The sequence below is a fragment of the Delphinus delphis genome, chromosome 11 (assembly GCF_949987515.2).
Source record: "Delphinus delphis chromosome 11, mDelDel1.2, whole genome shotgun sequence".
Taxonomy (NCBI): domain Eukaryota; kingdom Metazoa; phylum Chordata; class Mammalia; order Artiodactyla; family Delphinidae; genus Delphinus; species Delphinus delphis.
Genome location: NC_082693.1, coordinates 38292362 through 38435808, shown reverse-complemented (window position 1 = coordinate 38435808; position 143447 = coordinate 38292362). Strand labels below are relative to the sequence as shown.

The following is a 143447-nucleotide window of genomic DNA, read 5'->3' as shown; positions in this document are numbered from 1 at the left end:
GGTGGCCTGGTGTTACAGCCAACCTGCTTTGCTCATCTCCACACTTGTACAGAGAAATGAGCGTGGTCATTTGCAAAGATCCGAAATCCATATGAGTCTCTGACTGGAGAGGGGGTCCAACTGTTCACACACTCAGGAGTCTCTACTGTCACAGATATAGTCATGAGGTGAGACACACACACACACACACACACACACACACACACACACACCCCTCACTTAAGCCCAGAGCTGGGCTTTCAGTTGCTTGCTTTGTGCCTTCAACCTAATTTTAGGAATCCTAAAGGCCACCCTTCCCCATTTCTTTTTCACTCATATTAACTTTACTCAGAGCAAGAATACCAGGGGACCTTCCGAGTTCTCATGCAGTCTGTACTTCCACTGAAAATAACCTGTCATTTCAATTAAACCTGCTTTACTTGTTTTTACACTACTTCCCCTTTCTTCATTGCCCACTGCAACAGCTTTTCTTGTATCAACACTTGCAAAGGTTTTTCCCCTTTCAGTGCATGTTTAGTCATTTATCCTGTACCACTCTGGACTAGTTCCAGTCCAAGTGTCGCTGGGCAGTTGGCCATAGACACAGACATTCCAAGCTCTGGAGCCACCCATGACCTCTGGTGCAGGGCCTGGGGCACCCTCCCCATGCATCTTCTCCATCTATTTTTCTACCGCCAGAAAGTTGCCAATAGCTCAGGGCCTGGTTTGTCCGCAAGTGAGGATCCTCATCAGGCATGGATAATGCTGCACCACCTGAGAACACCCACAATTTCTGGTGCCATGGGGCAATTTTGCTTGGCAAATTGCCTCTCCCAGAGTATCAGTCAAATTTGGAGGAAATTATGTCCAAGTATCTGGGCAGGGTATGGACTGTGGTATGTCTGCCTCAGACTTCTCTTCCATTTAAAAGAATTTTTAGAAATTTAGTTCCTTAATACTGACTTATGCAAATTTCTAGGCCCCTTCTCACCTGTCATATCTTAAGGAAGTCTGTGGACAATATATAAAAAATTTTTCAGGTCTCACTCTTACTAATGCCTCTACTTATGCTCTCTCCACACTTCTCAAAGGCCCTAAAAATACTATCAAATGTGGTTCCTACCACTTCCCTTTTGCTATGAGGTGGTATTCCAAGGGCCAACAAGGCACTGTCAGCTGCACTAGTAGAGCAACCACTGTGAGGGTGCACTATGGTTCTACTCAACGCAACTACACTAGTATTCATGATTATGTCATGAACAGGGTCCCCCAAAAGTAATCCACATCTTCAAAGGACTGCAAAGGTGCTGCATCTTAGGCAGAAGTGAGGAGGAGGGCCCTTTCTCCAACTTTTTCACCAAGACCCTGAAGCCCCTGTTTTAAGAAGTCTTACATGAAAGTAGCTCCATCTTCTGTGGTCAACTACACGTTCACAGTTTATAGACACAATGCCTGCTTTCTTTGTTTTAAGGCACTAGGATCCCCTTTGCTCTAGAATGCTCTAGTCCCTCTACTTTGCTTTATACATCTCCACAGCCATTAACATCTGTGATACTGTATTTTTACTTGTTTGTTTATTCAGTTATGTATTTATTTATTGTCTTTCACCTCCAACTAGGGGTAAGATCCATTAGGACAGAGGTTTGGTTTTATTCACTGCAATATCTCCAGCACTAGAATAATGCCTGGCACCTGGGAGATGCTCAATAAATACATGTTGAATAGATGAATGAATGAAGGCTGAATCCATACCTAGAAAAAGAAACATCTCCCTTAAGGACACATAGCCTGCAGAGCTCCAAGTCTGCCTTATCTTAGAGAGCAGGTTATCTTTGGTTTTAGCCGTCTACTTTGATGATCTGTGGCTTATGTTCACACAGTTAAATGGCCCTTTTACTGGCTTTCCTTGTACAAAGGAATACTTACTGTAAGAAACATGGAAGTCCCCACCTCCTGCAAGATAACAAAGTGCTTGTAGCTTTGAAATTAAGAGTTATCACCTAGCCACCCACTGGAACCCCCAGCAGCATATTCCACCACTATCGCCATCGAAGTGTCAAAGAATGGGGCCAAGTTTTAGTCCATCTTCAAGGTCAGAGGACTGCATGCTCTCCTCTCCTCTCAAATGTTTAAGAATGGGATGATGCCAAGCCTGTATCCCCATCCTGTATGTCACAGAGAAGAACTCCTGATTTATACTCTTCTTCTACTGGAGACAGGCTCAGAAAAAGTACCCTGCTACTGGTTATAAGATTGGTAGCTGGGCTTCCCTGGTGGCGCAGTGGTTGAGAGTCCACCTGCCGATGCAGGAGACACGGGTTCGTGCCCCAGTCCGGGAGGATCCCACATGCTGCGGAGCGGCTGGGCCCGTGAGCCATGGCCGCTGAGCCTGCGTGTCCAGAGCCTGTGCTCTGCAATGGGAGAGGCTACAACAGTGAGAGGCCCGCTTACCGCAAAAAAAAAAAAAAAAAAAAAAAATTGGTAGCTAACTGAGAAGGGATATTATGAAGAGAAAGGTTACTGTGCTGTAAAGCTAGGGTTTCTCTTCCCTTTGAGTTCTTGAGCTGATAGGCTAGTAATTTAGTGTAATGTTAGCCCAGGGTACTTTATACTATAATAAAATTGAGGCCTTTTTGTCCTCTGCTTATTTATGCCTTCCCTACTTCTGTTCTATGAGCAAGCCAAAACAAACAAACAAAAACTCTCCACATTGATCAAATGTATAACAAAGGAGATATAAAGATCAGTTTTTCCAGGATAGTAAAATCAAATTAAAAACTAAACATCAAACCTGGATCAGAAAAACAGTATTCCAGGAATTGAGGTTAGTTTTAAACAACCTTTGTAGGACAATTTCAATAAGAACTTGCTATTCTCAGCAGTGTTATCTGGTTCTCCAAGAAGCAGAGGGCAATTTCACTGGTAATTGCCTAGATAAAATGCATTAAACTGGGACTCAGTTCCCCTCAGAGGGTGATCCTGAGTCACATACCCAATCTCCTATTCATCCTAGCTCATCTGTCACCATATCACACACCCTTCCAGTTACTTCATGTATTATTAAAAATCAATTCCCTCTTACCAAGGACATTAGTGGCTTTTGCTGCTCCGCAGAACAATGAGTACCATCCAAGACACTTGCAGGTGTGAAAGACAATAAACTGCTCACAATTTTACATTACTAGAACATTGAAATCACTGGTGTTTCAATTGTAATGAGATCTCTGGGACATAAGGCCTCTCTGCTTCATACTTGTGAATTTTTATTAGTGTTTCGGGGATATTCTTTTCGTAATAAAGAATGATTAAGGAGACAGGTTCAATGCAGATGGAGATGGAGCATGGAGATGATACCAGGGCTATAATTTGAGTCTAAAGTCTAAGGGAAGAAAGGAAATAATCAGCAGAGGTGAGAGAGAAGGAAAAGCTAGAAGGAGATTCTCCATAGATTTTAAACTCTGAAACAAACCAGCACAGAGGATAGAGGGCAGCATCATACCCTGATTCCACTATGAGGACAAGAGGCAGGATGAAGCATTTAAGTAAGATTTCTTAAAGGACTTCTTGAGAGTGCTGGATCCCTGAGAGGAAGGAGCTTGCCTTTCCTTTCCAGGAGGACTTGAAAACTGCGAGAGTCTTACTTGTCTGAGTTTAACTTGGAAGGAAATAGATTTATTTACCCTTGAGACCAGCTCGGTGATATTTTGGCACCCCATTGCCCGCATTGGAAGCACAGACCTAAAGCTGAAAGAGTCCTGAAGCAATTGTGTATTTTTCAAAATAGGAAGATTTACAGTAATCTCTGGTCCCATAGACCCTTCTCTAATCCATTCCCTCCTCCCTTTTCTATAGGCAATGCCATCTTTCAGGCCCTGGTTACCTCATGCCTGGAGGATTGGGACAGTTCCACTTTCAGCCTTTCCTCTGCCCCTCCCCTCTCTCCTCCCTGTAAATCCCTCTCCTCACAGCATTTAGAAGAATCTATTTAAAATTCACATTTGAGCCTTCTCACAACCCAGCTTAAAATATTCCAAAGGTTTCCCATAGCTTCCAGCTTCACTTTTTCCCACCGCTTTCTGCCTCACTGTTTGCCTTCTAGATGCACATACACCCAGCCTCCTCACCTTTATTCATGCTGTTCTCTAAGTTTTCTCACCTTTTTCTCCCTTTCCTTTTCTTTTTTAAAAATATATTTATTTATAAAAGTTTCAATAACTACATAACAAAATAAATATGAATAATGCTTCTTTTCTTTTTTTAAATTTTATTTTATTTATTTTTTTATACAGCAGGTGCTTATTAGTCACCAATTTTATACACATCAGTGTATACATGTCAATCCCAATCGCCCAGTTCACCACACCACCACCACCACCACCACCACCCCGCAGCTTTCCCCCCTTGGTGTCCATATGTTTGTTCTCTACATCTGTGTCTCAATTTCTGCCCTGCAAACCAGTTCATCTGTACCATTTTTCTCGGTTCCACATATATGCATTAATATATGATATTTGTTTTTCTCTTTCTGACTTACTTCACTCTGTATGACAGTCTCTAGATCCATCCACGTCTCAACAAATGACCCAATTTCGTTCCTTTTTATGGCTGAGTAATATTCCATTGTATATATGTACCACATCTTCTTTATCCATTCCTCTGTCAATGGGCATTTAGGTTGCTTCCATGACCTGGCTATTGTAAACAGTGCTGCAATGAACATTGGGGTGCATGTGTCTTTTTGAATCATGGTTTTCTCTGGGTATATGCCCAGTAGTGGGATTGCTGGGTCATATGGTAATTCAATTTTTAGTTTTTTAAGGAACCTCCATACTGTTCTCCATAGTGGCTGTATCAATTTACATTCCCACCAACTATGCAAGAGGGTTCCCTTTTCTCTACACCCTCTCCAGCATTTGTTGTTTGTAGATTTTCTGATGATGCCCATTCTAACTGGTGTGAGGTGATACCTCATTGTAGTTTTGATTTGCATTCCTCTAATAATTAGTGATGTTGAGCAGTGTTTCATGTGCTTCTTGGCCATCTATATGTCTTCTTTGGAGAAATGTCTATTTAGGTCTTCTGCCCATTTTTTGATTGGGTTGTTTGTTTTTTTTAATATTGAGCTGCATGAGCTGTTTATATATTTTGGGGATTAATCCTTTGTCCGTTGATTTGTTTGCAGATATTTTCTCCCATCTGAGGGTTGTCTTTTCATCTTGTTTATGGTTTCCTTTGCTGTGCAAAAGCTTTTAAGTTTCATTAGGTCCCATTTGTTTTTTTTTTGTTTGTTTTTATTTTCATTACTCTAGGAGGTGGATCAAAAAAGATCTTGCTGTGATTTATGTCAAAGAGTGTTCTTCCTATGTTTTCCTCTAAGAGTTTTATAGTGTCCGGTCTTACATTTAGGTCTCAAATCCATTTTGAGTTTATTTTTGTGTATGGTGTTAGGGAGTGTTCTAATTTCATTCTTTTACATGTAGCTGTCCAGTTTTCCCAGCATCACTTATTGAAGAGACTGTCTTTTCTCCATTGTATATACTTGCCTCCTTTCTCATAGATTAGTTGACCATAGGTGTGTGGGTTTATCTCTGGGCTTTCTATCTTGTTCCACTGATCTATGTTTCTGTTTTTTGTGCCAGTACCATATTGTCTCCATTACTGTAGCTTTGTAGTATCATCTGAAGTCAGGGAGTCTGATTCCTCCAGCTGCGTTTTTTTCCCTCAAGACTGCTTTGACTATTCAGGGTCTTTTGTGTCTCCATACAAATTTTAAGATTTTTTTTGTTCTAGTTGTCTAAAAAATGCCATTGGTAATTTGATAGGGATTGCATTGAATCTGTAGATTGCTTTGCGTAGTATAGTCATTTTCACAGTATTGATTCTTCCAATCCAATAACATGGTATATCTCTCTATCTGTCGGTATCATCTTTGATTTCTTTCATCAGTGTCTTATAGTTTTCTGCATACAAGTCTTTTGTCGCCCTAGGTAGGTTTATTCCTAGGTATTTTATTCTTTTTGTTGCACTGGTAAATGGGAGTGTTTCCATAATTTCTCTTTAACATTTTTCATCATTAGTGTATAGGAATGCAAGAGATTTCTGTGCATTAATTCTGTATCCTGCAACTTTACCAAATTCATTGATTAGCTCTAGAAGTTTTCTGGTGGCATCTTTAGGATTCTCTATGTATAGTATCATGTCATCTGCCAAGAGTGACAGTTTTACTTCTTCTTTTCCAATTTGTATTCCTTTTTCTTCTCTGATTGCCGTGGCTAGGACTTCCAAAACTATATTGAATAATAGTGGTGAGTGTGGACTTCCTTGTCTTGTTCCTGATCTTAGAGGAAATTCTTTCAGTTTTTCACCATTGAGAATGATGTTTGCTGTGGGTTTGTCATATATGGCCTCTATTATGTTGAGGTAAGTTCCCTCTGTGCCCACTTTCTGGAGAGTTTTTATCATAAATGGGTATTGAATTTCGTCAAAAGCTTTTTCTGCATCTATTGAGATGATCATATGGTTTTTATTCTTCAATTTCTTAATATGGTATATCACATTCATTGATTTGCATATATTGAAGAATCCTTGCATCGCTGGGATAAATCCCACTTGATTATGGTGTGTAATCCTTTCAATGTGTTGCTGGATTCTGTTTGCTAGTATTTTGTTGAGGATTTTTGTGTCTATATTCATCAGTGATATTGGTCTGTAATTTTCTTTTTTTGTAGTATCTTTGTCTGGTTTTGGTATCAGGGTGATGGTGGCCTTATAGAATGAGTTTGGGAGTGTTCCTTCCTCTGCAACATTTTGGAAGAGTTTGAGAAGAATGGGTGTTAGCTCTTCTCTAAATGTTTGATAGAATTCACCTGTGAAGCCATCTGGTCCTGGACTTTTTTTTTTTTTTGATGTTGGGGGTAGGAGTTTATTAATTAATTAATTTATTTTTGCTGTGTTGCGTCTTCATTTCTGTGCGAGGGCTTTCTCTAGTTGTGGCAAGCGGGTGCCACTCTTCATCGCAGTGCACAGGCCTCTCACTATCGTGGCCTCTCTTGTTGTGGAGCACAGGCTCCAGACACGCAGGCTCAGTAGTTGTGGCTCATGGGCCTAGTTGCTCTGCGGCATGTGGGATCCTCCCAGACCAGGGCTCTAACCTGTGTCCCCTGCATTGGCAGGCAGATTCTCAACCACTGCGCCACCAGGGAAGCCCTGGTCCTGGACTTTTTTTTGTTGGAAGATTTTTAATCACAGTTCCAATTTTATTACTTGTGATTGGTCTGTTCATATTTTCTATTTCTTCCTGGTTCAGTCTTGGAAGGTTATACCTTTCTAAAAATTTTTCCATTTCTTCCAGGTTGTCCATTTTATTGGCATAGAGTTGCTTGTAGTAGTCTCTTAGGATGCTTTGTATTTCTGTGGTGTCTGTTGCAACTTCTCCTTTTTCATTTCTAATTTTATTGATTTGAGTCCTCTCCCTCTTTTTCTTGATGAGTCTGGCTAATGGTTTATCAATTTTGTTTATCTTCTCAAAGAACCAGTTTTTGGTTTTATGGATCTTTGCTATGTTTTCTTTGTTTCTGTTTCATTTCTTTCTGCTCTGATCTTTATGATTTCTTTCCTTCTGCTAACTTTGGGTTTTGTTTGTTCTTCTTTCTCTAGTTCCTTTAGGTGTAAGGTTAGATTGTTTATTTGAGATTTTTCTTGTTTCTTGAGGTAGGCTTCTATAGCTATAAACCTCCCTCTTAGAACTGCTTTTGCTGTATCCCATAGGTTTTGGATCATCGTGTTTTCATTGTCATTTGTCTCTAGGTATTTTTTAATTTCCTCTTTGATTTCTTCAGTGATGTCTTGGTTATTTAGTAACGTATTGTTTAGCCTCCGTGTGTTTGTTTTTTACATTTTTTTCCCTGTAATTCATTTCTAATCTCATAGTGTTGTGGTCAGAAAAGATGCTTGATATGATTTCAGTTTTCTTAAATTTACTGAGGCTTGATTTGTTACCCAAGATGTGATCTATCCTGGAGGATGTTCCATGTGCACTTGAGAAGAAAGTGTAATCTACTGTTTTTGGATGGAATGTCCTATAAATATCAATTAAATCTATCTGGTCTATTGTGTCTTTTAAAGCTTCTGTTTCCTTATTTATTTTCATTTTGGATGATCTGTCCATTGGTGTAAGTGAGTTGTTTAAGTCCCCCACTATTATTGTGTTACTGTCGATTTCCTCTTTTATAGCTGTTAGCAGTTGCCTTATGTATTGAGGTGTTCCTATGTTGGGTGCATATATATTTATAATTGTTATACCTTCTTCTTAGATTGATCCCTTGATCAGTATGTAGTGTCCTTCCTTGTCTCTTGTAACATTCTTTATTTTAAAGTCTACTTTATCTGTTATGAGTATTGCTACTCCAGCTTTCTTTTGATTTCCATTTGCATGGAATATCTTTTTCCATCCCCTCTCTTTCAGTCTGTGTGTGTCCCTAGGTCTGCAGTGGGTCTCCTGTAGACAGCATATATATGGGTCTTGTTTTTGTATCCATTCAGCAAGCCTGTGTCTTTTGGTTGGAGCAGTTAATCCATTCACATTTAAGGTAATTATAGATATGTATGTTCCTATGACCATTTTCTTAGTTGTTTTGGGTTTGTTTTTGTAGGTCCTTTTCTTCTCTTGTGTTTCCCACTTAGAGAATTTCCTTTAGCATTTGTTGTAGAGCTGGTTTGTTGGTGCTGAATTCTCTTAGCTTTTGCTTGTCTGTAAAGCTCCTGATTTCTCCATCTAATCTGAATGAGATCCTTGCCAGGTAGAGTAATCGTCGTTGTAGGTTCTTCCCTTTCATCGCTGTAAGTATATCATGCCACTGCCTTCTGGCTTGTAGAGTTTCTGCTGAGAACTCAGCTGTTAACCTTATGGGAGTTCCCTTGTATGTTATTTGTCGTTTTTCCCTTGGTGCTTTCAATAATTTTTCTTTGTCTTTAATTTTTGCCAATTTGATTACTATGTGTCTCGGCGTGTTTCTCCTTGGGTTTATCCCCTGTGGGACTTGCTGTGCTTCCTGGAGTTGGGTGGTTATTTCCTTTCCCATGTTAGGGAAGTTTTCAACTATAATCTCTTAAAATATTTTCTCTGGTCCTTTCTCTCTCTCTTCTCCCTCTGGGACCCCTGTAATGCGAATGTTGTTGCATTTAATGTTGTCCCAGAGGTGTCTTAGGCTGTCTTCATTTCTTTTCATTCTTTTTTCTTTATCCTGTTCTGCAGCAGTGAATTCCACCATCCTGTCTTCCAGGTCACTTATCCTTTCTTCTGCCTCAGTTATTCTGCTATTGATTCCTTCTTGTGTAGTTTTCATTTCAGTTATTGTATTGTTCATCTCTCTTTGTTTGTTCTTTAATTCTTCTAGTTCTTTGTTAGACATTTCTTGCATCTTCTTGATCTTTGCCTCCATTCTTTTTCCGAGGTCCTGGATCATCTTCACTATCATTATTCTGAATTCTTTTTCTGGAAGATTGCCTATCTCCACTTCATTTAGGTTTTTTTCTGGGTTTTTATCTTGTTCCTTCATCTGGTACATAGCCCTCTGCCTTTTCATCTTGTCTATCTTTCTGTTAATGTGGTTCCACAGGCTGCAGGATTGTAGTTCTTCTTGCTTCTGCTGTCTGCCCTCTTTCTCTTTCCTTTTCTTGGACCTTCATTAACTGTGAAATATAGGACAAATATATAAAAATAAATAACATACATGTACAATTTAATGAATAATCACTCTACCGAGGTCAAGAAACAGAGAACTGCAATCATCTTTCCTCCCCTCCCCAATGTCCCTCACTGCTATGCTGAAGTCAAAACTCCCTCCCTCCTGTGGGTAACCACGGCCTTGATTGCCGTGATAATTGTGTTGCTTTTCTTTATAGTTTATCACATATTTATACAGTGCTAAAAATGTAGTGTGATTTTGCCTGTTTTTGAACATTATATGGATAGAATCACAATGAATTCATTCATTTGAACTTTATATGAATGAAACCATACAATTTATCATTTTGTGTCTTGCTTCTTTTTCACATTATATTTGTAAAAGTCATCAGTGTTTTGGGGATACCTGTGCATTGTTTATATTTATTTTTCTACTGTATTCCATTGCATGAATATACTGCAATGTATTTATCTGTATTCTACTGCTGTATTCTACTGTTGATGGACATTTCAGTTGTTTAAAATTTTAGGATATTACTATTGTTACTAATGTTCTAGTACATATCTTATGGTGCACATAACGAGTTTTTCTAAAGTTTATACATACAGGTGGACTTGCTGAATCATAAGGTATGAGCTTCAGCTCTATTAGAAAGTATCAAATTATTTTCAAAAGTGGTTTTGTAATGAGTTACACTCCACCAGCAGAGTAAAAGTTCTCATGACTCCACATTCTCTCCAACATTTGGTATAGTCAGACTTTTAATTATAAATTTCTCTCTGATATAGTAATCCCAAGTGTCTAGACTGTGCCTGGCTTATAGTATGCATGCATTAAATATTCATTGAATAAACTAATATTTCTTATTTTCCAAACGTGGGAGTTTTCTAATTATCTTTTGGTTATTAAAACTTAAATCCATTGTAGTTGAAGAACCCTTCCTGTTCAATATCAACCTTTGGAAATTTGTTGAAATTTTTCAAATAGACAAGTTGTTTGCAATTGTTATGTATATGCATCATGGAAGAATATGTGTTTTGGGTTTGTTGGATGCAAGGTTTAGAGACATCCATTAGTACAAAATTTAAAACAAATTTATAAATTGTTCATTAAAATTTTTTATATCCTAAGTGATTTTTTTCTATACATATTACTAAGAAGAGGTTTTTATAATCTTCCACTATGTTTATTAATTTATTCTTCTGGTAAATTTTTTGTAGTTCTGATAATTTTTGCTTTATATATTCTAGTGCTATGTTGTAAGTATAATTTAAATTTTTGAATTGTCATATTTTCCTGGTGAATTGAACGGTTTTCATTGGGCAGTGTTTTTGTTCTCTAATAATGCTTTTTGCCTTAAAGTCAATTTTGACTGATGTTAATATAGCTACACCAGCTTTCTTTTTCTTTTTTTTTTTTTTTGCGGTACGCGGGCCTCTCACTGCTGTGGCCTCTCCCGTTGTGGATCGCAGGCTCCGGATGCGCAGGCTCAGCGGCCATGGTTCACGGGCCCAGCCGCTCCGCGGCATGTGGGATCTTCCCGGACCAGGGCTCGAACCCGTGTCCCCTGCATCGGCAGGCGGACTCTCAACCACTGCGCCACCAGGGAAGCCCCATTTCAGCTTTTTTAAGTGTTTGCATGGTACATATTTTCTATTTTTTTCTTTTGTCATATCTGTGACTTTACATTTCAAGTAGGTTTTCTATAGATAGAATGTACTTGAGTCTTACTTTTTATCTAACCTGACCATCTTTACCCTTTAATTGGGATGTCATTTATACTTATTATAATTATTAATAAGATTGGATTTCCATCTATCATCTTGCTGTTTTGTTTCTATATGTCTCATCTGTTCTTTGTTTCTTTTTTCTTATTTCCATTCCATTGTTTAGACTAAGTGAATTTTAAAATGATTTTTTTTACCTTGGCTTTTGGCATTTTAGTTCTTCCTCCTCTTTTCTCTTTGTTTTGTTTTGTTTTTATTGCTTTAGAGCCGTTCTTTCCAACAGAATTTTCTGTGAAGATGGAGTTCTGTGTCTGCATTGTCCAGTATGGTAACCACTAGCCACATATGACTATTTAAGACTTGAAGTATAGCTAGTATGACTAAGGAACTGAGTTTTTAATTTTTTTCTAATTTAAATTTTAATAGCCACATATGGTGAGCAGCTACTGTATTGGACAGTGCAGTTCGAGTTTACAATGTACACCATTATCTTGTCACACTGCAAGAAACTTACAAAGACATACTTTCATTTCCTCCCTTATGTTCTTTGTGGTTTTGTTGTCACACATATTACTTCTACATAAGCTAAAATCCCAAATGCAGTTTAATTATTTTTACTTTAATTATTTATTTTTTAAGAGATAAAATTTGAGAAAAATATTTTAAAATATTTTACCAAGTATTTATCATTTTTTGCACTCTCTATTCCTTTGTGTTGGTCCAAATTTTTCATGCTATTTTTTTCTGCCTGAGGAACTTCCTTTAACATTTCATCTTCTGTTTGTTTAAAATGGTCTTTAGTTGAGGTCTATCCCAATGAGGCTTCTTCTGTAAACCTACATCATTGGAAACGCCTCACAGAGTAACTGTGGTGTCCTTTACTCATAGAACTACCTGTTAGATCAGTGGGGACGAACTACAAGACAGAGCTGCCAAGTAAACTATGAAAAACCTAACAGTCAAACTTTTTTTTATCTTCGGTATTGGCATATCCCAATGATCTCTATGTACTGTTCTAGGGTTTGATGGCTTAGGAGTGAATATGATTTGAACCTAATACATTTTTAGAGGGTGTCAAATTCAGAACCAGGCAGACCCATCTCCTGACCCTAAACATGGTCCTAAAGTAAATTGCTTGAGGGAATTGGATCCCAAAGATTACAGGTGGGGAATTTTGAAGTGTGTCCATATTCCACTGGAGATCAAAGAAGCCCAACTAAAAGAATTGTGGGCTGACTCACATGACAACTTCTTTTTGAAAGGGCTATTTTATCTTATTGAGTTATTTGTAGTGAGGTGGATGGACCTAGGGTCTGTCATACAGAGTGAAGTAAGTCAGAAAGAGAAAAACAAATACCGTATGCTAACACATATATATGGAATCTAAGAAAAAAAAAAGGTCATGAAGAACCCAGAGGTAAGACGGGAATAAAGACACAGACCTACTAGAGAATGGACTTGAGGATACGGGGAGGGGGAAGGGTAAGCTGGGACAACGTGAGAGAGGGGCATGTACATATATACACTACCAAACGTAAAATAGATAGCTAGTGGGAAGCAGCTGCATAGCACAGGGAGATCAGCTGGGTGCTTTGTGACTACCTAGAGGGGTGGGATAGGGAGGGTGGGAGGGAGGGAGACGCAAGAGGGAAGAGATATGGGGACATATATATATACGTATAACTGATTCACTTTGTTGTAGAGCGGAAGCTGACGCACCATTGTGAAGCAATTATACTCCAATAAAGATGTTAAAAAAAATGCCACAATGACTAACCTTGTGCACATATTATTTCAAGTTTGTGCAGTGTACTTTGAGTATAGATTTCTAGAAAATGTGATTGCTGGGTTAAAGGGTGAATGCATCTATGTGTAATTTTGCTAGATAATACAAAATTCCCTATAAAATAGGTAACTAATAAGGACCTACTGTATAGTACAGGGAACTCTACTCAATACTCTGTAATGACCTATATGGAAAAGAATTTGAACAAAAAAAGAGTGGACATATGTATATGTAGAACTGATTCACTTTGCTATACAGCAGAAACTAACACAACATTGTAACTCAACTATACTCCAATAAAAAATTAATTCAAAAAATACAAAATTCCCCTCCTTAAGGGCTGTATCATTCTACACTTCCACCAGTAACATATCAATATCTCTTTCTCTAGAGCTTTGGCAACAAATTGTTCTCTCAGACTACTGGATTTTTGCCAACACAGCAAGAAGTTCTATCTCAGTGTAATGTAATTTGCTTTTCTTTCTTGAGTGAGTTGAGTGTGCTTCACTATAAAAGGGCCACTTGCGTGAATCTTTTTAAACTATCTGTCCATGTCTTGTGCTCATTTTTCTACTGGGCTTACGTCTTTTTATTTCTAGAAGATCTTTATATATTCGGGAGATTAACTTTTTCCTGTGATAGAGTTGTTAATATTTTGTCCAGTGAATTCTTTGTCTTTGGTCTTACAGTATTTGGGCCATGTAATTTAAAAAACTTGTATGTAATAGAATTTATCAGTCTTTTATTGATTCTATATTTTGAATCATGCAAATGCTTTCCCCACCACCCCCATGGGAATACTATACAGAAATCCACGCATGTTTTTTTCTATAACTTGTATGGTTTCCATTTTTGTTATGTTTAATTAACTGATCCATTTGGAGTTTATCTTGGTGTGCAGTATAAGCTATAGATACAAGTTTATCTTTTTCCGAATGATGCCTAGTTGTCTCAACAGCATTTATTTGAGTCCATTTTTTCATTATTTTGAAACGTCCTTATCATTAATAAATTTCTTCATGTATTGGATTGACTTTATGTTATGTTCCACTAGTGTCTGCCTATTCATGTACCAACTCTACACCATTTAAATTATGAAGGCTTTATAGTACTTTAAATGTCTAGTAAGACTGGCCCCTCCTCATTGCTCTTCTTTTCGGGGTTTCCCTGGAAGTTCTTGTTTATTTTTTCCATACGAGCATAAGAATCAATTTGTCTATCTAAAAAACAAACAAAAATCTTGTCGAAATTTTTATTGGAATTATATTAAATTTACAAATTCACTTAAGGTATGTCTTTTATTTGTTCAAGTCCACTTTTGTGTCTTTGGGTAATATTATAAAATTTTTCTCATAGATTTTTACATATTTCTTCTTAACTTTATTCCTAGGAGTTTTGTGATTATGGTTGCTATTAAATGGGATGTAGGTGTTCTCTATGTTATCTTCTCACTGGTTCTTCCTTGTTTCTATGAAGCCTACTGACTTCTGCAAATTGCTTTTATATCCTCCTGCCTTACTGAATCATCTTTTTGTATGCAGTAGTTTTTCCATTGACTTACTTTCATTTTCCAGACTCGCCATCAGATTATCTACAATTCTCATACATTTAATTCTTTCTTTGTAACAATGCTGTGGCAAATACGTCCAACAGCATGTTAGATGTTACAGTAGTAGTGGATAGCCTCGTTTTGTTTTAGATATTAGTAGGAATGCCGCAGCTGCTTTCCCATGAAAATAGTAAGATAGATGTTGGTAAGCAAGATACTTTGCGACATTAAGAAAATAGTCTTTTATTCCTCTTTTGAAAGTCATTTTTACTAGGAATACATCTTGAATTTTCTGAAATATTTTTCCAGCACTATGGAGATAATTGCAAGATCTTTTCTTCTTATATATAATAACATTATTAAGTATATTAATGTATATTATAACATTGAACCATCTTTGTATTTCTGAAGCAGTTGACACTTGGTCATGACATTTCATGCTGTTTGATTCCATTTGCTAATGTTTTATTTAAGATATTTGCATTGATATTCATACATGAGATTGTGTTCCCTTTCGTGCAATCTTTATCCGATTCCGGTTTCAGTGTTATATTTATTTCTTTAAAGAATTTTTGAAGTTGTCTTTCTTCTGTGTTTTAGAATAGAATTGAGATTGTAAGTCTTTAACTCAAAGATACAGAAAACAAATCAATGAGGAGAGGGAAGGGGGTAGAGACAAGATAGGAGTAAGAGATCAAAAGGCATAAACTACTATGCATAAAATAAATAAGCTACAAGGATATATTGTACAGCACAGGGAATATAGCCAATATTTTATAATCACTTTAAATGGAGTATAATCTATGAAAATACTGAATCACTATGTTGTACACCTGAAACTCATATAATATTGTAAATCAACTATTCTTCAATTTGAAATAAAATAAAATGGATTATAGGTCTTTAAAGAATCCCATTTGAAACCACCTTTGGTATTTTTAGGGAGATTTTAAAAAAAATATTCTATCCAGTATTTTAATTGTTTTCAGAAGAATGACTGGTCTAAATAAGTTATTACTTCTTTTCCTGAGAAAAAACTCCCCCCTTTCTTTACCTTATTTACTCCTTCTAATCTTTCAAGACTTTGTTCAGTTATCATCTCCTCTGAAAAGTCTCTGAAACCCTCAGGTTGTGCTAAGCTGCCTCTTTTCTGGGCTTCTTCTGGCCATTGTTCATTCTTGCATAGCTACATTATAGTGAAGTAGTCTTTTAATGGTATCCTTACTCTGCCCCTTCTATAATCCATTCTTCAACAGAAAGTCAAAGTAATCCTTTAAAAACACAGTTGTGATCATGTCACTTGCATAAAACCTATTGATAGCTTCCTATTCTTTTGGGATAAAGTTTCGAATCCTTCACGTGGCCCCCGAGACACTGCCTGATCTGGAGCATCCTTACCTTTCTGGCCTCAACTTGTGCCCCAGCCTCCTTATTCTAACCTCTTTCTCTTCTTCCAACTTCCTAAGCTCTTTCCTTCTTGAAGTCTTTGAATACTCTTTTCCATTTGCTTGAAGACCCACTCCCTTCACTTCCTCCACGCCTTTGATCTGGCTATATACGTGTATCTTCCAGGTCTCAGGGAAGTTTTCCCTGAACTCCCAGTCCGATTGAGGTCTTCTTTGAAAGGTCATATTATCCTCCACAGTTTTCCTTTATGTAACTTATCACTATTGTGATTATTTAGGCATTCAGGTGACTCTTTAATGTTCATTTCTCACACTAACCTATAATTTCCCTGGATACAGGGACCATGCTGATCTTATTTTCAGCTGGATCATAACAAACAGCAAAATAATAGGATTAAATAAGTATTTGTTGAATGAATGGATGAACGAAGGAAGGAAGGGAAAAAAACCTAATTATTGAACTCTGAGCAAGAAACCTGAAGGAACAAATGCTCTATTTCCCCTCCAGGGGGAGACATACTCCTACTAGAAGTAGCACAGGCCTAGGAGAGCTCAAAATTATGAGATCAACCAAAGCTTGCTTCTCAAGCCCCTAAAATTGATCCGAAGAATCCAATCATTTCCTTGCTAGTAGGACTCTTCAGATCAGTCTGAACCACTCACTGAAACCAGGCAAGTGGGCATTTCCTCTGTTAACTTCCCTCCCCTGAACAATCTTAAGAACTCTCCTGCTAGAGTTAGTCTACTCCAGTCTTGGTTTGCTAGGAAATAACTGCTCACAATCTTAAAAAATATAGTATCATGTATATGTAATTTAAATATTATCATTAACATTGTTATTTGTATTTTTACTGTAGCTGTTTTTCAAACTCCCTCAGACAGTCTTTCTTTATAAAATCTCAAAATTAGCAAAATTATTCTGATAGTAGAAAATACTGGTAACCTGTAGGTCCAAAAAATAATAAAATACTGATGAAAAGCTAACAAAAAAAAAAACAATGATTCATAAATTTCACCAAGCCTTGGGGAAATTTAAAGGGAAAGAGAGCAGAGTTTGAATACTGAGAGCATGTCTGCCTCTGAGCAATTCTGAAAGAAGTGCTTGTTTAATCTTGATAACATGTCTTGGGAGACTATCCCTGCTGCACATTAATACTGTTCTTTTCTTCACTGAACTACTTTCTCTAGGACAAGGTTTAAGTGTATAAAAAGTTCCATGAGGTTTACATTATATTTCCCTGAACTTTTTTTTTCTTTTCCTTTGCTCTATTTCCAAAGCCCTCTTTCAACTTTCCTTGTAAATGTGCCACTGACTTTTTTCTCAATATCAGGAACCAGTACATAGAGGCATTCTGCTATCCCTGTCTTTGAGAAGTCAGTTCACCATAGTTCAATTCAGTTCGCATTTATCCAATACCTGCTGTGTGTTTGGGACTGTGCTATGGGGAGAGGTGAACGCAGGAAATCTAAATGCCTGCCTTAGCTTGCAGTGTAACTGAGAGGCCCAGACATTTGGTAACCTCCTTGAACAAATACATAGATGACATAGATAAGAACCAACATTTATATAGTTTAGAAAACCACTTTTCACAAATATGATCTAAGTTTTGTGAAATTAACTGTTGGGGGTAGGTGTTGCTACTCTCATCCTGTTGTAAAGTCATCAGTAAACTGAGATAACCGTAACTTGCTTAGACAAGTAAGGTAACTAGAGCTACTATCAGAACTGGAACCTTGATCCCTATGGTGTTTTCATGGATATTTCATTGTTTCTAAATTAAGGAATACACTACAAGTGATAATCCTAAAACTTAAAGAAACTCAAAATAGAAAGAGAAAATGCACCATTATACTAATGAAAGAAAGATATTTTTCCCAACCAGTCTGACACTTGGATCTTATCTTTTCACTCCACGTTGTTAATTTTGACAGCTTTCCTTCACTCTTAGGGTATCTCAAACTTCCTTTTGGTTCTTTTCATTTTCTTTGGTGATGGGGGAAGAGCTTCTTTGGAAGGAATCACTTCTTCTTACTTTACTTCTTCTTACTTTTTCATCAACATTAGTCAAGCAGCCCCTGAAGAAGGACGAGGCTTTTTAGTCAGAAGAGTAATTGATGAGTTCTAGACAGAAGCCAGAAAACTTGTGTTTCGTGTTACCACTTAAGAGAGGTTGCAGGGCAGAATTCCTCTCCTCCAGGAGTTGTCATTCTAGAGGACTGTGCTCAAAATCAGGAAACAGTTTGGAGCCAACTGGTGAAAAAAGGAGTTTTTTCACTCCAAAAAGGAGTTGTACAAAAGCCCACCACTGTTAGGTTGCTGCAGCACTCAAGAAGAAAGACACCCAGATTTGTAACCTGGGACAGTTCTATGGCATCTATCCACGGAGACTGGATACTAATATATGTTGAACAGTGATAACAACATTCATTACAAGCAAAACATTATTATCAGATTTCTAGTTCCAGTTTATGCCAAGGTCTGAAAATAGGAACACTAGTTGTACTGTCAATCAACACCATCTCATGAACAGTTCTTCAAAACAGAACTAGAACTAGCAAGGGAGAGAAGAAAAAATAAAAGTCTTATGAGAGACACAACATATTAAAAAAAAAAACCAAACTCAGGGAATCACTTGTAATCAAAGCATGAAGATCGCAAATAAGCTGAAATATATAGAGATGGTGTTGGGATGTTGAATGGAAGATTCATGGGATATGATCAAAATACCACTTTACTTTTTGGCTTTTATCATCTTTTAAAAATACTTATTAGGAGGGGATAATTCATGCCCCTGAATGGAAAATTGGGCAGATTCTCTGACTTTTTGGTTTATTCTTTGATAATGGACAGTATTTTAAGTAACAGTCATTTTAAGTCAAAAAAAGAGTCTTGATTTAGTAATTAGAATGTTTCTAGTCCAAGATGGTAACCAAATACTTCAGGCTTCATTCTAAGGTGCTAGTCTAAGCCCTCTCCTCCCCTCCCCCATGAGGGAGGGCTGGTGGCTGCCTCCTGTGGCTGGTGGCTGCTGCCTTCAGGTTTCTCCTCAGCTTACCACTAGCTAACTGCTGTTTGATCTGCTGTGTACAAGTGGGAGGAGGCAGGACAACCAAGGGGATAGGGCAGTTCTGTTTTGATAGGATGGGTCTGTACTACCTGGGTCTGGTACATGGTTACTCTTTCTCTTGTAAGGTGCTTTTAGAGGTTCTTGGGAGAGTCCCATCATCAGAGACCTCTCACTTGAGTCCCTTTGGCCTAGACAGACACAGGTGGTTGTCTGCAACAGCCTCTCTGGTTTCTAGGATTCCTGCGTTCATCTCTAACTTCTGGTCACTGGGTCCCTCTACACCTCTAGACAAGTCTTTTGAATAGACCAAAGGCAACCTCATGCTGACTGTCCTCTATGTGGCCCACATTGGGTCCAGGAAAACATTTCACATTTGTCATCCCTACCGAATCTGGGTGTGCTGGTGGATCCCAATGCAGCCACCTCTGTTTTATGGCCACTGCCTTCTTTTATTTATATGCAAGAGTCAGTGCAGTCCTCTGTGTTTTACAACTATGGGAAACAATTTCCAAGCTCTCTGGTCCCACAGAGTCCCCTCTTTAGGCTTGAGAAGGATGCAGCACCAGCACTGCCTCTTCCTCTGAGTGGGAAGGGAGCGGGATCTCAACAAAACACATTTCTCCACAAGAAACCTCTTCACAGACCCTCTCTCTCTCTACACTCTCTTGATCTCACCATGAAGTAGAACTGTTCTTCAACATCAGCTTTGTACAGTAAAATGTTGTTGAAATAGTGATCTTTAACTGCAATTGACTGTTTGCAAATCTGTCTCCCAATCCTTAATAATAAGGAAATGTACTAAGCATCCTTAATTTATACGATGCTGGGAGGAGACTCACTGAACTTTTCCAGTTCGCCATTCCCTCGCTGACATACAAGAACTATCTGGACCCTGCTTTACTCTCAAACTGGTCAAATTCTGTTGCTCAGAGCAAGCTTTGAGGAAGGGGTGCTGGGGAACTCTTGGTTAAACGGGCTGCGGGGTAGATCACGGCTCTTAACAGTCTGCCTGTGCGGGCTGCTTTACTCTTCGCATGCACCACCACGTGCAGCTGGCTTCGAAATGTTTATGCTTTGTATGGAAAAAATCATCACTCGGAGGTGTCAGCATCTCTCTGGTTGGGAAAGGTTAATGTCAGCATGTACGTATTTGTTCAGCCCTCAACATTTGGGCTAGTGCTCCTCATGAGTGCTTGTTTATCTTTGATATATCAATAGTTTCCTTTGAGGGAGGGTGGACAATAACCAGAAGGGTTCCGAGGTGCATCGATGCGTTCCAATGTTATGAAAAATGCTGGAAGTCTCTTTTATTTGCCAAAGACACTTCTTACTAACAGTTTATTCTCCTAACGAACCGCATCGGTGTCGCGAGTTTGGGAATAATCTGGGAATTGGCTGTTCAGGTCCGGTATCAGATGGAGACAGTGGGAGGCAGCGGAGGGCTCGGATGAACTCATTGCAGGCCTGCTCCACGCAGGCACAGCCCCACGGAGTTGGTCGAACAGCCAGCGGGGAGTGAGCTCTTTGCCCACGACCGCCACGGACTCAGCGCCCGGCCAGCAGCCGACAGCGCTACATTGCGCCTGCGCAAACCCTGTGGCGGGGCTAGATAGCAAAGTGGTTAACTAAGCCTTGGTTGGGCCAAGGCGACGTCACAAGCCTGCGCAGGCGCGTTCCGCCTTCGGACACTGGTCGCTGCGCAGGCGCCCGTTCTAGTCACCTATCCTGTAAACAGAGGGGCCCCCGGGAGGCAACTTCTGCTTCCGGGTCACGTCTTGACAGCGGCTTTCACCACCCAGGTCAGCCCTGCAGTTCGGTGAGTGTTACCCCGCTGCAAAAATGTCTGCAGCCTGGTTCCCTAATCCGGGGCACCACGCCCAGTAATGCTTCCTCCACTCCCAGCTCGGGGTCCGCCAGCCCTCGAGGCTGGGACCTCGTTCCGGGCCTTGGGGAGATCGGGGCAGGGGTTGGTCCGCCTCAGGGGCTCCCCTGCCAGATTTCGCGACCCCGTTTCAATACCGGCCCCGGGAGACCCGCTGGAATTGCTGCGGTCTCTGAGGAGCCCGTGCGGAAAGTGACACCACATGTCTTCGCATTTCGTGCAGTTGTCCATCACCCCCCTAGATTCGGCGCGACCAAGCTGCCGCGACTCCTCCCCCAAGCAGGCGCGGTGGGGCGGGGGCCCGCCTGGGTGGGCGGAAGCCTGGTGTCACTAGCACCAGAGCTCTTGAACGTCACCTCTCTCCTACTTTGCTTCTAGCTTCGCAATAAAAAAAAAAAAAAAAAAAAAAAAACCTTGGGGTTGTCTCTGGATCCGAAGTGAAAGAAAACGGGAGAGAGAGGACTTCCAGTACCAGCAGAGGAAAGGGGAGACTTGGGGTCAAACCGTGCATAGGCTGCTGCCCGGAGATACGTCGAGTTTAGATTTCGTTGACCCTCCCTGACGGTGAATGTTGTCTATGTGCCCCGAAGTTTCACTCTTCAGCACGAGCTTCGAGGCGGCAGCAGCAGAGGACCAGTGGTCATAATTCTGAGTTAGGAGTTCTTAGCCTGGAGCCCAAGGGCGCTCCGAAAATGATTGCAGGGTGTAGTTTTTTTCAGATTATCATGACCCGGAAATGGTTAACAGAACCACTTCGGTGTAAGCCTTCCACTTTGGACGCTCTGTTTTCTGCCCCCGTTCTTGAAATCGCTTACTCAAATGCAGCTCTGCCTTTTCCCCCTTTTTCCTTGCAACAATGAAGTGTAAGATACAGACCCTTTGTCTCTGAGGAGTTTCGTGGCTGTTGGAGAGATTAAAACGTATGCCAAGTCTAAACTATCTAGAAAATTTCAGGGAGGCATATAAACAAGTGTGTAAGTTTACTTATTCTTAATAAAGTAGGGGAGAATACCCAATTTGAATCATTGATACCTATGAATTGAATATTTTTAACTTGCATTCCATTAATTAATACTGTATATATTTTAAACAGATAAATGGCTACTGATTAGCAAAATGGAAACTATTAGAGTTTATAGTATATTGCATAAGGTATAAGGGGATAGTCCTTCACAAAAGGCAAAAATTACATAGTATGAAATGACCAAAATAATTTTTGGATTTTTCCCTTAGTAGTCATCATATGCATAAGATGTTTAATTACTGCAAGTCTTGGATTTTTTAAGGATCCAAAGTAATAAGCTTTACACTGGTTCAACAGATATTTATTGAGAACCTGCCATGTGCGAGGCACTGTTAAAAATAACACTGTATTTACCGCCAAGGAGCTTATAGTTTGATAAGAACATGGATTCCTAAACAGTTATACCTAGAGAGCCGTACAGCATACCGTGCTTTCTCTACAGTTTGATATATGCTTTTTCATAGAAATACTCCACCTTCTTTGCTGTAATCTTAAATGTTCCCCAACTGATACATGGCTCTTATACAGCCGAAACTTATCATAGTTGAATTTATGTATATTGCATTATTTTCTTCTTCCAACGCCAAACTCAAGTCTGCTTCACAGTTGTCACAAATGGCCAATTTTTAAATTCATTTTTCACTCTTAAATGTGCTTGTTTTCGTACAACTGCAAGCATATGTCATTGGTATGAACTTTGAAATTTTTTTCTAATTTTATATAGATGACCCCAGAGTAATTATACTTTGGCGTTCCTTCCTTATTTTAGAATATTACCTCAAAAACTTCCTATTTTTTTCTTTGCTGAAGACATTTTAAACTGTTTCACAGATGCCTTGTCATTTGTATTTGTTCCATCTCTTCTCACAAGTAGCAATCACTCCCATACCCTTTAGTCAGTCAATCAACCAGTATTTATTAAGTACCTACTTTTTGTAAGACTCTGTGGCTGGCCTTATATGGGCCAAAAAAGTAGAAGACAAGGACCTTGCCTTCCAATTGATTACAGTTTAGATGGAAAGACAATATGACCATAACTATACTGCAAGGCCACATGTAACAAGTAACCTAAAGGGGATGCTGATAATAAAGACCACATAATTCAGAGGAGGAAAAGAATGCTTTGTGGCATCTTTAGCCTTTAAAAGAATCCCCTTCCTTGCCTAGTCTTTTTTAAACCACACAGAGCTCCATGGGGAGCTTGGAGCCTCTTGGGGAAATCTTGTGCTAGGCTAGGTTAGAGAGTAGAACTGAGATTTCAAGGGTCAGAACATTTGCATCCAGGTTTACCCAGCTCCTTCAGCAACTATTATAATCTATTTCTTATGATTAAGAAAAAATGATATTAATGAATGAATCATTGATCTATTTGAAATCTGGTTTTAGTAGTGGGAAGGCCTCAGAGAACCTCTAACTAAGGACAGGTGTGCTCAGCGAGACTGTGTATGCCTAAAACATCTTTGTTTCAGGCAGTTTGGAGCATGTGAACGTACTCTGAGCCTTGATGAGTTCCAGTATGTGGTATATTATGCAGAGCATTCAGAGCAAATACTCTCTCTCAGAGCGCTTAATCCGAACAATCGCTGCCATTCGCTCCTTCCCACATGACAATGTAGAGGACCTCATCAGAGGGGTGAGTGCGCTGTGTTGATGCGAGAGCCCTTGGGGAGGTGAAGTGGGAAAGCTCCCGGGGAATCCTAATGGATGACAGGTTTGCAGCTCTGACTCAGCACAAGATCACAGGGAGTTTTTACAGTCTTCTAAAATGTATTAACTTGACCATTAAAATATATTTAGCCTATGTTTTGCTTCTCTTCCCTTCTGCCTTTCACTTTGCGCCTATGATATTTTTCTTCAGGAATTATGTTCTAGATAAACCTAGTCCCTTGTTCTCTATAAAATCTCCGTCTGCATATGGTGCACATGGGACCCAGCAAGCTCAAAGTCTTCAACACATGCTGTACTAAGGGAGGAAGGAGGCAAGCAAAGCATAAGCGGCTTTCAAATCCTTGTGTTTTGTAATAATTACATGGAGAGATATCACTGGCCTTCTGTCTTACCAACAGCCACCACTTAAAGTTCCACAGAGAAGATCAACCCCTAACATGCATGGTAATTTTTGACTTAAGAAAACTTAACTATCTGATGTCTAACCACTACTATTCAGTAATTCTGTTGAATGACTAGTATCCTAGAAGGGCTTTGATGCCTTTTTCTGTGTATTATTCCTGTTGAAGAGAAGTTACAGGGTAATTTTTTTGGTCACTAGAGAATGCATCCAGATAGTTACTTCTGTACATTCTTTTTTAACAACTTTAGAGTCCTTATTTAAAGCCTAGAGCCCTGTAGCTGCTTCAGAGTTGTGTGGCACAGCTGTGAGAAGAAAAAGTCATACAGCATTAGCTTGTTCTCGGCAAAAGTGGTATCAGAAGACTCAGCAGTAGAAACTTGGTCACGTTCTAATTCTAGCTCTGCTGCTGAGTCATTCTGTGACTTTGGTCTGCTGTGGTATCTCCGTCTTCTTTACCAGATTTGAAATAGAAGTACCAGTGGGGGGCTAGGTGGCAGAGAATGCTGATAATAATAGGCTACTTTGAAGATGTTTATAAACAAAGAGATAACATTAAGATGACCTTAGTATTAGTGATGGTCATCTGTCAGGTGGCAAAAGAGCATGCCAGTTCTCCTGGCTTCAGGCTGAAAGACTCCCTTTCCTGACTTTTTCAGAGCATGGTAGCCATAGAAAGTTGATTGCTTTTCCAACCTTCCTGCCTGATGATAAGGTTCCACTGCTTTTACATATAAGGTTATGTCCTCAGTGATGTCCAAATGACCATCTGGCAGTCTAGCTTGTGGAGAATCTTAATGACTTGATCTAAGGGAGCGACAGTTCCTTTCGTTCATCTTCAGTGTATTCTCTTGGTTTGGATATTGGCATTATAATATCATTTAATGAATAGGAATAGAAACTGGGGCTGGTAGTATGTTTACAGTACAGAGTCAGGACCCTTTTCCCCCCGGACCTTGTTCTGAGTCTTGTCCTGCGTGGTGAGCGAGAGCTGAAGACACCGATTGAACTTTCCTTCCGCCCACAGGGAGCAGATGTGAACTGTACCCACGGCACGCTGAAGCCCCTGCACTGTGCCTGCATGGTGTCCGATGCTGACTGTGTGGAATTACTGCTGGAGAAGGGAGCTGAGGTAAGGTTTCTAACGCTGTCACATCAGTGATGCACTAAACTTGAGCTTCACACTTTCCCACAATTTCTTGTCTCTTCTCCCATTTCTTCCCACCTTCTAGCTCCTGGTAACATCGGCATGGCCAATATTAAAACAAAATGTAATGGTGAATCATCCGAAGTATTTCATTCCTTTGCCTTTCTTTCTTACACTGTCCATGACTCCAGGAAGAGGGAATTTTTATCTCCCCTTAATCTCTCAGCCTTCCTTCTAGGGTTGTTTATATCTCCATTTAATCCTGTCATTGCCTGTTGACTATCCAGGCCCCTCAACCCTGATCCAACGTAAACCACTTGAGACTTGCTACTGGATGTACACTTCTAATACCTCCGTCATTGGAAAATAGATCACTAGGCAGTCCCTTCCCCAGGACTGAGCTACTTGTGTTCTTTCTGCCCACTGATTTTTTTTCTGTCTTAGCATATCTTGTTCCTATTTTCTTTCGAATGTACTTAACATAAAAAACATAGATTACTTTTTATTGGCATTAGCAAGAAGCAGCATAGTATAATGAATGATTAAAAGAACAGAGTCTGGAACCATACTTCATAAATTTGAATTCCAGCTCTGTCACTTCCAGCTGTGTGACCTTGAACAAGTTACTTAACCTTTCTTTGCCTCAGTTTCCCCATCTGTAAAATGAGGATGATAGTGGTGTCTTCTTCATAAGGTTGTAAACTGTTTAGAGCACTGGCATGTAGTAATTACTAAGTAAGTGCCTATTAAATAGATAAACCAGCAGTTTCAACAGCTTTTGAGGCATCCTCAAGGTGCACACGCTGTGGCACTCATCTGAATCAGACATGCCATGAAGCTGGTGTGCAGGCCCCAGACACACTGGTCGGTAAGCCTGCTGCAGCCCCCAGCATCCTCACCTCCACACCGCCATGTTATTCTCTACTTGTCATTAACTATCCCATAACTTTTATGAGTGACCCTGAAGTGAAAGCCAGTGATTAATGTCAATGATAAAAGTGAAACTACCCCAGGGGGCGGTGGGGGGGGCAGTTTTTAGCTAAGTAGAAGGTTGAACTCAGTTAAATATCGCAGGGTTTTTTTTTTTTTAGTGCCTTTCATGGGAGAAGATAATTCGCTATTTAAACCTGGGATCTGAAGTCTTTGTAGCCTTCAAAAATTATAGGTGATGCTGAGTTTTAGCAAGCCAGCTGCTCTTCCAGCACTGGAAGATCTGTGTTCTTTCCTCCACATGCTTTCCTCCAGGCTCTCTTGTGACCTCACAGCATATGTTTGCAGGAGGCTGACTTGGATGAACAATCTGAGCTTCTCTGGATGGTTAAAGAACACAGCAGAGCTACATGGGCAGAATCTTGACCTCATTATTTTTCAGTCTGGTTGCCGTTAGCCACGGGATACAGAGTGAGTCAGGATAAGTAAAATAATCCAAAACCTTTTCTCTGGCCAGTATATGCAAGCCGCTTTCCAATAAACATCTTTCAGAGTAGTTACGAGGACTTAGACTTCATCTTCTCTTTCTTTCCCCTTACCCTGTGGTAGAGGTCCTAGTGGATAGTAAATAAGAACGTGGAAGCAAAACCCTAGATAATGCAGGCCAGCTAATCGGTGGACATCATAGTGTCGGTTGTCTGGGGACAGTTGTTTTCCTATTTGCTCCTCAGCTCCTGTCATAGCTCCATCCTGATCACCATGACTCCCTGGGAATTGCTTGTTGACCCTCATGTTCAGAACGTTACATAGCAAAGGTAATGGATAGACACATGCAAGTGTCTTTGCCAGCCTGTCGTCCTCTCAGTCGTCTATACACTGTAATGTAGTTGCTCCCCCTTTACAGGTGAATGCCCTGGATGGTTATAACCGAACAGCCCTCCACTATGCAGCTGAGAAAGATGAGGCTTGTGTGGAAGTCCTGTTGGAATATGGTGCAAACCCCAATGCACTGGACGGCAACCGAGACACCCCACTTCACTGGGCAGCCTTTAAGAACAATGCCGAGTGTGTGCGCGCCCTCCTGGAGAGTGGGGCCTCTGTCAACGCCCTGGATTACAACAATGACACCCCGCTCAGCTGGGCTGCCATGAAGGGAAATCTTGAGAGCATCAGCATCCTTCTTGATTATGGTGCGGAGGTCAGAGTCATCAACCTAAAAGGCCAGACGCCCATCTCCCGCCTGGTGGCTCTGCTAGTCAGGGGACTTGGAACAGAGAAAGAGGACTCTTGCTTTGAGCTCCTCCACAGAGCTGTGGGACACTTTGAATTAAGGAAAAATGGCACCATGCCACGAGAAGTGGCCAAAGACCAGCAGCTATGTGAAAAACTGACTGTTCTGTGCTCAGCCCCAGGGACCCTCAAAACCCTCTCTCGCTATGCTGTGCGCCGGAGCCTGGGACTCCAGTATCTGCCGGATGCGGTGAAGGGCCTTCCACTGCCAGCTTCTCTGAAGGAATACCTGTTACTCGTAGAATAGCCCAGAGGAGACGAGTGCACCGTCAGGCAGGCAACTCTGGGTGAGGTTTTGCCCTGCAGCACTGTCTCTGTCTTGGAAAACAGGGAAAGCAGTTGTTCCTGCTCTGTGGTTTCTATTTCGAGGCAACATGTCACAACAGTAACCTCCACATCACCTCCCCTCCCCAAACCAAGCAACCAAAAACGTCCCTCACTTTTGTTTCTGTTTCTTACTTACCTGGCCTTTCATATTGCACCCTGAAAAGGAAGAGGTCTCCCTAACCCTCCCTTTAGGGAAAAAGTCAACAGTGAGACTAAATTTGTCTCGGAAGATGAAGCGTATTTATAGAACATGTGTTTGGTTTTCCTTTGGGGACCTGATTAACGTTTTCAGAAGAATCCCTCTTAGAAACATTTTAATTGATCTGTGAAGAAGTTTAAGAAAATTCCAGCTAACAATTGCAGCCCCCAAATGAAGATACTACAACCTCAAATGGTGTGCAGGTTCAGAATTGGGCTGGATGATATCCCTAGAATCATCCTGGGGCATTCAGAAGGGACTGGCCCCCTTTCTCACCATCGAAGGGAAGGGCAGCCTCTGCTTCTTTTCCATGGGTGTGCCCAAGGGTTACAGTAGTTCAGCAATATTATTTTAGAAAGACGGTCTTGCTGCTTTCCATATAGTAGAAGGGATAGGAGGTTCTAAGCAGTCCTAAGAACTAAAAGTCATCAGAACTTTTCTTCTAATGCAGTTCTTTCTCCTCCTGACAGCCAGTTTGCTCTAGTGGGCTTGATAGGCACTTCCTGCGCCGTAGGCAAAGGTGTTTGCTGTAGCACAGGAGGACGTGGGCTGGGCTGCCTTTTCTCTCTGGTCTTCTTCATTCACTCTGCTAAGAGTTTGGAATTTGTTTTGTTTTGTTTTGTTTTCAGGTGTTTTGGAAACTTTACTTTTTACTGATCTATACTAGACATTGGTGGAGGGGGTGGAGAGTTGAGGAGTGGGGGAGGAGCATTATAAGAGCTTCCTCAGAGATGACCCACCTACCCAAAAAAGATCTGTTTTAGTGAACAACACTTAGTCTACAGTACTCTCCCTTTTCATGTTCCTAAACTAGATCAAGTTGTTATTGATCCTAGATGACCTTATGCAAATGTGGGAAACTTTTTTTTTTTAACTGATTGGGAACTATAAATAAAAATGAACTGCTGACACAGCTAATTTGAAAAAGTTCGTCCGCTTTTGTCCTTTTGCTGTTGGTGTTTTTTGCTCACTTAAAAAAAAAAAAGAAATAAACAGTTCTAAAAGCAAGTTTGGCAATTTCTACTGTTCCTACTTTTCTGTACATTATTTAATTACCGTGAGCCTCAGTGTCCTCATCTCTGAAATGGGGCTGTCACCACCACCTGCATTGGCTGTTTTGAAGAATCAGTGATAACAGTGCTTGATACTAATTTTTCTTCCCCTTAAAGAACTGTACAAAGAGCATTTGGCTGCTTTAATGCTGGGCTCTGACAAGACTTCTCGGTCATTTTTTGTTTGCTTTATAAATTATTTTATTTATTTTTGGCTGCGTTGGGTCTTCGTTGCTGCACATGGGCTTTCTCTAGTTGTGGCGAGCGGGGGCTACTCTTCATTGCGGTGCGCAGGCTTCTCATTGCGGTGGCTTCTCTTGTTGCGGTGCACGGGCTCTAGGCGCGTGGGCTTTAGTAGTTGTGGCACGCGGGCTCAGTAGTTGTGGCCCACGGGCTTAGTTGCTCTGTGGCATGTGGTACCTTCCTGGACCAGGGCTCGAACCCATGTCCCCTGCATTGGCAGGCGGGTTCTTAACCACTGCGCCACCAGGGAAGTCCTCGGTCATTTTTTAGAACTGTTTTTAGGGTATAGCAGTTATACTTTGGACAGCCAGCAAAAGTGAAGTACTACAGATAATCCTTTCCTCCATCCCTTGTAAAACCTCAAACTTCCGTCCTGCTTCAGCAAGCAAGCGAGGAAACTGTGTAGGTTGGGAGGAATATGTACGCTTGTGCCAAGAGCCAGGATCTGATTATTGGAGACTAATCTCAAGCCTGGCATTGACAGGGAAGCATTCTATCAACTGGGGGAACAGTCTGTAGTCCCAGTCCTAAGAACCAACTGTATTACATGGATACTTGCTAATGAGGCAGTATGGGACAGAAAACAAATTGAGCTGAATAAGAACTGACAATTTTCCTAATCAGTATTTCAACCAACCCACCAAACTAGGTCCAGGACTGGGTGTCTCTATTTCCCAGGCATTCAGGATGTACATGTCTCCCCACCGATGGTGTCTGGCTTTCATCGAGGAAGGAGCACAGGGGAAAAGTTGAGAAGGAAGAACCCTGTATTGTCAGAGGAAGAGTAGAGATTGGGGGATGGCTGGAAAATAGCAACGCTGGGTAATGGGTAGATGATCAAGAGGTGAAACACAACTTCATGCTTAAGGAAGACGGGAGCATCCTGTTGGCTGCAGAGGATGCAGGAGGGACTAGTTGCGGGATGAGGATAAGGACAGTGTCCTGTGCTTTAGGACCCTGTGTACAGAGTCAAGAGATGTCCAACAACAGAGAGAAGTACATGGGGTTAGCGCATGGGCTGCATTTTCCTAGGTGTCCGCTGGGCAGAATCTGGTGCTTGAGGCTGACAGGAATGCACTTGTGAAGATGATAACAGGAGAACCAAAAGCACAGTGACCAGTTGGCATTTATTAGTGTAGTTATGGTTTGTCACTGTCGTAAATGTAGTAGAGGAACCAAGACTTTGTTATCACAAAGAAATAAATAAAGCTTATTTTTAGGAAAATTCTAACCGAGTAACTGAAATCGAGCAGTAGCACTAGAGGAGCCCAGCCTCGTGTGACACATGAAGCTGGGGTGGAAGTCAGGATAAATTCTAACTACAAGGAGCTTACGCTTACTTGCCCCCTGCCCCAGCTCCCTGGCCAGAGCTGACCATGGCTGCAGTTACAGAATAAAAGGAAACCTAATTGAAAGTGAGCTGAGCTGAAACACTTGAGAATGCATGGACTTGGATCTATCAGGGTGAGCTGACCATGATCAGACGATCCATTCCTCTCACTGCAAAGAGGTTTAGATGGCAGCTTCTCCGGACCGCTTCCGACTGACGTGCTCGAAGTGGGCGTGCTCTGAGGTATCCAAGTCAATCTCATACTTGGCTAGGATTTTGAGGATGGGCCTCAGCTTCAGCCACCACTGTTCCTTGGGGATGCGGTGCCTACAAGGAACGAGGTAGATGATGATTTATCTCTAGCACCCCAGTCAACTTCTATCAAAGCCTATGGGAAGAAGTTGAGCAGAAGAGGCTGGATTTGGGGCCTGGGCAGCAGATCTGAAGTAAGTACGACTACAGGTGTTACTCCTAAAAGAAAAGGACTGAAGAAGGTGAGTAGCTTGGGAAGGGTAGATCTCGAAACTACCGGGGAGGGAACCACCGCAGGAAGTAGAGGTACTCACTCAAAATCTGTCTGTTCCTTCAGCTCAGCCACGGGTTGAAAGACCAGGGCCCTCTTACGCATCCCCAGAACACAGCCCGAGTCTGGGGTATTGGCAAAGATCCGCCCTGCAACAGGGATGGTCAGTCAGCTTCTATACTGGGAACCAGCTTCTAGGAAGGGGGCTCACCCTCTTACCCCACCTACCATTACGGTAACTCTCTTTGATTTTCCCAGACATCCAGTTCATAGCCTTTGCACCCATCTTAGTGGCAAAATTCCTGTCAAATGGAGTTGGGCTCCCACCCTGGAAAAAGAATCATAAAAATTACACAGGGAAGGACTCTAATGAAGTGGCAGAGAGATGGGAATACACAGAGGAAAGTTTATAACCAGAAAGAGGAATCCGGAAGTCTAACTGTGAAAGGAAATCCTGAAGCAGGGCCGGGAGCCAGGGCAAGCTGGCCTGGTGTATTTGGCCGTTCACCAGACTTCAGAGTAACTAATCAGTACAAGGGGATGACTGGTCTCACAGTCGCCTCTTCCAGCTCCGTAGCTGCATGACCCTGTTCATTTCCTTCTAGTCTTACTGGCCATTCAGTCAATTCCCTGCCCCTCATTAGCTTAGCAGCTTCTGTCAGTCACCATCATCGATGACACAAGTGTTCCTTGTGACCCAATTTGGATGCTCTTGGTAGCACCTCCGAATAATATAAAACATGGTGCAGAGTTTCTCTGAACAAAGCAGAAGTGGGAAAATGGGAAGGAAGGAAAAACAGAAAATAGGTCGTCATACTTTATCCAATAGTACCCCATTCCTGCAGGAGCTGCTAAGCCCATTCAAACTGAGATAATGTGAATTCATCTGTGGGTATAGAAAGGTCAAAGGTCAATGCTTAAGAGGCATCTGTGGGGACATTTGGGATGGGGTAGGCCTCAGACCACTAGTATCATCTGTGAGTGAGGCCTGCCTTGGGTGGGGATTGAATGTGGGTGATAGAAAGGGATTCCTTTCCCCTTGAAACTCCAGAGATGGAGCCCAACCCTAGCAAGGTGCCTGTACTCATCTCACAGGTTCCCCACAAAAGGCAGCATGCTATGGTGGCGAGAGCACTGGACCAGCTCATTTTGACCTCATTCCAGCTTGACTAGTGGCCCTGAAAAAAGCAGTTCTCCTCTGTGGCCTCATTTTCTTCATCTGAACCAGTGGTTCTCAACTGGAGACGATTCGGCCCCCCAGGGGACATATGGTAATGTCTAGAGACATTTTTTCAGTCGTACAAGTGAGGAGGGTGTGCTACTGGCATCTAGTGAGTAAGAGTACAGGATGCTGCTAAGTGAGCAATCCTACACCACACAGAACAACCACAAAGAATTTTCCAGCTCAAAATGGCAAGAGTGCCAAGGTTGAGAAACCCTGCCCTGAATAAAGAGGATGAACCACAGAATGTCTAAGGCCATTTCCAAGGTAAAGATTTCTGATTCTGTGACTGTAAAAGCCTGCAGGCCCACGCTCTGTGGCAGCCCCGATAGCCTCCAGCGGGTCGGAGTCTACTGGGAGATTCAGTGACTGTTGGGGGTTATTTATGGCTGTCTGGTGACGGGCATGGCGTGTCTTCCGCACCTGCTGCATGTGGCCGAGCACATTCTTCCTGCTGTCGAAGATGCCCTTCCCCTCCTCAGAGTACAAGTTGAAGATGAAGTCAGTGGTATAGTTCTCATTGCACTTCTCATTCCTGCAGGAGAGACCGAAGCCTGTGCCGGGCATTGTCCCCCTCCCTCCACCCGCCTTCTGCCTTGGTCAGCTTTGCCCCTCCCGGTTCCATCTACCCCCGCGGCCAGGCGCTCTCCATTTGTATCCAGACTCCTCAGGGTGTCCCAGCCACGGATGCAGTCTGACTAGGGCCAAAGCCTGACTATTGCTTCTCTTCACTTAGGAGCAAACCGGGGATGAGGTACCTTAACACCAGTCCCCTCTTCACAGTTGTTTTCATCTTTTGTACCAGATGTTCCACATTCACCTGAAAATGAAACAAAATCCAAAGCCCGGCTGAGAGTGGATCCGGCTGGGCAGGCTCATAGATCCCTTCTTCCCCTCCAGGCATCTGCAGGAGGGAGAGGGACAGGAAGAGGGCTATTTACAGCCCAGGGCCTGAACCGTGCCTAAGCCCTTTAAGAAGGTCAGTGCAGACTGAAATTAAGACTCCAGATGCGACAGGCAGAACAGGCAGAGGGAAAGTTGGACAAAGCGTGGCAACTGTCAGTTTTCGGCTCCTTCAGGGGTTTCCAGTTCTCCCTCCCTCAGAGGGCTGACCCTGCTCTCCGTGTAGGTCTCTAAACACGTTGCGTCCGGGTCCGTGTACAGCAGTGATTCACCCAGAAGCAGTCGCTTCATTGGGCTTTGAGTTGGGGGTGAAGGAGGGAAAAGGTCACCCTCCACTGCAGGCAGGGGTTGGCTGGGCCCTTGGATTAGGGAGTTCCCTCAGCCGGTGGCCCTCCACTTTGTGGCTCTTTTTCCTTCCAATGAACGGGGATCTTGGAAAACGAGGATCATAAAGGTATCCCCTCAAAAAATGGAATGAGGACTCCGGTTTGGTAGCAGGGGAAATCTGGTGGGGGTGGGGGGGTGGGTGTGTGACTTTCTCAGTCAGTTAAACCACCTACTCAAAGTTTAGAAAGGTTTTGTAACCTCACTAAACCTTTCTGATCTGTAATATGGAGATAATAGCTCCCTTGCATGTCTGTTATGAAAATAAAATGCAAAAACGCACGTAAAGTGCTTAGCTGCATACCACCCTTCAAACAAATGCTCCGTCACCAGGAGCAGCGGCCACATACAGGAGGTTACACCAGAGAATGCCCGCCCGGTGCTCCTTCTAGGACTCCACACAGACCACACATCAGCTCTGTCCTCGCCTTGGGCTCGCACAGCTTAGGTCGCCATGGGGACAGTGGGGAGAGACTGGGGCGGGGAGAGGGGCTCTGGGTAGCCGTCTACCTGCAGGTCTCGAATGGTGAAGGGCTCCTCAAAAATATAGGCAGCATCGGCCCCGGCTGCCAGGCCCGCCATGGTGGCCAGGTAGCCGCAGTAGCCACCCATGGTTTCAATGATAAACACCCGGCGCTTGGTGCCTGCCGCTGACTGCTTGATGCGGTCACAGGTCTGCAAAGACAACAGGTCATAGAAAGACACGGTCAGGGGTGTGATTCTTGTCACTTTGCTGGCCCCTGCCATCGCCGAACTCTGGAGCGACATCCTCCCCAGGCCAGCGGGGCCCCTACGCCTCATTGAGTGCTTGCCTTCCGGGACGGCAGGCACATAAGCTAAGCACAGTGTGGAACTCCTCCCCTGGAAGGAAGCTGTCCCTACCCCTCCTGTTGCTCGGAGTAGGAGAACTAGGCTGTAGGACCTCAGAAAGGAAAAATCATTTGATATGCAGAGTACAGACGCCTTTCTAGGTGACAGGACTCACAAGGCGTGGAGGATGGACACCATATGCACGGTTAAAGGCAGTGTGTGTAAATGCCGGGGCTTGAAGAAGCATTCTTCTAACACTGTGACTTGGTTGGTACAAAACAAGTGGCTCACTTTCTAGGCCCAGACTCGGTCCAGGGATTAGAGTCCTGGCCAGAGGCTGGGAAGCAGTGGTGGCCCTCACCATGCAGATGGTGTTGAGAGCCGTGTCGGTCCCCACGCTGAAGTCCGAGCCGGGCACGTTGTTGGAGACCGTGGCAGGGATGACCACAAACGGGATGCAGAGCTCGTCATACTGCTTCCTGCCCTCCATCAGCTCTAGGCCCCCCGTGTAAGCCTGAGAAGACGAGAGCAGCGGGGGCGGGAATGAGGGGAGAGGGAAGGTGGGGGCGGGGGGAACGGGGGTGGGGGCACTCACCTCAAAGCCCCCGATGATGACAAGGCCCTGAATGTTGAACTTGGTGATGTTGGCACTGATCTGTTCGAAGCTCTTCTTGGGTAGAGTTCTAGTTGATTGGGGCAGGGGGAGGGGAATAGAATTTGGGGAAGAGACAGCAAAATTGAAGGAGAGAAACGCTAGAGTTAGAAGGCACTTTGTTTATAGTTTCTTAACTTGTGCCCCCTTCCCTACCCCACTTTCTCATCCCCGTCCGAGGATACACGCTGGGGCTCTGAGTTGCCAGAGATGCTAAGAGATGTCTGGATTGGCTCGTCTGCCCCCATGAGGCAACTGTGAGCTTGTGGAGAGCGGACCCAGAGACAGCACTGGTCAGGCAGAGCCCGACTGGATGAACTGACGCCCGCGTGCCGAGGCCCGCCTTTCAGGGCGACGAGGAGGCGCTCCTGTAATGCACTGACCTTTTAGTTCCAAGTTTAGAACCACCTTGGCCAGTCCAGCCCCCAACATAGCTCCAGCCAGCCTCCTCGATCTGCAGGGAAAGGTTGCACAGGTCCACACGGTGGCCTGACACAACTCCTTCAGCTCTGACCCCGCCCCTACACCCACCCGCCCGAACAGAGGAACGCCAGGCACCAGCTTTTCCCACCTCACTCAACTTCCTCCCCTTTCTGCTCGTTCACAAATCTTAAGCGCCTTAGATTACGCCAGGCCCTGTGCTGAACTCTGGGACAGAGAATTAAATCAGACGCGTTGTTTGCAAAGGGTTCATTTCAGCGGCCTGTTCCCACTGCCCTAAAATTAAATACAGTAGTCCCCCTTTATCTGTGATTCCACTTGCCAAGCTTTCAGTTACCTGTGGTCAATCTCAGTCCAAAAATATTAAATGGAAAATTCCAGAAATAAACAATTCACAGGTTTTAAATTGCATGCTGTTCTGAGTGGTGTGATGAAATCTTGCACCATCCCACCCAAGACGTGGGTCATCCCTTTGCCCGGTGTGTCCACGATGTATATACCACCCACCCGTTAGTACAGAAAAAACACATAGTATACAGCTGACCCCAAACAGCATGGGGGTCGGGTGCCAACCCTCTGCGCAGTCAGAAGTACACGTGTAACTTGACAGTCAGCTCTCACATCCACCGCTCTGCACTCGTGGATCCAACCAACCCCGGATCATATAGTACTGCAGTATTTGCCACTGAAAAGTTCTGGGGACTTCCCTGGCGGTCCAGTGGTTAGGACTCGGTGCTCTCACTGCCGTGGGGCCAGGTTCAGGTCAGGGAACTAAGATCGCACAAGCCGTGCAGTATGGCCGCCCCCCCACCAAAAAAAAAAAAAATTCTGCATGTAAGTGGGCCCATGCAGTTCAAACCCGAGTTGTTCCAGGATCAGCTGTACCTGGGGTTCGGTGCTATAGTGGTTTCAGGCATCCACTGGGGATGTGCCCCCAGCAGATAAGGGGGGACTACTGTATCTACTTCTGCTTGAACCCCAAGAGGAGAAAAAGGCAGTGAGGGATGGGGGAAGGTAAGAGAACAGGCAGGTCAGCCACTACACTTATCCTCTGCACCACTGCTCCTTGGCCCCAAAGTAAGCGCCCTCCTTCCTTGTATCCCTGTACCTGACCCTTGGCCAGGCCCTCGAAGCCGTCGTGTACAACCAGCACTCGGTTGCCCTGGATGAGACCGATTCTCACGGTGGAGCGGACGGCGGCATTCATGCCTGCGGCCGGGGCCCCCACGTTCATCACGGCCACTGTGTAAGAGCCACTCTGGAGAAGGAAGCAGAGGGGGAAAGGGGAAAGAGGGGACAGCAGTGGGGTGGGGGGACAGGTCAGTGAGGGGAGCTACACTCTGAGCCCCTTATGGTCCTGACAGCACACCCCTCCCCCAGGGAACGCCAGCACAGCCTGTCCCCTCCCCCATACGAGGGAAGCAAAAGTCTTCATCACAGATCAATAAATAAAGCTGTGCTCCCTGATCCCAGGTATCACTGCAAAATGAATAGGAGACCCTCCAGAGCAGTGTTTCCCAAAGTGGGATCCTTGGACCACCTGCTGTATCAGATCCACCCAGCGAGCTTGTTAACTCTGCATATTCCTGACCCTACCCCCATCTGAATCCCCTCTTGGGGGGGGGAATATGCATGTTTAATAAGCAACCCAGATAATTCTGGTATATGGTAAATATTAAGAACCACTACACCAATGGAAGAGGTGGCTCAAATACACTTAGATGTGATTATTCCAGATTTGCCCAGAGAAAATAATACATGAGCCTTCTTTCCCATTCCTTGCATGCTATCTTGTCAGCCTTAAACTGGATGTGGGTCTTGGCTCAGAGACCTTCAGGGCACTCTAAGAACATGGGCTTATATCTGGGGTGACTGAGAGAAAATTATCTTAGTGGGGTCTAGGACTCAGCACTGAAGATTACAGGCGGGCAAAGAAGTAGGTTGTGTGGATTGAGGGTAGCACTTCATAATGGGAGAATAAGGGAAGAGAGCAACTTGCCAGTACCTTAGATACTGGGGGTCTGACATGAGCCAGAAGCTTGTATACCTCCCAGTTGTTCATGAAGCTCCTAAAAAAGTACAGAGAGAGAGAGAGAGAGAGAGAGAGAGAGAGAGAGAGAGAGAGAGAGAGAGAGAGGGAGAGGAGAGAGGGAGGGAGGGAGAGAGGGGTGGTGTCTCCAGGCCATTCCCCAAGGCCAGCAGCCAAGGGGATCTGGTCTGAAGTTTTGCTCCCAGCGTGAAGTTCCACAGGGCAAACCTCTAAGGACATAACTGGGGCCGAGCAGGGCTTGGGCGGGGCTGCAAAGAGGCCACTAACCCACCAAACACTCCCTGAGCACTCTTCCCCCCTCGCCTAGAGAAACTTATGATCTAGCTGGGTCCACATATAGAAATGACAGACTATGGAAGGCTAAGGCCAGGGAGAGAATCCCTGGGCTGAACTGAGCCACCTGGTCATCTCACAACTAATTCTCAGAAGAAACTGCTGCAGAGACAATAAGAGGAGGAGAAAGCAGAAGCTCCTATTTGGGGTCTGGAGCTACGTCGATTTTGGGCTTCATTCTGGCATCTGATTTCTGTAGCTAGTGAGCTCCTGGTCATTTCCTCACCGGCCTCTCAGCTTCAAGGCTTCATCAAATCTCTTCTCTTCCATGGCCTTGGTCACGTCTTTGGTCTGAGGGAGAAGCACAGCAACAGTCAGACTCTAGCAGCGCTGGATTCCCATCCCACACTGAGACCCTGCTCATCTCTGGGCTTGTGACTGGATCCTGCCCATCCTGTACCCCACCTTTTCTATGCCCCCCAAACTTTCTTAGAAGAAGTATCTTTGTTTTTCCTTAATTTTCTGAGTAATGAGCAGCAAAAGAAAAGGGCTGGTTCTATGCTCTATTTATTCGAAGATGGGCAGAGTGGAGGAGTACACACAGATAAGATAGCATCCTCCTCCATTCCACACCCAGGGCCCCAGCCTCAGAGTAGCCTCTAAACTAATGACTAAATAAAACGATCCTGCAGATAACCAGTTAGGAGGAAAGGCTGATCCCTGCCATGTGCTTCCCAACTACTGCTTTCTGCTCTGCGAGCCACAGCTTCAGCTCGGGGCTTTTAGAGATACGGTTCCAGGCAAGGCTGGAGCCTGTCTGGGCTGTAGGTCATTAGGACTCCTAAGTCTCAGAGAGAAGCAGCCAGGAGACGGAGAGCCAGCCCTGAGAATCAACCGGACACCTGAGCTTCCAGCCGCAGCATCTGCCCTGTGGTATCAGAGGAACAATTCCTCCGTAACTAGAGCCACCACTTCCTGAGCACTCAGCATCTTCCAGACCATTTGCATGTCTTCTCTCCAGTCCTTATACTCACCCTCGAGGTGAGTGTTTCTTAGTAACCTCATATTGGTTCAGAGAAACATGTTCAAGGGAGAAATCAGAGAGAGGGATAAGCTACCCAGCCAGACCTCAGTAGTATTCCCCTGCTTTTAATAAGTTTGGAGAGAGACTGCATGGGTCTCATTACTAGGCAGGATGCAGAGTTTCGCATCTTCTTTAGCGACATCTGGAGGATGGGAAAACTGAGGCTTAGGTAGAGCGGTGACAGCTCCTGCACAAAGCCCATCGTCTGCCTTCCCCGCACGCCTCTCCCTGTGCTGCGCCACCTCTCCACCTGCCCCCGCCCTGGGAGCCTCGGCAGCTCCTCTCTTTCCCCATTAGCTCAGAGACGGGTTGGGGATGGCAAGAAGGCAGGCGGGGGTCGGACTCACCACCTGGACACACTCCATGAGGGGCAGGCGCACAGCCTGGTTACCAGAGAGGCTCACCACACAGGCTGGGGTGTCCGGGGTCCCCTCCAAGAGTGCCATCACTGCTTCCACACCCATCCTGCTGCCCTGCAGGGAGCAAAGACAGTCTGGTTCAAGCCTCCCCATCTAGTCTTGGCCTAGAGAACCCGGGCATTCAAGGCCCTTTCCAAATCACGAGTTGAGTTCCGCATTTAAGGACTGTGGCCAAGAACTCACTGGGCTTTACCTCCTGACCCAGATTTTGTCTAAAGCTTGATGACTCTTCATCCTTTTGCCACCTGAACCCCAAGGATTCTACCTGGTTCCAGAGAAACATATCCACTATAGTAATCAAGGGGATTACTGGGGCTGAATAGTATTCCCTTCCTGATGAAAGTAGGATAAGAGGGTACAAACTGAGTATCTGAGGTTAGATCTTAATACTTTCACTCATGCTCAAAGCTCTAAGATATCAGACCTTAGGGGAGCATATCGTTTCCCAACATTTTCTGCAACAAAAGAGAACTCTTGAGCACATGGGAATGGGTCAAGGGCCACTGCAGTCCAGAGTCTGGTAGCAGGGTGGCATGAGCAACGGTTGAAGCCCCTGTGCTGGTGAAGCACTGTCCTGCCGGGAAAGGACAGCAGGTTGAGGGTTCTATGGTGAGGACCCCAGAGCCCCATGACTTACCAGGATTCTGTCAAAGGCCGACGGTGTCCCGCCCCGCTGCACATGCCCCAAGACGGTGACCCGGGTATCATATCCCAGACGCTTGACCACCAGCTGAAGGGATCAAGGGAGGGGCAGAGAGAGATACAGAGTCAAGGACCTAGACCTAAAGTCAAGGTCCCTAAACAAGCAGGGACCTAGATAAACCAAGGATGACTTAGCCTCTTATCTTGTAATGATTCCTAGGTGGGAGGAAACCAGGGGGCAGGAAAGCTGGGGAGAGACATGCAGGACTCAGGGGAGACTCAGAAACCACCAGGCAGTGGGGCCAGGATGGGTAAGGCGTCAAGGCCTCTCTGGCTCCTTTCATACTAACATTTTTGATGTCTTCTGAGCTGATTGGTTTCCCGTTTCTGTCAATCGCACCCTCAGCCACAATGATGATGTTGAGACGAGAACCACGGTTCCTGGTCTGGTCAAGAACAAAGGAAAAAATGGTCAGTGTTATGAAACTGCTGGACAGGAAAGGGATCAGCAGCAGAGCAGGGCGAGGGGTTTCAAAGGGCGAAATAAGGCGCCGGTACCTCGCTGAGCCGGCGACACAGGTGCTCCTCCCAGTCATCATCTGGCGGACACTCAGGAATAAACACCCAGTCGGCCCCACAGGACAGAGAGGTGACAAGGGCCAGGTATCTGAGACAAGAGCCAGAAGCGTCGCGCCAGGAGCTACGCTCCACCAACAGCCTCTCCCGTTCCTGACAAGGCCTAGTCCCATAGCCACTGAAAGGTCTGAGGAGCCCGTTTCATTCTTGGGGCGAGGGGAAGAGCCCCACTGGTTCCGCTAATCAGCGGGATTCTGTCCCTGAAGAGCCCCTCTATCCATGCTCACCTGCCACAGCGGCTCCCCATCTCAGAGCGCTGTCTGCTTTTTCACACGCGCATGTGTGGGATGTAAGGGAGGCTGGGTGGAGACGGGGAAAGGCAGCTACCCCAAGAGGAGTGTGTACACCTCCAATCTGCCACCACTGGGAGGCCTCCCTGGACTCCCCGGGGAAGAGGAAAGGGCTATTGCCTGGTCCATGGCATAAACGAGTCAAGGTGGGGGATCTTACCCACAGTGCCGGCCCATCACTTCTAACACAAACGTCCTCTGGTGGCTGTAAGAGACAGACATAGGGCTTGCACAGTCCAAGCGGCCCTACGGCCAGGACCAAGCCCCCACCCACACTGAGGCCAAGGAACCTCTCGGCAAGATGCATTTACGCCGTGGGCTTTCTAGCAGGTCTCCTGAGACACTTGGAAGACGCAGGGTAAACACTTTAGCCACAGGGTGTCCCAGGCCTGAGAAAACACCACAGAAAAAGGTGACAGTACTGAGGCTCTGTGCCTGGGAAGGAGGGGGCCTGGGAAGGGAAGGAGCGAAGGGAAAAGAATCGGAGGGAGGACTCCACTAACCTTGAATCCTCCAGGACCAACCTGCAGGAGACTGTCACCCACCCCGCCCTCCCGTTCTCCTGCACTGCTTCCCGAGTCCCTGCCCTTCTGAGCAGTGGCGTAATGGCCACTACTATCTCTGTGACACGGTTGGAAAGGTTTGGGGCTCCCTGGATTTGTCTCAGTCTGGAGACAAATCATTTAGACAAATCATTGTTAATCATTTAGGAGACCCCACAGGTATTAAAGACCTCAGAGCGACACATTTGGACAGTGGGTAGATAGTGGCCAGAGGCAAGTCTTATGGCATCTATAGGGCAGTGCAATTCAGTGCTCTAGGGATAATTTTTAGTTAAAAACAATGTTCTGGTCCCAGAAAACTGGTCACTGTAGTCACCATAGCTCAAGCACTTTCATCTTCTCTAGTCCCCAGCTGGTTGGTCTGTCCCAGCACCACCCTCCCACGCCTCCTCCCACTGGGCCCTCACCTCTGAGCGGTAGTGGTGATGGCATCTACAATCTCTATGATCCGGTGCAGGGCAGAGTCAGTGCCAATGGTCATGTCAGTGCCGCAAAAGTCGTTGTCAATTGAGCCAACCAGACCCACAATGTTCAGGTACCTGGACTTTGCAGCCTCCTCCGCTGTGATCTTACCTGACAAGGGGAAGCAAAGCAGGAGGCACTGGGTGAGGTCCCTGGCATGCTAGGGAGCAGGTGACTGGAGAGGAAAGGGGCTGCAGCCAATGGCAGCTGTTGACAATGGCAGATAAAAGAGGGCAAAGACGGCCCTCTGTGTCTGGGCAACAATTTTCTTCCATGGGAGGGAAAGGCGGGTGTGTGTGCCCATACGCAGAAACCACACTCACGAGAGCAACGTCTCACCTGATTTCTGGAGGTCGCTCAACAAGTCACTCCACTCAGAGCGGAAGGTGTCGGCCCCGGTGAGGCTGCCGTCACCCCCAATGACGCACAGGTTGGTGATCCCGCGCTTCACCAGGTTGTGGGCAGCTCGGAGCCGGCCCTCTCGTTCCCGAAAGTCCTTGCACCGGGCGCTTCCAATCACCGTGCCTCCCTTTGGGGAAGAGGTGGGAGTCAGCTCCCCAGGTGACGCGGCCAAATTTGGGCTCAACACGCTAAGATTGCCCTATCCCAACGCTGTGATGGGCTGGCATCACCACGTGGCTCCCTAGGAAGTCCCCTGACATCCTGAACAGTCACTGGCCCCTTCTTTCGTGTGTGTGTGGTTTTAAAGTTTTATCCTTCATGAAAAGGATGAATGAAGTTCACATGAGTTTCAAATTCCGGAGTCACGAATACTGACGTTTAACTCTGTTGTCTGAGGGTACGTGACTGTACAAGCTTAGCCATTAATAGAAGACATGCGAGTCTTGATTGCCTCAGACACGTTTCTACTTCACCTGCCTAACTCCTCTGACTGCATTCAAGATTGTTCACTTTATCTTAATTTTCAGCTTGGTTTGCATGGGCCTACCCAGAGCTCTCCCTGTTTTTAACCTCCTTGTAGTTCACTGAGTTGGTTTTTGTTTTGCTTTGTTCTGTTTCTGGCCCCTTCTAAAGGAAGGCGAGATGGTGCTGGCTGAAGTATCACAGGGTCATTCCCATGTTCTGCTACACTTCTTAGAAGACTGCTAAGATGGGCCCATTCCACTGAAGGCTTTGTCACTGTGACTGTCCTAAAGAGAATTAGGAATACACACGTATCTGTAGGCTTCTGAAATAATCTCCATCTTTCCCATCTTAGACGTGTAAGAAGCAGCAGCAGTGACTTCAACAGGGACAAGGCACCGCTAATCCTTTCCCCTTTGCGCCTGGGGATCTGTGTGCTAGTGGGAGGAGCCACAAGACCCAGGCATTCACAGGAAAAACTGCTCTGAATATGGAAAGCCCTAAATCCCCAGGAGCTTGTAGACACCCCAAGAGAGGAAAGTACACTTAGGGTTTTCACAAATCATATGAACTCCTGGCATCCATGACTTCAGGGGTATTGATGGAGAATCCTGGCTCATTCTCAGACCGCTTTATGAAGGCACCATTGCCTGTATAAAACCTTCACAAAGTGCTGCTCATTAAATTTCTTCCCATGGATTTTTTTTTAGGGGATTGAGGTAAAGAATGAGGATACAAATGTAATGTGCAGATTTTTCAGTAAATCAGAAGATGAGTATAGAATGACGTAGAGAAAGTAGCAAAAAGGGCTGTGGATACATCTTAGATTCATCTTAGATTCTTCTTAGATTCTTCTAAGAAATCATCTTAGATTCTTCTTTAAACTCTAAAACGCTCTCTCGGTTCCTTCCTTCCTTAAAAGGTCTGGTATCAGGTCACCTCATCGCCATCACATGAGGACTGGCAAACTTCAGCTCTACTCTGGCTCTGGCTCCAGTCCTCTGGTGAGGTTATTTTCAGGGCCTGACCTTCCCTGTGAGTAGGACCTGTTACGTGCCAGTTCCTCAAGTCTTGCCTCTGACCTTTCTATAAAGAGCAAAGTGTCCTGTGATCACACCCCCAATCCTCATCCCGCCCCAGGAAACCAGGGTGATGTTTTCAAATGTAAAGAGTAAAGGACAAACATAGCCCCTCTCTGGTCACAGAATCCCTTCTTATCAAACCGCATGGCAGGGAATTCAGGAAACCACGAGCCCCAATCCAAGTAGGGGTGAGACAAGAACAGGACAAACACGGGACAGGAATCCTCTGGAACATACCAGCTGAAGCATCATCGAAACACTCTCCCAGGTGGCTTCCCTGATGTTATCTCCACCATCCACCAGGCCTTGATAACCCTGTGGGGTACATTACACCCATTCAGCCTCTGTTAGGCTTCCCCCAAACCCCCAGGATTAAGACCAAGTCCCTGGGAAGAGGTTCTCTGAGAATCAAGTCACCCATTCCGCCTCCCATTACTGACGCCTGGGTGCTCCTGAGAATAACACAGTCCAAGGAAGGAGACGTCAGCTTTTTCAATACCCTCTTCTAGTTTCTCTCATTCTCTAAACATCAGAATGCTCTTCCTAATATTTGATCTTGATTCCTCTTATTTTTGGTTCATCCCATTTCCTCCCAGGGGAACTAGATGACAGATGGTTTTGATAACCAAAAATGGAGGAAGAAAAGAAGGGTACGTTGGAAGGAGAAAGGGAGATAAATGTGACTTGAAAAGATAAGAGACTATAACGTTTGAGAGAAGAAAGGCAGACAGACCTTATGGAAAGAAGAGTGGATAAAGGATGAGAGGAAAAGGAGAGGAGGGAACCAAAGAGGACTTAGAACCTCAGAAAGTAAGGCAAACTGCAGAAACACAGTGGGACTCTAGGGCTCTGTCCCTCCTAGGGCTCTGTCTCTGGATGTATTGAATTTGCTGTGAAATACTAATGCATTTCACCTTCTCTTGGGGGAAGTAAAGGGAGGACAGAGCTACTTCTTACTTTAAATCAAATAGGCAACACGAGGACCCAGCCTGCAGATCCCTGGGACCCACCGTCATTACTGGAGCCCCGAGTGGGGAGGGGTGACTTGTGAAGACAGGGAACCAAGACTAACCAGACACAGCAACGTAACTGGGAGGTAAGGAAAGAGGGTGGGGAGGGGGAGGAGAAACCAGAGAAAGAATAATGGGGAGCAGAGCAGAGAACCAACCTCATGGACAAAGAAGACACGGGCACCAGTATAGATGCCAACTCGAACCACAGCCCTGACAGCAGCATTCATACCTGCAAGGAGGAAAGTGTCAGAGAGAGGTTATCCTAAGAAACGCAGCCCTGGACTCTAGGATCTGAGACAGTCCTTTTCTAAGGCTTTTCTCTGAATCTAGAATCCTCTCATCCAATTCTTCTGGCCTCACCACTAAAGCTGAATTACTTCATTCAATGTTAATATAGCACAAGTTACCTCCATTCCTCTCCCCTCCCCCCCCAAACCCCATCTTTCCTAAGACCTTTCCTTGCCAGGGCAATCTGGGGGATAATAATCCTGAATGCTTATTGTGGGGCTAGATGCTGCTAGATGCTTGTCGATCGCCAACTCATTTAATCCTATCCACAGCTCTGGAGTTGCCTCCATTCTACAGATTTGGAAACTGAAGTTCAAAGAGGTCGAGGTCACAGAGCTGGGACGAGCTCAGCTTTTAATCCAAATCCTAAATGTCTCAACCAACACTGCTGACCTCCATGCTAATCCCAATGTCTGTACGAGGCTTTTCCTTGCCTTCTGCATTGAATCTAGGTATCCAGCTTGTATAGGCTTTTCAGGACAAAGACATGGCTCTCTGGGCTCAGTGACCTGACCATTCACAAGCTGTTCTTGAGCACAACAATTACTGGCCGGCGGATTCCCCCAGTCTCCACACACACACACACAGCTTTTTAGTGTCATTGAGTTGGTGTATGTTCCAGTGTGCACCACACACTGAGATTCTCTGGCTCCCAAACTACCAGAAGAGGTTGTGACCGAGTGTGCAGACAGAATTTGTGGAGACTCTATGCTCTCCTTCTCCCGCACTGATCTTCTCCTGTGACCCTGTGTGTAACATGTGTATGAGGAACTTACAAATCACACTGCCAATTATTCTGTTTCCACTGGGAGAAACAATTAGGGATGAAACAGAGAGGAGAGCCTTTCCTCCTTTTCCCATGTGAGTACCATCCTTCTCCTAGTAGCTACTCAATGACAAGAACTCTCTCCCAAGAGTATGGGGAGGAGCTGACCTGTCTCAACACACAACACATGGTTGTGAAGACCTCCACAGTAGAAACGATGCCACTGCTTACTGTGCTCAGCACAGCCTCACTGGTGAGACGTTCCTGGGTCTTGATCCTGGCAACCCTGTCTTACCTTGTAATGTGAGGAGGCGATGCTGCGATGGATCAGCTTCCTGTGAACCACTTTAATCACCCTCCCTCAGATACCCCTGTATACATTACACATTTTTTGTTTCAATCTAAAATCTATTCATAGGGTCCTTAACCCTGCCTGGGGAAATATCATATACCAGTGAGCACTAGAGAAGTCAGTAACTGGAAAAGTCTGCAGCAGCAGACTAAAATCCATGACAAACTACTGCATTATCCAAAGCTATCTGGAATGGAATAGAATCAAAAAGACCAGAATGTCTGTTTGGGGGGTTGGTTTGCTTGCAGGCTGACAAAGGTTGGTATTACATGGCGACAAGCTCCAAATTAAATTGAAGGTTCATTCACTTACTGAACAAATATTTATTAAATACCTCTCATGCTCCTGACACTATGTAGGCACTGGGTATGCATCACGGAATGATAGAGAGTCTGGGGATACAAAGATAAAGGACTCAGGAATGGTCCTCAAGACTTGGGAAGAATTATAGTGTTATTCCAAATTGGATCCATATGGAGGGGATTTGTACAAAGTGCAGGGGGGACAAGGAAAAGGAACATCTACGCTGCCAGGAGGAAGCCGGGGAAGGTGATACAGAAAACACAGCATTTGTCCTGAGGCCTAAAGGATAATTTCCTTTCAAATCTTTTTGCTAGGTGGATGAATTTGGGGAGCGTGTTATAGACAGGAGGAATAGCACAAATAAAGGTTGAGGGTCAAGAAATAACCTTAGGAAATTCAGTATTCTAAAGAATGAAATGTAAAATGATGGCGAGATGAAGCTACACAGATGGGCAGGCACCTGTGTGCCCAGCGAGGAAGTCTGGCTTTTATTCTGAAGGCCAGGGCTTGACTGGGGATCCATGGGTGATAGTTTCAGGGAATCCATGAACCCCATGAAACTATATGAAAATCTTTGTGGGCACAGGCATTTCTTTTGGGAGAAGGTCCACAACTTTCATTTGATTCTTTTTTTTTTTTTTTTTTGGCTGCACCGCATGGCATGCGGGATCCTAGTTCCCCGCCGGACCTGGGATCAAACCTGCAGCCCCTTCAGTAGAAGTATGGAGTCTTAACCACTGGACCACCAGGGAAGTCCCTCACTTGATTCTTAAAGGGGTCTGTAACCTTAAAAAAAAGTTGCAAGCAACAGAGAATCTTTGAAGAACTTTGAGAGCGGTGGGACATGATGAGATTTAGGTATCAGAAAGATCACTCTGGCAGCAATGTGAAAGACAGAATGAAAGAGGTGACACTAGGGTTAGATGGCAGCCTAGACAAAAACAATGAGGGCCTAGACTGGGAGAGTGGCATTTAGGACAAAACAGAGATACTGGACAAGAGGTGCCTAGGAAACAGAAGCAACAGGACTTCCATCTAATCGGCCATGTGATTAGATTTCAAGGTGTTGGAGAGGAAGGAGGAGATGTCCTGTGACTGGCTTAGGCCACGGGGAAAACGGTGGTGCAGTTAACTGAGCAGAGGCGGCTTTTGGTTCGGGAAGGTAGGGGTGGGGGTGATATTTATATTTGGATCTGTTGAGTTTGAAGTTCTTGTGGAACATCGATGTGGACTTGGAAGAGACTGTCTCAAGAAAATATGTAAAATTAGAAGGGAAAAGGGCAAGGAATGGAACCCTGAGGAAAACCAACATTGAAGGAATGGGCAGAGAAAGAGGAGTTCCATGATGAAAACTAACACTAACACTAACTAACACTAAACTAAAACTAAAACTAACATGATGAAAACTAACAGGGGTTCCATGATGAAAATTAACTAGCAAGAAAGGCAAGAGGAGAACCAGGACTTAGCAATGTCTTGGAAGCCAAAGGAGACAGTTTCAAGAAGTGGGAACATTGCCAAATGCATCTGATAATTGATCTAAGGTGAGGACGAGAAGGTTGGGCTTGCCAACAAGAGGTCATTGGTGAGCAATGATGTCAAAACTTACCTCATACAGAGTGACGTAAGTCAGAAAGAGAAAAACAGACACTGTATGCTAACACATATATATGGAATCTTAGAAAAGAAAAAAAGAAGGTTCTGAAGAACCTAGGGTCAGGACAGGAATAAAGACGCAGACATAGAGAATGGACTTGAGGACACAGGGAGGGGGAAGGGTAAGCTGGGACGAAGTGAAGAGAGTGGCATGGACATATATACACTACTAAACGTAAAATAGATAGCTAGTGGGAAGCAGCCACATAGCACAGGGAGATCAGCTCCGTGCTTTGTGATGACCTAGCGGGGTGGGATAGGGAGGATGGGAGGGAGACGCAAGAGGGAGGGGATATGGGGATATATGTATATGTATAGCTGATTCACTTTGTTATAAAGCAGAAACTAACACACCATTGTAAAGCAATTATACTCCAATAAAGATGTTAAAAAAAAAAAAAGAAAACTTACTTATGACATCACTAAGGCAAAGCCCCATGAAGTCTAGAAGTCTAATTGAAGGACTTAAACGAATCAAAACAAAAATCTGTAAAGGAAGGGGGCTTCTCAGAAGCTTTAGGAAAAGCCTGTGTGTATGAAAAGGTTAGAGTCAACACAAAGCCATCAGTGCTTTAGGGAAGATGAATAAACTCAAAAAGATCAGAACAGATACGAAACTATTGTTTGTTTATTTATTTTCTAGACTTTCACAAGGCCTATGGAATTCTCTTTCGGATACCTGGAGTCCCGGAGTATATATCTGTAATCTTAAGAAGTAAGGAAAAAACCTTCTGAAACATATAGGCTGGAATGCTGTTTCCTGCTCTGGATGTGAGCAAGAGTAGGGGAGAAAACATTTAAGGAAAACAAATCACTTAAAAGGTTTTAAGTGTAAAGCAAACAACAGATGGTGGACAGGAAATATCCAAATCCATTGGGCAGAAGAGAAATCCCATAAGAAGATTCTCTTTTCTCCTCCCTCTGCCTTCTCACTTCAACCGTTATCAACCTCCAGAGGTCATCCTTCCTGCCTCTGAATTGGATATCTGAGTGTTTCCCTAGAAATCAAGTTTTAGGACCCCTTTTGTGCCTCTGTGCCTGTGTCTCAAACCCCTAGTTCCCTAGAAATCACAGACTGGGCTGTATAGATAGCTTACACTAGAAAGTCCCAGCAATTCTTTTTTTTTTTTTTTTTTTTTTTTTTTTTGCAGTTCGCGGGCCTCTCACTGTTGTGGCCTCTCCTGCTGCGGAGCACAGGCTCCGGACGCGCAGGCTCAGCGGCCATGGCTCACGGGCCCAGCCACTCCGCGGCATGTGGGATCTTCCCGGACCGGGGCACGAACCCGTGTCCCCTGCATCGGGAGGCGGACCCCCAACCACTGCGCCACCAGGGAAGCCCCCCCAGGAATTCTTTGGGCTCTCCTACTTAACATCACTGGCCTCTTCTGGTCCCAGGCCAGTCTTTGGCTGCTCCATGTTGCCCTAAATAACCCTCTATGAGCAGCTGTCTGACTTATTAGAAGCAAGATGAAGGATAAGATTACAGGCACCATCCAGTGGGTACTCTGGGTACAGCCAGGAGGGGCTCTGGAGAGCATCAGACGCACATACTTTGGAGTCTCCAATTACAGCCTGTTGGGAAGAGGCTTTAGGGAGAACTAGGGGTGATGGGCCTCTATGACATGAGATAGAAGAAGAAACAATGTATGACTTGGTCACTACCTTTTTGCTGAAAAGTTTCTTTCTACCCTAACTGAACATTAAATAAGAAATAAAGGACATGAGGAGCAAATGTTTGTTAGATGTGAATTATACTTTCTGATGGACATGCAATTAAAAATTGTAAATCCTACAACAGCAATCCAGAGAGGGAATAGAATCCTCCTCCTATGAACCTTTAAAAATAGGATAAACATGCATTTGGAATGGACTGCCTGTCTGGAGACAGAGGGATAGAGTAGATGACTGCGGTCCTCTCCAGCAGAATATGCCGGTTTCATAAGGCCAAATGTAGCATGGTTTTAAGAGGACTGGACCACTTCTGGGCTGGAAAGGGAGTTAGGATTTGGTATCTAATCAGCCCAGTTTCTGAGTTCAGGATGTCTGATTCCTGGCCACTCTTCTACTTTAAGAGGTTACTAGCCTTGCTAAGTTCAGGGAATGACAGAGCTGAGGCCCCTCTTGATCTTACAGAGCCCAAACTCACTTTCCCATGTGTCCCACAGCCTCTAGGGAAAAACCTTTCTGTGCCCTTTCCCTATGAGAACTAGGGCCCCTCAAACCCATCTCCAGGAAGGTCACTTATGCATTTGAGCTGCTCTCTCAGTTGGGACCTCTCAGCCCTACTTTGAGTTTTCTGTTTTGCTTCCTTCCTCCCTAGAATTCCATCCTCTACCGCTCTCAGTCCCTACTGACATGCACCTGTGATGTTATGGGGATTCACAGTGGGGTGTTTCCCTGGGTACACTGTGCCTGTCACAGAATCCCATAGGCGTCAGTCCAGTTGGGCCCTCCAGAAATGAGCTTATCAATAGCCCCTGCCTCCACAGAAGACGATCCTTCCCTTAAAGTGGGTGATGGGCATCTCTAGAATAAGAGGGTCTCTCTGCTCAGGATCAGAAGCTGAGAGGGCTCTGCTGCTCTTGGACCCACATTAAATCTTAGACCTTTTTTTTTTTTTTTAGCCTCTTTCCCTTTCCAGGAAGCTCTACTTTTTCATAAATGCAGAACTCTGTGTGCTCCATCTGGAGTTTTTAGCAGGCTCTCACTTCCCCTAACCTGACAATCCAATTCCACAGGCCATCCTACCAAGGCTTTAGGATCAACACTCAGAGTTCCTGTTGAAGAACTCATTATTGGCATGGGATTCTTTGCAGGAGAGGAGAGAGAAGCAACAGAAGCCAGGGCAGCAGTGTCTACAGCCTCAAGGAGGGCTCTGCATTCCTAACCTGGCTCCTATTCCTAAACTCAGGCCTCTGTGCCCTCCTTCCTGTTTCCTCATTAGAGCGTTCTCCTGTTCATAATACATATCACAGTTATAAACATTAGTTTAAAATATACTTAAAGTCTCGCTTAACTAATATACTAATAAGAAGGATCATAAGAGCAAAGATGGTGTGTGACTTTTCCACTGATGTAGCCTTAGTGCCTACCATCCTGTTTGGCACACAGCAGATGCTCAACAATTCACTTTTTATTTAATTAGTAATGCATTTATTGCATCATGTACTATTCTAAGCACTTTACTTAAATGAAGAGTTCAGTTTCTTGAAATCTATCTTTTTCATGAACTTTTCCCTGGTTAATCCAACCAACGCCTATCATTTCATTACGTAAGTGGATTCTACTTGGTTAAGACACACTTATTTTTATTTATGTGCCTTACGTAAGAATTCTAGTAATGTATGATATCTTTCCTCATTAAAGTTCCCGAAGGAAATCAACTTCTCCGCAACACACAGGACAGGGCACTATACAAAGTGGGTGCTTGACACAAAGTCTAGGAAAGCCTAGGGAGAGTGGAGCAGAGGGAAGGGGAGGTTAGCTGAGATCCCCTTCTTTCTCTCTTTTTCTCATCACAGTCTCCATGTCCTAGTATCCCTTTCAAAGAAATTCTGCCTCTCTTCAACACATCACAAATTACGATATACAAGAACATACATCAAAGTGGGAAAACAGTAAAAATAAATAAATAATAAATTGAGGAAAAAACACCACATCCCCTATCTGCCACTTCATCTTTCCATATACCTGATATTTCTGACTCCTAGGTTTCTTGGACTCAACCCAGAGACGGTTCTCTCTGGCTTTGCTTTCTGCCCCACCCCCTTGGATATGTACTGATTAACTGCTGCTGTTCCATCTGTTCAAGGGTTAAAGGAATGGAAGGGGAAGAAAGGCCAGAGAATGACAGAATGACGCAGAAGTGTGCCTAGTAGAAGGAACTGTGCTGTAAGAGTGAGGCACCTAACCCTGGACAGTGCAGGAGCTCTGCAGACATCAGAACTGGTACCTGAAGATTCACTAGGGCCCACCAAATACCAATGCCAAATCTCCTCCTTTCCCCATCATTTCCAACGTACTTGAAGTGAATCCACCTACCGCCCCCTCAACAATTTTCTCTCTTTAGTCTATTTCTTTCCAATGTTGCTTGAGAAAACACCAGTTTTCTAGGTACCAAAGGACCAAATGGTCCCAAATCTTCAGAGAAACTTGGAAAGATGATTTATGGAGACTTAAGTAAATAAAAGTGGAGCAAATGAAATCCAAAAGCACTTGTGGACTTAGACCTGACAGAGTTTTAGGGAAGCCCAAGGTTCCAGTGTGAATCTACAGCAGGAGGATCTTCAGGAGGATAGTTCTGTTCTACAGGCTAGGGAAGTGAGGAAACTCAAGGCAGCCTCCAAGCCACGGCTTTCGTCTCCCCCCAAGCTGGGCCCTCCTCCTTACCTTGGGCATCGCCACCGGAGGTTAACACGGCGATGGCTTTGCCAGCCCCCAGGGTTTTGGCTGCATGGTGCTCTTCATGGGTCATGATCCACTCTAGAATTCAAGAGAATGGCCAGTTAAGACACAGCGGGATCAAGGTGCTATGAGCTCAGGGGATGATGGCTCTGTTAGACTGGCTACAGCCACCTCAGTCAGGCTCTCCCGCTGCACTGAGTCTGAGCTTTGCAGCCTGGGATCTTTGGACTTCCTCCAGAAGAGAGCCACACCCCACAGAGTGACAAGCTGAAATGTCACAGAAATCAAGCCCAAGACTGCAAAAGTACTCGCTAATCCCTCCCACCCCAATTGGAGCCTATTTGGAGAATGAGCTAAGGTCAAGGAGAAGGGTGGGTAACTGAACAGAAATGAGAAAGGAAAAAGTTAAGTTAGCCTCAAAGATTCCTCCCTTTTAAAGAAGGGAAGGGCTGTTGCAGCGGATAGGAATCAGATGAGGCTTGGGGCACTGAAAACTAGCAAAGTGGAAGCAGAAAAGCAAGGGCAGGGTGGGTTATGGTGAAGATTAGGGTCGGGTGTGATGGAATTGGGCTAAGCTAGAACAGGAGTTTGAGGTATAGAGGCACAGTGGAGCTCGGGCAAAATTATGGTTCAGGCTCAGGAATGGTTAGGGACTTGCTCTGGCTTTTCCCATCCCTCTCAGGGTCTCTGCCTCCTAACCATCTCTTGATCCTTTATCTTCAGGCCTTGTTCCTCACACTAAATACTATCAAATGGGAAAAGTAACACAAAATCACTGCCACATATACACAGATATGTACACGTGACATGTGAACACCTTCATATTTTTGTCTTTAGGGCTTCTCTCTCTCAAAGGAAAACAAAAGACCTACTTTTGTATCCATAAAAATGCCAATGGAATCATCACTCTCCCAGTTATCTGGGCTAAAATCTGTTATTTTTAAAATTTATCTCCTCTTTACTCTCAGAATCAAAACGGTTACCAAACCCTATTATTCTTCCTTCTTATTATCTTCCCTTATCCTTCTCTTCCTTTCTGTCCTCACTGCCTCTTTCCACCTGAATTGCTTATTACAATAGCTGGTCTCCCTCTGCTTGTGCTTCCCTTCTCCACTCTATTTGAGACACAAAATAAACCTCCATGGGAAGGTCATAGGCCCCTGAGGCCTCGGTGGAGGGAGGATTCATTCACACCAACAGGAGCTGATGACCTTTAAATACAGCTCATGTTTCTGCTGTGAACCCAGGGCAATCAGGGTAGCTGCTGATAAAGACATAGGTCACATCCACATACAGATCCACACACATGCCAATAAAATACATGCAATGAGACACTCATGAAGAAAAACATACAGAAACACACATAGTGCTGTTAACAAACACAGATTCACAGACATGCTACATATAATCAGTGCTGACAGATAAACCCAAACTTTTTGGGTCGGCATTCAAACTTCCATGATCTAACTCTTGCCTAGAGTTTCAACCTTTGCTCCCATGAATTCTCTGCTCCGTTATCACCTGAACATTTCTTTGTTCCTCCCCACTTTGTGCCTGTGCACACTGCATCACTTGTCCGGAAGGCCACCCTGGTTCTTTCCACAGATCAATATCCTACTCCATTATTTAAGGCCCGTCCTAGTCACATCCCTGTTAAACCTATTAAGCCCTCACTGATTACCACAGGTCAAGGAGGGCTTCTTTCTGGACCTCCTCTAATCACATATTGTCTGAAACCAGATCATTCACTTAGCACTTAATTACTACTTTATGTGATAGTTTAATTGCTTCTTACTTACTGGAAAGGTTGGACTAGATAAGGAGTCAGCAAACTGCAGCCCATGGGCCAAATCAAGCCCTTCTAATGTTTTTGTATGGCAGCAAACTAAGAAAAGTCTTTACATTTTAAGTGGTGGAAAAAACAATTCCATGACATGTGAAAATTATATGAACTCCAGATTTCAGTGCTCATGCCACTCACATTCTTTTGCATATTATCTATGGCTGCTTTTGTGCAGAAGAGATTATTGTGACAGAGACCTGATAGCCTGCAAAGCCTAAAACATTTACTATCTGGCCTTTAACAGAAAAAGTTTGCGGACACCTGGACTAATGATTGCTAAAGTCATTTCCCCAACTAGACTGAAAACTCCTTGGGGGGGGGGGGCGGGTGGATCATGTTCATTTTTTAAACTCTCCCACGGCCTACCATAGCCTAAAGAAGTCTATGCACATAAGAACAGGAGTTCAATAAACTCTTATCGAAAGCACTAGTGAACTGACAAACAACAGGAAATGCACACAAATATAGAAAAATTTTAAAATATGCTTGGATACAGATGTACTTCTATATTCCCTTACTTCTAACACATACAGATACAAATAGGACCTAAGAAAGAAGATAGTGACAAACAGTGAGAGGAATACAAACACACATAGATAGAAACACTCTCCTATTTAACCAGAGTGTTCCTGTGCAAATTTCTGCAGTTCTCAAAAAAAAGAAAGACTAAGTGGTTGCAAATAGGAAGGCAAAATTTTGGAAAGAAGAGAACAAAACATGTGAGTACTATGCTGATCCCTTTTTCCCTGAGTTTTTTTCTTCTCAGCCACTCTGGGAGCTCATCACTGGCAGAAACCCATACAGGGATCTTCCACCCACAGAGGCTTCAGTGAGGGAGAGAATTCATCATAAACGGGGAAGGTTAGGAGTGCGGACCGGCAAAATACAGCTCAAATTCTTCTTCTGCACCTCTATGTTATAGAAGCACCAGTCACAGATATGCAAGCGGATTCATGAATAAACAGATCAACAGTGACACACGTAGAAACAGATATGTTAAAACCTATATATAAAATCACAGGTGCGGAGATAAGCACGCGGGAGGGAGAAATACTGGAGTGGCAGCATTCTAGGTGCACTGATTTGAACTGGACGAGTGCCAGGGTAGGAGTCGGGCGGCCGAGGGCCACTAGGTCCGAATACCACCCACCCATCCGTGATTTCCAGGCAAAGGGGCAGTGCGTGCAAGCCGAGCGAAGGGGCTAGGATTCTTCACCCATCCCCCGCCTCAGCTCCTTCTTCTGATGCTATGCCACCTCTTTTTTTCCCTTCTGCTCCTTTCTGTTCTCCCCACCGCCTCCTCCCAGCACGTTCATTCCCACCTCGCTCTCAGCTTTCCCCCTCGCTCTTTACCCAAGGGCCCCTCTTGCCTTACAGTCTTAGCTCTCCTCCGCCCGGTCTTCCTTGCAGATTGTCCTTGGGGAAGGGGGGAGGGGAGCTTGGCGAACACGGGGAGGAGCCAGGTGGAGGCAACAGGGGAGGGGAAAGAGGAGAGCCTTTCCAGCCTCCACTAAGCTGATGCTGGCCCGGAGGCTCCGCCTCCTCCTGGTCGCTTTTCTCCTCCCCTTCCCCCTCCCGCTAAGAACACAGCTCAAATGTGACACCGGCTTAGTCTCTTCACTCCGCAGAGGGTTCTGGAGTCCCCGCATCTATCTCGGGAGCCATCAGCTCCTGTGTACAGTGGGAATCAGAATTTATTTAGTTGCTTCCCTTGTTGTCATCAGAGACACTTTTTTTCCGAGCGGGGGCTGCCTGAGACTCCTTGCATTCAAACATCCTCCGCAGCCAATAATAAGCCTCCCTCTCTGGCCCTATCCATTGTCTCCCACCTCTATCACTCTTTGAACAAACATTTATTGCAAGTCTGTGTGCCAGGTTTTGTATTAGGTTCTGAGAGATGAAAAGACAAGTGAAACAGAATCCCTGCCCTTGAGGAACATTGATCACTGGTATTTTCTATGGAGGGACCTCAAAAACTCCTTTTACATTTACGTACCTTTCTCAGAGAAAATACGGAGAAGCTACCTAGGAATGAGAGTACTAAGAGGCAAGACCCCTGCCCTGATAGCCTCATTCTGAAGACTGCACTAGAAGCGGGTGCAGGATTCTGATAGTGAACCAAGCATATCTGTTGGGCTACAAAGCAAACAGAATCCATTCTGGGAACATAGGTCCAATACTACCACAGCAAGAGGTGCAACCTTTACTCAGATCCTCTTTACTCTTTCCACTGCTCCACCCATGCCTTGTTTCAATGCCTCTCCACAGTCATCTCTCATCTCCTTGCTGTTTCTACTGCCCTTCCTCTTGCTTTCTTTCGTCTCTGCACCTGCACATTCTACAAACAATAAGAATGCAAGTGACTAGGAGATAAAACCATGTGACTACACAAAATTAACTTTTGTACTGCAAATGATACCATCAAGAAAGTGAAAAGACGGGGCTTCCCTGGTGGCGCAGTGGTTAAGAATCTGCCTGCCAATGCAGGGGACACGGGTTTGAGCCCTGGTCCGGGAAGATCCCACATGCCGCGGAGCAACTAAGCCCGTGCGCCACAACAACTGAAGCCCGCGCACCTAGAGCCCGTGCTCCACAACAAGAGAAGCTACCGCAATGAGAAGGCCGCACACCGCAACGAAGAGTAGCCCCCGCTCGCTGCAACTAGAGAAAGCCCACGCGCAGCAAAGAAAACCCAACACAGCCAAAAATAAAAACAAACAAATAAATAAATTTATTTTTAAAAAAAAAGAAAGTGAAAAGACAACCCATGGAATGGGAGAAAATATTTGCAAATCATATATCTGATAAAGGACCAGGTATCGAGAATATGTAACTCTGGCAACCCAACAATAAAAAGATAACCGAATTTAAAACTGGACAAAAGATCTGAACAGATACCTCACCAAAGAAGACAGAAGATGGCAAATAAGCATATAAAATGATGCTCAACATCATATATCATTAGGAACCACAAATTAAAACAGAGACACCACTACAATCTATTAGAATGAAAAAAAAAAAACTGACAATACCAAATACTGACAAGAATGTGGAGCAACAAAGAACTCTCATTCTTTGTTGGTGCAAATGCAAAATGGTACAGTCACTTTAAAAGATAGTTTTGCAGTTTCTTACAAAGCTAAATATAGTATTACCATATGATCCAGCAATCACACTCCTAAATATTTACACAAATGAGTTGAAAACTATATCCATACAAAAACCTGCACATGAGTGTTTACAGCAGCTTTCATAAGTGCCAGAAACTGGAAGTGACCAAAATGCCCCTCAAAAGGTGAATGGATAATCAAACTGTGGTACATCCATACTGTGGAATATTGCAATTAAAAAAAAAAAATGACCCGTCAAGCCAAGAAAAGACATGGAGGAAGCTTAAATACAAACTTAGTGAAATAAGCCAGTCTGAAAAGGCTACGTATGTATGATTCCAACTATATGACATTCTGGAAAAAGTGAAACTATAAAGACAGTGAAAAGATCAATGGTTGCCAAGGGCTTGGAGTAGAGATGGAGCAACAGATAGGCAGAACACAAGGGATTTTTAGGGCAGTGAAACGATTCTGTGTGATGCTCTAATGGAGGATACATGACATTATGTATCTGTCAAAAGTTACAGAACTGTACCAACACAAAGAGTAAACCCTAGTGTAAACTATGGACTTTAATCAATTATAATGTATCAATATTGGTTCAACAATTGTAACAAATATGCCACACCACTGCAAGATGTTAATAATAGGGGAAACCGAGGAGAAAACAGAGAGGATATATGGAAACTCTCTGTGCAATCTGCTCAATTTTCTGTAAGCCTAAAACTTCTCTAACAAATAAAGTCTATTAATTTCAAAAATATATTCTGTTCAATGAAATATCAAATAAAATTGTGATATTAAAAAAATGGGCAACGGTTTGAATAGACATTTATCTAAAGAAAATATACAAATAACCAATAAGTACATAAAAGGCACTTTCTTTTTTTGAAGATTATTATTAATTCAATTTCTTTAATACATATAGGCATATTCAAATCATCTGTTTCTCCTTGTGTGAATTTTGGCAGATTGTGTCTTTCAAGGGATTGGTCTTTTCCATCTAGGTTATCAAATTTGTAGGCATAGAGTTGTTCATAGTATTCCTGTATTATACTTTTAATTTCCATGGGATCTGTAGTGATGTCCCTGCTTTCATTTTGGGTATTAGTAATCTGTGTCCTCTTTCTTTTCTTCTTAGTTACCCTAGCTAGGGATTTATTAACGTTATTGATCTTTTCAAAGAACCAGCTTTTGGTTTCATTAATTTTCTCTGTTGATTTCTTGTTTTCAATTTTATTGACTTCTGCTCTAATTCTTTTGGGTTTTTTTTCCTGCTTACTTTGGATTTAATTTACTCTTCACCTATAGTTTCCCAAGATGGAAACATAGGGAACTATAAGAGATTTAGATCATCTTCTTTTCTGATATATATATCCAAGGCTATAAATTTCCCTCTAAGCACTGCTTTCTCTGTATCCAACAAATTTTAATAATTTGTGTTTTTCATTTAGTTCAAAATATATTTAAATTCCCTTGAGATTTTTTCTTTGACTCATGCGTTATTTAGAAGGATGTTGTTTAATCTCCAAGTATTGGGGGATTTTCCAGTTATCTTTCTGTTATTGATTTCTAGTTTAGTTCCACTGTGGTCTGAAACCAGCCATTGTATAATTTCTGTTCTTTTAAATTAGTTAAGATGTTTTTTATAGCCCAGAATGTGGTCTAGCTTGGTAAATATGTTATCATGTATGTATGAATGTATGAATGAATATGTATGGGTGAATCATGTGACCCTGAGAAAAATTTATATTTGGCTGTTGTTGGATGAATTGTTTTTTACGCTTTTTTCCTGGTAATTGATTTCTAATCTCATAGCATTGTGGTCGGAAAAGATGCTTGATACGATTCCAATTTTCTTAAATTTACCAAGGCTTGATTTGTGACCCAAGATGTGATCTATCCTGGAGAATGTTCCGTGTACACTTGAGAAGAAACTGTAATCTGCTGTTCTTGGATGGAATGTCCTATAAATATCAGTTAAATCTATCTGGTCTATTTTGTCATTTAAAGCTTGTGTTTCCTTATTAATTTTCTGTCTGGATGATCTGTCCATTGGTTAAAGTCTCCCACTATTATTGTGTTACTGTCAATTTCCTCTTTTAAAGCTGTTAGCATTTGCCTTATGTATTGATGTGCTCCTATGTTGGTGCATATATATTTATAATTGTTATATCTCCTTCTTGGATTGATCCCTTGATCATTATGTAGTGGCCTTCCTTGTCTCTTGTAACATTCTTTATTTTAAAGTCTATTTTATCTGATATAATTATTACTCCAGATTTCTTTTGATTTCCATTTGCATTTTCTATCCCCTCACTTTCAGTCTGTATGGGTCCCTAGGTCTTCAGTGGGTCTCTTGTAGACAGCATATATAAAGGTCTTGTTTTTGTATCCATTCAGTAAGCCTGTGTCTTTTGGTTGGAGCATTTAATCCATTCACATTTAAGGTAATTATCGATATGTATGTTCCTATTACCATTTTCTTAATTGTTTTGGGTTGGTTTTTGTAGGTCCTTTTCTTCTCTTGTGTTTACCACTTAGAGAAGTTCCTTTAGCATTTGTCGTAGAGATGGTTTGGTGGTGCTGAATTCTGTTAGCTTTTGGTTGCCTGTAACGTTTTTGATTTCTCCGTTGAATCTGAATGAGACCCTTGCCGGGTAGAGTAATCTTGGTTGTAGGTTCTTCCCTTTCATCACTTTAAATATATCGTGCCACTGCCTTCTGGCTTGTAGAGTTTCTGCTGAGAAATCAGCTGTTAACCTTATGGGAGTTCCCTTGTATTTTTCCCTTGTTGCTTTTAATAATTTTTGTCTTTAATTTTTGTCAATTTGATTACTATGTGTCTCAGAGTGTTTCTCCTTGGGTTTATCCTGCCTGGGACTCTCTGCGCTTCCTGGACTTGGGTGGCTATTTCCCTTCCCATGTTAGGGAAGTTTTCGACTATAAGCTCTTCAAATATTTTCTCGGGTCCTTTCTCTCTCTCTTCTCCTTCTGGGACCCCTATGATGCGAATGTTGGTGTGTTTAATGTTGTCCCAGAGGTCTCTTTGGCTGTTTTCTTTTTTTTTTCTTTATTCTGTTCCACGGCAGTGAATTCCACCATTCTGCCTTCCAGGTCACTTATCCGTTCTTCTGCCTCAGTTATTCTGCTATTGATTCCTTCTAGTGTATTTTTCATTTCAGTTATTGTATTGTTCATCTCTGTTTGTTTGTTCTTTAATTCTTCTAGGTGTTTGTTCTTTAATTCTTCTAGGTCCTTGTTACACATTTATTGCATCTTCTCGATCTTTGCCTCCATTCTTTTTCCGAGGTCCTGGATCATCTTCCCTGTCATTATTCTGAATTCTTTTTCTGGAAGGTTGCCTATCTCCACTACATTTAGTTGTTTTTCTGGGGTTTTATCTTGTTCCTTCATCTGGTACATAGTCCTCTGCCTTTTCATTTTATCTGTCTTTCTGTGAATGTGGTTTTTGTTCCATAGGCTGCAGGATTGTAGTTCTTGCTTCTGCTGTCTGCCCTCTGGTGGATGAGGCTATCTCAGAGGCTTGTGCAAGCTTCCTGATGGGAGGGACTGGTGGTGTGTTGCTCTGGTGGGCAAAGCTCAGTAGAACTTTAATCTGCTTGTCTGCTAATGGGTGGGGCTGAGTTCCCTCCCTGTTGGTTGTTTGGCCTGAGGCAACCCAGCACTGGAGGCTATAGGCTTTTTTGGTGGGGCTATCCAGGAGGGCTCATGCCAAGGAATATTTCCAAGAAATTCTGCTGCCAGTGTCCCTGTCCCCACGGTGAGCCACAGCCACCCCACCCCCCATCTCTGCAGGAGACCCCCCCAACCCTACCAGGTAGGTCTAGTTCAGTCTCCTGCGGGGGTCACTGCTCCTTCCCCCTGGGTCCTGGTGCACACACTACTTTGTGTGTGCCCTCCAAGAATGGAGTCTCTGTTTCCCCCAGTCCTGTTGAAGTCCTGCAATCAAATACCTCTAGACTTCAAAGTCTGATTCTCTGGGAATTCCTCTTCCTGTTGCCAGACCCCCAGGTTGGGAAGCCTGATGTTGTGCTCAGAACATTTACTCCAGTGGTGGACTTCTGTGGTATAATTGTTGTCCAGTTTGTGAGTCATTCACCCAGCGGTTATGGGATTTGATTTTATTGTGACTGTGCTCCTCCTACCATCTCATTGTGGCTTCTCCTTTGTCTTTGGATGTGGGGTATCTTTTTTGGTGAGTCCCAGTGTCTTCCTATCAACTGTTCAGCAGTTAGTTGTGATTCTGGTGTCTCGTAAGAGGGTGTGAGTGCATGTCCTCTATTCCGCCATCTCGGACCAATCTTTGGATGAATTGTTGATGTCAGTAATATTCAGTTCATTGATGGCATTGAGTTTAACTATGTCTGTACTTATTTTCTGTATGCTACGTCTGTCCACTCCTGAAAGATGCTGAAGTCTCCATTTCTGATAGTCAATTCATCTATTTCTCCTTTTAGTTCTATCAGTTTTTGCCTCATGTAGTTTGATGCTGTGTGTTAGGCACATAGACATTAAGAATTATTATATCTTCTTGGAGAATTGAGCCCTTTATCATTATGTAATGCCCTTTTTCAACCCTGGTAACTCTTTGAAGTCTGCTCTGTCTAAAATTAAAATTATCCTGCTTTCTTTGATTAGTGTTAGCATGGGATATTTTTCTCCATCCATTTACTTTTTATCTATAGATATCTTTATATTTAAAGTGGGTTTTTTTGTAGATAACACATAGATGGCTCATGTTTTCAGATCAACTCTGACAATCTGTCTTTTAATTGGTACATTTAGACCACTGACATTCAAAATGAGTATTGGATTAATATCTACCATATTCATTACCATTTTCTATTTGTTGTCCTGTTCTTTGTTCCTATTTTTGTCTTCCACTCTTTTTCTGCCTTTTGTAGTTTTACCTCAGTATTTTATGTGACTATTTTCTCTCCTTTCTTAGCATATCTTATCACTTCTTTTAGTGGTTGCCCTAGAGTTTGCAATATACATTTGCAACTAATTCAAGTTTCAAATAATACTATTTCTGAAGATTTCCATCTCTCTGCTTACATTGCTTGTCTGTCCTTGCATGCTATCTATTTTATCCATTAGAACCCTTAGCACATTAATCATAGGTGTTCAAAATTTCTGGTCTGATAATTCCAACATCACTGCCACGTTTGGTTCTGATGTTTGCTCTGTCTCTTCAAATTGTGTTTTTTTGCCTTTTTATATGCCTTATAACTTTTTCTTGGCAGCCAGACATGACATACTAGATAAAAGAAAATGGACTTGAGGATATGGGGAGGGGGAAGGGTGAGCTGTGACAGGGCGAGAGAGAGTCATGGACATGTACACACTAACAAACGTAAGGTAGATAGCTAGTGGGAAGCAGCCGCATGGCACAGGGATATCAGCTCAGTGCTTTGTGACCGCCTGGAGGGGTGGGATAGGGAGGGTGGGAGGGAGGGAGACACAAGAGGGAAGAGATATGGGAACATATGTATATGTATAACTGATTCACTTTGTTATAAAGCAGAAACTAACACACCATTGTAAAGCAATTATACTCCAATAAAGATGTTAAAAAAAAAAAAAAGAAAGTGCTGTAAATAGGCCTTAATGATGTGGTCTTAAATATGGAGGGAGGGAAAGCATACTACAGTCCTACAGTTAGATTTCAGTCTTTTACAGTGCCTATGCCTCTGGACTATGAATTTCACAAGTGTTTCTTGCATTTTTTTCCTCCCTACCCCCCTTAGGTGGGGTAGGACAGCTAGAGTGGGCTGGAGTTGGGTATTTCCCTTCCTCAGGTCAGTTAGACTCTGATAACTTACCCCAGTAAGTTAGGCTCTGGTTAACTAGCTTCTCCTGAAGGCAGGCCTTGTTAAGAAGAATAAAGTACTCTTGTAACAGGCAGGAACAAATCTGACTCCATATTGGATCTATTTCTTTTACTTTAACCTTTGTAGTCTATTCCTTTTGCTACAAGTCAGTCACTAACGGGATGCTGCTTATAAGCTTAAATTATACATAATGGTCCATCTCTGAGAACCCTGCCTCCCATATAATGAACGTTAAGCTAATATACTTTGTTTACCTTACAGGAAACCTTCTGACCAGGTTCACCTGTGAATGGCTGCAGGGAGGAAGAAATGAACACATGTAGGAACTAGGACTTTACCCCCCTTTTAGTATAAAAGAAGCCTGAATTCTAACTCAGGGAAGATGGTTTTTGGGGACACTAATCTACCATCTTCTCAGTCTGCTGGCTTTCCAAATAAAGCTGCTATTCCTTGCCCCAACAACTCATCTCTCAATTTACTGGCTTGTCATGAGTAAGGCAGTACAACCTTGGACTTGGTAGCACTCTGGTTTAGTTCAAAATGGTTCCTCCTCTCCTCCCCCTGCTGGAAGCCCAAGGAGATTTTTCTCTGATATTTACTGTGGGAATCTGGTCAAACTCCTGGAAGTAAATCTCACAATATTGTGAGGTCCCCCTTTGATTGGATCCCCCTATAGTTTTTTACTCCTAGAATTGTGTGCACTGAGCCTCCAGCAATTTATCAATTACAGTTCAGGCTTTCCTACCCCTTCACTGGTTCCCGAGGTTTCCACTCCTGGGTCTCTGCTCCAGTAAGCTGTGATAAACTGTATTCACCTGTTTGTCTCTCCAATTTTGGGGTCAACAGTTTGCCCTTTGTCTTCCCCTCTCTTACAGATTCAAGAAGAGTTGTTGGTTTTTCAGTCTTTTTACTATTACTTGCTGTTAGCATGGAGTATGACTTCCAAGCGCCTTACATGGGGAAACTGGAAGACAGAAGCCCAAATTATACATATTAAATGGGTGAATTTTATGATATGTGAATTACATCTCAATAAATATGTATTTAAAATTTGAAAAAGGAGCGGCTGGAAAAGCTCCCCATACATTCTGGGGTTTTTAACTCCAAAAATTAATCTAAAGGCTGAAATTTAAAAATCAATCCACCCCTTCCCCTTTCTACCCACTACCGACTCCTATATCTTCATTGAAAGTGTTCTTAATGAATTACTACATTAATGGGTCTACCTTAATTAGGTAAAGACAAGGAAATGTCACTCACTCATAGCCTTATCCCAATATACTTGATCCTTTAGATCCTTTTTTCTGTCCAGGGATCAATCATCCCTAGGAGTTCCTAGAAAACTATATGAGCACAATTCAAAGAAATATCATCTTAAAAGGCACCTAGGGAACTTTCAGGTCAGTTGGAGGTTGGAATCACAGAAAGTATTTAGGCCTTGCCTGGGGTCATCCTGGTGTAATACCCAAATTTGAAGACGTTACTCTCTGAGAGCTAAATTAGTAAAAAACCAACCCAAAATAGAGAGTAGCTAATGGAAGAAATACATCATATTAAGAAATGGCTGTAAATGTTTTCCTGTTAAGAATTTTGAGAAACCCCTATTCATTATTAATTTATTCATACATTCAACAAATATTTATTGAGGACTCATTATGTGCCAGCCACTGTGTCAGGTACTGAGGTATAATAAGCTCTCAAGAAGCTTATCTAGAGGGGCTATCAAAGGTTCATAGGAAGCTTATATTTCATTGGACCTGGGATATAATTGAAGAAGTCAATAACCCAATTAACAATTATAATATATCAAATTCTTATGCCATAAATATATTAGTTGAGGGAAAATGGAGTAAGAAAAAAATGGGACCTGGATAGTAAGAATTTGGCAGTGTTTATTTAGTACTGTTTGAGAGAAGAACACCAATGGATATACATATTCCAGTATTAGAGAGATGGATGACATGATAAAACCATGACAGCTCCTTATATGGATTTTCCTTAATTTTAATCTTAAACTCCAAGACCATACATTTCACTTTTTCATAATTTTCTGTTTATCAAAAAACTTAAATTTCAAATATAGTTTCCCAGGAATCTTAACAACTTGGAAGGGGCATTTTAGTCAGCTATGGTTGACTTATGAATCAAAATTTGGATGTATAATTTGATGGTGGAATGATGACAGAAGGGAATGTTTGAGATCTGGGAAGTTCTAAAAACTATGGTATATATCCAATCCTCGGGCCTCTAATAGGGGAGTCTGAGAAGCATCCCTCAGGGCATGGTGCTGGTATGTGACGCCTACAGGTAAACATAGTATGGTGACTAAGGAAGAAGAGAGTGAGAAAGGGGTCTAAACATTGTCATACAAGCTAGGGTGCCTAAGGAAATTGTCAGGAGTAAAGCACACAGCTTAGCAGAGTTAAGGACCAGGAGTCAAAAAAACAAAGCAGCAAGTTAGGCAAACAAGAGATGGTACCCAAAAAAAACTTGAGGTGACCAGACTAAGCCAGTAGCTGAATTTGCCCTATTACAAGATTATTTTCATTACTGGTATGGTTTAATGGGGCTGAAAAAGGACAGACACCCTGGACCCCTCTTCCAGAGGAGAAAGCTAAAATGTCCTGGGTTTGCACTGGAAAAAAACCTGGGGTTCTCAAATAGGCTTCTCAAGAGGGGCTTATGCCCATTCTAATGACTCAATGATAGGAATTAGCTAGGGTTCTGCTGGAAATCTAGAACTTTGTCCAAAATATAATCAGCTTTCTTCAGTTGTTGACGTTGGTAGCTAGAATTCAGGCTTTAGGGGACTTGGCAGAGAGTGAGGGAAAAAAGACTTGAACCCATAAGAAGAAAGTCAGTTGGACCCAGAAGGCCATGTGGTTAAAGTCTACTATTTCTTCTACCTTGTACTATCTGTTGGTGGTCTTGTTTTCAGCACATTGGGTAAAGCTAATGTGCACAAAGGAGAGCCACCTTATACGACAGTTCAGCTTATACGTCATACACTGGTACCAAGCAATGAAAGACATATTGTTTACATAGATCCTCATAGTACAGGAAGACATTTGGAAGGTCCTCTTAGACTCCCCAGAGCTTCCTAGGTATTAGACAGCTATTTGGGATATTGGCATGAAGTCCAGGCTAATAATAGGGGCAAAAATTATAATTATCATGAAATAAGGCATTCTGGGGGAGAGAAGTACAAGAAGATGTTTAAAGAGAATTCTGCAGCAGCTAGATAGGAAGAGCACTTGAGTAAACCAGCTGAGATATCCTAAAGTACTTGGCTCATATGCTCTGCCCATTAACCCTGTTAAGTAATGGTAGTTAAATAAACATATAGAGAGCTTTGGAGAGGACCCTCTAAACTAGGATAAAATTAGACATTACTGCCAGGAAGTTGAGTAGTTCATGAAGACAGAAGATCTCTTTCACAATGATTACTAAACGCTGGTATAGATGAGGGGCAATAAAGAGGATGTTGTATGCTATACTCATGAGTCCATTCACTACCACTAGGATGGTATGAGAAGATAAAGATTATGTTGATAATGCTAGTGATGGTGTACCAGGACCATCATTTAGGAATGAGAAGTAGGTATATCAGTCATCCAGGTGTAACTCTAACCCAGGAGAAGAGGAAATAGCATACTATAGGTTTCTTGTGTTCAGTCAACAAATATTGAGCACCTATTACATGTTAGGCACTGTTCTAGACACAAGGGGATCCAGGATTGGGAAAAAAAACCCTGTCTATCCTTATGGAGCTTAAATAATAGTGAGGAAAGCAGATAATGAACAAGTTAGTCAATTAGTGATAAATGCTTTGAAGAAAAATAAAGCAGGGCAAAGAAGCAGAGCAACAAGTGTGCTATCTGCAGTAGGGTGTTCTGGAAAAACCTTGCTGAAATGACATTCTAGGAAGAAGTCTGAACAAACAGTAGAGAAAACCATGCTACCAGTTGGAGGGAGAGCTTTCAGATGGGGAGAATAGCAAATGCAAAGGTTCTGAGGCAGGAAGAAGTTAGGAGTATCATACCCGAGGATCACCAAGATTTCCTTTGGACCAGAATCAGAATTGTAAATGGGTTACTATGACTTGGTGAGTTCATATTGTGAAACATATGTAGCAATTAGGTATGGGTCTCTCTCTGGGTTGAAACAAATATCTATCTGGTTCTCTCACTTCTACACAACCCCTGGATCTCATCTAGTCCTTAACCTGACTAATATGCTATTGTGTGTTTGCCTCCACTAGAATGTAAGCTCCCTGAGGACAGACCCTGGGCACAAGCATGAAACCACTGTCTGTGCTGGAGAGTCATCTTTAGCTCTAGTTGGCATAGGATGACCCCTGGAGACCCTACAGCCTCTACTAGCAACAAATATTAAGGTTTCTGACACAGTGCACTGGCTTAAGACAAAGCTTCTTGATTCCAGTCCAGCAGATTCAGCATCACCTGGATCCTTGTCAGAAATGAAAATTCTTGGGCCCTACCTGGAACCTACTGAATCACAAACTCTGGGGCTGAGGCAGAGCAATGTGGTTTAACAAGCCCTCCAAGTGATTCAGATGCACAATGAAGTTTGAGAACCATTGTTCTAAGTTGTGGCGGTCTAGGAACACCAGTCACTTGAAGAATAAATCTGCATGTCTCAAAGGCCTGGGTGGTTCCTATGGAGTCATTTCTGCCAATGAGGATCAACTTCTTGAGAAAGCTAGCTCAAGAAAGAGGTTACAGGTAACAAGATGACCCCTACCGCAGGCTGAAGCACCACATTCAAGTCTTGATAAGGGCAGAGGTAAACAAAGTCTTTAGCCGAGGTGTGAAGACTCAAGCTTGGACCAGATACACTTTTTCTTTTCTTAAAGAAGAAAGTTTGGGGGGATATCAGAGAAGAGAAGACAAATAATCATTATATAAGACAATATTGGGAGTGAGTCTTCTACTTCAGATCTTCTGCTTTACCTCATCGAGCATAATGTGAAAGGACTAGCTGTTTAGCAAGTCCAAGGAATATATCTTCAGGCTCTTATACACATTTCCCTGGGTTAACTGAGAGGCAGTTTAACAGGGGGCTCAGAGTAGGGTGGTCCAAGAGGATAAATAAGATCATTTCTATTAACCAATGGAAGATGAAAAAAAAGGTTCCACAGGTCTACTGGTATCCTTGCATACTTGACTGAAAGAAAAGCATCTTTAAGGTTATTTTCCCACTCAATGATCTTTCCAATTTAGTTGACACTATAAAAGCCCTGAAAATTCTAGCTTCATGAAAACACAAGTTCCTTGGAGCTGGTCCTGGGAGGTTGGGATCGGGAGCTCAATGTTGAATGGTGACTAGGTTGAGATGAAGGCAATCTTGTTAGAGGCAGAGCTCCCACTGATTTTCCTTTAGCAAGAATACAGGTTCTTACAGCTTAGAAGTGGTAAGACCCAGAAGGCATAGCATGATTTGGCTCTTCTACTATCTTTATAGTTGGCTCCCCAGCTACTCCTCCCCTCACTCAAGTTGTAGTGGCCTCTCTACTCCTCCAATGAGCCAAACTCCTTCTCATCTCAGAGCCTACTGTCCCTTTTTCCAGAAAGCTCCTCTTCCCCCTTTGCCTGGCTAATGCATACTCATCTCTCAGGTTTTCCCAAGAAAGGGTCTTTCTGACTTCTCAGGCCAGGTTAGGTGCTCTGTTTTACACTCTGATTACATGGTATTATTTTCCTTCATTGTACTTGCATCATTCTAATTATCTAGCCACATGTGTGATCATGTGATTACTGTCTTCCTCCCACAAGACCATAAACCTCATGAGGGCAGGCAATGTACTGATTTTCCTTACTTTTTTCCCAGTGCCAAGTACAGTGCCTGACATAATATGTGCTAAACAACTTTTCTTGGAAGGAACAAAAAGGAGGGAGAGAAGGAGGGAGGGAGAGAAGGAGGGAGGGAGAGAAGGAGGGAGGGAGAGAGGAAGGAAGAAAAGGAAGGGAAGAGGAGGGAATGAAGGAGGGGAAGTAGGCAGGGAGAAAGGCGGAAGAGAAGGAATGGAGGCCCCAGTGGGGCAAATTGGGAAGATATTTGATTCTCAGTCTCTAATGGGAGAGTTGGAAGGGTTAAATGTAGCTCTTACCTGAGGCCTCAGTGCTTAAAGGCAGAAGTTGAACATCAAAATTTTGTCCATGGGATAATGCTGAGTTCAAACCACAGAAGCAGTTCCAAATGGGTCATCAGAGCAAAGGGGGTCTGAGGTGAGTATTAAGTATAGAGCAAAATGAGAATGGGAAAAGCAGGGAAGAAGAGGGCAAATAAGAAATAATCTATACAAATTCGGGAAACTGTAGGACAAGTCCACCAGCTGGGCTTATTTCTTTACCTAGCAGCTTTTTATGCATGGGCAAAGCAATGTCTGATTAAAGGGACACAGACCACACACAGTTGCCATATATAGATATGTATTCTTCCAACAGCTTAATAAATTGGAATTCTTGTATACAAACCATTTTCTTGTGAGTCTGGTTAACCCTGGGTACACTAAGGGGACTGAATTAAGTCAGAGTGTATGCCATTTCAAAGCTTAGGACTGGATCCTGGATCATGGTGCCCTGCTAACATGCTGGAGCTCAGTGAAACTCTACCTAAGCAGTCAGCTCCCTTTCCTACATCTCCAAGGCATCCTCTTTTTAAATTCAACATTTTTGAACCAAAGTTATCAAGCTCTTAACTTATTATCTCCCTTCTTGATCGTCAGCTCCTGGGGGAGAGGGAAAGCATCTAGTTCATTTTCTCATCTCCTACTGAGTCTAGTACAATGACTTCAAATAGTAAGTGCTCAAATATTATTGAATAAATATTGCTATATACTTCATAGGTGCTGGGAGTAATTACTCCAATGAATTTGTTAACTTCTTGAGGAAAACCTTTTTAGACCTGAATTCCTTCTGGAAATATAAGGAGTTGGGCTAAAGAAACTCTAAGGCATTTCCAAATTGTAAACTACTGGGACAATGACAAGGTTATGTTATAACCTCTCTTATCATTTCTAGCATATTATTGGGTACGTAGTGGGAACTCAATAAATGTTTGCACTGAACTGACTCCAATACAGATATATTTAAGTTGAGAAGAAACACATAAATGTGTTTTTGAAGTTTCATATAAATTGCCTAAGAGTTGGACACTACTTAAAGAGAAATTTGTTATTAAGTGGATTCTGAAGGTGAATATTTTTTAATGATATTTGGAATCACTTTGTGATATAATAACTCCTTAATTTATTTTTTTAAGTTTCACATTTTTATATATCAAGGTTCCTAATAATAGGTTAAACCAGATTAGCAGCTTACAGTTATGAGGGAGCCAAATGACTTACTATTGATGAAATCAAGCTATTCTTCATAGAGGGAACTGTCCCTCTTTCTGTAATTTTACAGATTTCTCTCTCTCTCTCTCTCTCTCTGTCTCACACACACACACACACACACACACACACACCCCAACTTTCTCCCCTGTGTCTTAACTCATATTTTGAATTCAGTAAGTCTATCCTAATTTATAATGCTACTCATAAATTTTTCACTTTCCAATACTCCTTTCCACATTCCTCCCCCTTGTTTAACCACGTGCCTCACCATTTTTAAAAATAGGTATGCCTTCCACGGAGTCTGGATCATCCATAGTATCTAGACTCTTCAAGGCGTCTGTCTTGGATGGTGGCTTTTGTATGAGCATGCTGCAAGTTGAAGCTTCCTCAGCTGAGAAGCAACATTTCTAGGTCACCCTCAAGGTGGGATTCAGGGAGGGGAGTGCTCTTTATTCTCTTTCACTTTCTCTAAGGCTCTCAGTTAGCTTTCCAGGGCATTTTTCACATAAATCCAGTGACAAATTAGAGAAGTGATGACTCTTATCAACAACTATCTTACCTCCAAAAGGTTCTACTATTTTGACATAAATGAGGTAAAAGCAGAACACATTAACTAGAAACTTTAAGACTGGGGTGGAAGAGAAAGTCATTTTTCTTTGGGACTCTATTTATCTTATAGGTTTTGGAGTGTCAATTCCAATGGCAACAAGGACTCCCACAGATGAACCTGGAAAGGTTGAAATAATTCACAAAGGACAGAGAAATCAACTACCAGCTCATGTGCTATAAATCTTGTTCTCCCTCAACTCCCAATTCCTCCTTACCTGCCTGGGGCCTATCCCCACACATCAGGCCAAAATCTCACCTGATACTAGTACAAGAAAAAGACAAGACTCAGTCATAAACATTTTATCATAGTGGGGATGGAAAAACAAGGTCAGTTGACTGCTAAAGCCTGCCTCTACACTAGTAAGTCTCATATCCTGTACTGTGATTCCCTGCAAGAGAACCCATTCTGTCACTTGAGTATGATCAGGAGACACTGGTACCTGTTCTCTGAGGAGTCCTGACTAACTGGCGAGACTGAATCACACACGTGAAAAATTTCAGATGCAACTCCTCTTTATGCACGGTTGTCTCCTAGAAATAGAGACAGAGTTTAATGCAAATCAACTGATCTGTGGAATGAATAAGATGGATAAAAGTGACATGGACCAGGTATGTTCAATACTAACAGGCCTTAGGACCTGACAGTATAAAATGTCAGCATATGAAGTGATACATATAATCTACTTTTATACATTTGACAGGGCAAGATATCCTGAACTCAGCACGCATCTTCTCCAGCAGCTGGGAGTAGCTAAATGGCTGGGGGCCTCCAGCTCAGCCAAGTCTGACCTCAGACTGTGGCTGTCATCTGGGTCTAGAGTGCTTACTCAGAAGCATTTCTCCAAGACTTCTAGACAGGGCTTGGGTCCTGAGGCCCGCCAAGCTGAGGGACTTGGTAACAAGTCTAAATGAACAAACACATTTCTTCTCATTATTTTCTCTTAAAAATAAAGATTAAAGGTTAATCAATTCGGTCCCAGGAACAACAACATGGCCATTTAGCTCTTCAGAGGGCAGAAATCTGGGTTTGACCCCAGATAGCTTTCCTCACACCTCCTGGAGGAGTGTTTCAAACTCCCCAGAGTTCTGGAAATTTCTACACGTTTCTAGAGTCCAACCTAAGCCAATCCCAAGCTGCTCCCCACCCCCTTTTCCCCAATGGCCAATCAAGCATGATGTAGTGCAAAGAGTATAGGGTTGCAAGTTAAGAAACCTGTTTACTAGGCCCAGATCTGCCATGTACTTTATAACTTTGGGAAAAGACTTCACATCTCTGAAACTCAGACTGAATGATCGCCAATAACCTCTACAAGCACTAACGTTTTGTGATTCTCAATAAAACATGAATCTAGCCTGAGTTAGATTTACCTCTCAGGTCAACATCTGTCAAGGTGGCCACAGGTTCTCGCAGATCGAGGGCCACAGCAAGAAGCTGCCATGGAAACCAGAGCGTAAGCAAAAATCGCCAGAGCGGAACCAGAAGGCAGCAGGTAAGGGGGCCGAGGGAACAGAGAAAAGCGAAGGACGAAGGGCAAACTAACAGTATTTTAACAACGAGAACGAGAAAAAGCCAAAACTGAAAGAGGAACTTATAACCACAGCCTTAGATGATCCCTTGGCTTCTCAGGCCTCGCCACACTGCGCAGGCGTTGCGCGGGTCCTCGACTCTGCTCTTTGACCTCTCACCCCACCCCCTTCCTCCGCTGCCACCGAACAGCTCTTCCGGTGTTGTGGAGGCGGTTCCGGTTCGCGGCGGTTCCCGGGTTTTGCTTTCCGCGCCCGGCCGGAAACCCCTTCGCATAGCAGCCGGTTCCGGTTCGGTGAGTGGCGGCGGGAAGCTGGGGGAGGGGTGAGGATGGAGGGAGCTTGGGCCGGGAGGCAGTACGGGCCCGGGCCCGGCAGCCTAGGCTGGGCTGGACGGAAGCGGGGACGGCTGTGGGGACGGCGCTTTTTCCTCTGCCCCGCCCCCTGGGACCACCTCCCCTCACCCCTGCTGTCTGCCGGCCGCGATCTGGCCGGTGGCCGTTAGTTAGGTTTCCCGAGGCCGTTCCTTGAGGCCTCTTTCTCCGGGGTCGAGGAGAGGCCGTCTCCCTAAGGTCACGGCCGGCCCCATCTCAGCACCCAGCCCTACGTGTGAGGAAAAGGCCGGTTGGGATTTCGGGGCTTTCCCGCCAGAGCAGGTTTTCTCTCAGGGGAAAGCTGTTTTCACCGGGAAGCTCCGCTTTTCTGTTATACCTGCTTCACCTCCCGCCTTCCTTGAGACCTGAAAGATATTTCTCGACTACTTCTGCGTGTCACGTAAACATTTCTCCAACTCTTTTTACTCTGTGGTGTCTCCCCGAGATGTCATACCGCTAGTGCCACCACCAGAGAGAAACGTCCGGACCCTCCTGCCCAGGTTATGAAAATCCCCTTAACCGCCACCGTTTGCTTACCTGGCTCATCGCCTTCTGGTAATTCCCTTCAACCGTCTCTTTCTTGGGGTCCCCTAACGTGATCTCTCTGGATATATGCCCAGTTTCTCTTGAGCTTGGTGATTTCTGTTTATCGGTGCCTCTGCAGTATTTCCACTATCTTGTTGGCAATAACTTGCTCCTTTATCACTTTCACGTCAGCCTTGTTAAGTCATTTCACCTCACGTTTGGTTCACTTATATTTGGGGTGGTGGTGATTCTTATGAAATTCATATAAGGCCTTTTATAGGCCACTAACTATTTGATTTAGGGTCCCTCTTCCAATTGGATGTTTTTGGATGGAGTAGATCGCATCATCTCCTAAATCTTTACTCTCTATAAAGATAATTTGTGTTAAGGACTCGTGTTGAAAGATAGATCACACTGAATTTGAAATTACAGTTACCGTGAAGCCTTAAGCATCTCTTTAAGCATGATCCCTTAACCTTCCAATTTAGAGTTTCCCATTTTTCCCTCTAGTCCCATTTTGGAAGCCTCATTTGTTTTTATCTTGAGAAGCCTCGTTCACTCTTAACCTAATTCCAATTAATTATCCCAACTGCAAAGATGGTCTTCGTATCACCCATCGGATGGCAAATCTAGAGGGAGCAAACGGATTAAAAGACAGGTTTTTCTGCCTCAAGCTATGACGTAACTCTTGACTGCTGCTTCGGAAGTCTTTCCTTTTCTTTAGCTGACTCCTACACCTCCTACCAATTGCACCAGCTTTATTTTATGGCTGTAATATCTGTTGATGAATCTGGTTTCCTCCCGTGGACAGTAAGATTCTCAGCAGCAGGGACCAGTTCTTATTCATCTTTGTATCACCAGTCCCCTGTATGTTATTGGTGCACAGTAAATGTTTGTGTATGAAAGAAAGTGAATCTTTGGTGTTTAAAGTATTAGAGTCTAATTGGAGAGATTCCTTGTAAAAATATGAAAAACAACAACAAAAGTACATAATGATATGGTACAAACTGTCTCATAAACATAATTTCCCAGAGTTCGTAGTAGGATAATTCATATGATCACTTCCACACCCTTCTCATATCATAAATTGTTCTTACTACATCTTGGTCCTGCATAAAGCTAATTGTACAATGCCTCTTCTCAATATATACTTTCAAAAAACTTCATCATAGCTCTAAACATTCACTTTTATTATCACCTCTTTGCATGTATGTAAACTTATAAATGTTTTACCATACTCATTACATTCTGTTATTGCCAGGACTTTGCCATCTTTTTTTTTCTTTCAGATTTCCTACTATCTTGTGTTCAGCTACTTACCTGACTTCATCTGAATACCTGTAACTACTTATGTTCTTTTAATAAATTAAATGAACAAAGTGAAGTAGAAAATGTGTTACTAGAATGCTCTTCTTAGAGGGAAAAAATTCTTATGCTTGAAAGAATTTGGTGGTTTCAGAGGTTCCAGGTCCAACATTTCATGTTGAATCTTGGGGTAAAATATTCCTCTCCCATTGTATTTGCAAAGTGGCAAAAAGGAAGTGGCACACTGAAGAAGCTGGATGTATTTGTATTAAACTGTAAATGTGGGGCTTTAATTCTTAAAATTATAAAAAAAGTGTGGATTCCCCAGAATTAGCTAGGGATTACTTTTATCTTGCCAATGTGTATGAATCCTTGAATAAGGATATGCTAAAGGATGTGATTTTGTATTGTTTATTGAAAGAACATTTGCTTGGAAGTGAGGATGCCTGGATTTTTGTCTTCCCTTTGCCCCATCTTTGTGATTTCAGGCAAGTCACTTAACCACTCTGGACATAATCTCTAACATTCTTTGATTTGCTTGCTTCCCTCTTCACATCTATCTCAGCAATGCAAAGGAAGTTAACATGGGATTGTTCTAATGGGCACCAGGCTTTTAAATTGGCATTCTTCTTAACACAACAAAAAAGACTAGTGATGACTCCTGGCCCATGGGCCCCCAGAGCTGGGGGCGGCTGGGGGACAGGGAGAGAAGAGAGGCAAAGTGTCCTAGGGAACATTTGGAAGTGCTGAAATGATTGGACAGTAGAAAATGAGCAAATATTTTAAAACTAAACCTGAAAAAAATGTCCCCTCACCCCTCCCCACCCAAGCCAAACAGGTGTGTTAAGAAACTTTAAATAAATATTAAAAGGGTAGGTTTGTTAAAAAAAAAAAAAAAGGACTAGACTAGCGATGACAGTTACGGGATGACCTGAAAGAGTGAAATGTGAAAAAGCCACTGCTAGTTTATTGGTTGATAGGATTTTTTTTTTCCCTTAATGGGGGACCCAGGGAATTTGGCTTTATTAAAAAAGAAAGAAGCGGAAAGAATAATGTGTAGAACTACCAGATAGAAACCTTTTAGTAAGTTGAGCATTTGGAAATATATTTGAAGCCTAAATCTAGGGCTTAAATTCTTTGGGAAACCTCCCTGGCAAGACTAGGTAATCAGATGATTACTCTGCTTAGTCTGTACCTATGCCAGGAAAAGCTCGAGCAGCCTTCCTTTATGTGTGCACTTCGTTATTGGGGCCGTAAAGAATTCCTGTTATCATCATGCAGTTTCCTTAGATTGAAGCCCTGATAGTGCTATGTATTTGGTGAAGTGCTCAATCTTTTTAAAAATATGTGATAAGATTATGACTATATATATGTACCATCTCTAGTCTCCTCCTATTGTAAATCTGCCAAGAAGCCTGTGTCCAAGGGTACATTTATTAACCTAGTTCCATCAGTTAGGCTTTTAACTTCTTTTTCTGGGCAAATTAGATATATCGAGGAAAAAAATAATTTCATGTAGGCAAAGGGACTTTGGTTTGCAACTGTTTGAGTAATGATGGGGGAAAAAGTACTTAGTACAACTGCAAAGTGTTCCTTGATAACTTTTTGTTTGGCTGCTAAGACGTATGGAAGAGAAGTCCTAACAGGACTACCACAAGATCTGTCACTTGTTTATAAAATGATTTAGTGGGACTTCCCTAGTGGTCCAGTGGTTAAGACTTTGCCTTCCAATGCAGGGGGAACCCTGGTCAGGGAGCTAAGATCTCATGTGCCTCGAGGCCAAAAAACCAAAACATAAAACAGAAGCAATATTGTAACAAATTCAATAAAGACTTTAAAAATGGTCCAAATAAAATAAAATAAAATGGTTTCGCATGAGGTAATAGAAAGATTAATGGATTGGGAAGAATGTTTAGGCTGTAATTTCAGTGCAGTCACTAACTTTATGATCATATGCAAATTAATCTGCAAAGGGTTGGCTTTCCTAACCTGGTTTGTGCTGTAATCTGTGATTCTGTGGGTAGTCCATAATTGCTCTTTAGTATTACACAGGTTGCAGAAATGTTTGGAACTACCTCAGGCTAGTTTTAGTTCCCATTCTCTTCCCATCAACTTGCCTTACCATGTTCTATTTTTCTCCACTAAGAATACAAGTGTCACTTCTGAGTGGCTTCCTGTTGTGTAATGACATGAAAGAGATGTTTCAGAATGTAACATTTCTATTTTCTGTCTTCTTTTATAGGACTTTGTATCTTTGCTGAAGTCAGTGATGTGAAAATACCTGACATGGGTAAGACTGACTATGAAGTAGTGTTTAATCCTTTTAGTTACTCTGATTAGATACGCTGGAGTGAAAGAATATTTGCATCTTTGTGCTTAATAATATTTTCAATATTTGTGTCTTTGTGCTTAATAATAATTTTAAAGGAGATCTCATCCTAATTATGTAATACAGTATACCAAACAATTTTCTTTTGGTTGGGATATTGTTTATAGCAACATTTTAAAGCATTTTCTCATTCATTGTGTTGAAAAAGCTAAATACACAGTAGCAAGCATTTCTGTGTGCAAGGACTTGCTTTTTAAGTACTTAAAATACCTAATAGAGTAAGTCCCCTACACACAAACCTTCAAGTTGTGAACTTTCTTTTCAAAGATGCGAACATGCGTTTGCATGTCCAGTCACGTAAGTTAGTTCACGTGTCTGGTGTACATCGTCACGTGTGTGCATCCTCTACAAGTCCTTGAGCTTTTGTGTACTTTATTGTACAGTACTGTGTAGAGTACAGTAGTACGGTGTCTTTATTTCAAGCCCAGGATGTCTTGAAGCAAGCGTAAAGCAGCAGTAATGTAGGTGGTACTGCTAAGAAGCACCAGCCGTTTTACTGCACTGTACTACTGTACTTTTCAAGGTACTGTAAGATTAAAAATGTTTTCTTTATTTTTTGTGTTTGTTTTTTATGTATTATTTGTGTGAAAAGTATTATAAACCTATTATAGTACAGTACTATATAGCCAATTGTGTTAGTTGGGTACCTAGGCTAACTTTGTTGGACTTACAAACAAATTGGACTTAACGGACGTGCCCTCGGAACGGTACTCGTTTGTATGTAGGGGACTTACTTTAGTACCTAGTAGGTACTATTATTATCTCCATTTTGTTGACAGAGAAACTGAGACACAGAGGTTAAGAAACTTGCCTAGGATCACACAGCTATAACTGGCAGAGCCAGGATTTAAACTCAGGGACTGGTTCCAGGGTCCTTGTTCTTTAGTACTGTTATACTGCCCTCTATGTGATAAATAATTTGATTAAGGTAAAATTTAAATTTCATTTAGCTAGTGGCATTGAGAATTAATTGTGATTGGAACATTTTCTGCTATTCATAGTACTTTATGTCTATAACAGGGAACAGTATAAGGTCAAGACTAATAGTCAATTTAGGAATAGGTTGAAAAATCTATATAGTTCGATCTTATAATATCCCATAGGCTCCTCTTAAGTCCACATTAGTCTTCCCTCTACTGTTTTTTCCTTTTGTTTAGTCTACCTTCTTTCTCCTGGTCATTTGTTTCCCTTTTCTCTCATTGCTGATAGCAGTATAAATCCCTGAGTTCCCTTACTCTCACTTGTTCCTATTCTAACTCTTATGGTAACAAAGGTCTCAAAAATGGTAATAAAGTACAGTTCTGCCACAGTATACAGTAACTGAGCTGATATCTATTAAGAGCTATATGAATAAATTACGCTTTTTGCATAAAAAATTTTCAAGTGGATTAAATTTTAAAGCACCTTGTTGAGTTGAAACAGAGGAAATAAACCAGGGTTAAGAGTATTTGCTTTGAATGGTGAGATTTTTTTTTTCTACAGTTAAAATAAAAAAATTTTTCTTTTGGGAAAATTTCATTATTTTTAAAACTTTGAATTAAGCTCTTTTTATTCTTGTACAAGTTTTGAACTATTTAGTAGATGATCTCGATTCCAAATTAACCAATTTCTGCACATGGGCCTGTTTTTTTGACAGTGACATTTTGAGATTTCTTGCCAAGAGTTATGAAGGAGCGGTTTTATTTGACTGTAGAGGTGTTTGGGGGAAATCATTTTTATTAGGTGAAAAGATTGGTTCATAGGAAAGTAGGTATTGAAGAATTATGTGACTTGAACTAATCCGGACTCTTTCCCCAGATGATACTGCTGATAGGATGAGGATGGATGCTGGAGAAGTAACTTTAGTGAACCACAACTCCGTATTCAAAACCCATCTCCTGTCACAAACAGGTTTTCCAGAGGACCAGCTTTCACTTTCTGACCATCAGGTTAGTAATAATTTTCTTTCCTTAATTAATTATTTTGGCTTAAGTTTTCATCTGATAGAGTTTAAATGCCACACTCAAAAGCACAAGAATATATGTAAACTTTTTACAATCAGTAATGCTAGTATTTGGAATTCTGTTTGATACGTTAAAGTTAAATAAGAGCCAGGCTATGTACAAATCCTTGGAGAATGATACCTTTTAGAAACTCTTTATTATTCCTCTGAATATTACAATTAACTAATACACAGATCAGTGTTCTTTTAAACTGGTGTCTTAAAATTGCTGAGCATTAAATGGGGGGAAACTATGAAAATATACAGTAGCTCTGAAATTTCTCTGTTCTATAAAGCTTAGTTTCTCAAGGGACCAGCAGCAGCAGCATCACCTGAGACCTTATTAGAAAAGCAGAATCTCAGGCTTTACCCCATACCTGCTGAATCAGAATCTGCAGTTTAAAAAATCTCCAAGGTTTGAGGACTGTTAATAAAGTAGTCTTTCTCAGTAGGAAGCCATTACTAATTAGGATGAGACCATTCTTTGCTGTGTGCAGAATGTTTAGCATCCTTGGGCACTAAATACCTGTAGCATCTGCCCCCAGTAATCATTTTGATAACTGAATATATATCTACACATCTCCAGATTTGTACTGGGGTGCAGCAGCACCTCTGATTAAGAACTGTCCTGTAAAGTTATCAAGAGAATCAAAACCAGGTTGATTTTTCAGCTGCTTTGATATGTGATACACCTGGCTTTGAGAACAGGATATATTAAATACGTATTACCTTCTAATGAGCATTCTTTGAATTAAGTTGTATAACAGATATTTTGCCCATTTTTCCCCTTGAAGCCTTAATCATTTCATCATGTTTTCCTTTCTTACTAGTATGTAGCTTAATTTATTTATAATATATATAATTATAATTAATTATATTGCATTCTGAAATATGTCATAATCTTGTTTAATTATATATTTTTCCTAGTGTAAGTTTTTGTTTTATTGTAAAAAAATATGGTTTAAGAAAAAACTTTTGTTTTGTTTAGATTTTACCTTCCAGGCAAGGAAATTTGGACCGATCGTATACTTGTTCTACAAGAAGTGCAGCTTATCCAAATTATTATTCAGGTATGACACATTACTTGGAGTCAAGGCATTTCTACCTTTCAGACTTCTTCCTAGCAAGTTGTTTGTGTTTACTGTCTCTAAAAGTGAAAACATTGTCAAAAGCAAAATGGTATTTTCTCCACTAAAACATCATTTTAATGAGCTCTCTGTGTATGGTTGCTATAATACTTCACTGATCTAGTCTCAACCAGATATTTTTTAAAGGGAGATTTTTTTTTTAGAATCCATTCTCCTACTTGTCTATTATGCCCTTGTTAAAAACAATACAGCTTTGTTTTTGGCTTTTGGTTTTTTTTTTTTAGATATGTGTATGTGGTGTAAAGGTTACTTATACTGATTTGAAGCACAGAGCTAGCCTATTTGTATTCTGCTTGAAATCATAAATACTGAAAATTTATTTCTACCCAAGCTTGTCCCTCCATTAGGGCAGGAAATGTTAACTACATGTTTTTGTCTAGCACCTGCCACAGCCATGCTTGCATATTCAAGGGCTTGCCTTTTCAACTTGTGATCCATGACAGAAGTCAGCATTCTCTAGGCTTTTCCTAGCCCCTGGCCTGCCTGACTTTTCATCTGCCCCCTTTCTAAGGTTTGGATTTCCAATGATCTGGCTCTGTCTTGGGAACACTTGAGAGTTTTTTATTGGTTAGTCTCCTGGCAGTATGACCCAGGAAGATTATAGTGGTCTTCCAAAGTCTTTTCACTCCTCATGCTTTAATCTCCTCACCTGACCCAAGTATGGGAATATTAGCCATACCATTGAACCTGTTTCAATGGGATTTTTATAAGGATAAGTTGAGATAATAAATATGAAATGCAAATAATAATTATTGTTGTTATTTGGCTTCCTCAGGATTCTTTGTCAGCAAGATGAGATCTCCTCCCCTAAAAAGACGTTAGTATGATGCTCTTTTAGATTTATATTATATTTAAATATCATTTAGGTGGGTGGTACTTTACCCTGGGCACTGGATTTCCTCTTCTGGGGTGGGAAATGGTGTCCACATAGTATGTGCATAATTGTATAGAAAAATCAGTTAATTTTTTCAGAAAGTTAACTCTGCCATCATTATTGTTGAAAAGGCCTTTCTGATGAGCAGAGAGCCTGAAATATGGCTTGATAGCTTATTAGTATTGATCATAGGGGAAGGACAGTTGAGTGGAAAATATTTTCATTTGAACTCAGGCTGTGTTTGCTTGTAATTTTGTATGCTGATTTACCATTGGACAGAATATTTGGTTTTTGTTTAAAGTAATTGCTTAATAGTAAACAATCATATATAGAAAATTATAATCAAGGTCTCCTGGCTAACTCAACTCTTACTTAACCCTGTGGTCTTCTCTGTTTTTTTATCTGAGTATATATCTATGTACACATTGTATGATTCGAAATATGATTTTTTTTTGCCCAATATATATTTTTTAAATTTTCTATCTGCTTACCTGTTATTCTTCTTATTTACCTTTTTCTGTTGATTTCTCATAATCCATGGAATTTATATGCACATTCACAGTCCTTTATGTGCAATTCCAAAATCCAAAAAGCTCTGAAAACCAAAGAATATTTTCATAATTTATTTGACATCAAAACCTGACCTGAGCTCAATTCATTACTTGGCAAAAGCTACACGAACTGACATTTAACTGACATTTAAATGTTTTGTCTTTTATTTATCTCTGTAAATATGAATATTTACACATTTTACTGTAGACATATCAGTATGTTTGATAACAGGGTGCTGCTTCAGGTTATACTTAGAAGTGCTACATAGTATATACCAGGTTATCTTTGTAAAATCACCAAAATTTTTAATGTAGAAACACAACTGGATCCAGGGGCCTGTGATTTAGGATAATGGGCCTGTGTCTTCATTTCCTTCATTTTGTCTATGGTTTAGGTCCCATTTACCCTCTCCATTTTCAGCTATTATAAATAACATGACTTAAAATAATTTGTTTTAGCTTTTTTCTTTTAAATTTCAGTGGACCCTTGATACTCACAAAGGATATTTCTGAGATCGTCTCAGGTCCCTATATTTTTGACTGTGGTGGTATTTAACCAGAGTGCTGGCTTTCTACTCAGTTACATGATTCTTGAGGGTTATATTTTTTCTGTTTGTCCTCATGCCACAATTTGATCCCTATATCAAAATCTTATGCCAGAGTTTTTATCTCTCACTTGAAGTCCATTTTTTTAGGAAAAGAAAAAAATTCATAACAGTTACTTTATACATGGTGATGACTAGAGAATACCAACTGCAAATAATAAAACCATATTGAAATGGGGTTGTTGAGCTATTAGATTCATTCTCTAAAATACAGCCTGAAGCAGAGGATTCAGATTTATGCCTCTGCCAAGTTTAGCCCCTGACCAAGCAAGCTTAGGACATGCCACAGACCTTTTAGGTTGCTCACGGACAATCAGAACTTTCAATCTGTGAATGCCAAGGGTCTGTATACTTTTTTCTTATAATAAAGACTTTAATTCAGATCTTTTTACTGTGTACTTTTTTAACTTTGTTCCTTTGCCACACCCATTCTTGTTCATTACAAGTCCTGCAGAATATTGTCTCTTATCTCCTATTCTTTTCCAATAATTTCCACATTGATTTCTGTGGTCAGTCACCTTGAGACTTACCTCTTGATTGGACTAGATGTGGGTCCCCAGTTTACCTGCCTCAGCCTCCTCATTCTGACTGTACTGGTCTTTGTCTCCCCTCCTACCTTAGTATCCTCTCCTCCACTAAGATGAAAACAAACACAGGAAAAACTCAAACTTCAGAACCTAGAGTCTGGAGCTTCCCATTTATACTTTACTAGATCTGCCTCTCTGTATCAAGCTTTTTAAATATTTGCTTCTTAATCTCAAGATTAGACTGTTAAAAACATTTTTTTTTAATTTAGAAAGCAGAGAAAATGCAACATTATCACTTTAATAACTTAGTGCTGGTCAGACTTGAAGACCTCTTGATTTTATTAAGGGCACAATTGAAAAGAAAATTAAAACATTTTAAACCTTAAAGAAAAGTAGCTTAAGATGCAAAAAAAATGATTTTGCTCAAGCTTAGAATCATTGTCAATGTCTTATCTTTGGAAAACATGTTAAATTAGGTTGCCAAATAGGCATTTAGTAGGTAAGATGAATTAAAGCATCCTGTATTCATAATAACTAAATAAATCTGAAAGTTAACAGGAGCAACTGATGGTTACTTTCATACTAAGTGATTGCCTGACACACTTTTTTTTAAATATAAAATTTCGTTATGTCCATAAAATTACTACCTGTCATTGTAGAAAATTTGTAGAGAAAAGTAGAAAAAATCCCCATCATTCTATCATTGGAACACAACCAAAGTTAAAATTTTGGTGTATTTCCCTATAGTTCTATGTGTGTGTATGTACACATAAGTAATCTTATTTGTGACATTTGCAATCTGACTTCTTAATGATGACAGAATACTGGGATAAACTGTCAACTAAAAAAGAATGAGTGCAGCCTCCTGTTGGTCCCTTTCTAGCTTTGCTTGATCCCATCAGCAGTAGAGCACTGTTCAGTGATTTCATTGAGTGGGGATGGAACCACCTTATTCTGGTGAAACAGATTGCCTGATCCTGTGCTTTTCCCTTGAATTTTAGAGCCCAAACCTCTGTCAGATGCCACTGAGGGGGCTACTCTGGTTTATCCTTGGTCTCAAATTTGCATTTGTTGGTAGACTTATTCCTCAAGTAGACATCTCTAGTTAGATCATTCCCTAATCAAATTTTAACAAAAAAAAAAGTATGAGAGAGGAAGATTTCTACTGTTATTACTTTGCTTAAAGATAATGATTTTCTGGTCCTTTAATGAAACTCATTTTCATTAGCCTCACGTCTCTTATTTTTACAGTAATAGTAATAGATGTCAAGCATAGTTGTTGATTACAAAGGGAAAAGGTTGTAATTCATTTTGAAAGTAAATTAGGTCATCCACTGGTGCATCAACTGGTACTAATACCACCCCTGACTGCTGCTTTTTTTCCATCTTATTTAGCCTAAATTCTGATAATCCTGATCAGCTTTAAAAAAAAATTCCAATACAATACAAAACTGATACTTTTGTCAGCTGCCAAACTTTTTGGATAGAGTATCAAAAGCTACGTTAAATAGTTTAAATAACATAAATACATAATATTGTGCAAAGTTCCATAGTAGTATGCTTTGAAAGAGGATCCTCAAAGTGATGTTGGCATTAGACAAAAATTCAGGGAGTAGAGAGTTAAATTTTTGTCTTTCTACTGGTGCTCCTCAGTTACATAGCCTAACATCTGAAGTTATTTTGAAGGTGTTGTTTTAAATTGTCCCATCCTGCTGATGGAGAGAGGAGGCTATAAAAATTATTCTACTCCTAGCTGAAACTTACAAATTTACACCCAGTTTGTAAGCCACAAGTCAGAAAATTCAAATAATAATTAAACCTCGCTTAGTCTGATTGCAATAGCAAGCATCCGAGTATTGATATGTCTGATGATTATAACATTAAGTGACTGAAGGTTATCATACCAGAACCAAATGCATAATGACGGGTCATTCCTGCCATAAGCCGGCCAGAATAAGCAGCAATTAGGTTATCTCTGCTCTTAGACAGAGCCCCTGAGTCGTGAACACGGTAATTAAAACAAGAAAGTCACACCAGCTGCTTATTAAGCAATAACTGTTGTTCATTTGAATTACAATTCTCCTTGGCCCTCCACCTGCTTTCTTACTGGTCTGGCCTACCTTCTTTCAGGCCCAGGCCTGGGAGTGCTTGCAAGATATAGTTGGGGTAAAATGTTGACTTTTGGTGGACACCACGGAGTCACATTGATGCAGATAAGGCACATGGCTGTGGCAGGATTCAGCTCCTTCATCAATTTTCAGGTTAGTATGGCTGAATCAATTATAGTTTGTAGAAGTTCCCTTACTGCAGACTTTACTGGCAGTTGACACCGGGATCTTTCTTCCATTAGAGACATGGTGATATGCCACATTACTTTGGAATACAATGTTGGACATGGTTGCAGTCATATGGAGAACAAGTATAGGTATTTGTTTAATTTATTCAAACTTTTATTCTTTTAGACAACCCTTCCTCAGACAGTTTTCTTGGCTCAGGAGACCTAAGAACCTTTGGCCAGAGTGCAAATGGCCAGTGGAGAAATTCCACTCCAGCATCAGGTTCAACTTTACAAAAATCAAGAAACAGCCGAAGTCTTTACCTCGAAACCCGAAAGACCTCAAGGTAAGTATTCTGGCTGCTCAGTTCACAAGCTCTTCCTCCAATATAAGGGAAAATGGCTATAAGATAGTTGTTACATTGGCATTTTTAAAAAGTAACAAACACCACTTTTGAACTTTAAACCATAGAGATACAGACAAATTCATTTTGAACTTTCAACTTTTAATTTATCTTGTGCTGGATTTTGGTGACAGCCAAATCTTATAATTAGAGGGAGAGAATTTTTAGGGAAATCTTGGTGGATATGAGTGTATTGGGACCCTTCAGAATCAATATGGCTATTTTGAACCTTAAAGTGAAAATTGATCAATTTCTGCAACTTCGGTAGCAAAGAAACCAGCACATTTTGTAGGCTCTCGTGTGAGCGGAGACCTGACTTAAACCAAAGCAACCTTACACCTTAGTCAACTACTTCTGTTGTAAAATTAGACTCATAAAGAACTTGATCATATTTAGCCGAACTTATAAGCCTTGCTTATTCCCTCACCAAACTTCTACTGATTATTAAAGGCAGATGAGGTTTGGCTTAGAAACTTTTCCCTCAAGTACTTTATTATATTAGTAAATATTTCTTTTTTAATATGGTATTTATGACTTCTTAAATATTACTCTGGTGATGGTTTTAGGCATGTGGGATGATTCAATTTCCTGCTTAGTCAAAGCTAAGCTTTCTGGTGCTGATTAAAACCAACAAGATGGTTTTTATTTTATTTTATGATTATCAGCACATGGACTCTGGAAACATGTGTGAGTACTCCCAGGGATTGTCTTCCCCACTTCTTAATATTTTTAAAAATTACATAAGAATTCATTAACACAGTCACATTGTAAAAGTTAAAACATTGCCAATAAAGCCAAAGATCCCTTGACCACTACTCACAATCTTACTCCCTTCCCCTTCATGTGTTTCCTTCCAGATCTTTTCTTATGCTTGTTTCTTTTCACTTTCTCTTGCTTAGATATAGAATGATATATATGCTGTGTAATACTATAAAATGTATAATATGTTATCTTCATTAAAGATATTCTGTATGCATCGTTTGGCAAGTTGCTTTTTTTCCTCAATAATGCCATGCTGTTATTTTTTTAACTAATGTTATTACAGAAACAGTGCGCATGCTTTGTACAAAATCAGAAAATACAGATAAGCACAAATAAACAATAAAAACATCATATTCCCACCAGTCAGAGGTCACCTTTGTAATGTCTTAGTACATATCCTTCCAGATATTTTTCTGTTTGCACACAATTTTTTCCAAAAATGAGTTCATATTGTGCATACTCTTTTGTAATCTTCTTCAGTCAGTCATCTTCTCTTTTTCATTCAGTAAATTTTATCTTATACACTGAATAAGTTATATTTAAGTTTTCCTAGTTGACCCCAAAGTATCCTTTACAGCTAGTTTGTCCAAAGCAGTATGCAGTTTAAAATCGCATCTGGTATTTATCACCCTTAAGTCTCTTACAATCTTGAACAGCAGCCCCTTTTTTTAATGACATGACTTTTTTCTGCATAATGTTCCACCTTTTGGATTTGACAAGTTGCTTTCCCATAGTATGATTTTGTCCTCTATCCTCTGTATATTTTATAAACTAGATTTTTGACTTTAATAAAAGCTGATGCTGTGTTACATCATATTAGAAAACCTACAGTCCTATCATTAGTGATGCTGGATTGACCTCTAGATTAGAGTGATAGCGCTCTGGTCCTTAATTGTACAGTTAGGTTTTCTTCCCCCTTGTGACTAGAATGTAATCTAAATGATGTTACTTTTCTGAACAACCAGTTGCACATCAGCCTAGGAGTTATTAATATCAGTTGATAATCCTTAGCTGATAGTAATTTTTTAATTGAGGTATAATTGACATATAACATTATATTAGTTTCGGGTATGCAGCATAATGATGAAATATTTGTATATTGATCACCACAATAAGTTTAGTTAACATCTATCACCATACATGGTTACAAAAATTTTTTTTCTTGTGATGAGAACTTTTAAGATCTACTTTCTCAGTAACTTTCAAATATGAAATACGGTATTGTTAACTATAGTCACCATGCTGTACATTACATCCCCATGACTTACTTGTTTTATCACTGGAAGTTTGTACCTTTTGACTTCCTTTGACCTGATAATAATTTTACTAGTTAATGAAGTAATATTTTTCTAATTTTATCATTTCTTTTACACTAATTAATTGGCACTCTGTTATAAGGGAGAGCTTTTTACCTCATTAGTTAGGGCTGTTTGGTCACCCTGAAATAGTTTTCCTACTGGGAAGGCAGGGTATGTGATTAGATCTTTCTTCTGCATTACCGGTTTTCAAAGTAAGTTTTTTGTTTTTAATCGCCACTTGATGTGGTTCAAATGAATTTTTCTGTTCTTTTTTCAGTGTCATGGATTCAGTGTGTTTTAATCCACTACTACAATCATTATTCTTTGAATGCTTACATTCTCACAACTTTGGCTAGTGGAAGTTCCTTCAGGCTTATGTCTGTGTCTGACTCAACCTCGTTAGTTGTTGGTAGCACCCTTGCTTTCTGGCATCGCAAATTCCCTCTTACTGTTTCTTTAGGAAGAAGAATCTTTTGCATTAAACACACACACACACTCTAGGAAAAATAAATACAAAAGACATTGTGGGGAATTCATTATATCTTTACCAAGCAAATTATATTGCCCTTGCCATTTTTTCCTAACCACATCTACCCATCCTAAGAAAAGAACCGTGTTTCTGAAATTCCAAGTTCTTGCTCCTTTCCCCACTCTAACACACATAGGAAACATTAGAGATTGAAGAGAGTCAGAGGGAGTAGATGTACTTTTTAATTTTCTTTAGACCTAGTCTGATTTCATTTGGATCAGACCACATGTACTGATTTAAAGAGTTCATTTCAATAAGTTCAGCTTAGTCAGCTATGTACTTTACTCTTCAGCCTCAGCAGAAAGAAAGAAAATTAATTATATTGAGCACAAGTACCTGTGCTGGGTAATGATATTTGAAAAAGAGCACATAGAAAAAACCTTTAAATTATTAACCTAACCTTAGAGATAAAATTGGATTTTGAGTCCACAAAAATATTTTTCTTGCCAGTTTTTCCCATTATTTGAGGCATATATGGTATAAAGAAACAAAACAAAATTCTCCTTCAGAAGAGGTAGATAGTGAGGGCAGGAGGAGCAGTCACAGCGATACAGCCTCATAAAAAGCCTTCTATTTTTTTTTAATGGAGGATGGGAGCCCTCTGTTGGTCTTTTAGGAAACTTAAATTCAATTGAAAAACAGTTGAGAAGCTTCAGCTTTATCCACCTTTGCATATTTAATCTTAAAGTAATTCCCTCCAAAAGGCTGGGAGAGGGGACTGGAGGGAGTAAACAGAAAGTGTGGGCGTATTAGCACACCTAGAACCCAGATGCATACCTAGAACCCAGGTTTTCTGAAGAAGTCTAATCTGATAGGCTTTTTGTCATACCACACAGGTCTATGGTTCCTGACCAAAGGAACTTATAGATGGCGAAGCTAAGAAATACAACTTTAGGTGTTTGATAATTACATAGTTTGGCAGTTTAAGACCTCCTAAGTGGCAGAACCTAATGCAGCAACTCATGTATCATTTCTTGTGTATTTCCCTCACAGGGTACATCTGTCATTCTGCTAATTTTTTGTTTTTGTTATTTCTTAAAAGTGAAAATAATCACCTGGTTAGACTTTTACTTACTGTTCTTGTCTTTTACAAACTTTTTTTTTTTTTTTTAGTGGATTATCAAACACTTTTACAGGAAAGTCAAACCATCACTGTCATGTGTCTGCATATGAAAAATCTTTTCCTATTAAGCCTGTTCCAAGTCCATCTTGGAGTGGTTCATGTCGTCGAAATCTTTTGAGCCCCAAGAAAACTCAGAGGCGACACATTAGTACAGCAGAAGAGGTAAGGAAAACCTGCAACAAAAGCTACTAAAAGTTAGACTCTCCCTACATTCAGCCATGTGTTCCCTCTGACTTAGATGTTTATTAACCATTCCATTAATCCTTTCTGTGTTTTTTTTCTTTCTTAATTGCTCTTTTTGAGTGCCAGCATCTCTTCTAAAGAAAGTAAGGAGATATTTTAGCAGGACTTCAGTATTTTTCTTACCATTTTCTATTCCTGTTGGACAGCACACTTAATCTTCAGTATTGTCTAAGTGGCTTCTCATACATCAAACTATCTCTGTTCTCTTTTGGACCCTTATTAAAGCTCTAGTTTCATGTGGCAAAGCTGTTAACCTTGCTGGATTTGATACCTGCCCTTCTTACTAGGATAATTTTTCCTCAATATAAAAGAAAAATCAAGAAGCCAGCTAAATAACTTACATCCTTTCATTTGAGTAAGATCTTTGAGATCATAAACTTTCTCCACAAGAAAGATGCTGTGTTGACACTATGTTATATTCATTCAGTAAACTTAAGAAAAAATCAATTCCTTATATATAACATATAATTTATACAATAAGGAGATGTGCTTACACCTGTTCAATTAAATATTTATTGTGCATCTAGTCAGCTTTGGACTGGTTGCTCTGGAGATACAAATGAATAATAATGACCTCATACTTATATAGCATTAGAGTTTCCAGTGTGCTTTCCACATGTATTATTGTTTTGAATTCTTTTAACCTTGTGAAATAGGTAGAGATGAGGTAATAACCACATTTTACAAAGTTGAAAAGTAAAGGTCAGAGGTCACACAACTAATAAATGGCCAGCCTGCAGCCCAGTTCTTCTACAAGAGTCTAGAAGGTATGACTTCTGTTATACAGCATGGTTATGTGGTTCCTGTCCATTGGCGCTTACAGACCGTGGAGTCAAGAATATAGCATTATGTGCTAAATAATAATGTAATTTGGCGGTGAAGATCTCTTAGGTGGCAAAACTTGATTATTTGTTACATAGTTAGTTTAAAATTCTGTATATTTTTTGGTTTTAAATTTGTATTGAATCTAAAATATTCAAGCAGAGCATGACAGAGCTAGTAAATCATAATTATCAGGGGGAAGGATAGACAAGAAACTGGCACCAGTTGCATTTGGTGATAAGAACTGAGCAACAGTTATGAAAGGGCGATTTATTTTTCACTGTACCTTTTGAAACATTGAATTTAGTACGATCTGTGTATCAGTTATTACATACATAAATAATTCTTTTTTAGTTACTGGAGCTGTGGGGGTTGTGCTTGTGCTAGAGTGCAGGCAGCCAGCAGGGTACCGAGAGACTTGTGGGGACCAAGACGGTAACAGCATGGCAGCTGATACAGGCCTCCCAAACCTGTCCCTGCCCTGTGTGGCTGCTGCTCGCATCACCAGTGCCCTTTAGAATGTGTTCATTGTAAGCCCCCCATTCACGCACTAGCCAGCCAGTCCTTGGGCCCACTCAGCCCCTCCTCCTTTCACCTCCACTTCCAGCCTGAAGACTTGGGCTGACGCAATACTTTAATCCTTCCAATCCACCTTCCAGGCCACAGGCTGGGTCAAGGGAGGACATGAAGCTGGTTCATCTTTCCTTCTGCAGTGTCAAAAAGATGCCAAGGATTGAACCTGTCCTGTGGAACAAGAGATGCAGGGAATTTTGCCTCAGTTGTTTTTAGGTCTATAATCTGCTGTGAAAAGCAAGTCACCTGTAGTGTAGAAATAAGGAGTAACCCGTGTTATATGCACGAGACGAAATATTGGACCAAACTTTATTAAATGAAACTCTCAACAGATTATTTAGATATTTAGTCTTGGATATTACAGATAATCCAGATTAAAATGTTACTTTTCCCCCTGGACTAAAATATTGATGGGAGCTTATAAGCTGGAGGAAAAGTTATTTTCCATGGAAATATTGGGATCTCCAAGAGACATCTGTTGCTTATATTAAAGAAGGAGAATTGTGTATGAATCTTACTTCTGGAGTTGTCTAACACCTTCAGGAATATAAAGCTATCTGCGGAATTAACATGTCACCACTGTGCTGTTCAGTCTTACAAAGGGTTTGAAGATAATACATGAGGAAGAAGAATTTGGAAATATGCAGGTGGTGGCTGTACCACCACTTGGCTGATGGCTGGTTTAAGGGCAACATTAAAGAACGATACTATCCAATAGGGCAGGGGTCCCCAACACCCTGGCCACAGACTGGTACTGGTCCCTGGCCTGTTGGGAACTGGGCTGTGCAGCAGGAGGTGAGTGGCCCGTGGGCGGTGAGCAAGTGAAGCTTCATCTGTATTTACAGCCACTCCCCATCGCTCACATTACCGCCTGAGCTCCGCCTCCTGCCAGATCAGCATTGGCATTAGATTCTCAGAGGAGCTCGAACTCTACCGTGAGCTGCGCATGTGAGGGATCTAGTTTGCACGCTCCTTATGAGAATCTAATGCCTGATGATCTGAGGTGGAGCTGAGGCGGTGATGCTAGCGCTGGGGAGCGGCTGCAAATACAGATTATCGTTAGCAGAGAGGTTTGACTGAACAGAGACCATAATAAATCAATTGCTTGCAGACTCACAAAACCCTATCAGTGAGTGGCAAGTGAAAACAAGCTCAGGGCTCCCACTGATTCTGTATTATGGTGACTTGTATAATTATTTCATTATATATTGCAGTGTAATAACAATAGAAATAAAGTGCACAATAAATGTAATGCACTTGAATCATCCCGAAACCATCCCCCACCCCCACCCCCACCCCCCCCATTCCAAGGAAAAATTGTCTTCCACGAAACCGGTCCCTGTTGCCAAAAAGGTTGCGGACCACTGCAGTAGGGTTACTACCAGCCACGTGCACTATTTAAGTTAATTCAAATTAAATAAAAGTGTAGTTTCTCAGTCACACTAGCCACATTTCAAGTACTCATTAGCCATATATGGCTAGTGGCTACCATATTGGACAGTACAAACAGAGATCATTTCCATTATCACAGAAGGTTCTCTTAGCACTGTTAGAGAAGATGAGTTTAGGAAAGAAAAAAATATTTCTGTTTAGGAAAGAAAAAAATATTAGGGACAATAGAAATGTTAAATAGTAAAAACACAAGTAGTTTCTTTTCAATTATATGTTGCTTCCAGACATGCTTCTCTGCTACATATTGAGCAACATTTTAAAATGTTAGACTGCCTTATAGATGTCACTGATGGTTTTCTTCTTTTTTTTGTAAGAAAAACATACTTTACTAATTGTCCTTATACTTACTAAACTTTCTTTGGTCCTCTATTAGGTTTGAAACATAACGTTAGCCAACTTCCTTTAACATTTTATCCAATTATAGCTTCCTTTCCTCTCAATTTCCTAATTTGCTTTCTCAGTAGAAAATAGTTTAATGTTATGTACATAGAAAGAATTTTTTTTTTACATTATAGTACCAGATGCTCCAAAAAAAGGATTATGTTTGAAGTTTCAGGTGACTTACCTCCTTGCATCTTGCATTTGCTTTTGGTAAAGCCAAATCTTATGTGTTCTTTTTTTTTATAATTTCAGTTTTTCCTTTTTTTTAAAATTCTTTTTTTTTTTTAAACCCCACATTTGTTTGTTTATTTATTTTTTTGGCTGTCTTGGGTCTTCGTTTCTCCGTGCAAGGGCTTTCTCTAGTTGTGGCAAGCGGGGGCCACTCTTCATCGCGGTGTGCGGGCCTCTCACTATCGCGGCCTCTCTTGTTGCGGAGCACAGGCTCCAGACGCACAGGCTCAGTAGTTGTGGCTCACGGGCCTAGTTGCTCTGCGGCATGTGGGATCTTCCCAGACCAGGGCTCAAACCCGTGTCCCCTGCATTAGCAGGCAGATTCTCAACCACTGCGCCACCAGGGAAGCCCTGTTATGTGTTACTTTGAGAGTTGCTTAGACTGTTCTTTCTTTGTCCGAAATGGTTCTAAATAAAATGTAATATACCCAGTGTTTTATTGTTTAATGAAACCCCAAAAAGAAAAGTGCCTTGCATCATTTAAAAAAAAAACATAAATTCTTGTAACTTCCAAATAAACATGTAGAACAGTGAAAACTTCTTAACCTTTTTTCTGTAATTTCTTTTTTTTTCTTTTTGCGGTACACGGGCCTCTCACTGTTGCGGCCTCTCCCACTGTGGAGCACAGGCTCCGGACATACAGGCTCAGCGGCCATGGCTCATGGGCCCAGCCACTCCACAGCATGTGGGATCTTCCCGGACCGGGGCACGAACCCGTGTCCCCTGCATCGGCAGGTGGACTCTCAACCACTGCACCACCAGGGAAGCCCTGTAATTTCTTTTTTAAACCATAAATCAGTTTAAACTGAAAGTATGGGATTTGAAGGAGTTCAGATAATTATTTGGAATATGGATTTATTTCTTCATTTTATGTTGTCTAATGACTGAGGTTGTTCAGGCTCAGACAGAAGCTTTTCTTTGAAGATATATTTATTGGGGAAAAAGATTTGTGGGGGACTTTTGTGTGTGTTAAATTATTTTAAAAAATCAACTCTTTGCGTTCAGTTAATCTAGATTTCTTGTAATTTGCATTAGCTGAGTTGCTTAATGGCTCCTTGGTTTATTCATGTTTTATTTATAAGTATAAAAAATTTTTTTTTTTTTTTTTTTGGCTGCGTTGGGTCTTTGTTGCTGCACGCGGGCTATTCTTCGTTGCAGTGTGTGGGCTTCTCATTGGGGTGGCTTCTCTTGTTGCAGAGCATGGGCTCTAGGCGCACGGGCTTCAGTAGTTGCAGCTGCAGGCTCAGTAGTTGCAACATGTGTGCTTAGTTGCTCCGCGGCATGTGGGATCTTCCCGGACCAGAGATCAAATCCATGTCCCCTGCAGTGGCAAGCAGATTCTTAACTGCTGCGCCACCAGGGAAGTCCTAAGTATAAAAATTTATTTCAAGAAAACATTTCGCTATGTGATATCAGGAAGGAGGGAAATGTTTCTAACTTTTTATGGTTTAAGTCTTTTTTTAAAAATTTTTATTGGATTATAGTTGATTTACAATGTTGTGTTAGTTTCAGGTTTACAGCAGAGTGATTCAGTTATATATATACATATATTTATTCTTTTTCAGATTCTTTTCTCATATAGGTTACCACAGAATATTCAGTAGATTTCCCTGTGCTATAGAGTAGGTCCTTGTTGGTTGTCTATCTTATATATAGTAGTATATGTACGTTAATCCCAAGCTCCTGATTTATTCTTCCCCCCACCTCATGTTTCCCCTTTTGGTTGAAGTGTTTAGGGTACCACAAATAAAGGTCCTTTCTATCTCATTATTCTTGGTGTTCTCTGGAGGTCTTTAAGTGATGGGCATATTTTTTATTTTCCCTTGGTATGCAGAGTAACCTCCTACACCAGTTTATCTGCTTTACTTTCCTCCCTATGTTATGATAATACAGTCAGAGCTTTTTGAGATGTAGTTTGTTGGGACAGTGAAAATGAACTAAAATGATTGAGTTAATATCCATGACTCAGGTGTGGTATTCCGCTTACGGTTTCCCTTCCCTCCTTCCATTTTACCACCCCTGAAAGCAACATACTGTTAACCCCATAGTATTGTGGATTAGGTTACTTGGTGTAGTGGGAAGGTGGAGTCAAGATTTACATGGAGGGGTATTCAAAATTCCAGTCATTAAAGTGCCAGATAACACAGCTTTCCTGTATATAGATCACAGTGGAGTTGGTTGGCAAAGATCTCTCTTACAATCTAATAATCTGTAATGATGCTTCATTCTTCATATTATCTACTTGAAGAATTTTCATAATAGCCAATTTATGTTTTAATAAAGAGGCATTTATTTTAATTATGGTTTTTAATACTGTAGACAGTCTTTTCACAACCACTAAAAAAGAAGACCACCATCATCTTGAATATAATATTAATGTCTAAGGGATAAAATAATGGTGTGTATTTTCTTCATATAGAATATTGCAAATTTGTTTTTTCTCTTGGGTCTATTTTGCCACCAAATGCTCAACTAGTTCTACCTTTTCTGATCACTCAACTATTCAGATTTAAGGATAGCTCTTTCTCATAAGGAGTTGTCATGCAGCACAGTACAAGGTGTATCTTGTTAGATCAGTAACATTACACTGACAATGTAATTGAAATTTACTATGTACAAAAAAAAAGATTCAAGAAGAAAAAATTTAGTGTCTCTTTACCTTTGCATAGATAATTGCTTTATTTATTGTGCTTTTTAAAATTAATTATTTATTTATTTTTGGCTGTGTTGGGTCTTCGTTGCTGTGCACGGGCTTTCTCTAGTTGCGGCACGCGGGGGCTACTCTTCGTTGCAGTGCACAGGCTTCTCACTGCGGTGACTTCTCGTTGCGGAGCACGGGCTCTAGGCACGTGGGCTTCAGTAGTTGCGGCACGTGGGCTCAGTAGTTGTGGCTCATGAGCTCTAGAGCGCAGGCTCAGTAGTTGTGGCGAACAGGCTTAGTTGCTCTGCGGCATGTGGGGTCTTCCCGGACCAGGGCTTGAACCTGTGTCCCCAGCATTGGCAGGCGGATTCTTAACCATTGCGCCACCAGGGAAGTCCCTTCACTGTGCTTTTAACAAACATTTGAAACTGAATGAAATGCTTATGTGCATATTGAAATGTCACAGTGTAGGATGTTGCTAGCACTGACACAAAGTATTAAAATTATTTTGTGAAGATTGGTGCTTGTATTAAACTCTATATAAGATTTTGAAAATGCTGGGGCATGTTATTTAATGAATGCAGCCCATTGCTTCAGGGGATCTGTGCAGAGTAGATACTTTACCATGATTATAGTTACAAGTCCTTATGTAATCTGGTTCTCTGCTAAATGACCTCATTTCTTATTATTCTTCTCCTGATTCACACTGACCTTACTATTCCTTGAACACATCAAGCATATTTCTGTCTCAGGGCCTTTGCATTTGCTCTGACTCTACCTGGAATACTGTTTATAAATTTCTATGACTGATTTCTTCCTTTCATTTAGGTTTTTATTGAAATATCACCTTTTTAGAAAGGTCTTACCTGTTCTTGCTGTTCCTCCTCCATCGCTTTCTATTCTCTTATCTTTCATTTTCTTCATACTACTTGACTAGTTTATTTGTCAGTCTTTCAACTGTAATGTAAGCTTCACAAGGGCAGGGACTTTATTTTATTCAGTGCGGTATCTTAGTGACTGGAGCATAGTAGGTGTTTAAGTCAATAAGTGAATTATGTTGTAGATGTAGAGTATGTGCTTTTCCCTAAATTCAGTATTGGGACTTGAGGGGGGAGAAAAGTAAATAATGAAAACCATCTCTGGAAAATATTTACACTCTTAAAAATTGGATAGAATAGGAAACTTTAGCAAGATATCCCACTTGACTGTTCTGGTTACCTCCTCGTGGTTTTTCTAACAGGTATTAGGAGTCAAGGGATTTGTTGGAGTCCTATTTAGAGGTCCTCAAATGTTTTATTTCTGGCACTCTATAAGTGACACAAAAGTGGCCTTCTGTTTTCATATCCTGTAGTTTCTCTATGCTGTATTTACGTATATGCCCCATAATTTTCCAAAATATACTGTCTGGTATTTGCTTCACTCAACTCCTCTTATGTATACTTTATAATTTTCTAGAGTATTATTAATGAACCATAATTCTTAATTATCGTGAGGACGCTGCCAGAGCTTTGACAGAGCTTCTGGGAGTCTAGATACTACTTTGGGAAACATTTGCCTCATTGCATGTATTTAAGATTTTTTTTTTCTTTTATAGACAGTTCAAGAGGAAGAACGAGAGATTTACAGACAGCTTCTACAGATGGTCACAGGGAAACAGTTTTCTGTAGCCAAACCCACCACACACTTTCCTTTACACTTGTGAGTCACAGAAACATTCTTCAAATGAATTTAATTCTACATTTTGTTATTTGATATTGAAGTTTTATTCTTCTTTTCCTAGGTCTCGGTGTCTTAGTTCCAGTAAGAATACTTTGAAAGACTCACTGTTTAAAAATGGAAACTCTTGTGCAACCCAGATCATTGGCTCTGATACTTCATCATCCGGATTGGCCAGCATTTTAACTGCCCAGGAACAATTGTCCCACAATGTGTTTTCCATATCATCTTATACCCCAGATGTTGTTGCATTTGGATCCAAAGATTCTGATCCTCTCCATCAACCCCAACATCACCACTCTCTTTCACATCAGCCAGATAACTTACCAGCTTCAAATACACAATCTGAAGGTAAAAATGGTGTGTTGTATAACTGTATTTTGAACCCTAATAGCCAATTAACAGTTTATTGGATCCATGTGAATTATAGGCAAGGTGGTAATACACATGTAACTTAATTAAGATATAAGATACAAGATACCTTACATACATTTAATTCAGTTAGCTGTGCCACAAGTAAATGAAGCATATAATAAGTAGCTTACTTTTTTCTTACATGGAGATGCAAATGATTTCCTATAATATTTTATTTAAAAGATTAACTTCCTGAGTAGTCTTGTGTCAGAGTATATTAAGCCCAATTACTTCAGTACTGTCTCTGTTTCTAGTACTTTACAATGAAAATTAAGCACTCTGAAGTTCTAGGAGTTTTGGAACATCAATTAAGAACTAAAGTAAAAGTTCTTATACAAGTACTACTTACAAAACCTGTATAGTAGCCTTTTGGCTACTTTTGACCATTTTGGAATGGTCATCGGCAAGTTTGGAAAACAAAGTTTCCTACCTTACTTTCAGCTAACCAAAATATTCCGTCTCTTAGCATTCCAGTTAATTAAAAGTTTTGCTCTGGTAGTTTTTTTTTGTTTGCTTAGTTTGCCCCTTCTTTAAGTATGCGTTATGTGTGTATTTATGGTATGTATATAGGCATGTAACTTAAAACAAGTTTTATGTTAAGTTGTTAGACATTAGGGATCTTTTGCTAGATCAGTCTCTAAGGCTCTCCCTTCCTTCTTCAGGTCATTTAATTTTTTTTTTTAATCTATTCCTCACTTTCTTAAAATTCTCACTTGGGGATTAAAATTATTGGTGACATCATTATATAGCTACACATATTCATGAAAACTTAAATTTTGTGAGGTGATTTACTGAGAACTATTATTAAAAGCTGTTAATTTCAGAAGCATACATTGTATGGCAGATGCTTAGATACAGCTAAACTGGAACAAATATACTACACTGAGCTGTTTAATTACTTGTACCATTTATTAAATATTCTAAATGCGATTCTAATCATAGTGCTTTAGAAGGACATGATTTCTTCCTCTATCAATAGAAAATAGATGGTAGAATAATAGAATTTATACTCTTTAGAGTCTGCTACTTCTCACATAGCGGTTGCTCTCTTTCTTTCTGCCTTCCCTCCTCTTCTTGTCCCCTCCTCTCTCTTCCCTTCCTCCTTCCCCTTCCCTCTTTCACCTTATTCAGTCTTGTGGTAGCTCATGAACTAAAGACTTTTGAGAAATCTTGGCACATTCTTGTTTCCCAGGAATAGAAAGAAGAAGCACAGGCAGCAAGATGATGAAGGGCATATATACTTTCTTTTAGAGTGATTGCTTTATTTGTGAGGCAGGCTCTTCACTAAGCCCTATTTATGGCTCAGTGAAAATGGACCTGCCTCTCTTTCTCTTCCATCTTACCTTTATCCTTATGCTGTGTTATGTTTATGGAAATAGAATATAACAAAGTAGAGGAACTTAAACTACAGACATCTAGAAGGTACAGCCATGTGGAATTTTGTTAATAATGATATGCTCTTGTGTTTTATTGTTTAGGATCAGACTCTGTGATTTTACTCAAAGTGAAAGATTCCCAGACTCCAACTCCCAGGTAAACTTTGGTTAAAGGACATTTTTAACATTGTTCTCCCTCTATTTAATCACCGTTTCTTCACTAAGATCTAAGTAATATAAAATGGCCTCAACTCAGACCTCTCTTATATGTTGTTTGAATTATTTCAGTAACTTCCTGATGAATCTCTTTTCCTCCAGCCTCCATTTTGTTCTTCATTCCATTTTCCACCATGTTTTCTAATCCATTCTTCACCTTGTTCTTTAGTCCGTCTTCCATTCTGCAGAGTGATCTTTCTAAAATGCTTATCTAATCATTCATTAAACTCCCTTGAGGGTGGCTTATCAGACATAGAATCAAGCCCAAACTCCTAGTATGGTATACACCACCCTTCCTCCACAAGTCTTGCTTCCTATCATGCGTTCTTTCCTTTAACAAGTATTTATTGATAGTCTGTTGGGTGCCAGGTACTAGTACAGACATTGCAGATAACAGCAGTGGACAAAATGAAGTTTCTGCTCTCAAGGAGTTTACATTCTAATTGTAAGGGGTGTAAGGGGAGGGATGGGGGACAGATAGAGAACAAATAGGCAGATAAACACATCCCTGTTGGTGATAAGTGCTGCAAAGAAAAATAAAGCAGGGTAATATATAGACTAGGGTCTGGGGGTGCTATTTATCTAGGATAGTCATGGCAAGTTTCTGATAAGGTGACATTTGAGGAGAAACACAGTGGAGGTTAGAGAAGGAACCATGTGTAAATACTGGATTCTTTCATGTGTTTATTATACGCTGACTTATAAGATGATAGGTATTTTCTTACCTTCGCATTGTGTGCCTTCTGCCTGGTATGCTCCCCTTCTCCCCCCTCCACTTGTCTATCTGGCAGTAGTCTTTTTCTTATCTTTTAAGTCTCAATTCAAATGTGATCTTCTATATGAAACTTGACCCCTCTGAGAGGTACCAAGTACTTCTTCCTCTGTAATCCAATAAGTTGCTACTCAGATTGCTATGTCTTTGCCATATCTGGCCTTAGCAGTTCAATTGCTAGAATAATAATGGTATCAGTTTTCCATTGAGAGGATTAAGGATAATAAAATGTTCTTTCTCATCTCAGTTCCTCTATGTCTTTGCAGCTCCCCTGTATGTTCTAAACTTTAGATATTTTAAAAAATTCTCCCGTTGTTATAGTTTCTCAAGGAGACTTTATAGTTTAGATGCTTTATTCTTTATACTTTTTTAGTTTTTTGAGTTAGACCTGGGTTCTGATCTTGCCTTTTCCAGGCTTCATGTAACTGTGGACAAGTTACTCTTCTAAACCTCAGTTTCCTTATCAATAAAATGCGAGTATTAATACCTTACTATTGAATTGTTGTGAAGATTAACTTCCAGATAAAACACTTATAAAAGTGCTTTACATGTATGTGCAAAAATAGGTGTTCTTTCTTGGGAAAAAGTTGATTTCATGTAATGGGTGCTCTCAGTTCTTCAGTTCTTTACTGAGTCTGCCTTTCCTTTATGGAGAATTTCTCCTAGTGATGACTGAAGAGTGAGATGGACAAGAAGTAGTCTTGGGTAAGGCTTATTGGATGATGCTGTTTATCAAAGTTGGAGCCTGCTCTCCCAAGGCTTGGTTGATTGATTGGCTCTTTATTCTTAATCTTCCAGCATTCCAGCTCGGTTAAGTTCCAGCAATGCAGATCTGCCCTTATTTCCCAGAATGTGCCATGTATTTTATGCCTTCGTGCCATTGTACATTCCAACCCTTCCCCTTCTGCCTGGAATTCCTTTTGTCTCCTTGTCCACTTGTTACACTCTTATTTTGCTTTTCAGAATCTGACTCAGGTGTTAATTTTTTCTCAGGACATTTCTCTGGCTTCTCCTGATAGCATTAGTCTTTCCTTCCAGTACTTCTATCTCTGTACTTTGTTCGGTACTAGTACCTTTGCACTACCACCTGGTGCCCATAATAGTACATGGCACATCATGGGTACTTAGTAAATAAATCTGTATTAAATAAATGAATTTCCTAGAAAGCCTGAAATACTCTCTTGAGTAGCCCAAATACTCATCATCTCCATTTTGGCTTAATACTTTGGTTTATTAGAAGATACTTTATAATAATAGAAAGAACATAGTCTTTGGAATTGGACATACATAGTTTCTGATCCTGGCTCTTCCAAAACAAATTATTCTTTTGAACTCAATTTCCTTTTCTGTACAGTATAAGTAATATTTCCTTATTACACACTATATTGAGTCTTAATTTTTTTTCCACTGCCTCAAGTTCCTTTGTCTTTATTATTTTTTTTTACATCTTTTTTGGAATATAATTGCTTTACAATGGTGTGCTAGTTTCTGCTTTATAACAAAGTGAATCAGTTATACATATACATATGTTCCCATATCTCTTCCCTCTTGCGTCTCCCTCCCTCCCACGCTCTCTGTCCCACCCCTCTAGGTGGTCACAAAGCACTGAGCTGATCTCCCTGTGCTATGCGGCTGATTCCCACTAGCTATCTGTTTTATGTTTGGTAGTGTATATATGTCCATGCCACTCTCTCGCTTTGTCACAGCTTACCCTTCCTCCTCCCCATATCCTCAAGTCCATTCTCTGGTAGGTCTGTGTCTTTATTCCTGTCTTACCCCTAGGTTCTTCATGACATTTTTTTTTTCTTAAATTCCATATATATGTGTCAGCATATGGTATTTGTCTTTCTCTTTCTGACTTACTTCACTCTGTATGACAGACTCTAGGTCCATCCACCTCATTACAAATAGCTCAATTTCGTTTCTTTTTATGGCTGAGTAATATTGCATTGTATATATGTGCCACATCTTCTTTATCCATTCATCCGATGATGGACACTTAGGTTGTTTCCATCTCCTGGCTATTGTAAATAGAGCTGCAATGAACATTTTGGTACATGACTCTTTTTGAATTATGGTTTTCTCAGGGTATATGCCCAGTAGTGGGATTGCTGGGTCATATGGTAGTTCTAATTTTAGTTTTTTAAGGAACCTCCATACTGTTCTCCATAGTGGCTGTACCAATTCACATTCCCACCAGCAGTGCAAGAGTGTTCCCTTTTCTCCACACCCTCTCCAGCATTTATTGTTTCTAGATTTTTTGATGATGGCCATTCTGACTGGTGTGAGATGATATCTCATTGTAGTTTTGATTTGCATTTCTCTAATGATTAGTGATGTTGAGCATTCTTTCATGTGTTTGTTGGCAGTCTGTATATCTTCTTTGGAGAAATGTCTCTTTAGGTCTTCTGCCCATTTTTGGATTGGGTTGTTTGTTTTTTTTTTTTTTTTTTTTTAACATCTTTATTGGGGTATAATTGCTTTACAATGGTGTGTTAGTTTCTGCTTTATAACAAAGTGAATCAGTCATACATAAACATATGTTCCCATATGTCTTCCCTGTTGCGTCTCCCTCCCTCCCACCCTCCCCATCCCACCCCTCCAGGCTGTCACAAAGCACCGAGCCAATATCCCTGTGCCATGCGGCTGCTTCCCACTAGCTATCTACCTTACTGCGTTTGTTAGTGTGTATATGCCCATGACTCTCTCTCGCCCTGTCACAGCTCACCCTTCCCCCTCCCCATAACCTCAAGTCCGTTCTCTAAGAGGTCTGCATCTTTATTCCTGCTTTACCCCTAGGTTCTTCATGACATTTTTTTTCTCAAATTCCATATATATGTGTTAGCATACGGTATTTGTCTTTTTCTTTCTGACTTACTTCACTCTGTATGACAGACTCTAGGTCTATCCACCTCATTACAAATAGCTCAATTTCGTTTCTTTTTAAGGCTGAGTAATATTCCATTGTATATATGTGCCACATCTTCTTTATCCATTCATCCGATGACGGGCACTTAGGTTGTTTCCATCTCCGGGCTATTGTAAATAGAGCTGCAATGAACATTTTGGTACATGACTCTTTTTGAATTTTGGTTTTCTCAGGGTATATGCCCAGTAGTGGGATTGCTGGGTCATATGGTAGTTCTATTTGTAGTTTTTTAAGGAACCTCCATACTGTTCTCCATAGTGGCTGAACCAATTCACATTCCCACCAGCAGTGCAAGAGTGTTCCCTTTTCTCCACACCCTCTCCAGCATTTATTGTTTCTAGATTTTTTGATGATGGCCATTCTGACTGGTGTGAGATGATATCTCATTGTAGTTTTGATTTGCATTTCTCTAATGATTAGTGATGTTGAGCATTCTTTCATGTGTTTGTTGGCAGTCTGTATATCTTCTTTGGAGAAATGTCTATTTAGGTCTTCTGCCCATTTTTGGATTGGGTTGTTTGTTTTTTTGATATTGAGCTGCATGAGCTGCTTGTAAATTTTGGAGATTAATCCTTTGTCAGTTGCTTCATTTGCAAATATTTTCTCCCATTCTGAGGTTTGTCTTTTGGTTTTGTTTATGGTTTCCTTTGCTGTGCAAAAGCTTTGAAGTTTCATTAGGTCCCATTTGTTTATTTTTGTTTTTATTTCCATTTCTCTGGGAGGTGGGTCAGAAAGGATCTTGCTGTGATTTATGTCATAGAGTGTTCTGCCTATGTTTTCCTCTAAGAGTTTGATAGTTTCTGCCCTCGCATTTAGGTCTTTAATCCATTTAGAGCTTATTTTTGTATATGGTGTTAGGGAGTGATCTAATCTCATACTTTTACATGTATCTGTCCAGTTTTCCCAGCACCACTTATTGAAGAGGCTGGCCTTTCTCCACTGTACATTCCTGCCTCCTTTATCAAAGATAAGGTGACCATATGTGCGTGGGTTTATCTCTGGACTTTCTATCCTGTTCCATTGATCTATCTTTCTGTTTTTGTGCCAGAACCATACTGTCTTGATTACTGTAGCTTTGTAGTATAGTCTGAAGTCAGGGAGCCTGATTCCTCCAGCTCCGTTTTTAGTTCTCAAGATTGCTTTGGCTATTCGGGGTCTTTTGTGTTTCCATACAAATTGTGAAATTTTTTGTTCTAGTTCTGTGAAAAATGCCATTGGTAGTTTGATAGGGATTTCATTGAATCTGTAGATTGCTTTGGGTAGTAGAGTCATTTTCACAATGTTGATTCTTCCAATCCAAGAACATGGTATATCTCTCCATCTATTTGTATCATCTTTAATTTCTTTCATCAGTGTCTTATAATTTTCTGCATACAGGTCTTTTGTCTCCTTAGGTAGGTTTATTCCTAGATATTTCATTATTTTTGTTGCAGTGGTAAATGGGAGTGTTTTCTTGATTTCACTTTCAGATTTTTCATTGAGTCTTAATTAATTTGAGGATTATTGTGAGGCTTAACTAATATGTAAAACCCCCCAAAGAGGGTTTTATACATAAAGCACTAAGTGGGTGCTCAGTAAGTAGCTGTAATTATTATTGCTTCAATTATATGAGAAGTAATGTATAATCTCTGAAAAGCAAACAGATTTTGCTTTTTACTCTGCATTTTGCTTTCCTGCGCCAGCACATACCTTGATCCGTTAAAGAGAAGTGCTCGGCCCTTACATTATTTATTTATTCAGTAAATACTGACTGCCTGCTATGTGTCAGGCACTATTCTTGGTGCAGAGGATACAGTAGTAAATACAAAAGAGAAAAATTCCTATCCTCATCAAGTTTATATTCTAATAAGGGGAGCAGACAAATTTGAATAGCATGATCTGGTACCATGAAATTCTGTGTGATTCTTGTCACTTCATTATATTGTTCAATAAATGTATTCTCACGTTCATTTGTTTTTAGTATCCCACACTAAGTAGTTCCTCACAGTGCTTCCACTGATCTCTGTGACTTTCTTTCTTGGCTGTTACATCAGTTTTCCACTGTGTTAAGGAGGTAGGCTACCGACAGTGGGGAGGTAATAGAACAGCAAGTTTATCACCAAAACCCAGAACTAAGGATGATTGGGAATACTAATTCTCAGAAGTTAGGCTAAGGAGCAAGGGGATAATGTCTGAGCCCTTATTCTTGCCTTTACAGGGCAGACTGTAGAAATTTAAGAACTGAAAGGGACTCTAATCTCCATGTTTACAAACCCAGAAATTGAGGCCCATGGAAAGGAAGTGACTTGCTCAAGGTCACAGAGCAGCTCCAGGAGATACTGGTCTCTTAAATGCCAATTTGATGCTCTGTTTACTTGTTCTACATATCTGAAAGTTTTCTTTGGAAAACTGTTCACTCTTCTTTAATTTGGTTCTATGAGAACTCCTTCAGTTAGGGGCAAGGAGATAAGAAAGGAGACAAGAAAGTCTGAGAAGAGCAAAAGGCTCTAGAACAGAGAGCATACCTGTGACTCTGCTAAGCACTATTGACTTGGGTTGTCAGCAAGAGCTGCATGGAGTAGAACTAACCTTTCATCTTTGGAATGGAGTTGTATTGCTGATTATCCGCTTTGGTTCATTGGCTCATTATCCATTTGATATGGGCTGTTCTGTGGCGGGGGGATTTTCAGTATCTAACGTGATGTGGTTGAATGTATTTTTACTCAAGTAGACCTACGAGAAGTCCAAGAACCCATAAGATTTTTTTAAACCATTAATAAATCTGTCAATCTGAGCCATTTGGAAAGAGGAACGTTCTAGCTTAATATATTGCCTTGACAAGTGATGTACTCTTTCACATCGTGTTGGTCTCTCTTCCAAGTAAGAAGCATGCTAAACTTAGTTTCTCAGCTGAATGTTGGGTCATCTTTTTAACTGTACATGTGCAGATGACTCATATTTGTATTCCTTTACTTCCCAGTTAGAATTGTTTTATGTAATTTAGGTCCTTTTATTTATTGCATAGTTGTAAAGCATTTTTATAAACTGTTTAAATAATTGGTTTTCTTGATGAAAATATTTGATTTTCCTTTACGTCTCCTGCTCATTTGTCACATTTTTCTTTTCCCACCCATAGTCCTACTTTTTTCCAGGCAGAGCTGTGGATCAAAGAATTGTAAGTTATTATTTTTGGTATCATTTTTCCCTCTCTGTCACTTTCTTTTCAGTTAGAAGAAATCAATTAGCCAATCACCCTACCTATTTTTAGTCAGTAAAAATTTCCTGTATTTGTCTATATAGAAAATAACTTTTAAATTATTGGGTTTTAAAGGTTCTGTTGGAGTTGGGACATATCTATGCTCAGGTTTATTAAATCTGTAACAATTGTTGAAGCTCAACTGAATTGGAAAAATATTTCAAAGTTAGCTATTATATAGAAAGGAAAGCAAGTGCCTTTATTTTCACATTGATAAAATTAATTTATTGAATAATCTTTAGTTCTGGAGCTTGCGAAATCACTGAAAGTTTAGTCTCTAGTTTCAAGGACTCACTTTGAGTTATCCAAACCCCCGGTCTAGCTGATTTTTTTTTTAAGAAAAAAAGAAACCCATATTTCTTCTTCTGGATCATAAATACAATATTTGAACTAAAACCTCGATGATATCTTGTATTATTCTCTTCTTTGGGATTCAGTTTCATTTTTGGATTTCTAGAATGAAGCTTCACTTTTTCCATAATCTTAGAAGCATGTTTTTAAAAAAGGACTCCACATTTACGAACACAACAGTCACTTGTTCATGTTTAGCAACAAACTAGTAATTTTCATTATTTCAACAAAAAATAATAGGATAATTTCAGTAACACCACGTGGTTTCACTTTGTCTTAAAGTAAATGTAGTGATAAGTTAGTATAAGGATTTTAAACTTTCTCTCTGAGGGTTTTATATTTAATGCTCATTGTGCGTCAGCAATGTTCTTGATGCTGAGAGAGTGGTCTGCATTTGTGTCACATTCCTTTTCATTTCCAAGGACTAGTGTTTATGATTCTCGAGCACGGGAAAGATTGCGCCAGATTGAAGAGCAGAAAGCACTGGCATTACAGCTTCAAAACCAGGTAAAACAATATTTTTGAGATAATAAATGAATAGCACATCCAGGTTGAAACTAATTTTAGAAGGTTACCTGGATTTGGGATCAAAGTTGTAACTGCAAGATAGTGTGGTAGCATAGCATTGTATGATAAGTGGTCTATGTTCTTGGTCTCTTCAGCTAGTACTACTTAGTGTACATAGACAAATAGTAGATTTCTTTATTCCACTTATTTTGAAGCTCTGTTTTTCAGAGACTGCAGGAACAAGAACATTCAGTACATGATTCAGTAGAATTGCATCTTCGTGTGCCTCTTGAAAAGGAGATTCCTGTCACGATCGCCCAAGAAACAGGAAAAAAAGGTCATAAATTAACGGAGAGCGAAGATGAATTTCCTGAAATCACAGAGGTAAACTATATACTCTAAATTCCTACACTAGCAAGTGTTGTGTTTAGAGAGAATTCTTTGGACAACTTTCAAACATAAAAGTAATCTGGTATTTAAATTGTATTGCATACTCCTGCTTTCATTTGTATTGCATACCAATCTTGGCTTTATTTTTAAAGGATTATTGAAAATTCAGGAAAGAATTATGGGTGACTTATAGTGACTTCAGTAAAAAAGCATTTAATAAATTTGTGTTTCATTTCATGTGCACTTTTACTTAATGCATGTGTCTGGTACTTTGATATCAAATAGTAAGTTGAGCCTTACCTTTTTTTTTAAGCAATAAAACACAGACTAAAAATTTGGAAAATACATAAAAGTCTGCATACATTTAAAAATCTGTTTCTTAATTCATTCTTCTGTTTGAAAAACTATCATATAGCTGGTGAATGTAACACATTTATTATAGTTGTGCTGAATTCCACAGTTTTACATTAAAAAAGTAAAACAAATTTTTCTAGGAAAATGTTTCTAAAAGACTTCACTACCTTTATTTCCTTATTGCCTTTAAGAAAGATTCTATTTCTCAGGAAATTGTTTGGACCAAAGGTATAAAATATAATTAGGTCTTCTCATGAACTTAGGAAATTTGACAGCAAAAGGTTATTTCAGACTTCAGGAATAATATGAAACAAGGGTCTGAAATGTACTGAAACAGAGAAGGGAGGACAAGCTAGGATGGAAGGAAGTAATCAGGGACATTACTGGAAGGAATAGAAACCAAAATGTTAGAAGTAAATAGTTGATTTAAGTCTAGGGATTTCATGGAGCTTGGTGAGAGATTGCTATGTCTAAGGCCATGTATGCTTGATCTCTGACACTTCTTGGTTCCCTAGGAAATGGAGAAAGAAATAAAGAATGTATTTCGTAATGGGAACCAGGATGAAGTTCTGAGTGAAGCATTCCGCTTGACCATTACACGCAAAGATATTCAAACTCTAAACCATCTGAACTGGCTCAATGATGAGGTAATCTCACACTCGTTTTTATATTCAAAGAGTAAGTGAACATCAAGTGGAAACGAAAGGTATTATTTCACTGTTTCTCAAAGTGTGGTCCTTGGATGACCTGCTTCAGAATCAGCTCTCACAGGCCTCTCCATTCTCCTGAATAAGTTTGAGGCAGTGTGGTAGAGTGATGTATTTTAAACAAACATCTCAGGTGTTTTTTTAATATACCTTAATGTCTGAGAACTGCTGATTTATCTCTTTTTTTTTGACATCTTTATTGGGGTATAATTGCTTTACAATGGTGTGCTAGTTTCTGCTTTATAACAAAGTGAATCAGTTATACATATACATATGTTCCCATATCTCTTCCCTCTTGCGTCTCCCTCCCTCCCACCCTCCCCATCCCGCCCCTCCAGGCCGTCACAAAGCACCGAGCTGATATCCCTGTTCTATGCGGCTGCTTCCCACTAGCTATCTACCTTACGTTTGTTAGTGTATATATGTCCATGCCTCTCTCTCGCTTTGTCACAGCTCACCCTTCGCCCTCCCCATATCCTCAAGTCCGTTCTCCAGTAGGTCTGTGTCTTTTTATGTGTTGAAGATTTGGATGCTGAGGGAGAGGACATTCGCTTATTGGTATTCTCGCTCTGTTTAAGGCACCACCTGCCCTGCAGTTCACATCTTTTGAGCAAATATTTAATAGCTGACCATGTTGCAGCATGAAGGAATACTTTGGGATTTCCATATAGGAATCCATTTCTACTACCCTTTCTGTCTCTACTTAGGTCATTTACGTTATGAGTGGGAAGCTTTCTAAAATAGTCTACATTTACACGTGTTATTTTTTAAACTGAATAGAAGTTACATTATTAAAGATTTGATGTATTGAGTTAAAAAAGAAAAAAGGGTATGGCTCTCAGCTCCTGAGAGTTCTAATTATTTTATGTAGGTTAGTAACATTAGAATCTTTAAACTGATCTGTCCTATTCCTAAACCTGTAGGAGCCTACAGGCTTAGGAAGGATACTTTCACAGCAAAAGAGAGCTGGGTTGGGATTTTTTCCCTAAGTACCTGCCTCCTTTCTTAGGCCCACTAGGAGCATTCCTGCCTGATATCTTGGGTGTACTCAAGCTTCATAGATATGGATACGTTTTAGATGCTCAATATAGTAAGCACTAGATATTCTAGGTACCTGTATCCTGGCCTTGTATGTTTAAAACCTTCCAAATACTAATATTGGCCAACGTCTGCTGGGCATTTACCTCATGTTATGCAGTATTTTTTTTGAACTCAAATACCTTTTTTTTTTTTTTTTCCTGGTACATGGGCCTCTCACTGTTGTAGCCCCCCCTGTTGCGGAGCACAGGCTCCGGACGCACAGGCTCAGTGGCCGTGGCTTACGGGCCCAGCCGCTCCGCGGCATGTGGGATCTTCCCGGACCCGGGCATGAACCTGTGTCCCCTGCATCGGCAGGCGGACTCTCAACCACTGCGCCACCAGGGAAGCCCCCAAATACCTTTTTTTTAAAAAACATCTTTATTGGAATATAATTGCTTTACAGTGTTGTGTTAGTTTCTGCTGTATAACAAAGTGAATCAGCTATATGTAAACATATATCCCCATATCCCCTCCGTCTTGCGTCTCCCTCCCACCCTCCCTATCCCACCCCTCTAGGTGGTCACAAAGCATCGAGCTGATCTCCCTGTGCTATGCGGCTACTTCCCACTAGCTATCTGTTTTGCATTTGGTAGTGTGTATATGTCAGTGCTACTTTCTCACTTTGTTCCAGCTTACCCTTCCCCCTCCCCGTGTCCTCAAGTTCATTCTCTACGTCTGCATCTTTATTCCTGTCCTGTCCCTAGGTTCATCAGAACCATTTTTTTAGATTCCATGTATATATGTTAGCATACGGGATTTGTTTTTCTCTTTCTGACTTACTTCACTCTGTATGACAGACTCTAGGTCCACCCATATCACTACAAATAACTCAATTTTGTTTCTTTTTATGGCTGAGTAATATTCCATTGTGTATATGTGCCACATCTTCTCTATGCATTGGACACTTAGGTTGCTTCTATGTCCTGGCTATTGTAAATAGTGCTGCAGTGAACGTTGTGGTACGTCTCTTTTTGAATTATGGTTTTCTCAGGGCATATGCCCAGTAGTGGGATTGCTGGGTCATATGGTAGTTCTATTTTTAGTTTTTTAAGAAACCTCCATACTGTTCTCCATAGTGACTGTATCATTTTACATTCCCATCAACAGTGCAAGAGGGTTCCCTTTTTTCTACACTCTCTCCAGCATGTATTGTTTGTAGATTTTTTTGACGATGGCCATTCTGACCGGTGTGAGGTGATAACCTCATTATGCTTTTGATTTGCATTTCTCTAATGATTAATGATGTTGAGCATCCTTTCATGTGTTTGTTGGCAATCTGTATATCTTCTTTGGAGAAATGTCTATTTAGTTCTTCTGCCCATTTTTGAATTGGGTTGTTTGTTTTTTTGATATTGAGCTGCATGAGCTGCTTGTATATTTTGGAGATTAATCTTTTGTCAGTTGTTTCATTTGCAAATATTTTCTCCCATTCTGAGGGTTGTCTTTCGTCTTGTTTATGGTTTATTCTAAGTGTTTTATGTGTTCTACTCATGTCATAGTCACCACAACCCTTGAAGGTAGATACTGTAATTTTATCATCTCCATTTAATAAAGAAACAAGGCATAGAAAGATTAAGAAACTTGCAAAGTTACATGACTAGTAAGTAGCAGAGCCAGGATTCAGACTTAAGCATTGGGTCTTATCTATTATGTCATACTGCCTCAGAATCTTAAATTGGATCCCGTTTTAGGATTAGATGTATAGGATTTGAGAACCATGTCTTGTCCAGTAGGTTGATTTTCTATGGGGCCAGCTGAACTAACCCTACTGTCTTTGCCATTGGTGAGTTTATAAGATATAAATTTCAGAAGTTCATCACTCCCTGAATAATATCTTTGACAAAGAATAGTAAAGAAATTATGGTTTGATGTCTTGCTTTAGGGGAAACATCCCTTGCTTCTTGTGGCTCAGAATAGTGATATTAGAACATTGGGTCAAATAACAGGGGAAAAAAAGAGCTCACGAAATCAAAGGGCAAAATGAAAATCAAGAACAGTCATAAGTATCCACCAATTAAGTGTTTTCGATTTGGAGATACTAATCTGTGGTCTTTTACCATTTCTTGACTGCCACTGCTAAATGGGAAAGAGTCAGTTATTCTATAGGGATTGTAGCTCGTGTTTGTTGTAAATTATACAGAACCTTCTAGGGGGCAGCAATGAGTAGGATATGAGCTGAGTTCTTGCTATATATTCTGGTATTACCTCAGTGAGCTCCCTTACAGAGGCAGCATTCATCAGGACATATTTTCCATTCCCTGGGCCCACCAGAGGCTGGATTTTTACCAAACAAAGTTCATGGAAATTACATTACTTAGAAGAGACAAGGGAAAGGAAAGATTCCTTGCCTACTTTATCTCTACCACACCTACCCATAACTTTTGTAAGGAGTACTTGTCTTCTGAGTTCAGAATAATGTTAACCTTGAAAGCAGGTGCAAATTCACATGTCCATGATGATGATGAGAACTGTTATAATAAGTACTTTAATAACTATTTTAACTATTTTAAAAAGCACCATTTTCAAAGTACCACATTTCTCAGGCTTTTAGAATTACTGCCCTTGAGAAGCTAATACCATTCTGAAGGGGAATTAGTAGATATCCTTAATTATTCATAATCATTTTAAAATACTTAATTCCATTTCTCAATTGTGAACTCTCAATCTTTTGCAAGTAATTTGCTCTCTCTTCAATGCTATTCTCCTTCCCGCAAACAGATATTTTCATTAATAACCATTTCTTTTCTTTTCATTTCTCATGTCAGTTTTATAGGCTGCATTAAAATTTTCTCCAAAAGAAGGTGGTTGACACGTTATTTCTACTGTTTTATAGACAAGGAGTATAAGGTCCTAGAAATGAAAGGGATCAGGTTTAGTTTATAAGGAAAGTAAAATCCAGAAGTCCTGTCTTTGGGATATGTACAGAAAGCCATTAGGCTACCCTTTCTCTGCTCTCTTTCCTAAAACAAGAGTAGGCCACAGTGCCTGTTCATACAATAGGCTTTCTAACATGTTTTTTTTTTTTCTTAACATCTTTATTGGAGTATAATTGCTTTACAGTGTTGTGTTAGTTTCTGCTGTATAACAAAGTGAATGTCCTCCAGTCCATTCTCTACGTCTGTGTCTTTATTCCTGTCCTGCCCCTAGGTTCATCACAACCATTGTTATTTAGATTCCATGTGTCTGTGTTAGCATACGGTATTTGTTTTTCCCTTTCTGACTTACTTCACTCTGTATGACAGACTCTCAGTCCATCCACCTCACTACAAATAACTCAATTTCGTTTCTTTTTATGGCTGAGTAATATTCCATTGTATACATGCACCACTTCTTCTTTATCCATTCATCTGTCCCTGGACACTTAGGTTGCTTCCATGTCCTGGCTATTGTAGATAGAGCTGCAATGAACATTGTGGTACATGACTCTGTTTTTTATTTTTTACTTTAAAATATTTTTATTTATTTGTTTTTATTTTTGGCTGTATTGGGTCTTTGTTGCTGTGCTCGGGCTTTCTCTAGTTGTGGTGAGTGCAGGCTACTGTTTGTTGCGGTGCGCAGGCTTCTCATTGTCGTGGCTTCTCTTGTTGCAGAGCATGGGCTCTAGGCACAAGAGCTTCAGTAGTTGTGGCTCGCGGTCTCTAGAGCGCAGGCTCAGTAGTTGTGGCGCATGGGCTTAGTTGCTCCGTGGCATGTGGGATCTTCCCACCCAGGGCTCGAACCCATGTCCCCTGCATTGGCAGGCGGATTCTTAACCACTGCACCACTAGGGAAGCCCCCATGACTCTTTTTGAATTATGCTTTTCTCAGGGTATATGCACAGTAGTGGGATTGCTGGGTCATATGGTAATTCTATTTTTAGTTTTTTAGGGAACCTCCATACTGTTCTCCATAGTGGCTGTATCAATTTACATTCCCACCAACAGGGCAAGAGGGTTCCCTTTTCTCCACACCCTCTCCAACATTTATTGTTTGTAGGGTTTTTGATGATGGCCATTCTGACCAGTGTGAGGTGATACCTCATTGTAGTTTTGATTTGCATTTCTCTAATGATTAGTGATGTTGAGCATCCTTTCATGTGTTTGTTGGCAATCTGTATATCTTCTTTGGAGAAATGTCTGTTTAGTTCTTCTGCCCATTTTTGGGTTGGGTTGTTTGTTTTTTTGATATTGAGCTGCATGAGCTGCTTGTATATTTTGGAGATTAATTCTTTGTCAGTTGCTTCGTTTGCAAATATTTTCTCCCATTCTGAGGGTTATCTTTTCGTCTTGTTTATGGTTTCCTTTGCTGTGCAAAAGCTTTTAAGTTTCATTAGGTTCCATTTGTTTGTTTTTGTTTCTATTTCTCTAGGAGGTGGGTCAAAAAGGATCTTGCTGTGATTTATGTCATAGAGTGTTCTGCCTATGTTTTCCTCTAAGAGTTTTATAGTGTCTGGCCTTACATTTAGGTCTTTAATTCATTTTGAGTTTATTTTTGTGTATGGTGTTAGGAAGTGTTCTAATTTCATTCTTTTACATGTATCTGTCCAGTTTTCCCAGCACCACTTATTGAAGAGGCTGTCTTTTCTCCATTGTATACTCTTGCCTCCTTTATCAAAGATAAGGTAACCATATGTGTGTGGGTTTATCTGTGGGCTTCTATCCTGTTCCATTGATCTATATTTCTGTTTTTGTGCCAGTGCCATACTGCCTTGATTTCTGTAGCTTTGTAGTATAGTCTGAAGTCCAGGAGACTGATTCCTCCAGCTCAGTTCTTCTTTCTCAAGATTGCTTTGACTATTCAGGGTCTTTCGTTTCCATACAAATGGTGCAATTTTTTGTTCCAATTCTGTGAAAAATGCCATTGGTAGTTTGATAGGTATTGCATTGAATCTGTAGATTGTTTGGGGTGGTATAGTCAGTTTCACAATGTTGATTCTTCCAATCCAAGAACATAGTATATCTCTCCATCTGTTTGTATCATCTTTAATTTCTTTCATCAGTGTCTTATAGTTTTCTGCAAACAGGTCTTTTATCTCCTTAGGTAGGTTTATTCCTAGGTATTTTATTCTTTTTGTTGCAGTGGTAAATGGGAGTGTTTCCTTAATTTCTCTTTCAGGTTTTTCATCATTAGTGTATTAGAATGCAAAAGATTTCTGTACATTAATTTTGTATCCTGCTACTTTACCAAATTCATTGATTAGCTTTAGTAGTTTTCTGGTAGCATCTTTAGGATTCTCTATGTATAGTATCATGTCATCTGCAAACAGTGACAGTTTTATTTCTTCTTTTCTGATTTGGATTCCTTTTATTTCTTTTTCTTCTCTGATTGCTGTGGCTAAAACTTCCAAAACTATGTTGAATAATAGTGGTGAGAGTGGGCAACCTTGTCTTGTTCCTGAACTTAGCTGAAATGGTTTCAATTTTTCACCATTGAGAATGATGCTGACTGTGGGTTTGTCATAGATAGCCTTTATTATGTGAGGTAGGTTCCCTCTGTGCTACTTTCTGGAGGCTTTTTATCATAAATGGGTGTTGAATTTTCTCAAAAGCTTTTTCTGCATCTACTGAGATGATCATATGGTTTTTCTCCTTCAGTTTGTTAATATGGTGTATCACATTGATTGATTTGCATATATTGAAGAATCCTTGCATTCCTGGGATAAACCCTACTGGATCAGGGTGTATGATCCTTTTAATGTGCTGTTGGATTCTGTTTGCTAGTATTTTGTTGAGGATTTTTGCATCTATGTTCATCAGAGATACTGGCCTGTAGTTTTCTTTTTTTGTGACATCTTTGTCTGGTTTTGGTATCAGGGTGATGGTGGCCTTTTAGAATGAGTTTGGGAGTGTTCCTCCCTCTGCTATATTTTGGAAGAGTTTTAGAAGGATAGGTGTTACCTCTTCTCTAAATGTTTGATAGAATTTGCTTGTGAAGCCATCTGGTCCTGGGCTTTTGTTTGCTGGAAGATTTTTAATCACAATTTCCATTTCAGTGCTTGTGATTGGTCTGTTTATGTTTTCTGTTTCTTTCTGGTTCAGTCTCGGAAGGTTGTGCTTTTCTAAGAATTTGTCCATTTCTTCCAGGTTGTCCATTTTACTGGAATAGAGTTGCTTGTAGTAATCTCTTATGATCCTTTGTATTTCTGCAGTATCAGTTGTTACTTCTCCTTTTTCATTTCTAATTCTGTTGAGTTGAGTCTTCTCCCTTTTTTCTTGATGAGTCTGGCTAATGGTTTATCAATTTTGTTTATCTCCTCAAAGATCCAGCTTTTAGTTTTATTGATCTTTGCTATTGTTTTCTTCATTTCTTTTTCATTTATTTCTGATCTGATCTTTATGATTTCTGTCCTTCTGCTAACCTTGGGGTTTTTTTTGTTCTTCGTTCTCTAATTGCTTTAGGTATGAGGTTAGGTTGTTTATTTGAGATGTTTCTTGTTTCTTGAGGTTGGATTATATTGCTCTAAACTTCCCTCTTAGAACTGCTTTTGCTGCATCCCATAGGTTTTGGGTCATCGTGTTTTCATTGTCATTTGTTTCTAGGTATTTTTTGATTTCCTCTTTGATTTCTTCAGTGATCTCTTGGTTATTAAGTAGTGTATTGTTTAGCCTCCATGTGTTTTTATTTTTTACAAATTTTTTCATGTAATTAATATCTAGTCTCATAGCATTGTGATCAGAAAAGATACTTGATACGATTCAATTTTCTTAAATTTACCAAGGCTTTTGTTGTCCCAACACATTTGTTGTCCCAAGATATGGTCTATCCTGGAGAATGTTCCATGAGCACTTGAGAAGAAAGTGTATTCTGTTGTTCTTGGATGGAATGTCCTGTAAATATCAATTAAGTCCATCTTGTTTAATGTGTCATTTAAAGATGTGTTTTCTTATTTATTTTCATTTTGGATGATCTGTCCATTGGTGAAAGTGGGGTGTTAAAGTCCCCTGCTATTATTGTGTTACTGTTGATTTCTCATTTTATGGCTGTTAGCATTTGCCTTATGTATTGAGGTGCTCCTATATTTGGTGCAGAAATATTTACAATTGTTATATCTTCTTGGATTGATCCCTTGATCATTATGTAGTGTCCTTCTTTGTCTCTTGTAATAGCCTTTATTTTAAAGTCTATTTTGTCTGATGTGAGAATTGCTACTCCAGCTTTCTTTTGTTTTTTTGGTTCAGTATGCAGGCCTCTCACTGTTGTGGCCTCTCCCGTTGCGGAGCACAGGCTCCGGACGCGCAGGCTCAGTGGCCATGGCTCACGGGCCCAGCCGCTCCGCGGCATGTGGGATCTTCCTGGACCGGGGCACGAACCTGTGTCCCCTTCATTGGCAGGCGGACTCCCAACCACTGTGCCACCAGGGAAGCCCCAGCTTTCTTTTGATTTCCATTTGCATGGAATATCTTTTTCCACCCCCTCACTTTCAGTCTGTATGTGTCCCTAGGTCTGAAGTGGGTCTCTTGTAGACAGCATATGTGCAGGTCTTGTTTTTGTATCCATTCAGCCAGTCTATGTCTTTTGGTTGGAGCATTTAATCCATTTACATTTAAGGTAGTTATGGATATGTATGTTCCTATTACCGTTTTCTTAGTTGTTTTGCATTTGTTTTTATAAGTCTTTTCCTTCTCTTGTGTTTCCTGCCTCGAGAAGTTCCTTTCACATTTGTTGTAAAGCTGGTGTGGTGGTGCTGAATTCTCGTAACATTCTCGTAACTTTTGTTTATCTGTAAAGGTTTTAATTTCTCCCTCGAATCTGAATGAGGTCCTTGCTGAGTAGTGTAATCTTGGTTGTAGGTTTTTCCCTTTCATCACTTTAAATATGTCCTGCCACTCCGTTCTGGCTTGCAGAATTTCTGCTGAAAAATCAGCTGTTAACCTTATGGGGATTCCCTTGTATGTTATTTGTTGCTTTTTCCTTGCTGCTTTTAATATTTTTTCTTTGTATTTAATTTTTGATAGTTTGATTAATATGTGTCTCAGAGTGTTTCTCTTTTGGTTTATCCTATATGGTTCTCTCTGTGTTTCCTGGACTTGATTCACTATTTCCTTTCCCATGTTAGGGAAGTTTTTGACTGTACTCTCTTCAAATATTTTCTCAGACCCTTTCTTTTTCTCTTCTTCTTCTGAGACCCATATAATTCGAATGTTGGTGTGTTTAGTGTTGTTCCAGAGGTCTCTGAGACTGTCCTCAATTCTTTTCATTCTTTTTTCTTTATTCTGCTCCCTGGCAGTTATTTCCACCATTTTGACTTCCAGCTCACTTATCCGTTCTTCTGTTATTGATTCCTTCTAGAGTATTTTTAATTTCAGTAATTGTGTTGTTCATCACTGTTTGTTTTCTCTTTAGTTTTTCTAGATCCTTGTTAAATGTTTCTTGCATTTTCTCTATTCTGTTTCCAAGATTTTGGATTATCTTTACTATCATTCCTCTGAATTCTTTTTCGGGTAGTTTGCCTATTTCGTCTTCATTATTTGGTCTTGTAGGTTTTACCTTGCTCCTTCATTTTTAACATATTGTTTTGTTGTTTCATTTTTTGTTTTTTTTTGATGGTTGGTGCTGTATTCCTGTCTTACTGGTTGTTTGGCCTGAGACGTCCAGCACTGGAGTTTGCAGGCAGTTGGATAGAGCTGGGTCTTTGTGTTGAGATGAGGACCTCCAGGAGGTCTCACTCTGATTAATATTACCTGGGGTCTGAGGTTCCTGTTAGTCCAGTGGTTTGGACTCAGAGCTCCCACTACGGGAGCTTGGGCCCAACCTCCACCCTGGGAACCAAGATCCCGCAAGGTTTGTGGCACGGTAAAAAAAAAGAAGAAAGAAAAAAAGGAGCAGTACAATATCAAAGAATAAAAGACAAAATAAAAGTAGAAAGATAAAAAATATATTAGGAAAAGTTAAAGTATAATTGAAACAACTGCAACAAGGCAAAATAAAACCACAACAGAAAAAAGGAAGAAAAGGCAGGGGTGGAGGACAAGCCAAAAGGAGAGATCACTAACAAAGTATAAAGAATAAAATAAAATTAGAAAAATAAAAGATTTATTAGTAAAAATAAAAATATAAAAGAATCAACAACAATGAATCAACAAGGTAAAACAGAACCCCAATCTAAAAGAAAAAAAGGAAAAAAAAAAAAAAAGCCTTGGCCATGGGGCGGAGTTTAGGCTGGGGTGGCACTTAGGCAGGGACTGTGTTTAGAGTGGGGCAGGACCTAGGCGGGTGGGGGGTGACATTTGAGCATGGAGTGGGGCCTAGGTGGGTGACATTTAAGTGTGGGGTGTGGCCTCTGCTTAGGACCTGTGGGGAAGAGGAGAGGCAGCATGTCCAAAGTAGGGCCTCAGGAGTGTGGAGTTCCGTAGTTTGGAGGTAGGGCGCTGAGTGAGGGTGTGTGGGTGGGGTTTAGGCCCAGCTCGTTGGAGGGGGTCTCCGAGTGTAGAGTCGAGGCCCTGGGTGGGGTTGTAGGGGCGGGGCTTGGGCTCTGCACTGCAGGAGGGAGGCTCCGAGGGCAGAGGATTAGGCCCAGGAGCCCAACAGGCTTCCTGGTGCCTAAGTGGACAGGGTGAGCAATGGCTCCGTTCCTTCGTGCCCCTCCCCCACTATCTCGCCCAGGGTCTCCTGTTGCTCCTGGACCACTAACCGTGGGTGGGTCCCGCTGGCTGTAGGAACTCTTCCCCTCCCCCAGTCACCCCTCAGGGGTGCTGGTCCTGGAGGTCCGGCCTTAACTTTTGCTCCCCCTTCCCTCCCTCCCACTCCCTCAGGACCCACGTGGCTGGAGGGGGCCTCAGTGGGCAGAGGACCAGGCCCGGGATCTCAGCAGGTTCCTGGGGGTTCAAGTGGGCAGCGGAAACCTGGCCACACTCCATTTTGATCCTCTACCCTCCCAGTGGTTCCCCGATTTACCCCTTCTCCCTCAGCCACCCCTCGGGGCACCAGTCCCATCCCGCCTCCACCTCTCCTCCCCCTTCCTTCCCCCAATGACCCACGTCCTACCCAGTTGCTGGGGGTTCCTCCCGCCCCCTTAGGTGTCCGTGGTCCCCCACTGGTGCCTGGTAGGTGCCCTAGTTGTGAGGAGGCATGAATTCCGCGTCCCCCTAGTATGCCATCTCGACTCCGCCACCCCCAACATGTTTTTAAGAATGGATTTTTTTTTTTTTTTTTTTTTTTTGTCGTACGTGGGCCTCTCACTGTTGCGTCCTCTCCCGCTGTGGAGCATAGGCTCCGGACGCGCAGGCTCAGCGGCCATGGCTCACGGGCCCAGCTGCGTGGGATCCTCCTGGACCGGGCACGAATCCGCGTCCCCTGCATTGGCAGGTGGACTCTCAACCACTGCGCCACCAGGGAAGCCCAAGAATGGATTTTTGTATAGCTGAATACTTAAATTCTATACAGCTTCAAAGGACTAATGATTGACAGGATTAACATTTTACCTTCCTATAAGAAAATGAAACTTCTCAACATTGGAATGTGGGAAGTGGCTGCCTTGTAAAGAATAGAAAATGAGGCTGGAAAGCTAATGACATATAGACGGGGATTTCTTTACCAGGTCTGTGATTAGTTATTAAAAGAAATTCCTAATTAAGGGAAGGAAGACAGGGTTAAAGAGAGGAGGAATTAGTTGCAAAAGTAGATTGAAAGTCACAGTTAAACAAAAGGAAATATTTTTAAGTGTATGTCAGTACTAGAAATTATTATTTCCTGGAGATTGAGTTGAATAACTTCTGGAATCCAAGTCTAAGATTTTAGGTTAATGATCCTGAGGAGAGGACTACTTTAGGCTTTGTGTTTCTCTTTATGGCCTGCTAATTCTGCTTCTTAGAGGGCCTAAAAGTTGTTTTATAAAGCATCAGATAAATTTAGAAATACATGGAAATTATTTAGGCATACAAGTAAATGAATCGGACTTCTTCTGGTCTTGATAGAATAAAATGGATCAGATTTACTCTTTCAACTTAACTAGAAAACTAGATAAAACATCAAGCAAGAATTTTCAGACATTGGATAACAGTGATTCCTGAGAGAAGGGAAATGGAAAGGATGAGCCTATGATTTCCACAGCTTACTGGGGTGGTGTGTTGAGGGGAGAGAGCTGGTAAAGCCTGGCAGTGCCTGGCAGTCTTGTGAGTGGAGGAGACAGAGTTCAGGGAGGCCAAAGTGGCTAAGGTTTGTGAGATAAATACTGGAGGGGAAGTTGCTGAACAAAGAGAAAAAAGCTCCAGAGATGTGCAGTGGGCCCCTCTCAAATCTTTGGCTGAGTACTGATCTGTACATATATGGGGAGAAACTACCAGAGCCTGGAGAAAGAACCACCAGGAAGAAGGAATGAGAACAAGCCTGAGAGCTAACACAGGTGCCAAGAATAGTTCATGTCCCAACCATCTAGAGTAGAAAAGTTGTGGGGCATTGAATAGAGTCCTCAAAAGGGCATTGCTTCAAGAGTGGGGCCAAAGTGACCCTAGAATAAAGGCCGCCTGAACCCAAGGTAACAAGCTTAAATACAAGTCTTGAAAGCTTGAAACTGATCCAACTAACTTAACTATATCACAGAACAAAGCCCAACAATATTTAAAGGAACACAGCAAATTCTGGTAACAACAAAACCCAACAACATGAAATTCACAATGTCTAGCATCCAATTAAAATTTCTCAGGCATGCAAATAGAAGAAAAATATAACAAAGGGAAAAAACAGTCACTATAGAAATACCCAGAAAAGACAAAAATGATAGGATTAGCCAAGAAAGATATTAAAACAGATACCATGAACATATTCACATGTTCAGGAAAGTAGAGGAAAGTGGACATTATGAGGAGAAAAATGGAAAATATAAAAGACCCAAATTGAACTTCTAGAGATGAAAAATACAGTATCTGAAATGAAAAATACATGAGATGAGATTAACATATTAGACACTGTGGAAGGAACAGTTAGTGAACTTGAAAATAGAGCAATAGGAACCATTTCAAATGAAATAGAAAAAGGCTGAGAAAAGATGACTAGAGCTTAGTGAGCTCTGGGGCAGTGTCAAGCCTAAGCATGTAATTGAAGTCCCAGAAGGGAAGGTGGGGTATAAGTGGTATCAGAAAAAAATGTTTAAAGGAATAACGGTGGAAGATTTTCCAAATCTGGAAATATACTGACAGATCCAAGAAATTCAGCATACCTCAAGTAGAAGAAACACCATAGTGAAATGTATAATAATCAAATTGCTAAAGACCACTGATAAAGAGAAAACTAATGAAAGCAACCAGAGGAAAAGAGACATATCATGTACAGAGGAACAAAGATCTGTCAGAAACCATGTAGGCCAGAGGACAATATAGCTACATCTTTAAAGTTCTGAAGGAGGAAAAAAAAAAAGCTTGGCAACCTAAATTCTATACCAGCAAATATATCTTTCAAAAAATAAGGCTATACTCTTTTAGGCAGACAAATGCTGAAAGAATTCATCACCAGCAGACTTCTACCATAAGAAATGTTAAAAGATATTTGTCAGGCAGAAGAAAAATATGAGGTAAAAGTTTCAATCTACACAAGGAGTGAAGAGCAGTGGAAATGCTCTCAGTTTTTAATATCTCTGAAAGACAATTGACAAGTCAAAAGTAGAACAACATACTGTGGGGTTTATAACATGTTGAAGTAAAGTATATGACAATCATAACACAAAGGAGGGGAAAAAATGGAAGTACATACTTGTTTAAGGTTCCTATACAATACATGAAGTGGTATAATGTTATACGAAGGTAGACTACAATAAGTTAAAGACATATAAATCCTAGAGCAACCAGTTAAAAACAAAAACAAAAAGAGATATCGTTATAAGCCAGTAATGGAGATAAAATGGAATTAAAAGATACAATCCAAAGGAAGGCAGGGAAAGAGGAAGGATACAAAGAACAGATGGGACAAATAGTAAAAGAAGAACATGATGGTGGATTTAAAACCAGCCATCTCAGTAATCACATTAAATGTAAATGACCTAACCCAGCACACCCAGTAGAAATATAATGTGAGCCATCTATGTAATTTTAAGTTTTCTAGTAGTCACATTAAAAAAAAAGTAAAAAGAAACAGGTAAAGCTTATTTTATAATACATTTTATTTAACCCAATATATCCAAAATATGTTATTTTGGCATGTAAGAAATCTGAAAATATTGTTAATGAGTATTTTACCTTCTATTTAAAATGTGTATATTTTACACTTACAACACAACTTGCATTAGTCATATTTCAAGTGCTCAAGAGTCACATTTGGCTAGTAGCTACCGTATTGGACAGTATAAACATCCTGTTAAAAGGCAGAGATTGTCAGATTAGGTTAAAAAATCTGTCTACAGGAAACCTGTTTTAAATATGAAGACACATATAGGTTAAAAGTAAAAGGATGGAAAAAATATACCGTGCCAACACTAAACAAAGGAAAGATGAAGTAACTATATTAATATCACACCAAGTAGATTTCAGAGCAAGTCATATTACCAGTGATAGACTTTTCATAATGGTAAACGGGTAAGTTCATCAAGAGGATTAACAACCTAGATACGTACACACCTAACAGAACTTCAAAATAGATGAAGTAAAAACTGAGAAAATTGGAAGGGGAAATAGACAAATTTATAATTACTGTTGAAGATTTCAATACCTCTCTCTCAATAATTAACTGTTTCCAAGGAGAAGTTAAATCTAAGTGATGCTTGGTAAGAGAGGAAACATCTTGCCAAACATTAAGCCCAACTAGACAAACCTAGCACAGGGAGTAGGTTTTCCTTAGGAAATAAAAACTGCGTAAGAAGGGAAAAAAATCAGACAAAATGAGATAAACTAGTTAAGTGAATATGATGGGGTCTACGATATGGTATGCACTCTAACATATGGAATAAAATGACCAGAATGGAAGTTATAGTGTTTCTAACATGACTCATGGGAAGATTCCACGTCATTATAGTTTACCTCTTTAAAGTGTTTCTTAGTAGAACTAGTCCTATTGATAAACCAGGGATTTATGTGAGGTCACAGGGAGAATAATTACAGTTGTCATGACTCCATAAAAATAGATGTTGCCTGCCTCTCTTTCTCTAGAACCTTGGCAGTAATTCTAATAATTTATTACTTGAATTTGCATGTGAGAAAAATCCTGGACACAGTGAGGGATGCAGTAACATAGAGCTTACCTGAAGTCTGCCTTCTTGGTTTCTATAATATTATTAGATTAGATCTTTTTAGGAGTGAGTGACCTTCTGACTCATAATATTCAGGGGTTGTTGCTTGGTTAGTCTTTCGGGTTTTCTGGTTGACAAGGATAAGCCTAATTTAAAAATCAGAATGAGGGAGACTTCCCCAGTGGCGCAGTGGCTAAGAATCTGCCTGCCAATGCAGGGGACACGGGTTCGAGCCCTGGTCCAGGAAGATCCCACATGCCCCAGAGCAACAAAGCCCGTGTGCCACAACTACTGAGCCTGAGCTCTAGGGCCTGCGTGCCACAACTACTGAGCCCGCGTGCTGCAACAACTGAAGCCCGCGCGCCTAGAGCCTGTGCTCCACAACAAGAGAAGCCACCGCAAGTAGCCCACGCACCACAAGGAAGAGTAGCCCCCACTCGCCACAACTAGAGAAAGCCTGTGCACAGCAACGAAAACCCAACACAGCCAAAAATAAATACAATTAAATCTTTAAAAAAAAAAAATTCAGAATGAGTATGTAGAGGGGAAAATCTGGAGGGGTAAAATAGGAAAACAGCTTTTTTCCCCCCTGAAAGTTATCTGGGTCTCTGCTTAGGAACACTGTCATGCTCAGGACTTTTAGAACATTTATTTCCTAAGTCAATTATAAGGGTTCAAAGAGTGAAATTGGAAAGGGTTAAAGTCAGGATTGTATTGTGAAATGTTTTACTTCTATATGCATGAAAAAACAATAGTTTGGCTGGTTTACTGCATGAGAAGGAGGATACAAATAACAGTCATTTATGTCATTGTGGTAGCATACAGGAAAAGGATTGAGTCCCTAGTTTGAAAACATGGTAGGCTTTTCTTTTAAAGAGAAGCTTTTTTCAGCTTCAACCTGGCAGCTCTTCAAATAAAATCACAAAGGAATAAGACACTATAAACAACCATTCCACCCCCAGACAGGGCTGCATAGACAAGTAGGCACTCATGGCCAAAGCTGCGAAGGCAGCAGGAAGGGCAACTCTTCAGGCACCAGGAGCTGCAGCAAGCAGAGGCAAGTGTGGGCCCCCAAAAGAGGGACAAGTGCAAGACAAACAGTAGGCACAGGGCTGACTTATTACTCCTAGCCCCCTATTCCAAAGGGAATTGAAGATCTTCTGAAGCTAAGAGAGTCCTGAGTGCAGAAAGGCTCTCACCATGGAAGGGGAGGGACCCTTGTCTTCACAAAATACAAGCAAACGCTCTGACCATCACTGCTCCTCTTTCATCTGAAGCACTGTGATCCCTTCTCTCATTTCTTTTTCCTTTATCTTCAGCCCTCTGTGAGATGACGTGTAGGATTCTTTTTGTTCTCCTAACTCCTAGCTTGTTTTTTTGGTATGATTGTGTCTTGGCTGAACTATGGCAATTTTCCTCATTTGTATAGAGTAAGAGCTGAAAAACTGAGGAGAAAAACTCGGATCTAAATTCTGCCTCAGATGTCAGATTACATGTCCTCAGTTAATGGGAGGGAACATTGAAGCCACTAAACTCCCTCCTACTGAGATACAGTAGAAATGAAAAAGAACCCAGACCACTCCATAGAGCTAATTAATGAGCTGACTTTGGAGGAAGCCATTTCCCTCTCAGTGGAGAAACCTTGGTTGGAGGCAGAACTGAAGCAGTGGAAGAGGGATTCTTAGTGTGGTGTCCTGATCACTAGGTCTCTGTTCCTGTTCAGCTGGCTTGGTCTTTAGCTTTATAAGTCCACTCTCTCAAAATAACAAAATGAAATAAGAAGCCAAAGAGCTCAGTCTGTGTAGGTCCAGCTAAACTTAATTGGTTTCTGGCACTCTTTCCTCCTGAAAAATAGGATAGTCATGTGTAGCGTGACACTCATTTATGTCATCCTTTTCACTTCAGGGTAACGATCCCAAAGGTGGTATACCCCTCTGATGGGCACCTGGGGGAGATATATCTCCGTGGCTTTCATGTGCTTGGCTATCCTTATCTCTCTCTGATTTCTTCTGCTTCCGTCCTAAGTCCTTGTTGCCTGTTGTAATACATAACTTGTCTGCCCCCTTGGAGGGTTTGGCTTACAGTGACTGACAGGTTGTCTGCCTGTTCACTTCACCCCCTGGATTGAAGGGTTTATTTAGCCTCATAGCATGGCTAATATTGTGGAATAGAATGCCAGAGGAATCAGTCCCTTCCTGCTGATTTTCTCTCACCAGAGGACGTAGATTATAGCTGTGAAATCTGTGCTTGCTGAGCAGATCCTCCTGCATTCCTGGCTGCCTTCACAAGCCGAGAAGCATCCTTTAGCACCATTATCTTCGGGGGCAGGGTTAGATTAAAAACGTGGATTGGAGAAATCTGTGATCCTAATTGTGTAATTCATTGTCATTATTGTAAATAACTGAGCTCCAGTTACCTGTTGGGCATCACTCAGCAGAGAATTAACCACAACCTGAGTCCTCTGGGCCTGTTGTTCTGTCTTCAGAGATGCAGGAAGAACAGTGTCTTTCTTCAGTCCTGGCTCTCCCTCCCACCACCCTCCGAGCTCTGCTTCATGGTGAATGTGGTTTCCCTGCAACTGCTTAGGCATCCTCATCTATAGGCCCTTTCTCTGGTCTAGACCATGCTCCGGTGTGTTCCTGGCAGTGTTCCCTGCTGCCTCCCCAGCATGTAGTTGCCTACTATTGGGCAGTAGCTCACTGCTCTGGCATTCTAGTGTGTAAATATTTGTCAAAGGACGGTGGTGTTTTCCCTTTCCCCAAAAAGCATTCTGAAAAATGTGCCTGTTTTCTTAGTCATATTTCCAAGCTTTGGATCAGTTAGCCCATTCATTCCTTGCAGTTGACAGACACTGGCCTGACCTCAGCTGGCCACATAAAGTAAGTGTGCAGTAACTTCCGGCACAGTAACTTTCAAGCTTTGGTACCAAGGAGTCCTGGACTTAAAGGAACCATGGACGACATAGTCATTGTTAGAGAACACATAGTTTCATTAACATATCTCCTTTATCAAGCATTTTAATTTCTTTCACTTGTACTTGATATTGAAGGCATAAATGAAATCAACAAAAATGAGGCAGCTAACCATGTAGGTTCTGGGGGAGAACTTTACTCTTCATGTTTGTCATTCTACTTTCAGGTCTCATGTAATGTAGGTTAGACTGTATCCATGTCTGCCTCTATAAAGGTGACATTGCTGAGCTACTACCAGTTTAGAGATGTTTTTCCAGTATAGTTGATGGTTTATTCTGTCACTCAATTCTACTTGAGGCCAAAACAGTTTGCTTCTGCTAGGTGGCTTGTTAGGCTGAAAATGCAATCCTTAGTCATGGAGCAGAATTTTCTATCTTTGTGCAGAATCAGGAGACCTACATAGAAGGATTGAACTACTGATCTTAGCTTTATTAACACTAGACTCTGAGCTCAGGATTTATTTAAATTACTCGCACAGTCCCGATAGATTAAAGGAACTGCTAGTGTGTACCTCATTTAACTGCTTGTACTCCTTCCTTTCGTTTTCTCTGAGTCTCACTTTGTACCACCCCTTCCTCCTCATTTTCCAGTTTTTTTAACCTGATCTTCAGTCTTCTACAAGTCCGACCAACATCTTCCCATATGTATCCGGACCCATATATATACACGTGTGTGTGTGTGTGTGTGTGTGTGTGTGTGTGTGTATACACTCACACACACACATCAGCTTTTTCTGTTTTCACTGTTTCTAACCACCTCAACACCTTCCTCCCTTCTAGTCAGAATTTGATACAGGGACATGAGGCTGTTGGGTGTTGAAGTCATAATTGAATTGATTAGGAAACTAACCTATGCTGTGCAATATAGCAACTGTGTTTCCTTCTTACAACACAACTATTTTGAAAGGCTGGAGTATCTAGTTTAATACATATACTTTCTTCCCACAGATCATCAATTTCTACATGAATATGCTGATGGAGCGAAGTAAAGAGAAGGGATTGCCAAGCGTGCATGCATTTAATACCTTTTTTTTCACTAAGTTAAAAACGGCTGGTTATCAAGCAGTGAAACGTTGGACCAAGAAAGTGGATGTCTTTTCTGTTGACATTCTTTTGGTGCCCATTCACCTGGGAGTGCACTGGTGTCTTGCTGTGAGTGCCTCTTTTATTGCTGATAAAATTTAAAAGAAATCTATGTAATTATAGAATACACAGAGAGTAGTGAATATTAGTTCTACATTTTCACTAGATGACTGACAGAAAAAGTAGCATTTAGTTGTCTAAAAATTGGATAGATCAGTGAACTCCCTGTCAAGAGTGGGAGATACTTAGTCTTGGAAGAAAGCTGTGGAGTTTTCCTTTTCTGGAAATATTTAAAAAGGGAGTTATAAGTCAAAGCAGGCTAAAGGCAAGGCATGGGGAGTAAAAGTGACTTCTTACTGATGCTGCCAACTCAGATTCTATGACTGTTATTTTCTGCCTAATCATGACTTGTCTTGCATACTTGGTAATTTAATATTTTTTATGACTCTGAGAACATGGATACATGAGCTTAATATATTAATAAAAGTATAAAAAGTATTTCACAGTCTGTTTTGAGTTACCTTTGAAAAGCATAAGCCAAAAGGAAATTCTCCAAGTAAAGAAACAAAACCTAGACTCTTTTACCATCTTTCAGAAAATGTATGGACATTATCTCACTCAACTTTCGTTCTCTGAAGAGCATGTTTTGTCTTCACTGTTACCCACAGTGCAGATGGAGAACCTGAATACTAGAAAAAGGTTTCAGGGCAATTACTGGAGCCGCCAGTCAATTAGCCCCCATCGCAGTTCTGAGTAAATAATCCCCCTGTTCTTCTCTCCTCTGCAGATTAAGCATGGTATAACGCTAAGCATCCATCAGACTTGTCATGATATCATAGGAAATCTGGCAGGAGGTTCCAAACTCCAGGGAAGGAAAAAGCTGAGAAACCAGTTTTCTTCACTTCATAAACACAGATTTTTTTTTTTTTTTAATTCCCAGGTTGTAGACTTTAGAAAGAAGAATATTACCTATTACGACTCCATGGGTGGGATAAACAATGAAGCCTGCAGGATCCTCTTGTAAGTAGGGAGTTGAGGACAAAGAGTTTGATGTTGGGTATATGTTATGTTTTTCCAGCTATTGAACTCAGTTCTCTGATCCCTTCAATGTAGTGATTAATAAAGGAAATCTTTATCTTGAATAAGAATGGGTATTTTCCATCTAAGTAAGTAAAGTTTAATAATAATATAATACCAAAAATACACCCTAATGGGGATAATTACTGTCCCAGTGCTCTAAATATAGAGTGGATATATACATATAGATATAGAAACTACTTAGAAATCATCTACTCCAACCTCCTAAATTTTCAGATGAAGAAACCAAGACCCACAGAGGTGACTTACATTTGCTCAGGTCCTACTAGTTAGTGGCTCAACTGGGAACCAGAATGCAAATCTCTTTATATCCCATCTGTTTCTCTTTCCAAAATGTCTATTCCTCACTGTACCATTTTGGCAGCCAGGAGGGGGCTGGGTTCCAGAATGGTGAGCAGTTCACACTTAAGAAGAGTGCTGTATATGAGGTATGCACTCAACAAATTGTTGATTTGGATTGAATTTTCACACAGGAGAATCAAGACTATAAATAAATAAGTACCTCAGTATTGCTGGAGAAACATTTTTCTTCCATTAGATTGAGTTCTGTAGGCCCATATAAACCAAGGAGAAGAATCAGAACTTGTTCCTCAGGACGGACAGTAGGTAGAAAGAGCCTGGGTATCAAAGGCAGATATCATGCTTCTCTTGGGTTGACAGGGCAGGCCTGAATTGTGGGACCTCCAAAGGAAGCTTAGCAGTCCAAAGATTCCCTGCCCAGTAGTACATACTGTTTCCTTAGACGCGCAGAAGAAAACTTCCTAAGGATTGTCAACCCCATTCTTGCAGTGGCAGCTGTCATCACTGCTCCCCAAGCTCATCTCATTCCCTCCCAATACCTTTAGGCAATACCTGAAGCAAGAAAGCATTGACAAGAAAAGGAAAGAGTTTGACACCAATGGCTGGCAACTCTTCAGCAAGAAAAGCCAGGTACATTTCTCCTTGATGAGATGGAAATCCTGAGACTAGGGTATTAGAAAGAAAAGGATTTTACTGCTTGGTCCCCAGAGACCTTCTGTGTTAGTGTCTAGCCTCACCTCAGCTTGGTCGTTTGGTTCCTTGGGGAAGGTAGAGTAAGCTATCTGTGGGAAACTAGTATTGTGTTTCTTATGAAGAACTAGGTTTTATAAATGCCCAGCTATTTTGCTAAACTTTCATCTGTGGGAAATGTTTGCAGATTGTTTGGCCCTTGTGGGAGGGGCCAGCTTTTACACCCTTGGGTGTCATGGAAATCTAAGATAGTCTCCTGTGTGATTAATATGAAATACACAGGCTGGACTGAGATGCTGAATTTTTTTCTCTGAGCTTCTGTTGTTCTGAGTGGGGGACCAGGGTCATCTCTTCAAAATTCAGGGAAACCTGTAAAATTTATATCCTTTGGCTCTTATTTATAATCTAAGAAAGAAGGAAGCTTGGAAAGATGTCACTTTTTTTATTGTTTTTGGCCTTTCAGGAAATTCCACAGCAGATGAATGGAAGCGACTGTGGCATGTTTGCCTGCAAATATGCTGACTGCATTACCAAAGACAGACCAATCAACTTCACACAGGTGAGCCAAGCCTTCAGGAGGGAGCTCTATGACCACCCCATCTCCAGGCTGCCAGATAGATGTTTTTCCCTCCACTTGCTCCACTTAGGGGCTCTGCTTCAGCTTGTGGCTCATAACATGGGTGGTTACTGCCTGTGCCGCCTCACAAGAAAAAGGGTAGTGATAGGCCACATCCTGGGTTACCATATATCACATATTGTGATGTATGGGCAGAGCCTTCTTCTCCGCCCATCTCTCCCACCTACCTCAAATCCTGTGAGAAGCAGAGAACTGGGACCAGAGCAAGTTTCCTATAGTTTCCCTTTATTTGGGTAGCAGTTAAGTTTTGGAACAGGCCACACCTTGATCTAGTATAATTTGTTATGCTGCCCTCTTCCGCTGCCCCTCACTTGATGCAGCTGGTCAGTCTTCTTATAGTTTGTGATTGTTTATTTCTGTCCATGTGGTCCTTCGGAGACCAAGGTGGATTGAGACTAGAGATTAGGGGTTATTCTGTGTCCTTCACTTAACTCTTTACTTCTGTTTAAATCAATGACTTTACAAGATTTTTCCACCATAGCCCTTGGGTGGAGCTCACTCTTGCAGTTCCTATAACATCTCCTGTAAAAAGTGAGTTTTTGGTTTTCAAGCTCGGATCTCATATCCTCTTAAAAGTTTAACATAGAGGACTCGATAGACACCGTTCTCAAAATTCTTGGAGACATTTGGGTGTACCCTGGGGACTCCTGGCAATGCCCAACAAAACTTCTAAAGTTACAACAATGGAAAATAGCAATAAAGATAGTAATAGAAAAAAGCAATAGAAAGAAAAAAATCACATGTGATAAAGAAGGAGCCATTTGAAAGATCAGAAATTCAGCTGAGATTATTTTAGTTGAAAACTTCAAGACGGAAAGGAGTGTTAGGTCTGCATACAAGAAATGAAAATAAGGGTGTCTCTGTGTCCCTACAGCAACACATGCCCTACTTCCGGAAGCGGATGGTCTGGGAAATCCTCCATCGAAAGCTCTTGTGAAGACTGTCTCAATTAGCAGACGTGGACTTGTGGGAGACCAGCTCTTTGTTGTCTACGGCCAGAGACCTTGGAAACAGCTGCTCCCAACCCTCTGTTCTTGTAAAGTCCTTGATCCTGGACCAGGCCCTGGAGAGATGCACTCACAAGCACATCTGCCTTTCCTTTTGTATCTCAGATACTATTTTTGCAAAGAAACTTTGGTGCTGTGAAAGGGGTGAGGGACATCCCTAAGCTGAAGAGAGAGACTGCTTTTCACTTCTTCAGTTCTGCCATCTTATTTTCAAAGGGCTCCAGCCTCACTCAGTCTCTAATTAGGGGCCTGAGAGAAGCTTGGAAAGACTCTTGATTTCATGTAAACTCTTGTTGTTAGGCCTTACTAAGAGGTAGGAAAGGACGTGGGCAAAAAGGTAGGGATGAAAACCACCAGCATATACACGCACACATACATAAACACAGGATTTTCAAGATATGTCACTGGGAAAGTGACTGTAAACTGGACTTTGGGGCACCTGCGTAATTCCCTCCTCCAGGACTTTTCCTATTTATATGCCCCTTTGTAAAATCCGTCTGCTTCTGTACAAGGCTGTTTTATCATCTGTAGCTTCTTCCTCTCCTGAGGCACAACACGTGAGCCCTGGATGGACCCCGAAGTCCCAGGCAGTCCTTTCCTTAAAAGCAGAGGCTTGCATGTGCTCACAACACATGATATGGGGAAGACCCACCCAGGGAGCGGTTTAGTGGAGCGACAAGGCACCACTTTTACTGCTACCTACTTCTGACCAAGAAGAAGGACCTCAGTCTTTAGCATAAAATTCCAGCATTGGATGAATGCAGGTCTAGTTTGGTCTGTGGCTAGCTAGTTTAAATATGTTTCTAACCACAGAGAATTTAATATATATATATATTTCACAGGGATATGTTTTTGTTTTTTTTTTTGAAGGCTGAATGTGTTCACCATTTTAGCCTGTAGGTTTATTACCATTTTCCAAATTTAGCTCCAGCACGCACAGATCCCAGCCCCTATGTGTAGGGTGTTTGTGGACTTCCTAACAGAATATTTTGGTTCCTGGATGGATTTGGCTTAGGGGTAGAGGTTACAGAGGGAGGCGAGATTTTCAACTGGAAAACGGGTGGAATTTGTACTGATCAACCTGAGAATGAAAAACTGCTATTCCTTTTGTTCTATGTGGCATCTCCCCACCCTCTGAGCGCTCCTCAGGCTAGATAGTGAAATGATCCAATGCCAGTGTCATTTTGTACTTAAGTTCCAAAATAGGAACATTTTATACTTTTTTCTGTATTGTAATAGGTAGTTTTGTACGAAATCTTTTCTTCTCTTCCCATGTACCTCATCCTTTCCAACATTGTGCTTTCTCCCTGGGCTTATTTGAAAATTTTACTCTGTTTTATATCAAGCTTGTTTAGTACATTTTTCTATGTGTTACCACAGGTTACAATTTGAAAAGAAAACTATTTTTTTTAAATATTCCATTGTTAACTGAATGTTACTGTTTTCCACTCCAGCAACTAGATGTCCTACGTACGTTTTTCATACTGCCTGCCTTTAGGGGGAAGACCACCTTTTGTTTGTTTGTTTTCTTTTTTTTTCTTCTTTCTTTCTTGCCTGTTTTGTTTTGTTTTGTTTTGTTTTGGGTTTTTTTGGTGTTTTCTATAGGAAATAAATAGCTTTCTATATATGAGTTCCTGGGACTTTCACATTCTCGTTTAGAGAGCTATGGCATGCAGGCTCATTGTGGGACTCCTGAACATTGATTCTTGGTACTTAAGGTATTTAAGTGACAACTTGAAAGGTGACAATATGGTGTAGATTTTGGACCATGAATCAAAAAGACCTGAGTTTTTCAGGCACTCTTGCTATTGTCTGGGGGACTCAAAACAAGATACTTCTGTGTATTTATTGTTTGTCCATTTAGATAACATCTGTCTTACCTTCCTCACAGACTTTTTGTACAGACCAAAGCAACAAATATTTATTGCCATGTACAGCAGAAAATGAAACATGCAACAAAAGCACTTTGAAAAATATACAAGGAATTGTTAAGCCTGTCTGAATTTGGCCCCACTTTCTGACCAGTGCAGTTTTGTACAAGGTGAAGTTAGTGATCCTGAGATGCCCTGCATGAGTGGGCCAGGCTGAGACACAGGTTGTGGTCCAGGGTGGGAACCAAGTAGACTTAACACAGTGGGGGCCATTCTTTCCAGAGAGCTGCCCAAGAAGAGCAGGACTAGCATCTGGAAACTTTCTTCTTCATTTAAGGGCGGACCTTGATGACAGGGGGGAAAACTAGGACGTTCCTGTATTCCATGGCCAAGGGCATGTTACCAATGTCTTGTTTAACCTGCTTTAAACTAAAGCCTATTGCTTTCCTTTTCTCTGATCTTCCCCTCTCCTCTGTGTCCAGTGCTCATAATTACCTGCCTCCCCTAAAAAAAGGAACACTTGATGGGTGATAAGCTCTAGATGCCAGATATGAAGCCTTCAGCAGAAACCAGTCTGAACAATCACTCCTGGACCCTGTACAGAGAAAATCAGACCATTCCTGCCCATTTGAGGATACATGGTGCGAGGCACAGAGGCTAGTTCCATCCCATTTGTCACCTGGGACCCACCGTTGCTCCCGGCAGCCCTGTTTAGGGTTGAATGTAAGCGCTTTTCCCTCATCTGGCCTGGAGACTGTGTAAACTGACTCCTCTGTATATGAGGTGCTACATATTTCTCTGTGGTATCAACTTCTCTCTTATTTTGCCCTTGTAATTGTGCTAGCCTCTTCTACCCACTGCCCCTAGCAAGATTAGCCCCAAAGTTTTAGTGTTCTGGGATAGAAACAGGTTGCCTGGGAAAGCACTGCCAGCAGCCATATTCCATAGTCTGTCCATCGCCACCTGCTTCTACGTGGCCCATAAAAGGCTCTAGTGGGTAGAGAGAGAGGGTTCACTTCAGAGCCCCAATGTTTTTAACGTTTCAGCTTCTGGTCCTTCTCCTGTGCCATCCCTCCAGCTCTCAAATATGTCTTAACCCAGAGTAAGAGAGACAACTGACACTCGGCACTTGTCTTCTCCTTTGCTCCACCTGGATGGGCCAGGGGGGTTGAGGTAGGGTGGAATATGATGCTTTCATCCTGGGAGCTCACATACTCAAGAGAGTCAGAAAAGGACGTGAAATGCTATCAGGCCCTGTTGTTGACTCAGACTACATGCTGAGCTCCCGGCAAAGTGGCCATATTTCCCTACCCAGGAGCAATCTGTCCACAGCTTCAAATTCATCCTAAAATTTGGGAAGGGACAAGTAAGGCTCAACCCAACAGCTTTCCTAATAGCGCAGGCCTTATTTCACCTGTGCTGAATCCTAGTATCTGTCTTTTAAGAGCCCATAATTCCTATTCCCAGCTTTGGGGGTGGGGAGTGACGTAACGTAAGGGTAAATGGGGTTATGCTGGTCACCACTAAGAGAAGAGTACTTAGACATGCATCCCCTGTGGGAGAGAAATGGGAAACTAGGAGACTTTTAGCTACAAGATAAACCTCGAGGAAACCTTAGTGCAGGCTGCCTCTCTGGCCTGTCAGGGAGAGGGTGGGGAGAATTCCAGTTGGGAGTGGTTGAACCAGATGTCCGGGGTCTGGTCAAAGTCTGAGATTCTGAAATGTTATTGAGGGTCATAATGCTGCTTGGAATAGAAATTGGGCAAGGTAGAGATTCAAAGTCAAGTTTAAGGCCAGTGTTAACACTGGCTTGATCTTAGAGTTAAGGCGCAGGTCAGTCTTTCCTAATGGAACAGATCATAGCTGCTGACGTTTCTCCATTCTGAACTGAGGAGTAACCATCAACTGCTTGACTTCTGGAGATTGTCCTTCCTTCCTTCGCAGAACTTTAGTGCTGGGAAAGGAAAGTTGTCGCGGAGAGGCACACAGGAGCCCAGAGTCTTCAACCTGCTGGGCACCCCTCATCCAATTTACTCTTACTGCTTTCAAGAATACACAGCGCACACACACCCAAATCTCACCTCCTTGAAGCCTTCCCTGATTACATTAAAATCTCTTATCTGGACATCTGCAGCGCTTAGAAAATAATACAACTCCACATGGCATATGTATTGTAATCTGTCCTTTACATCAAGAATGGACTGAGACCTGTGTTGCCAGTGAAGGCAGGTGCATGCTTTGGTGCTTTTTTTCCAGGCCAGGAGTGCAAGCTGCTTCTCTCTGGCCTGCTAGGGAGGAGTAGGGGTGACTGACTAAACATTTACTTAACCAGCATTGCAGGAGTCCGGGGTAGAAGGTCCACTCACATCAGCCTGCAGTGAGGCTGCACCTCCTTTGTGACCCTAAACCTAATGCCTCACTCTGCCCTTAACACAAGCCCCTTCCTCAGCAGTTTGGCATGTCCTTCAGGGGTTTCAGTCTCTATGCAAGGGGCCTAATCAAAGTATTTTTTCCCTAACCACACACCTTTCTATTATGTACAGTTTTCTTTATTTTTTTTTTTATTTCCAGTGATGTTGTACATCCAGTATGGATCGTGGGTCCCCTTCTGTCTGCCTTGTCCTTTAAATGGACTGTTTTACATGCTGGCTGTGTCTTGTCTATTAGCCAGAGCTAAATTCCTAGAGGGCATTTTCCCCATCTAATACTTCTGGGGAGCCTCTTATACTAGGTGTTTAATAAGCCTGTGTTTAAGCACTGGGCTTGGGGGCCCTGGAGGGTGGAGTGAAGAGATGGTTTGACCATCTGGTGGAAATGGTTTTGACCATTTGGTGGAAATAAAAGCCACCCATCCTCAAAGACCTTAGAGTCTAACTCATGTAGGAGGCCAGGCAGATACCAAGCAATGGACCTTATCAAGAAGGCAGACCCATAGGCATATGGTCCAGTTTGAAGCTGGGTGTAGATGATGGAGGGGCAGAGGTGGAGATAAGTCATGGATGATGTTGCCTTTATCTGACTATCTATGTGTGACTCTCTCCCTAGTTTTTAAAAGTTGATTTATTTTAAAATAAATTCTGTGGATTTTGCTTTCTTGCCTTGACTTGGAAACTCCCTGGTGAAAAAGGACTCGATGGTGTTTGTCTCTCTGACTGTCTCTCTGTCTCTCTGACTGCTTGTTCTGTCTCTGTCTGTGTCTGTGTCTCCTGATCCAAGCTGGACCAGTGATTGGATCCTCAGTGTGGTCTGGATTCCGGAGTCCACGCCTTAACCAGGAGTCTGAATACTGTTCATTCATTCATTTCATTCCACATACCTGGAATTGAAGTCTGAAACGCAAATAACATGCAAATCTGTGGCTCCTTGGCACTTTTTAAAACCAGACCTGTCTGTGGAGCCAGCCAGAGAGCCCTCCTGAGCCAAACACACCAGTCGGGACTTCCAACCCACCCTGGATACCTAACAGCATCCCTTGTCTCCTTGCCCCCTCCCACACCCCTTTCTCCTCACCACCTAACCTCCAGGAAGTGCTTCCGCTGGTCTACCTGTAAAACATGCACTCCAAAGAATAAAACAAGAAAGCACCAACTTCTGATAAATCTTCCACTATCCTGGTGAAACAGTTTTATCTGTGTTGAGGTGGAAGAGCTGCTCGTCATCTCCAGGACATTCTTTTTTTTTTTCCCAATAAATTTATTTATTTATTTATTTTTGGCTGCTACTCTTCGTTGCGGTGCGCGGGCTTCTCATTGCGGTGGCTTCTGTTGTTGCGGAGCACGGGCTCTAGGCGCGTGGGCTTCAGTAGTTGTGGCACGCGGGCTCTAGAGCACAGGCTCAGTAGTTGTGGCGCACAGGCTCAGTGGCTCCGCGGCATGTGGGATCTTCCCGGACCAGGGCTCGAACCCGTGTCCCCTGCATTGGCAGGCGGATTCTTAACCACTGCGCCACCAGGGAAGTCCCTCCAGGACATTTCTTGAGTTCTAACATTTTTCTGACACAGTTAAGGTCTTTCAGCCGTTTGAAAATGGTTGGAGTGAGGAGAGAAACCTTCAAGCCACTCTTGTTTTCTGATTCCCCAATGTGGTTAAAGATAGCTGACAATTGCCTGGGTCTACAGATGGGGAGAAGACTCCATCACAGTGGGGACCTGCACCCAATCGTGAGTCAGAGACAGCCTCTACCCCCAGGTGGCTGGGTTGGTCTTGGGCCCCGCAGAAATTTACAAAGGGAAGGGGGGTGGAATTCACGTTCCTTAAGGAATTCGTGTTCCAGATGCGCTTTTTATTCTTTTTCAGATTCTTTTCCATTATAGTTTATTACAAGATACTGAATATATAGTTCCCTGTGCTAGATAGTAGGACCTTGTTGTTTATCTATTTTATATATATTGTTTGTATCAGATGCTCTTCTGAAACCCAGGAAAGAAAGTTTGCTTCCTTGTACACCTGAGCTCCGTTTCCGGTCAGCCCACCACCGGCCAATTACCTGTGCCTACACGGGCCCACGAGGCCCTGCACGGTGGCTCCCCACCTTTCCAACAGCTTCCGCCATCACTCTGCCCCGGCTCCTTGGTCTCGGCCGCACAGGCCTGCTTGGTGTTTGTCTAACAAACCCACCTTGCTCCTGCCTCAGGGTCATTCTACTTGCAGCTTCCTGTGGCTGGAGGGCTTTCCCCCAGACACTCTCCCCCCCACTCACTCACCTCACCTCCTCTGTCATTCCCACACCCCAGTTCTCACACTCCCTAGCTCCCTTCATGTTTTCTCTGTAGCATTTCGTATCTGACTATATTATTTACTCATTTGCTTTGTCAGTCTCTCGCTAAAATGTTCCGTTTCTGCTGCATCCCAGGTGCCTAGAACAACGGAAGGAGAGAATTGTCGAAGGAGTGAACGAATTACAGTTATTCAGCATCTCTGAGCAGTGCCTCCCTTCCGTACTGAGAGCCTCCACCCTATCAAGTCCTCACTCACTTCCTCGTATGTGGTTGAGAGGGCAGCCTCCCCCAGGGCCTCTGGCTTCAAATTCATCATCCACTTAGCACTTACAGCTGTCTTCTTCCAATAATAATAATAAGACTAAGCATTTATTGAGGCCCTGGCCCCAGCCTTATGTGCCAAATCTTTATATACGTTACCTCATTTAATCCTTACAAGTGTATGAAATAGATGAGAAAATGAGGAGCATAGGGATTGCATAAGTGGCCCAAATTCCCACAGATTGTCAGTGATAGAGACTCCAAGCCAAGAGCCTGTGTCCCTGAAGCCTGTGGCCTCACACAGCCAGCCCTGCTCCGTCTCACTCCGCAGGGGTCATGGGGCTCCACCAGCATGAAGCCAGTGAGAGCCTCCGATGAGGTCCGCAAAGGCCAAGCCTCCCTCTGTTCCCTCATGAGCAGGATCGAGGCCCTTACTTGTCTCTTCACCTTAATTTGGAAGGTCAAGTGGAATGTCAGGGGACCTCTCCTTTGGGGTTCATTTCCTCTTGACTTCTCTAGCGCGGGGTACCAAGGAATTCCCTCACCCCTCCTTCGACAGCTCTTTCTCCGACTGCCCTTCTTTTTGCCCCCCACTCTTGTCCCCAACTCCAGGTAGCCCATACTAGCAACACTTTTCCTTTGAGGCCTCTGGTTCTGATCCCTAAAGGGGCAGGGCTGAGGATTGGAGGGTGGTGAGTAGGGAGACACCAAGCAGACCCAGCGCATCCCCACCGATTCTCAGGGATCAAGGGCGTTGCGTGGGGGGACACTTGGAGACATTTTGGGTGCTCCACAGTGCTCCATTTTATCTTTTCACTTTTGTCTGTGTCTAGGGCTCTGTCCCCTCAGTATGAAGTTTCCTCTGCCATTCCGTTCCGACTGGTTTGAGAATCTCAGGAATGCAGAGCCCAGTGCCCTCCTGCTCTCCCCTCCCACCTCCGGACAGAGAGCCCCTGTAGAGGCCGAGGGGGAGGAGTCCTGCTGTCTTCCTGGAAAAGAAAGACAGCACACACTCAACCCTTCCTCCCACCCTCTGTCTGATTTTTTCCCCAAAATCAGTCTGCCACTTTCAGCTTCCTCTTAAACAGACGGCCTTTCCCACCATCACCCCTCACTGGGGGCCTCTCTTGATGGTAATTACTCCTAATTGTTTCCCCTTGGCGCACGAGGCCTTTTCTTGCCTGCCCTGAGCCAACAGTTCTGTGTCTGCTCAGAAAATGTGCTCAGCACAGACCAGAGGCAAGCCCCCTCCGGCCTTAAAACCCAGGCTTTCTAGATCTGATTCAGAGGGCGGCTTTGACCATGCATCTACTTTAAGGGAAGGCTCTACTTGGACTCTCCCAAAACAAATCACAGCAGGGAAGAGTGATTAAACTCCAGGAGCACATCCCAGCAACAAGGGCCCCTGAGGAGCTCTGAGAACTTCCTTCCATGAAGATCTCAGCACCAGAGAAGAGCTACTGGATCTGGCCTGGGGACAGGACCCCTGAATGGGGTCTCCAAGCCCCACGGCGCTGGCCTTGGTGGTACGGAGCCGCCCGTCTCCTCAGTCAAGCCCCCTCATCACGGCCACTCATGCAAGCACACATGCACTCATGTAAACACGGCAGCTTTGTGTTGCTCCCTCCTGGCACCCCCAGCTTCTGGATCAGCACCGTGATAGCTAGTGATGGGGCTGGAGGAGGCGGATGAAGGAGGGGGGACCGTGGGCAGCAGGGCTGGGGGTGAGAAGAGTTTGGACGGGGGCAGAGATGCCACTGTCCCTTTTTCCCTCAGCAGGGCTGCTGACCCTGATTCGTTCTACCCTCAAAGGAAGGTCCTTAGTGGCCTAGCGCTCTTGAGAATTCGCTATACCTTTTGGAAAAGGATTTGAGGGTGTTATCTAGAGAGAAAAAGACATAGGAATGTTTTATTCATTCATTCAAAAAAATACAAGTGCTTACTATGTCAGGCCCCTGTGTTAGGTGCTGGAAATGTTCTCCACCTCCTGGTCCAAGCACATAACAGTCTGCTCTAGCCCCAGCCTGAAACGTTTTGTGCCCAGGGTCCTGTTCCGTGGTACCCCCATCAGCCTGAGCCTCATCTCTGCCCATCTATCTCCTCCCTAACTCAGTGCTGCTTTGCCCAGCGGCAGAGCACCTTTTCTAGTGGGCAGAGAAGCCTCTGCAAGAAGAGGCCTGAAGCAAAACATGAGGACGGAGAAAAGGCCAGTTTCACCCAACCCCAGACCTCCAGGGGGGTCTCAAGGACACACTGTAAAGAGTCTGGGAAAAGAGATTTCCTTTAGATTCAGGAATAAGTTGGCTGCACCTTCTAGACCTAGGTTTCTCCTTCCTTGTGTCTCACGTTTGAACCAAGAAATCAGATTAGGTTTATCAGAATGTCTACTTGGATCTAAGCATCTTCGTTTATTTATCTATCTTTCTACCCATTCACCCATCTACACATCTACTTATCCATCCAACCATCCAACATTCACTCACTCACTCTTTTAGGACCTACTCTGTGCCAGGCACTGGGGAGAGAGGGACAAATATGGTATGGTCATTGGTCTCTGTGGGCCTATTCTTTGGTCCCCAGGGCATCTCTCTCAGCCTCAGCTACTTCCACAGAACCCAGATCTCCCTTCTCTCCTCACATAAGAAGCCAGACTCCTACTGAGGAGGACTCCCAACGGATAACTAGAAGTCCTGAACCAGAAGCCACTGGTAACAAGGGCCAGTGAGGGGAATGGAGGCCAGGCTAGTGGTGGGAGGGATGAGGAAGGCTCCCAGCCAGGCCACTGAGCCCAATCACTGTGGCTTGGCTCGTTTTGGTGAAAAAAAATAGCAAGTTTGGACAAGTGTCTCCCTGTGTCCTGAGCTCTGGGTTGCTCCCGACAGGAGTCACTCCATTAAACAAACCACAGCCAAGGGCCACAGGGGCCCAGAGAGGACTCGAAGCGGGAGGAGGAACATGGGGCTCAGGACAGGACTTGGGCCAAGCCCATCCGTCACAGGCACAACGGTGCAAGTGAGGCCCGCTGGCCGAGTTGGAGTTCCGAGCGCACATCGCGGGAGCTGCAGGTGAGGCAGGGGAGAGAGAAGCCACACCTAGACTCACAGACAAGGAGAAGACAGACACACACAGTACGAAACTGAAACCACCCCAAAAGCAAATAGGGTCAGGTCTCTAGAATCTGTTTTAGGGTATTAGCTAAAGAGCCTTCCCCCAAAGTACCCAAGTGTGTGAAAGGAGGTTGACAGTAGGGTTGAGAAGAGGAGGTTATGCCAGGGCACCAGGGAGTGTGTGTGTGTGCATGTGTGTGCGTGTGTGTGTGTGCACGCGTACACGCGTGCATGCTCTATTAATATATGAGTTTGGGTCAGTATAATTGTCTTTCTTCTGTGGCTTCTACTTCATTCTAAAATCAGAAGGACTCTGAGTGGTTTGGGCTTCTCCAGGTCTCTCCTCCCCTTTCCACATGTGGCCGAGGGCGAGTTAATGGGCCTGCACACACAGAGACTCACACAGCCTTGAAGACAGAGACTCATTCATCCCAGGACACTGCGGCACCTCTCTCCCAGGCTGGCCTGCGGTCCGTAGCTCCCACATGCGCGAGTGAGAGACGTGCGCCTTTGCACACGCCACCTTGCCCTCGAGCACACACACACAGAGCCACGTTTGGGCTCTGTTAACCCTTCACCACCACGTGCGGGGGGCTCTTGGCTCCCAGCCTGGGCTCTGGCCTTGCCTCTCTCAATCCCTTTTACCCAAGCCTGGCCACACCTGAGTTAACCCTTGAACGACCTCCTCAGGATCCCCGGGGAGCCCACCGCGGGCCTGCAAATCCCCCGAGTACCCGGCAGGGGAAGTGAACACACTCGCAGCCAAAGAACTGGATGAAGGCATTCCTCCCCACGAAGGGAGAGAGAGGACTCTGAACGTCGGGGTTCAAGTCACAGCTATGACGCCTGCAAGCTGCCGTCCTCGGGCAAGTCAGCCAGCCCCTCTGGGCTCCAGTCTCTGACTGTGAGATGAATAGAGGCCACCCTGAAGTCCATAGAGAAACCTACTAAAGTCATACGCACAACATGTAGAAGTCTATATTTTGCTGGAAAGAGGTTTCATGAGTTTAGCCAGCTTCTCATAGGTCCGTTGAACTCCCTCAAAACCAAAGAATCAGTGAATTTCTTGACCATTCAGGGCTCTACTTGTATGAGTCATGTGCTTCGCAAGCGACGCAGGATGGCCATTGTAAGTCCCCTCAATCATCTAAGGTCAGTGTCAGCCTCACCCGACATCTACTGTCTGAAGTTCTCCCACACGATCCCCATTCCCATACCCATCACCTCCGTGGAGAGTCTAGCTCAGGCTCAGACTGAGGTGCTCTCATCTGACGGACCCATTTGCTGGGCTGGGGTCGTCAGTTTGGAGGGTCAAGCCTGGTAGTGGTCATGGAGCAAGAGAGAATGGAGGATGGGGTGGGTATTCGGAATAACAACCATGATACTAATGTCTATTGAGTGCTTTCTATGTGCCAGGCATTGTGAAACCAAACAG

The 143447-nt window shown here is 41.7% G+C and overlaps 3 protein-coding genes and 1 non-coding gene across 15 annotated transcripts; 3 read left to right on the top strand and 1 right to left on the bottom strand.

Annotated features, from left to right (window-relative positions):
• The first annotated feature begins 12192 nt into the window (after nt 1–12192).
• On the top strand, nt 12193–12321 carry LOC132434639 (small nucleolar RNA SNORA18). The gene has a single exon (XR_009521358.1). It is a non-coding gene; the product is annotated as a small nucleolar RNA SNORA18 (small nucleolar RNA).
• Nucleotides 12322–20884: 8563 nt separating this feature from the next.
• Nucleotides 20885–29077, top strand: ASB8 (ankyrin repeat and SOCS box containing 8). 7 transcript variants are annotated; one of them, XM_060024666.1, is made up of 4 exons: nt 20885–21017; nt 23577–23740; nt 25203–25307; nt 27157–29077. In XM_060024666.1, exons 2-4 carry the CDS (start codon nt 23612–23614, stop codon nt 27787–27789), a joined length of 867 nt encoding a protein of 288 aa, XP_059880649.1. In that variant the 5' UTR covers nt 20885–21017; nt 23577–23611; the 3' UTR covers nt 27790–29077. The 7 variants fall into 7 exon arrangements, with proteins under 7 accessions (XP_059880649.1, XP_059880650.1, XP_059880654.1 ...); XM_060024667.1 differs by having other exon boundaries at nt 20944–21017; nt 23581–23740; XM_060024670.1 differs by lacking the exon at nt 23577–23740 and adding an exon at nt 24174–24219 and having other exon boundaries at nt 21009–21017.
• Nucleotides 29078–30472: 1395 nt separating this feature from the next.
• PFKM (phosphofructokinase, muscle) lies at nt 30473–73155 on the bottom strand. Of its 4 annotated transcripts, XM_060024660.1 has the most exons (25): nt 72924–73155; nt 71996–72086; nt 69717–69829; nt 52761–52853; nt 45162–45235; nt 44231–44308; nt 42387–42576; nt 41993–42158; nt 41183–41227; nt 40655–40763; nt 40447–40542; nt 40092–40184; nt 39383–39508; nt 38238–38302; nt 37634–37697; nt 36737–36886; nt 35571–35641; nt 35131–35218; nt 34897–35049; nt 34236–34400; nt 33197–33258; nt 32862–32973; nt 31445–31544; nt 31260–31365; nt 30473–31020 (listed from the first exon to the last, which is right to left on the bottom strand). In XM_060024660.1, exons 4-25 carry the CDS (start codon nt 52843–52845, stop codon nt 30876–30878), a joined length of 2343 nt encoding a protein of 780 aa, XP_059880643.1. In that variant the 5' UTR covers nt 52846–52853; nt 69717–69829; nt 71996–72086; nt 72924–73155; the 3' UTR covers nt 30473–30875. The 4 variants fall into 4 exon arrangements, with proteins under 4 accessions (XP_059880643.1, XP_059880642.1, XP_059880641.1 ...); XM_060024659.1 differs by lacking the exons at nt 69717–69829; nt 71996–72086; nt 72924–73155 and adding an exon at nt 64332–64491; XM_060024658.1 differs by lacking the exons at nt 69717–69829; nt 71996–72086; nt 72924–73155 and adding an exon at nt 55994–56052.
• A 148-nt stretch (nt 73156–73303) lies between these two features.
• Nucleotides 73304–133475, top strand: SENP1 (SUMO specific peptidase 1). 3 transcript variants are annotated; one of them, XM_060024663.1, is made up of 18 exons: nt 73304–73375; nt 77526–77573; nt 79470–79600; nt 80642–80723; nt 85821–85980; nt 89740–89911; nt 97687–97790; nt 97873–98159; nt 99701–99755; nt 106631–106669; nt 107524–107608; nt 107837–107992; nt 108868–108999; nt 128190–128393; nt 129265–129344; nt 130268–130352; nt 130876–130971; nt 131924–133475. In XM_060024663.1, the coding sequence occupies exons 2-18, from the start codon at nt 77570–77572 to the stop codon at nt 131984–131986; spliced, it is 1935 nt and encodes a 644-aa protein (XP_059880646.1). In that variant the 5' UTR covers nt 73304–73375; nt 77526–77569; the 3' UTR covers nt 131987–133475. The 3 variants fall into 3 exon arrangements, with proteins under 3 accessions (XP_059880646.1, XP_059880645.1, XP_059880648.1); XM_060024662.1 differs by lacking the exon at nt 73304–73375 and adding an exon at nt 73423–74008; XM_060024665.1 differs by lacking the exons at nt 73304–73375; nt 128190–128393 and adding an exon at nt 73423–74008.
• The last annotated feature ends 9972 nt before the right edge of the window (nt 133476–143447 follow it).

What these genes read in the sequence shown, in the direction of transcription:
- ASB8 (XM_060024666.1), top strand. Translation starts at nt 23,612, where the DNA reads ATGAGTTCCAGTATGTGGTATATTATGCAGAGCATTCAGAGCAAATAC. An exon ending in TAGAGGACCTCATCAGAGGG is followed by an intron (nt 23,741 to 25,202) that starts GTGAGTGCGCTG and finishes TTCCGCCCACAG; the next exon opens with GGAGCAGATGTGAACTGTAC. An exon ending in TGCTGGAGAAGGGAGCTGAG is followed by an intron (nt 25,308 to 27,156) that starts GTAAGGTTTCTA and finishes CCCCCTTTACAG; the next exon opens with GTGAATGCCCTGGATGGTTA.
- SENP1 (XM_060024662.1), top strand. Translation starts at nt 73,957, where the DNA reads ATGAAAATCCCCTTAACCGCCACCGTTTGCTTACCTGGCTCATCGCCT. An exon ending in ACACACTTTCCTTTACACTT is followed by an intron (nt 97,791 to 97,872) that starts GTGAGTCACAGA and finishes TTCTTTTCCTAG; the next exon opens with GTCTCGGTGTCTTAGTTCCA. An exon ending in GAGCTGTGGATCAAAGAATT is followed by an intron (nt 106,670 to 107,523) that starts GTAAGTTATTAT and finishes TTCATTTCCAAG; the next exon opens with GACTAGTGTTTATGATTCTC.
- PFKM (XM_060024660.1), bottom strand. Translation starts at nt 52,845, where the DNA reads ATGACCCATGAAGAGCACCATGCAGCCAAAACCCTGGGGGCTGGCAAA. An exon ending in GTGTCTTCTTTGTCCATGAG is followed by an intron (nt 44,309 to 45,161) that starts GTTGGTTCTCTG and finishes TGTACCCCACAG; the next exon opens with GGTTATCAAGGCCTGGTGGA. An exon ending in TCTAAACTTGGAACTAAAAG is followed by an intron (nt 35,219 to 35,570) that starts GTCAGTGCATTA and finishes CCAATCAACTAG; the next exon opens with AACTCTACCCAAGAAGAGCT.